Source organism: Crinia signifera, chromosome 3, assembly GCF_055691185.1.
Source record: "Crinia signifera chromosome 3, ASM5569118v1, whole genome shotgun sequence".
NCBI lineage: Eukaryota > Metazoa > Chordata > Amphibia > Anura > Myobatrachidae > Crinia > Crinia signifera.
Window position 1 is genome coordinate 259,560,640 of NC_139219.1, and position 112,779 is coordinate 259,673,418.

Here is a 112,779-nt window from a genome sequence, read left to right on the forward strand (position 1 = left end):
GCGATTCACGGCACACACACACACCTCCCCCGCGATTCTCGGCACCCCACCCCCTGACCCCCCCTCCCGTGATTCACGGCACACCCCCGCGACCCCCCCCTCCCATGATTCGCCGCAACCCCCGCCCCGTAACCCCCCCTCCCGCGATTCACGGCACCCACCCCCGCGACCCCCCCTCCCGCAATTCACGGCACCCCCCCCCGCGATTCGCGGCAGCTCCAGAATTAAATTGCACATGGAAAACACTGACATGGCTATGGTCGACAATGAAAAAGGTTGACGTGTTTTTGAAGGTTTTTTTTTCATTTTTTGAATGTTTTCATATTCATTCTCATGTGTCGACATGGACACCAATGAAGTGCCACACTTATGTCAACATTTACATGTGTTGACCTTTCTGTGTTGATTTTTTCTTGTGGCGATTCGCGTCACACCCCCCCCACCCCCCCCCCCCCCCGCAACCCCCACTCCCGCGATTCACGGTACACACACACCCCCCCCGCGATTCTCGGCACCCCACCCCGTGACCCCCCCTCCCGTGATTCACGGCACACCCCCCGCGACCCCCCTACCATGATTCGCCGTAACCCCCTCCCGCGATTTGCGGCAACCCACCCCGCGACCCCCCTCCCGCGATTCTCTGCAATCCCTCCCCTCCCGCGATTCGCAGCATCCACCCCCCCACAACCCCCCCTCCTGCAATTCGCGGATCCCCCCGCGACCCCCCCTCCTGCAATTCGCGGCACCCTCCGCGACCCCCCCTCCCGCGATTCGCGGACACCTAAGTTGCAATACAGGGCATCTTTCATACAATTCTAACCATATTTCTCATATACAAACGTTCACAAATTAAGGGGGCGCAGCCCCTTACGACGGTGTGAAGAGCGCCCGTAGGGCGCGATGAATCACCTAGTCAGGTATACTCTGCCCTGCCAGAGTGAAATCCCGCCCCCGTACAAGCCTGCGATTTGCTAAGAACGGTTTGCAAAAATTAGCTGGATCGACGACTAGCTGCAAATCCATATGCAAGCAGCTCACCATCTAATGATTTTTCTACTAACTCGGTGGCTGCGATAGAAACAGGCTGTTTGGGGTCGGAGCGGACGTCAGAGGCCCTCCCTGAAAATGCACGGACATACCTGCATTTTCCCCGATACTCTTAGCTGCATGTCAATTAACTTGTGTACAGTCAGCGAAAATGGATGCCTAATTTTTTTCCATAAAGATCCATGCCCTGCGCAGTCAATCGAAAATCGGGCGGCCTGCAAATTCCCTGGTCCGAATAAGGTCCTAAACTGCAGAGTTAACTTGAATGAGAGCATGTAAAATCATTGAGGCACATACATTTCATTCCTCAGCACTTTCCTTGTGAATTCACACATCACATTTTCAAGTAGCGAAATTACTTTGATGCTGTAAATACAATGGGAACGCCTGGTACATACCCAATTGTTTCAATGTATGATAAAGAGTATTTGTTCTTTCTTGGCACTAGCAATATATTTATTATTTATTAAGTGATAACAAATTCCTTAAGTTATGCAACACTTTAGGTAACTATATACAGTGCGGCTCCTCTTAAGTAAAGAGATCAGTAACCATAGCAGCATGCGACTGACTCACAGGGTGATTTAGTAACATTGCTTTTAGGTGCAAACTAGAGCAAAGAAATCTTCTACTAGCTCTAGAGATGAAAGCTAATTGTTGGTTGGTGCAGGTGAGCGTCTTATGTTAGTAAATAAATATATATATATATATATATATATATAGAATCACACTCACCCCATCCACAGCAGCAAACGGAGCAAGATAAATGGATCAGCACTCAGTAATTGGTGAAGAAAGTAAAGCTGTCTGCACTGTTTGTTATAACATGCGTGTAATGTAAATACACTTTACTTTCTTCACCAATTACTGAGTGCTGATCCGTTTATCTTGCTCCGTTTGCTGCTGTGGATGGGGTGAGTGTGATTCTACAGTAACATTTCTGGACCCTGCACCGACTGAGCTCCCTACAAGTGAGTGCCATCTTGCCTTTTTTCATTATATATATATATACATATACAGCAAACACCTCCTCCCAAAGTTGTGATGTTAAGATCTCAATAAATGACTACAATATATAAATAAGAAAATGTAAAAATATGAGTAATGGGGCATACACACATAGAGATGTGTGCTAAGCAATTTTGCTAAGCTATTTAGGGTATGCGATTTCCCTGTGTCCAGATCTCCTATGGGGAGCACATACACATGCAGAGATTTGTGCTAAGTGACTTTGCTAAGCAATGTTGCTTAAGCAAAAAATAGCCGGGTAGTGGTTCAGAATGAGAGATTGCGATCAGTATCTCTCATTCTGTACACACAGAGAGATTTCAGTCACTTGCTAAGCAATTTGACTAGATTTTGACTGCATGCACTGACCATACCTCCCAACATGACCCTCTCCAGGAGGGAAACATTGCTCTCTTTCTGGACTTCCCTCTTAATTTTGAATTGTCATCCCCTGTGTTGAAGCACCTTTCATATCAATTAACCTGTGTGAAACAGGTGATGGCAGTCAAACATTACCAGGGAAGTCCAGGAGCAGAGAATTGTGTCCCTCCTGGAGGGGGTCATGTTGGGAGGTATGACTGACTAATGCTGGCCACACATCAGACCAACTTCTGACCAACTTTTTTAAAACCCTTTAAACTTTCAACCATCCAACTTGACAGTCCAACTAAAACAGTTCCCCACACATCTAACCAACTTTTCTTCCAACCAGTAAACTTTTTTTTTTCAGCCAACTTCTGTCCAACTTCTGATGTCACAGAAGTAGGCAGACATTGTCTGCCTGTTTTGAATTTTTTTTTAAAAACAAATGTCTGTTTATTTCAGTGAAATTAAAAATATGTCAGTCAAGGTTATAAAATGAAGAGTAAAGCATATATATTAAACTAGGTGATTCATCGCGCCCTACGGGCGCTCTTCACACCGTCGTAAGGGGCTGCGCCCCCTTAATTTGTGAACGTTTGTATATGAGAAATATGGTTAGAATTGTATGAAAGATGCCCTGTATTGCAACTTAGGTGTCCGCGAATCGCGGGAGGGGGGGTCGCGGAGGGTGCCGCGAATTGCAGGAGGGGGGGTCGCGGGGGATCCGCGAATTGCAGGAGGGGGGGTTGTGGGGGGTGGATGCTGCGAATCGCGGGAGGGGAGGGATTGCAGAGAATCGCGGGAGGGGGGTCGCGGGGTGGGTTGCCGCAAATCGCGGGAGGGGGTTACGGCGAATCATGGTAGGGGGGGTCGCGGGGGGTGTGCCGTGAATCACGGGAGGGGGGTCACGGGGTGGGGTGCCGAGAATCGCGGGGGGGGTGTGTGTGTACCGTGAATCGCGGGAGTGGGGGTTGCGGGGGGGGGGGGGGGGGGGGGGTGTGACGCGAATTGCCACAAGAAAAAATCAACACAGAAAGGTCAAACACATGTAAATGTTGACATAAGTGTGGCACTTCATTGGTGTCCATGTCGACACATGAGAATGAATATGAAAACATTCAAAAAATGAAAAAAAAACCTTCAAAAACACGTCAACCTTTTTCATTGTCGACCATAGCCATGTCAGTGTTTCCATGTGCAATTTAATTCTGGAGCTGCCGCGAATCGCGTGGGGGTGCCGTGAATGCGGGAGGGGGGGTCGCGGGGGTGGGTGCCGTGAATCGCGGGAGGGGGAGTTACGGGGCGGGGGTTGCGGCGAATCATGGGAGGGGGGGGTCGCGGGGGTGTGCCGTGAATCACGGGAGGGGGGGTCAGGGGGTGGGGTGCCGAGAATCGCGGGGGAGGTGGTGTGTGTGCGTGAATCGCGGGAGTGGGGGGTGTGGGGGGGTGGGGGGGGGGTGTGACGCAAATCGCCACAAGAAAAAATCAACACAGAAAGGTCAACACATGTAAATGTTGACATAAGTGTGGCACTTCATTGGTGTCCATGTCGACACATGAGAATGAATATGAAAATATTCAAAAAATGAAAAAAAAAAACTTAAAAAACTCATGTCAACCTTTTCATTGTCGACCATAGCCATGTCAGTGTTTTCCATGTGCAATTTAATTCTGGAGCTGCCGCGAATCACGGGGGTGCCGCGAATTGCGGGAGGGGGGGGTCGCGGGGTTGGGTGCCGCGAATCGCGGGAGGGCGGGGTTCACAGGGGTTCCGGTGGGGGGTTTGCCGCGAATTGCGGGAGGTGGGGGGTCACGGGGGGTGCCGCGAATCGCGGGGGGGGTTGCGGGGGGGGGGGTGTGACGCGAATCGCCACAAGAAAAAATGGTACATCTTTACTTTCACGGCGCCAGCATGGCGCCGCGCGTACTTCCGGGTTACGCTCGCCACTAACTAAGTAAAATAAACTAAGTTAACGCCATGCCAACATGGATAGTTCATACCTCCACTATCCATGTTGGCATGGAGTTGATTTTAATTAGCGTGGCGAGCATAGCGAGCCACCGAGCCCGCAGCGTGGGCGAGCGAAGCGAGCCCCGAAAGGGACTCTGACGCGCGGCGCCATGCTGCCGCCGTGAAAGTACAGAAGTACCGAAAAAATCAACACAGAAAGGTCAGCACATGTAAATGTTGACATAAGTCTGCCACTTCATTGGTGTCCATGTTGACACATGACAATGAATATGAAAACATTCAAAAAATGAAATAATCTTCAAAAACTCATGTCAACCTTTTTCATTGTCGACCATAGCCGTGCCAGTGTTTTGCATGTGCCATTTAATCCTGGGGCTGCCGCGAATCGCGGGGGGTGCCGCGATTTGCGGGAGGGGGGGTTGCGGGGGGTGGGTGCCGCGAATCGCGGGAGAGCGGGGTTCATGGGGGTTCCGGTGGGGGGTTGCCGCAAATTGCGGGAGGGGGGGGTCGCGGGGGGTGCCGCGAATCGCCGGAGGGGGGGTTGCCGGGGGGTGTGACGCGAATCGCCACAAGAAAAAATCAACACAGAAAGGTCAACACATGTAAATGTTGACATAAGTGTGCCACTTCATTGGTGTCCATGTCGACACATGACAATGAATATGAAAAAATTAAAAAAATTTAAAATAAATCTTAAAAACTCATGTCAACCTTTTCATTGTCGACCATAGCCATGTCAGTGTTTTGCATGTGCCATTTAATCCTGGGGCTGCTGCGAATTGCGGGGGGGGGGGGGTGCCGCGAATCGTGGGAGGGGGGTTGCAGGGGGGGTGCCGCCAATCGTGCAAGGGGGGGTCGCGGGGGGGGTGTTTTTCCGCGAATCGGGGGGGGTGTGTCACAGGGGAGGGTTTGCCGCGATTCGCGGGAGGGGGGGGGTCGCGGGGTGGTGGTTATGCCGCGAATTGCGGCAGGGGTCGTGGGGGGTTCTTTTTTGCAGCGAATCGCGGGAGGGGGGGTTGCGGGGTGTTTTTGCTGCAAATCGCGGTAGGGGGGTCGCGGGGGAGCGGGTGTTTTGACGCAAATCGCGGGAGGGGGGGGCGGCGCGCGGGGGGGAAGGTTTTGGCGCAAATCGCGGGAGGGGGGCGCTCACCTGGTGGCTGTGGAGTAGCAGTGCTGGGCAACATGGGAAGGCAGTGGGTGTCTGGCACTGTCTGTGGGCTCACTGGGCTGGTTCTCTGTCACATACCTCCCAACATGACCCTCTCCAGGAGGGACACAATGCTCTGTTTCTAGACTTCCCCTTAATGTATGATTGTCATCACCTGTTTTAAACAGGTTAATTTCTCAGAAAGGTGTTCAGCACAGATGAAGGCAATCACACATTAAGAGGAAAGTCCAGGAACAGAGCGTTATAGACACAGACACCCACTTTGAGTGACAGATGTAGCCAAATATATAGGAGATGCTGTCCAGCAGGGACACCAACTACACCCAAATACTAGATTCATTTCTCAAAAACGGTACCATTTAGAAAGGGTTACGTACGAATTGGCAACCCCAACTAGCTGGTAGTCATTAGGTCAACACCGTTGGGTCAACATACAGCAAGGTTGACATGGGTCTAGGTCGACATGGGTCTAGGTTGACACATGCGTTAGGTCGACATGGGTTAGGTTGACAGTCACTGTTCTTGAGCAGACATGCAATATTTCATGCCCTACCATCCACTAGGGCAGGCTTTCCCAACCACGGTCCTCAAGACACACCAACAGTGCAGGTTTTAGTGATATCCAGGCTTTAGCACAGATGGTTTAATCAGAATCCCTCAGATACTAATTAAGTCACCTGTGCTGAAGCCTGGATATCTACAAAACCTGCACTGTTGGTGTTCCTTGAGGACCGTGGTTGGGAATGCCAGCACTAGGGCATGGTGGGAGAATAAAATAGTGTACCAAGCATAGCGAGGCACTGTGCCGAAGCATTACGAGTGAATCGGTGCACTTTAAATAGTGTCCATGTCGACATTCGGGTAAAAAAAACAGTAAAAAAAAACCCATGTCTCTTTGTTGGCGCACTAATGAAAGAAAAGTATTAATTAAAATTTACGGTACTTGTTTCCTAGCACGGCGCCCGCGATTTTGATTGTATTGAATAATCGCGTAGATCGCATCACATGCCAACCAAATTGCATGCGACGCGATCGACACGATTTTTACATTGGAAACAATGTAAAATGGTCCCTTAGACCCAATTTTACATTGATTTCAATGTAAAAAAATCCCAAACCCCCCATTTTAATAGCAAACCCCCCTGATGGGTGAAACGGCCCTCCATTGTTAACGCCACCCCACTATTGACGCCAACCCGAAGCATGGCGAGCGGCGGCGGTACGAGTCCTTTAACCTTTTCATACCCCCACTATCCACGTCGGCATGGAGTTGATTTTATAAAGTGTGGCGGAGCCCGAAGCGTGGCGAGCCCCGCGACGGCTTTATAAAATCAACTCCACGCCGACGTGGATAGTGTGGGTATGAAAAGGTCGGAGGACGCGTACCGCCGCCCCTCGCGTGCTCGCTGCGCTCGCCACGCTTCGGGTTGGCGTCAATAGTGGGGTGGCGTTAACAATGGGGGGCCATTAACCATACTTTATAACCATATACGATGAGAAATTGTATTTAACATTATTCTCTATGGGAAAATCGCGTTGATCGCGTCGGTCGCATCGCGGCCCATTATAATGGCCCGCGATGGACGCAATCAAAGCGATTTTCTCTTTCACCGGCAAATACACCGGTGATTGACAGAAAAATCGGGTCCATCGCGTCGATCGCATGCCTTAAGTACCTTAAACTTAAGGCATGCGATCAACCCGACGGGCGCCGTGCTAGGAAACAAGTACCAAATTTACCTTTTATTATTTTCCGATAAAAATATATATTTTCAATAGATATATAACGTGAAATATTTAAACTTCTATTAAAATAAGTATAAAATTATATATATATTAAGCTGTGTATGCCTTTTATGTTTTTTTTTTTTTTTTGTATGATAGTTTGCTTATTTAATACAAGCATCCGCCTCTCTGGAGAAAAGATAACTTGAGTAGGATAAAGAGTTATTATCCAATTCCAAAGTCAATATAAAATTTGTGTAGAATTCAGTAGAGACTCTTTATTTTTCTATACACTATGGCTTGGAATGCTCTTTTCTCTGTCACAATGTTGCAAGTAAACTATTAAAGAAAAAGACAGATTTGTAGCTGCAGGAGATCAAAGGCTCCTTAATAAATTGTATCACTTTATTTGTCACAGTTTAATATGAGCCCTATATTTCTGTTATGGTCTGTAATGGGTTGGAATAGAGCCTAGTAAAGTGACATATTCTACTGTAATTGAAAAATAATAAAAAAAAGTAATTGTGTGCCCCCCCCCCCCCCCCCCCTACACACACACACACACACACACAATCATGACCATCCCCAAGCTCTTTCAGTGGTCCTGGTTCCCAAAATACGGAGGACAAAGTGAGTGGGGGTTCCCCATATTTTAGGGACCAGCACCAGGCTCTTGAGCTGGCCCTGGTTTCCAAATATGGGGGACAAATTGAATAGGGGTCCCCCGTATTTTGGGGACCAGCACCAGGCTCCACTAGCAGGGTGTGTAATGCCATAGCCAGGGACACGCTTGACGGGGTCCCGTGGCCAAAGCATTACCCACCCTAACTAGTCAGCCCAGGCCGGGAGATTTGGGGGAGGTGGGGACCCTCCCAAATAAAGGGGTCCCCCCTCTCCAGGGCACCCCAGCCTGGGCTGAAGCTCGAGGCTATCCCCTGCACCCCTAGGCGGTGGGTGCAGGGTTGATAGCTTGTTTAAACAGGAATATTGTCTTTTACAGTAGGACTATAGGTCCCTGCAAGCCTGCCCCACATGCTGGTACTTGGGAGAACCACAGGTACCAGCATGAGGAGCAATAAAGGCCGCTGGTACCAATAGCCCCCTGTAAAAGAAATATTAAAATACAAACACAGGTTTTTAAATATTTTATTAAACTACATCTAGTCTTCACCCAGCCCCCCCCCCAGCCTTTTAAGCTCTTTTGCAAGGCCACTGGTTCCCAGGACTTCAGCCTCTTCATCTGTGTTCTTCACCTGGGGCAGAGGCCTTTTAAGCTCTTTTGCAAGGCACTGCTTCCCAGGGCTTCTGCCTCTTCATCTGTGTTCTTCACCTGGGGGCTGCCACCTACCAGGGCTTGTTCTTCTGGAGCTCTTCTCTGCTCCTCCTCCGCCGGCGGACTGGCTGCTCCCTGTCTGCAAGCCGTGATTGGTTCACCAAGGTGAGTTTATTGAGGGTAGGTGGGGGTCTGTGTGCTGCTAGTGGGGGAGGGGAGGGGGAGTTTGAGTTCTGCAGGGCGGGGGGGGGGGGTTGGGTGCCACGAGTGGGGGAGGAGGGGGGGTCGGGTGCCGCGAGTGGGGAGGGGGGTCGGGTGCCGCGAGTGGGGAAGGGTGGGTGATTCGGGGGGGGGGAGGGTGCCGCAAGTGGCATAGACATATGTTCCCGGCTTCCAGTATCTTGCTAGGAGATTCTGTTGCAGGGAAGCGGTGAGGTTTATTTCAGCAATAAAGTGCTAGATGTTATTAATTCTATGGTAATGCTGCCCTATTTTATATGCCAAGGTAATTACCCAATAATGTGCTATAATATAAGGACAGGAGTGGATGATTATGGACATGCATTGCAGTATATGTATTTTATAAGCATTTTATACAGAACAGCCATGATTGGTTTTTAATTGCTGTGATTATATACCATATGCAAAATAACACTTTGGGCTGTATATAATTGTATGGGATGAATATATCTCAATGCTGATTTCTGGAGAAGTGCAGATATCTGTGTACTGTATATACTGTAGTCTGCGCCTTCATGTCCCAACACTACTACTACAGCTGCTACAGCAGGAGATCCCCACAGACTCTGGCGCATCTGAAGGTGCAGGGATCTGGTGGTCTCAGCACAGGGAGACCTCTCCAAAACCTGCCGTTTTACCCCAAATATAAATATTTATTTTTCTCCAGCCCCAAGTATTTATCACAGAAGCATCGCATAGCGCAGCCAAAGCGATATCCATTTATTAAAATTATAAGATATTTTTACATGTCATGGTTATAGAACTTTATTTTATTTTTAAGTAAATGCAGTAAAATTCTCATATTATTACACTATGTTTTATATTTTAACAAATAAAATAGAACTGCATAAAAAACAAACATGTGTAGAATTACTGCAATTATTATATTTATACTAGCTGCTGGGGGATGCTGCCGAGGGTATCCCTCTGCTAGTGCAGCATGGGTGCGGTGGCGGCAGGCACTGGAAAGCTGCAGGGGGACGGGGAAGCTGCTGGGGGACTACCACCGCACGGTGGATGCTGCTGAGGATCTCTTCATCTTTGCTAGGGCAGCTTGTGGTGCTATGCGGTGGTCTCATGGACAGGGCTGTAGCAGAGATGGTGCTGGACGGACGGATGGACGGCAGCGCAGGCTCACCCGGACCCGGCTGAAGACTGCAGAGGTAAAGTAGGAGGACACTAGTGGATAGTGTCCACCTACTTATCGGGCAGTTGGAGGACAGTTCCTCCACGCATCAGGGACGATCAGTTGGGAAAATCAAACAGGTTTGATTTTTCCCAGCTAGTTGGAACGACCGTTTTAGGCCGTTTATCAGCGTTTTTGGCCGTGTGGAGCAAACGGCTGATGATAAATGGTTTGCTCCCACACACCAGAAAGATTAGCATTCCAACCAGCCAAAAGTTGGCTGGTTGGAACGATATCTTTCTGATGTGTGGCAGGCATTAGTTAGCAACAGATAATTAATCTCCTCTGGGCATACACATGGAGAGATCTGTGCTTACTTTCTAAGCAATCTAGTCAGATTGCTTAGAAAATAGTACAAATTAGCTCCGTGTGTAGGCCCTTAAGAGTTGTCACTTAATGCAGCTTTCTCAGTTTCAAAATATTCACTTGTACAGTATATATGGAACCATGTACAAACAGAGAAATGACAACACACAATGCAATAATATTATTTATTTACAGTTTCTTATATAGCGCAGCATATTCCGTTGTGCTTTACAATTGGTAACAACAGTGATTAAACAAACTGGGTAGATACAAACCGACTTGGAGGTAGGAGGGCCCTGCTCGCAAGCTTACAATCTATAGGAAAAATAATATAAAAATGAAAAAAATAAAACATTAACTTTTTTTTATAATAATAATAGTAATTATTATTATTATTATTATTACTATTATTATTATTATGAACTTTTATTTATATAAATAAACCATTGCAGTTTACAATTGGCTACTGCTTTAAAAGAAAAAATGCATTAATTAACAGTAATAATAGTGTAGAAATTGATACTGTTATACCACATTTAAACGGGCAAAGACATTTAAAAAAAAAGAGAAATTGTGAACGTTGACTATAAAACCATGTCTCCTTATCTAGTCTGCATATTACAGTCCCCACATCAGTTATCGATATCGGTGTACTTTTGGACAAACCAACTTCATCGGGGCATGTTTCTGATGAGTTGGTATATACAATGACATTTATAATGCCATGGATAGGTCTCTTCTTAAGACAAACTCATTCTCTCAAAACCAGTGTGCACCACAACCACACTTGCGATTGCACTTCTATGGCTACAGTGGCGTAACTATATTGTATGCCCCCCCCCCCCGGCGATATTTTAGCAGCGCCCCCCCGGTGTCCCACGGCCACCAATGTACCCCCCTTCCTTGTGACTTCCGTGCCCCCGTGCCTTACCTCTCCAGGGACCCGCAGAACTTTTCATCTGTGCAGTCCTGGCTCCCCTCCTGGCTTCTGTAATGAAAATTGGACCATCACAAAATGTCTGCCCCCATACAGCATACAGCAGACAGTTTTCAGAGAACATTCTGCTATATGGAGGTGGACATTTTTATGATGGTCTGTCTCCATACCATCAGAACAAGCCAGGAGGGGAGCCGGGACCGCATCGGAGGGGAGCTGGGACAAATAAAATCAAATTAGCGGGTCTGTGGCGGCGTTACAATAGCCCCGCAGCCCCCCGGTGCCCGCAATCACCCAGCGCCTCCCCCGCTACCACGGGGCAGCGGAGCTATTGTTACGCCACTGTATGGCACCGGTTCAAAAAGTAAACAGGAAGGAGATAAGAAACCCTGTCTGCAGCCCAGCCAGCAGAGCCAGCCCTGTCACCTTCCTGTCCTGCCTTGCCTGCTCTTGATAATATATTCATACCATATTTGTGTGTATGCATAAACATATATAAATATATACGGGGACAATGTGGCAGTGTGGACTATTTTTTTCTTGTGGGGCAATGTGGTTTGCCTTTTTCTGGTTGGGGCAATGTCCGTCCGTCCCCCCCCCCCAGTGTGTTTTTTTTTTTTTCTGTTGGGACCAATGGATGTTTTCTGGTAAAACAGTCCCCACGCCCCTTGCAGTGAGGCTATGTTCCCTGTTTGTAATGCCACACCCTCTTTTTCGGGTGTGCTATTACGTTAATATCTTTCCTATGGCATTAAATTGGTTAGGAACAGCTCTGCCAGATAACATGACCACATTGATAACAAAAACAGGTGTTGTGCCCAGCGCTGAATAAGCCCCTTTAATATCTGCAGTGTTTACACACGTTATAAAAGAGGCACTACATTGTATTTCTCTGCTGAACAATATATCATTTCATTATTCAGGAATTTGCTTAGCCTGCAAGCTTAATTGTTTTGTAAAAAAAAACATCTGTCTCAGCTACTCCCTGCAACTCCCATAAGTTTCTGGGTCACTGGTTTATTTTTTTAGAAAGGTCACTGACATCCATACACAAAACACAATTATTCATTATTTTTACAGAAGCAGAACTGTGAAGTGGATCATTGGCGTCACATGTACAATTTTAATGATGCCTGCGCTGTGCTGCTAATAAAATGTCACTATGAGCCACATAAATAAAGGATTCTAATTTGCAATTCTGCACACAAGCGTCTGACTACTGTTTACATCATAATGTCTTGCACATTTCCAGCACACTAATCCTGTAAATCAATATACTGCAAAGCCACAAATAAAATAACAATTTCCAAATATTATATCAAATACATTTTCAAACTTAGATCAAATTGTACAATTTTAATATTATTTGCATCTGCATTGAAAATGGCCAGATTATATTTTCATTTTAATTTAATAGTAACATTCTAACAATTTAGGAATGTTTTTGTGTGGCATAATGCACGCTCCACTGTGAACTATAAGGATAGTACAGGGATTTCATGGCCGTATGGATTCACAAGGTGTCAGGCCACTTACCTCTGCACAGGAAATTATAATCTGAGGTGAGTTCTAATCTCTAATAATTCACTGTAGGGGATATGGTTTTGCTTTTAATGTATAAATTTAAAATTTGAGTTGTACTGTATTTACAGTATATTTACGCATGTATATATATTGTATGGATCTTTGCATGCACCCCCCATATGTAGGTTTGGTTTGATATTGGTCATCATCATTGTTCAGCCTCTCACTTAGCCGCTTGGCAAATTCAAGGCTTACAGCATACCCCTCCATTACTTTCCAATAATTGATCCTGAGACGATGTTTTTATTCCTGAGAAACTGTTTTTAGTATTCAGTAAAGGGATCACAATAATATACGATGACAAATTACTATAGAGGATGCTTGGTTGCATAGGGAGAGGAATCAGTAGCAGAAAGAAAGACGTAATAATGCCACTTTATAGGTCATTGGTACGGCCTCATCTGGAATACTGTGTCCAGTTCTGGAGACCATGGGCGAAATTTAATAGTAGCCGATTTTTAGGCATGTTTTAAAATAGCACAAAATCGCACTTTTTAAAATCGCATTATTGGGCCGATTTTCGCATATTTAATGAGATGCGAATTTGCGGCAAAATAGTGTAATAAAGTGCGATATAGTGCGATTTTTAGTCATGAAAATATGCGATTTTCAGTAATGAAAATCGGCACATTTTCTGAAATGTGTGATTTTGGTGTAAAAAAAAAAAGTGGAAAAAAAAACGGCGTGGGGTCCCCCCTCCTGAGCATAACCTGCCGCGGGCTCAAAGAGCCGGTCCTGGTTTCATAAAATCACAGGAACAAACAAGTTGGGGTTCCCTGAATTTTATCAAACCAGCACCAGGCTCAAGGGCCGATCCTGGTTCCCAAAATACGGGGGACAAAATGAGTAGGGGTCCCCCGTATTTCAAGAACAAGCACCGGGCCCAACCAGCCAGCAGGGCAATGCCACAGCCGGGGGGAGACTTTTTATACAAGTCCCCCCGGCCAAAGCATTGTCCCCCTGACCGGTCAGCATGGGCAGGGGTCCTGGGGAAGTGGGGACCCCCCCAAAGAAGGGATCCCCCCTCCAGAACTTACCTGCCCATGCTGTAGCCCGGGACTGTCCTCGATGCCCTGGGCGGTGGGAATCGAGCTGATTATTGGTGTAAAAGGAAAGAAGTCCCAGCATGCGGGGCAATAAATTAAAGATGTGCAGACTCGGATTCCGGAGATCCGAGCCCCCACGGACGTCATCATTCCGAGCCCGATTCCGAGCAGCACTCGGAGATTCCCGCCTGACTCGGGTCCGTCCGCGTGGTCAGAACGTCATCTCCTGGCGCCGGATTTCGCAAGGCTTTAAAAGCGGCTGCCGCGCCCGCCATCTTCACTCCAGTCACATAGGCCCTTATTCAGATCTGATCGCAGTACAAATTTGTTCTCAATATGGACAAAACCATGTGCACTGCAGGTAGGGCAGATGTAACATGTGCAAAGAGAGTTAGTTTGGGTGGGGTGTGTTGAAACTGAAATCTAAATTGCTGTGTAAAAATAATGCAGCCAGTATTTACCCTGCACAGAAAAAAATACCTCACACAAATTTAACTCTCTCTATACATGTTACATCTGCCCCACCTATACTGCACATGGTTTTGCCCATTTTGAGAACAAATTTGTACTGCGATCAGATTTGAATAAGGCCCATAGTGGGTTGGGAGAGGGTGTGTTGGTGCTGCTGCTGGGGCTTAAACTTGAGCTTGACCTTGAGCGCAATATTTTTGCAATCGCTGGTGTTGTCTCCCAGTGCTGCTGTGTAGTCTAACTGTGTACTTGTAGTACTACTGTCTCCTCTGTGCGGTCTACCTCTGGTGTGCTGTGCTGTAATTAATTATTTTATTCGCTGGGGCTGTCTCCCTCAGTGCTGCTGTGTACTCTGTTCTCCTCTCTGCTTAGAACAGTCTAACTGTGTACCTGTAGTACTACTGTCTCCTCTGTGCTGGGGCCTACATCTGGTGCTGTGCTGTGCCTGTAATATTATATTATATATTAATAATTAATTAATTATATTATATATATAGTCCACTGGTGCTGCCTGCACTGAATCTGCCAGTATTATTTAGTTACTCAGTCCACTGTTGCCACTGGCAGTGCTTCTGCCTACCTAGTGTACCTACCTAGTACATACTAGGCTGCTATATCTAATTTAATTAAAAAATAATACTTGTGCTGTGTGGGACTGTAAAAAATAATTTCATGCTGCTGGTGCACTGACGTGTGCCACTGAGTGCCACTGCCAAGCAGTACCTAATATAAAATTAATTATTATATAAATTCTTCTGGTGCACTGCATAAAGCTACTGGTGGTGTGTAATATAACTACCTTTTGAGGTGACCACTGGCAGTGCTACTGCCTGCCTACCTACCTAGTAGTTTATTTTCTCTACCTACTAGGCTGCTATATTATTAATAATTGAAATATATATAGTCCACTGGTGCTGCCTGCACTGAATACTGTGAATATAGGTTGCCAGTATTATTTACTCAGTCCACTGTTGCCACTGGCAGTGCTACTGCCTAAGTGTACCTACCTAGTAGTACAACTACATACTAGGCTGCTATATCTAATTTAATAAAAAAATAATACTTGTGCTGTGTGGGACTGTAAAAAATAATTACATGCTGCTGATGCACTGACGTGTGCCACTGAGTGTCACTGCCAAGCAGTACCTAATAATAAAATTAATTATTATAAATTCTGCTGGTGCACATACTAGTATTGCTGACGTATCTACCTGTCTTGTGCCTAGTACTGCCGTATTTACCTGTCTGGTGCCTAGTACTGCCGTATTTACCTGTCTGGTGCCTAGTACTGCTGTATCTACCTGTCTGGTCTGGGGCCCACTGCCTAATACTGTCATATCTACTGTCTGGTGCCTAGTGCTGCCGTATCTAGCTGTCTGGTGCCTAGTACTGCCGTATCTACCTGTCTGGTCTGGGGCCCACTGCCTAATACTGCCGTATCTACCTCTGCAGTCAGGGCCGGCGCTACCCACTCAGCAGCTCCTGCAAAGCAGGGAGGCGCCATGCTGAAAAGGCGCTGTCTCCCTCCCTGATCTGCTAAAGCTGCCACAGCCCTCACTGTCACTGCCTCCTGCACGCCGTCCGCAGTGCCTGTCTGAAAGGGGGCGGCAGTATGGAGAGGCTGAGCAGCTCCCTGCACCGCGCACACACTTGTCAGCTGCCCCCTCTTCCTCACGGACACTTGCGCTGACGCATGTAGCACTGTCTGTGAATGCCTGGATGACATGTCATGTCCAGATCCACCCCCTACCCATTGCTCCCTGCGCCTGTCAGCTGTCAATCAAATGACGAACAGGCAGCAGCGCCGCCTCCCCTTCCTTCCCTCTTCTCAGTGTGCTGTGCCAGTGCCACTGCCAGTCTTCAACACTCCGCCCCCTCTATCTCCTCCCCTCTTCTTCCATCTCTCCCCTCCTTTCCCCCTCAGTCACGAGAGGGGTGGCCATACACGCTACTATAGCAGCGTGCAATGCGATGTGCACTCGTGCGGACATCGCACAGTACAAAAAGCATGTGCTGCACATACTTTTTGTACTGCTTTCGGATCGCATCGCACACACACATTGCATGCATGCCGTGCGATGCAATCTAGCCCATAACGTATGCGATTCTTGCAGTGTGTATGGGCACCTTTAGTGCCTGCAACATTTTGCGGACACAGCACTGAGATGGTGTATGCATACATGTACATGCACCCGAGATCCTCCATAGGATCGCATGTTGCATACGCTCCCACAATCGGGCTGCAGCTTGTTGCAATGGCAATGTGAAAGGGTGCAAAATTTATAGTTTGCAGGAGGGCGCCGGACACCCTAGCACCGGCTCTGTCTGCAGTGTCACTCTTACATGAGCCACATGTTTGTGCCGCACACTTGTGTGGCTTAGCATAGTTATCCAGCTACCTCGGTGCAACCTTTTGCCCTAAAAACAATATTGTGAGGTGTTCAGAATAGACTGGAAATGAGTGGAAATGAATGTTATTGCCGTTAATATAGCGTAGGAGCAAAAAAAAAAAAAAAATCAGAACCCAAAACCCAAGAAATCCAAACACAAAACACTTAGGAGGTGTTTTGCCAAAACCCATTAGAACCCAAAACCTCAAGGTAATCAGAACCCAAAACCCGAAAAGTGGCCGGTGCACATCCCTACAATAAAGGGCCCGCTGGGACTAGTAGTGCCCCAGCAGTAGAAATAGTTAAATAAAAACACATACACACTGACAGTAAAACTTTATTACATACGGAGCCCATACATCCATACATACCTATGTTGATAGAAGATCGGTCCCCTTGTCCTGTAGAATCCAAAGTGGGGAACCTGTGAAAGCAAAATATACTCACAACGCTGATCTTCAGGGCTTCTCCGGACCCTCCGCAATGCAGTACGGTGTCTGGGGGCGGGTTTGTTTACATCCGGAGCTCTGCCCCCAGACCGGGACTTCAGGCTTTTCCTGGACCATGATTGGCTGGCGGGGCTAAGTCCCGGGCTGGGGGCGGAGCTCCGGATGTAAACAAACCCACCCCCAGACACCGTACTGCATTGCGGAGGATTCGGAGAAGACCCGAAGATCAGGAGCCATGACTCACTGGGCATATCCAGCTCAGCAACATTGAGAGGTAGGGCCAGATAAACAATGGGGCAGATGGAGCTGAGGCTCCAGGCCGCCACCTTAAAATTGGCCCACCATTATGATAGAATGATGATCACCAGACAGACACCAGCTGCCCACATGATTGGCCATAAAACATAAGTATTAAAATTGCATTCCTACTTTAAACATTTATGCAAATTTTTTACTTTATGTACTGTATACAGTATATATATATATATATAAAAGAGAAGTATAGAGTGCGCTAAATACAGTTCAACAACTTAAAAGAATATATATATTAAAAAAATATACATTTATTTTTAGTCTTCACAAAGACTTCAAATTTAAAAGGTACAGCTGGTCTGTTATTGATACAGATGGTGTTGTAGGCCCAACGCGTTTCGTCAATAAATTGACTTCATCAGGGGCTTAGCGAACAATAAGTCAGCAAGGCGAAAAATCAAAATATGCCACAGCAAAGCTGCTAGTACGTCTGTAGGGTCTAGGACTCAAAAAAGTCGTTCACACAGGTGTGTTTCAGAGGTGTGCCTTAATGGAAAATAGGCATATAGCATCACAAGTATGAGTGTGAATGAAGTAACATAGTGGTCAAAGACCTGCATCAGCTGTTCAATAGTATTGTTCCTAAGGCACTTCAGAACTTTTAGGAGTAAAACCGGAAGTTAACTGCCTGGGATCCAAATCAGAATCTATATATATATATTCCCACAGAATCATGGCACTCACCAAGCAGCAATTAGGGCAATGCTTTTTTTATTCCATAGCCAACAACAGATAAGCCGACGTTTCGGACCTAACAAGGCCCTTAATCATGGCGTCCTGAGTCTCACAAAAGAGCAACTTTGTGAGACTCAGGACGCCATGATTAAGGGCCTTGTTAGGTCCGAAACGTCGGCTTATCTGTTGTTGGCTATGGAATAAAAAAAGCATTGCCCTAATTGCTGCTTGGTGAGTGCCCTGATTCTGTGGGATTTTGAATTTGGACCATAAGCTTTTCTTGTGAGACTGGCGGGAGCACCTCCGGATAAAAGTACACCAAACCGTGAGTGCATTGGAAAAAATACATATATATGTGTGTGTGTGTGTGTGTGTCAGTGATTCAGCTGCACTTCTCACGGCACAAAATACAGGTAAAGTATAATACCAGTGGTGCCTTCCTAGTCGCGGCTTGAACAGTCGTGATTCATAATATTCTGGAAGGTGGCACTCAGCCAGTGAAACACATGCAGACCCAGTATGATGCCAACGTTTCAGTGCTTTTTTTTACTGCATTTTCGTCAGGGTGCTGGTAATCCATGAATTACATCATAACCTCTTTTAACTAAGGATAAAAAAGAAAACCTCATACACCACCATTTATTTCAATAGGACAATATATTTTAAAATGTAGTGTAGCAGATAACAGCTAAACTTGCCTTCTATTATAATGTATGTACAGGTTGAGTATCCTGTATCCAAAATGCTCGGGACCAGGAGAATTTTGGATAACGGATTATTCCGTATTTCGGAATATTTTAATATTTCAATGATGTATTTTGAAGTATCTTGCATTTATGCTGTATAAACACATAATATACACACAAATATATTTTATTACCACATAAAATACACACAAATATATTTTATTTGTTCCAAAAACAAGGTTTCAAAACGTGAAACAAAATGTGTGTACTATCTCAGCACTGAATTTGAATGCCAAGCAATCATTGTCTTGCACATATATAGTGCCAGTTACATATCATGTCCCCAGTGATGCTGTTACATATGTCCCCAGTGAGTTTTTAGCCCAAAAAATTTTTTTTTTTCACTTTCTGGAATGTCCGTATTTCGGAATAATTCGGATAACGGATATTCGGATACGGGATACTCGACCTGTACTGTAGAGAGATGGTTTATAGCACAGTGTCCTACAACAGTGCACCTTTAATAATAGAGTTTTGTAGCTTTAGAACACTATGATCTCCTGATCAGGAACATGTAGTGCTGCATTAAGGATACATTACATTGTTCACATTACACCATAGTACACGTCACCCTTCTACCCTTTTCTGCTAAGAAATGAGTATCAATTTATGTATAAACTGCACTCTTATTTTCTGCACAAAAATACTGTGTTCTGAGCTGGACAGAAAAAACGACAACATTTATAACACATTTACACAAACACAAGAGGAAACATTTTGCTTGGATTTGTTCTGAACTATTATCTTGTAGACCTCTATTCTGTATATTGAAATATTTAAACATTTATAACTGACTGGATACAATTGTGCTTAATGATTTAAATTGTGCTACCAATCAGGATCACAGAAACATGGATGTATCTATAACGGGTTCCGGATATGTGGTAAAGATGGGCCCCTGGGCCACACATCACACATTGCACCATAGAGCAGTGGTTCCCAAACTGTGTGCCTAGGCACCCTGGGGTACCTCGGGACACTTGCAGGGGTGCCTTGGATTGGTGGTCTAGGACAAATTCATAATAGTTATGGGCAAAACCCATGATGGCCGCTAATAATGAAATATGTGGGCAAACAAAAGCAAATCTGGTTCCTCACTACATAATTGATCCTAAGGATGACCTATAAACACAATTTACTTGATTTAATATTTTTTCTAAATCTATTGACAACAAATTTTTGACCTAGGGGTGCCGTGAAAAATATTCAAAAAAGTTTGGGAACCCCTGCCATAGAGGATACTTAACTGTCCATCAGTTCCACATTAATCACCCGAAAAATAGGGATTGGTCCATTTCCCGGGTATCTGTGAATGTGCAGTAGAGCAATCATGAGGAATAAGGACCTGGAACCACGTTCTCAGTAATCTGCAAATGAGTGGAGATGCACAGAGATTGCAAATGGGCCCCTCCTCTCTTAGGGGCCGATTCGGACCTGTTCGTACAGGACCGAATTTGGCCCTGTCTCCGATGGTGGGGGACAATTGCATTCGCATAGGGGTAGCAAGCACCTTTAGTAAAATGTTCATTCGCCGTGGCACTCGCTGCCTGATTGACAGGCAGGGGGCGACACTCAGCTTTTCATGGACATGCCCCCAAAAACGGTTTGCTGACACTGGCCGGGCCCAAGGGAACGCCACATGACGTCAGTGCCCACCCCCAATTAGTGGTACAACATACAGGCAAAAAGTAGCTCCTGGGCTACCTTTCGTCTGCGAACAGAAGAAAAGTCATTCGATGGTGAGCGACCATCGAATCATTTCTCCTCTGTGCGGGCGCATGCAAGTGAATATGTAAGCATACACATCCACTCGCAGAGTAGTGAGGGGGTTTGGATGGCAGGGCGTTGTGCGTTCGATGGGGCGGTGTTAACTTGCTCGCTAAACGGTGTATATACAGTATACACAGCCTAGCGAGAAGGTCTGAATTACCCTCTGCATAGAAAGGGAATGCAACCAGCTGTCTAACCAAATGCTATCAGTTTGTTTCATAGGTGCCGATTTATGTTTTTGCTGGTGGGTGCTCAAGCCAAAAATATAGAGGAGTGGCTTCACAGGGAAGGGGTGTGGCCACAAAATAATACCAATTTATATTATGGAGCACAGTTGTCTCCAATATTCAAATTACGGCAACAGAGTTCCACATACATAAATGCCCCCACAGTGCAGGTACATAAATGCCCCCACAGTGCAGGTACTCCGCGGACAGAATACACTCTTCCCGGCATACTGTTTCCCAGGTGGCGGGTCCGGCAATGTGGTTGCTGCAGCCGCAAATTAGCAAGTTAACATGGCGGTCCAGCAGCAGTACTCAGGCCCGTCACACACTCATAAATTTCCGTGGGTGCTCGGGCCCTTGAGCACCCACAGAATCGGCACCTATGGTTTGTTTGGACAGTTTACTGACTGAAGGTGAAGGATAGCCAGGCCGCATTCATGTCAGTATTCAGCTTCATTGCTTGACAGTTATGATTGGACCCAGGCTAGGAAGTTCCGGGAGGAAGACAAAGGCAATCACTGCACCATGCATATAACATACAGAAATGCAGGAGTCAATTCATTTTAAAGTATTGTATTTTATTTTTTTATTTTATATTAGAACTATTTTCAAATTCTTTTGTATACAATCATTTATTAAGGTTCCTCCCGAGGGATAATTACTTTCCTCTTCCCTAATTTACAGGTTTACGTATTAGGCAGTAACCTTCCCTAATGTTCCTCACAGCATATTCTGGGGTCTGGTATTCCTGATTGTGTAGGAGGCTAGGGGTTGATTATACCTGTATTTCTTATCTTCAACGTTTTGGTGAATGGCACTGTCCAATAGCAAAGGTGAACCATTTTTCCATTACTTTTATTGTGACCTAATTATTCTTTTTTCTTAGTCTTTCCAGACTTGCTGAACGCCATCCCTGCCAGTATACATGTCAGTGTGGTTATATTCACAACGGCGCTGATTGCGTTTGCTTTGGTAGGAACGGGCTTCTTCATGTTCAACGCTTTTGGCAAACCATATGAAGCACTACATGGTCCAGTTGGATTATACCTCTGGTGCTTTGTTTCATGTAAGTAGATACCATCCTCCTTACAATTCAAACATCACAGGGAGCCTGCACAGTATGGCATGATGAGTAACACGGGGAAAGCACTATGCATATGCATATATAAATACAAGGGGAATATATGGACTAAGGTAGCGCTGAGTCTGATGTCAACATATAATATACTGTATTGTCTCATTGGGCCTTATTTTGGTTCATTCTTTCTGACAAAATCCTTCTTAGATGGACAAAACCATTTGCACTGCAGGGGGGGGGCAGATGTAACATGTGCAGAGAGAATTAGATTTGGGTGAGTAATTTTGTTTCTGTGCAGGGAAAATACTGACTGCTTTATTTTTACACTGCAATATAGATCTCACTTTGAAGTAAAACCCCACCCAAATCTAATTCTCTCTGCACATGTTACATCTGCCCCACCTGCAGTGCACATGGTTTTGCCTATCTAAGAAGGATTTTGTCAGAAAGAATGAACCAAAATAAGGCCCATTGTTGTTATTGGATAAAATCATACAAGAGGTATTTTTCAATTCATCCTGCTTATTGTGTTTTATATTAATGAGAGCGTGCGGGAGTGGGGAGAGACAGGAATATATCTCCGCAGACTGCGAGGGTGTTGATCATTAGTTTGATAGTAAATAGTCAATAGGTTGACCACTATTGGTCGAAAGTGAAAAGGTTGACACATAAAAAGGTCAACATGGTTTAGGTCGACAAAAGCAAAAGGTTGACATGAAAATGGACAACACAGAAAAAGATTGACACGACATGGCACCCCCCCCCCCCCCCCCCCGTGACTCGGCGGCCGCATCACCCCCCTCCTGCCCCGGGACTCGGCAGTGGCGGCTCCCCCCGTACTCGGCGGTGGCCGCATTCCCGCCTTCTGACCCCCCCACGGACTCAGCGGAGGCCGCAGCAACCCCCCAGACTCAGTGCATCACCCCCCGACTCGGCAGCCGCTTGAAGCTCCCCCCACACTCGGCGGCAGCCGCTTTACCTCTCCTTGTAATAGATCAAAGTGGAGTAACCAAATACTGGAAATAAAATGTATGATCTGTAGTGACACCTATAGGCAATAAAGTAGACTGTTTTGAAGTAAAATATTTAAGGTGCGTACCCACGGTACGATTTATGTTCCGTAAGATATCATATACAATTCCCCAGAAAAGTCCTGGTGCTTAAAAAGCATAAGATTTGTGCTTAAAATAAGGTACGATGTGCATAAGATATAGCAAACGATCTGACGTCACCATAGGCGTGCGCAGCCCGTTTTATTAGGGGGTGCACCATTGGAGGGGGCGTGTCCATCACTATCTACTGGGCGTGTTCATCATCTCCTATTACTACACATAATGAAACACACTAGACATAATGTCACGCACAATAATGCCCATTACACATGCCACACACCGTAATGCCCATTACACATTATGTTAGGGCTTAAAAAAATATTAGTAAAACAGGGACAATAGAGACTGTGCACGTCGAAGGCGCGCGACAAAAATGAACACATACTTACATGCATATTACACATCACACAGCCATTACATAGTATACCACATTCCATAATGCCCAATACACGTTGTACGTGTAATTCCCATTCCTCACACCATGATGCCCATTACATGTTACGCCTCAGACTGTGATGGCCATTACAGATTATGCCATGGGGGGGGGGATGTGAAATGTTCTTTGCCAGGAGTCACATGCTCCCTGGGAAGGGGGTGGTTAAATGCTCGTTGACAAGGGGAGTTTCATGCTCATTGCTGGGGGTGCGCATTGCACACCAGTGCTCCCGTGAATCTGCACTTCCGGGTAGTGCTGGGCACTCTTCTTATAAGATGCCCACCGGAGCCGCAGCCTCCTTCCCTTTTGAGCCGCTGGCCGGATGCTACATGCCGCACACTGAAGCTACTTTACCTGTCAGCGGCAGGCAGCATATGGTCAGCCGCTCAAAAGGGAAGGAGGCTGTGGCGGGCACGGGACACTTGTACCCCAAGTGCCCAGGGGCAAATGCCCACCCGCACACATAGTATACACACACACACACAAACATACAGAGCCCCCCACACATAGTATACATATGCACTGCCCCCCTTTGCTCACCCACATACACACATACAGATGTAGTATATACATAAAGAGCCCCCCCACACATAGTATACATATATATAGCCCCCCTACAGTATGCACTAATATATATACACACACAGTATACATATACACAGCCCACACATATATACACACATAGTATACATACAGGCACAGCATGCACACACACACACACAATGTCCTGTAGTATACACAGAGCCCCCTCCCACACAGATAGTATACCTATAAACAGCCCCCCTATGCACACATAGTATACTTACAACATGCTGATAAACACACACCTTTATGACATAACATAAAAAAGTAGCCAGCATTATTAAAAACCAATATACCTTCCCCCTCTCCCTCTAAAACAAAGTCATAGCCTCATAACATACACACCCCCCTGTTCCAGCTCACCTGCAGCACATTTCAAACACAAGGAAGTCCTCACTCGGCCAGCACTGTTTAGTAATGCCTGAGAGGAACTGTCTGTGCACTTCAGTTCCCCCTACAGGCAGCCAGGGTCCTCACACGTCTGTCACTGCAGCCGGCTCCCGAAAAAAAAAAAAAAAAAAAAGCTATTCTGTGATGTCGGACCTGGCTGCGATCGTGCGGGGGTGCCTGCCATTAGGAGGTGCCTGTGCACCCCCGGCACCCCCCTTGCGCACGCCTATGGACGTCACAGCTATACTACACTATACTATCTTATGCTTTCTAGACAGAATTGGGTTGCATGTTCACCCGATCAGCTCCCTCCCATACGACCTGCGGGAGCGCGCATCGTACGTCGGATAGTGCATACACACGGTAAGATATAGTGCACTATCTAGCATGCTATTCGAAACTGGCTAGATAGTGTGCTAGATTGTGCACTATATCTTACCGTGGGTACGCAGCTTTAGAGTTAAAATGTCATAAACGTATAACATAATGTTTACCTGTCATATGTTTTCAAACATCTATATTGTAGAAAAAAGTATTTTCCAATATTTGTGTGATACATGGAAAAGACGCCCATATTTTCCCTGTATATAAAAATGTTGTTGCTAACTGAAATTTATGTGCAGAATGTGTACGTGAACATACTTCTGTTGCTGTTTTCAATGACTGCCATTTTCTCTGTTGTAGGTTCCTGTGGCTGTCTTGTACTAATCCTCTTCTCTTCAGAAGTTAAACTGCACAATCTATCTGAGAACATTGCTAACTACAAAGAAGGAGGGTTTCTATTTAAGACGGAGACCGAGCACTTTGAGAAGTCATTCTGGATTGTCCTGGTGTGCACACTAGTACATTTTTCAAATGCGTTTCTTATTCGATTAGCTGGTTTTGATTTTCCTTTCTCAAAATCAAAGGAGTTGGATACAAGTTCTGGAGCAATCGATCTGATGTACTGAGATCAGTACAGTAACATCATGAGCAGTACATGACAGAACACCCTGAGATGTAGATTTACACAGTTTCTAGTACAGGTTTATACACTTGGGGCTCATTGAAGTTTATTTTATATAAGATATGATGCATTTTCACACTTCCCATCTGCAAAAAAGTACTGTATGTATACACTCACGTCAAAGTTGTTGTGTAAGATAATGAAGATGAATATCAGCAATCATCCCTATCCCCATCTGATTGGCAGTTTGCGGATTGACCTTAATAGCCGATGGTACATAATTAATTAGCATTGTGGCTATAGTATGTCAAATAATTAAATCAATTAGTGACTGTCTATTTGCATTACTTCATTGTCATACCTATCGAATGATGCAGGGCAATTCCCATCTTATTTTAATATGGTAAATGGAACTTTATTTTGTATTAAATAGACAATAAGACAGAAGCAGCTAGTTTCTTTTGTTGCCACATGACCCTTTTTGTGCAAAACAGAATGATAATGTATTGAAATATGTTTTTACCATTATTATTAAGGATTACGACATATGCCTAAAGGCCTACATATACTTAGCTGAGGTATCAAATGCAGCCTCCCATGTTATACCTCAGCAACTCCCCGCCAGGGGATATATCGTATGTAGTCATGTTGCATACGATGTATCGGATACGATCCCATTCACTGCCCTGGGATACGATGTATCCTTGGTGCAGCAGTGACAATCTGCAGATCCGATCTGATGCCCAAAGGACTGCACATTGGCTTGGAATCGTAAGTAAATGACATACAATTTGGCACTTTCACACATTTTATCATTGTGGCCATCTTATCGCATGGGCATACTAGGCAGCTGCCCTAGTGCCCCACAATTCTAGGGGCCTTCGAGTAGGGATTTGCTGGTGCCTGTGGAGTTTCTTGTGAGGCTAGTACAGATTGCTGCCTGGCTGCTTTGATTGTGAATTACACAAAATCAGAACTGCTGGGGAACATTCTCTACCGGCCTGCAGCCAAACAGATAAAGGGCAGTATTCAATGCTCTTTATATGAGCTGTGATAGCGAGCAGTGCTGATTGCTCGCCGTGACAGCTCGCGGGTCAGTATTCAACGGACTCAGTATTCAATAGGCACACGCCATTTCCACCTTACTGGGTTTTTACAGCAAGGTGGAAACTGTGCAGCCACCAAAACAGCTCGCTGTTTGGGGAATCCTCGCCGTCCTCTGGCAGCAAGGATTTCCCCGGAATCATTGAATAGGGTGAGCGGCTGGCATGGGGGTTATGGCCCAATGGCTGTAAGCATGCTAACTGCTGGATGGGCAACAGCAGGTGGAGAAGACACCGCAGGAAGTTAGGATATTTTCTAAACTTTAGTAGGGGCCCCAGTGCATTGCTTTGCATGCACTCCATGCCCTCCATGCCGTTAAGATGGTCCTGCCCTGAGCCTGTGTCTCGTGTCTCTGTCAGGCATACATGAACACCTTGCACCCTTGGAGAACTCCTGGGTTTAGTATTACTCTTAGAATTGTTACATAGCAGGATGTAAGCTACTCTACATACCGTAACATACTTTTCCTTGTGTGTGCTTTTCCTTACCTATGCCACAGGGGCATGTTTGTCCAATTATCCTGTTTGCACTTGGGGTATGGGTGGGTTTAACACTAAAACAGGGTTGCCGACTTTAAGATTCTCCTCTCCGGGAGAAGCCGGAGAGGAGGGTTTCAGCAGCCGCTCAGGGGGCGGGGCTTACGAGTGACATCACTAAGCCCCGCCCCATGCTGGTAAAACAGGGAATTCACGGATCTCCATGGAGAGGGTGCGGGGCTAAAATGACGCGATTGTGCCGTTTTAGCTCCGCCCCCTCCTCTTAGACCCGAGGATTATGGCATTTTAATGCCGCGATCCGGGGGACAGCGGGGGTCCCCCCTGAATCTGGGAGGGTTGCCCATCCTTCCGGGGGGCCGGGAGGGGGTCCCGATTTTCGGGAGACTCCCGGAAATTCCGGGAGGGTCGGCAACCCTGCACTAAAAATGTGATTTGGCTGCCATTCCCTTTAAATAATATGACATTCCCTACTTACATGTGGCAGGTGGGGCAGTTGCTACCTCCCTGCCTGAATAGGTGACAGCCGTTAGCCCATGTCCGGCACTCACAATGGATCCGGCATACGCCACTGTGCGATTGCACATGCGCATAGACCTGGCTTTTATGGACTGCACCAAGAAGTCAGATTGGACTGCATGGTAAGGCAGGGAGTAGCTTGAAGCCTGCCCTCTGCTTATCCCAGCCCAGCCTTGCAGTTCCGGAGGGAGGTAACACCACCAAATGGGATTGCCTTGTGTGTCTGTGACTGACAGGTAAGACTTCCAATAGGAAGTCACTACCAGTCACAGTGAAGCCAGTCAGCCCATAGGTAAAAATTTCATGTTTTCCAGGTCACTCAGCAGATGCACAAGTGCACTCATTATTCACTGACACACTTAAAGATCCACAGGTGGAGCCAATTACTTAATTTGGGATTCTGTGTTGAGAGTGGAGACCTGGAAAAAATGAACTGTTGGGGAGTCCTAGAGGACTGAGGTTGAGAACCACTGCTCTAGGGTGCCATGATTTTAAAAAGTTTGGGAACCAGTGGGTTAAAGTACGCAAGCATGCTAAATGCTATGCAACAATGCTTGAGCAATCGGAATGTTCTCCTGAAAAGGGGGTGTGGCCTCAGGAAAAGGGGTATGGCTAAGCAGGGATGACCACGATCATGAGTCATGCCTATTGCGGTCATTACTATGGGGGCATGCCCAGAACTCTGTGAGCCCCTCCCTCTGTTTCCATGAATAGACACTTTGACCATGCATGTACATGTGCAAGCGACTTGTACCGTGGAACACTGCTGCCCTCGGGTGGTAAAGTAGGACAGTCCCAAAAAATTGTAATGTCCCGTGAAAATTGGGACTCTTGGGAGGTATGCAGTCATGCTGAGTGCTGTGGAACATTTGAGAATGGACTCAGCATTGGTAACAAACATTAAGGGTTTTATATACATAGATGGGGGTGCTTTTGAAGATGGGCTGTTGCCCATAGTAACAGATAGATAGAATCTGATTGGTTGTCCATACAAACATCCAATCAGCAATAGAACTCCCATATTAGTAAATTTACCCTGAAGAATCTGACATAGAGATCAGCAACAACCAGACCAAACTCAGACAGAACCACAATAACATGGCAAGACTGACACAACAAACTGCCTCAGTAAGTTAGATAGGTGGTTGCTTTATCTCTCTCCACTTTATCTCTCTCCAAGTTTCGATAAATCTGCTACCAAAAGAAGAGTCACTGGCTGCGCACATATTTGGTCATTATGGAAGCCTCTACACACACTACATGCACAATATCATGTCTGGTAGTGAGAAGCAAAATCTGCAGCGTAAGGGCCCTGTGTTGCGCCTTCTGGAACATCACATGTAATTGAATTTCCCCCATTGACTGCAATTTGCAGCATTGGACAAGCCAATTGAAAGGAAAAGATTTGTTCAGTAAGCATCTCCTGCTTCTAGCTGTTAATAATAATAATACAATACGTTAGCTGGTTTCACCACATTCAGGTTTATCGTCCCAATAAGAATGTGCCAAGCATTTTGATGAAAAACATATTACAAAATTATTAATGATTATTTGTTTTGTAATTATTGGGCTAAATTAAACTAAGAATAAAGTTGATATTCCATCATGTTGTTGTCTGTTTTCTTAACTGCACCATGACATTATTAGTAGAGTAATTATGGAACCTGCTACTAATCTGCATGTCCATTGTGCAGTGTGTACACACAATTGTGTTACTGGGGTACATTTACTTAGATGGGAGTTCTGTAAATAAATAAATAAATAAGAAGTAGATTCTGATTGGTTGACAATAGCAACATCCTATGTGAAATAAAACTTTCATCTTAGTGAATTTCCCCCATGTGTCTTCCTATGTAATGCTTGATGAGGTGCATTTACAAAAACAAAGTAATGCTGCCTCTGACATCACAAATGGGTGGGTGGATTTGCATGTGCCCGACCCACTGCGCTGTCAATCACCGGTGGCTCCTGGCATGGATGTATGGGTGGTCGGTGGATCTCCCGTACACACAGCAAGATATGCCAATTCATCTCTATCTTTAGATATATTTTACACTGCAATATACATCTCACTTTGAAGTGAAACCCCACCCAAATCTAACTCTCTCTGTACAAAATAAGGGCCTCCATGTCGGTTTGTATCTACCCAATTTGTTTAATCACTGTTGTCACAATTGTAAAGTGCAACGGCGTATGCTGCGCTATATAAGAAACTGTAAATAAATAATAAATTACATTTGCCCCACCTGCAGTGCACATGGTTTTGTCAATTTGAGAAGGAATTTGCCTCTGAGAGTGAACCAGAATAAGGCCCTACTGTAAATGTGTGCTGTATTGTGAATGGTGGAAAATTCATCACTGCTATCCACTTGTTATTCAGGAAGACCCCCAGCGGACATGCTGGTTATGTCTATGACTAGTTCAGACTTATTTCTACAGTGCTGCAGCGGTCAGAATGCCACCATTCATTATACAGATGCCAGCATCCTGATTGCAGTGAGAAGACCGGTGACAGAACCTCAAAAAGGATTAAGATGCTGACAGATGGCATCCCAACAGCTGGCACACTGACAGCCAGCATCCCTGTTGGTAAGTATGCAAAGATGGCTAGCATGTGGGCAGGGAAGGGGGTGGATAGGTTTAAGCACTATGGAGGCACTAAGGGTTAGGCTGCAGAGAGGGGAAGGTTAGGGTTAGGAACTTAGAAGGGGGGTTAGGACTAGGTTGTGGGGAGGGAGAGTCAGGGTTAGGCTGCTACAGGGGAGGTCTAGGGTTAGGGGGAGAGAGTTAGGTTCCTAATGGAGCATGTGTCAGGATTCTCTGTGTGGGAATGCTGGGGTTGTCTTTTAAATGTTGGCATCTCTGGAGTTGGGATATCATATGTATCTTGGAGATTTGCATCCAGGCCACTGCCATTTATTCCTCAGTGGGCTCTTTGTGGCCCTTTCCAACATTGGACACGCCCTTCCAATTGTTGACCACAACCACTCAATGACTGGTCACACCCCTTTAATGGACACCTGCCAATGTATTCCCCTGGTGAGCCCTTCATGTTCCGGTCTGACACTGGCTTTGTAATGTTTGAGTGTTTGGAGAGGAGAATACACCACACCAGGCCTGCTTTATGAAGTGGCCAAGTCTTAAGTTGGGAGATATGATGGGTATAAATTAAAAAATAGTCAATGTAGTGAGGCTTGGAGTCAAAATAAGAAAGAAGCAGTGGCGGTTTTTACCTATGGGCTGCAGGGCTGCAGCCCCCCCCCAGGTAAAAGCCTCCACTGTAGTGAAGCCAGATGCAGTAAGTGAGCCTGCACTGGCTTGACTGTGACTAGCAGTGACTTCCTATTGAAAGTCCGACCTGCCAGTCACCCAAGGCAGTCCCATTGGGTTGTGTTCCCTCCCTCCAGGACTGCTTCTTTTGCTTCTATGGGCTGTAGACGAAACAGCCCATAGAACCAGGGGTGTGCACATGCGCAGTACCTAGGTTGGTACTGCACATGCATTGGTCCCGGGGCCTGTTATATGTATTATACACGCATTGGGGACCATGATTTCACTTCTATGGGCTGTTGCCAAAGCAGCCCATACAATCTGGCCGCATGCACAGTACTTGCATCGGTATTGTGCATGCGCCAGGTCCGGCACCTGTCATCGTTGTACGGGCACCAGGAACACTGCGGCAGCAGTGGCGGGTGGTGAGTGGCGGGGGTGGTGGCATCACGGCCAGTGGAAGCCCCCCTACTAAGGTATAAGGTATAAGTAGGGGGTGCCACTGGAAAGAAGGCTTCCCCACAACCTGTTTTTGCACTTTGCATAAGTTTAATATTTGAGGTGTGAAAGTGCTGTAGCCATGCCCGGCAACAGAGGGTGGGCAAAGGGGACACCTGTGCCGGGTCTGAGGTTTAGGGGGGCCCTGAGGGGAAGAGGCACAAAAAATGGGGCCACAGTGACTGATAATGCTTTTAAAGGTTAAGTTACAATCCTGATATCTCCATCGCTGTTGACAACTTGACAATCTACCCTACCCCACAAGCTCGTTGCTTAGGGGTCATCCTCAACTTTGAACTATTCTTTCTGTCTCCAAATCATGTTACATGCATCTAAAAAACATATCCAAAATACGACCGTATCTCACACAAAACACTACTAAATCTCTTGTCCATGTACTCATTATATCCCGCATTGATTATTGCAATATCCTCCTAACTGGTCTTCCCAAGAACAGACTCTCACCACTGCAATCCATTTTAAATGCTGCTGCTAGGCTGATCTTCCTTGCAAGACACTCATCCTCTGCTGATCCGCTCTGCCAGTCCCTCCATTGGTTGCCTCTATCTTACCGTATTCAATATAAAACACTTCTACTCGCATATAAAGCTATTAACCATACTGCGCCAGCATATATCTCTTTACTTATCACAAAATATCTCCCATCTCGACCACTCTACTCTGCACAAGATCTGCGTCTCTCTTCTGCACGGATCACTAGCTCCCATTCACTATTACAGGACTTTCATCGGGCTGCTCCCTTCTGGACTTGGTGGGACTGCTATGCTATTACTGGTGCCTGTCCTTGTGTTTCCCTACTATATCCCCATAGATTGTAAGCTTGCAGCAGGGCCCTCCTACCTCCAAGTCTGTCTGTTGTTACCCAGTTTGTTATATCAAGGTCTACTATTGCAAAGCGCAACGGAATCTGCTGCGCTATATAAGAAACTGTAAATAAATAAATAAATAAATAAAAGGAATCAAAGCTGCCCATAATTTTAGTTAAAAAAGACAGTACAGACTGCACCAAGGACCCCCTCACCCCCAGCACTGGCAAACAGGTAAATTGCACAGTAAACATAACGCCGCCACCCAGGGTCGGATTTGTGCCTAGGCCCGTGAGAGAGAGATAGACTTAGGGCGGGATGTATTAATATACATCGCCGCCCTTCGCCGGCTGTCCGCCGTGATGCCAGCGTATATTTACTAACATGTGCGGCTGGCATCGCGGTGCGGTAACGGAGACCCCCCGCGATACCTGTACTGCCGCCTCCTGATGCCTACATGCCGTGGACAGCTAAGCAGGCTGTCCCCGGCGCCTCCTCCTCCCCCTGCAGCCGGAAGGACGTCCGGCTTCGTTGCTATGGGGAGGAAGGGCTTACCTTCCGGGGTATGTATTAATATACATCGCCGCCCTTCGCCGGCTGTCCGCCGTGATGCCAGCGTATATTTACTAACATGTGCGGCTGGCATCGCGGTGCGGTAACGGAGACCCCCCGCGATACCTGTACTGCCGCCTCCTGATGCCTACATGCCGTGGACAGCTAAGCAGGCTGTCCCCGGCGCCTCCTCCTCCCCCTGCAGCCGGAAGGACGTCCGGCTTCGTTGCTATGGGGAGGAAGGGCTTACCTTCCGGGGTCCAGGAGGACCTGCAAGAAGGTAAGCCCAAGTGAGGGGGAGAGGGGGGTCGGCGAGGCGGCGGGGTTGCGGCGAGGCGGCGGGCGGCGAAAAGAAGCCCATAGGCTTCTATAGGGTATCACCACCTTTGGGTGGCGATACCCTTCCCGGCGAAATCGGTGCGGCCGGGTAATAGTACATAGGAAAATGCGGTAAAACCGGGGTTTTACCGCATTTTCCATTTAGTACATCCCGCCGTTATACCTTAATAATGATTATATTAATTATATTAAAATAGGAGGGGGGGTGGCAACCAAAAATGTTGTGCCTAGGGGCGGCCTGACCTCTAAATTCGCCCCTGCCGCCACCAGCACCATGTACGTAATGTAAAAGGGGCAGGGGGCCTCTCCAGTCCAGTCAGGGGACAGACAGATGGTGGCTGCACAAAACTTCAGGGGTTGACCACACAGTGCAGTGAGCACTCGTAAACAGCAGAGATCCCCACCTGCTGCGTATACCCCTCAAAGCACCAGACTGCAGTCCAGCAGCAGCAGCTGGCCCCTGACTAATCACATCACCTGGCCAACAGCAGCATGAACAGAGGGATGAGTGGACGCAGTCTGGTCTGGCTATAATATCAGCCTGGAACCTGTCGCCGGGCAACTGCTGGGGAGATCGGGAGGGTGAGGCAGAATCCGGGAGCATTGCCAGGAGGGAACCCGATTCTCCCCCACCACACACACACACACACACACACACACACACACACTTTTAAAGCAGAGGGTGGCTAAATATATATTATATATTTGGTACTTGTGTATTATCTGGGCGCCCAATTCTATCATTGCATGCCACTACTTAAGGCATGCGATGCTATGCGATTAAAGACCAGATTTTTAATTGTATAGTCACCCATGGGTGATTTCATACCCCCACTATCCAACTACGCATGGAGTTGATTCTATATAGTGTGGCGAGCGCAGCGAGCCACCGAGTCCGAGGCGTGGCGAGCGCACGCGGATTACTTTACATGTACAGTATTCTGCGTCCGCTCGCGGGGCTCGCTGCGCTCCCCACGCTTCGGGCTCGCCACACTATATAAAATCAACTCCATGCATAGTTGGATAGTGGGGGTATGATATTACCCATGGGTGACTATACAATTAAAAATTGGATCTTTACAATGAAAAATCGCATCGCATGAATTGTATGCCACTATATTGCATACGATGCGATGCAATGCAATGGAAAAATCGGGAGCCCAGATATTACACAAGTACCATATATTTATAATGTATTTTAAAGTGACCCTCTGCTTTAAAAATATCGGTCATGGGTAGTTGAGGGGGGCCCAGAGATATCAGATATCTGATTATCCGGCCAAAATATTTCTGTTACTGGCCCTGGCTGTAGCAGAAATGGCGCTTAGCACAGTGACCTATTTTCATTATTGAACCCCTCTTACAGTTACTGCAGGGTTGCCGACTTTCAGAAAATCCTCTCCGGGAGAAGCCCGGAGAGGAAGCTTTCATTACGATTTTTTTGGGGGCGGGGCTTAACCGTGACGACATTAAGCCCCGCCCCCATTACGGAAATAGTCTAAATAACTAATTTTCATGGAGGGGGCGGGGCTAAAACGTCACGATTGTGCCGTTTTAGCTCCGCCCCCTCCCCTGAGACCCGCGGATTGCGGCATATAAATGCCGCGATCGGGGGGCTCAGTGGGGGTCCCCCTGATTCCGGGAGGGTTGCCCACCCTTCCGGGGGCCGGGAGGAAGGACCTGATTTTCGGGAGACTCCCGCAAATTCCGGGAGGGTCGGCAACCCTGAGTTACTGTGCATTTGACATTCATACATTGGGTGTCACACTGGGCCTAATTCAGAAATGTTAGAAATACTGCAATTTTTGCAAATGGACAAAACCATGCTGCACTGCAGGTGGGGCAGATGTAACAGGTGCAGAGAGAGCTAAACTTGGGGGGAGTTATTTTGTTTCTGTGCAGGGTAAATACTGTCTGCTTTATTCTTACACTGCAATTTAGATTTCAGTTTGAACGCAACCCAACCTAATCTAACTCTCTGTGCACATGTTACATCTGCCCCACCTGCAATGCAGCATGGTTTTATCCATCTGGCTAACAAGTCTGAATTAGGCTCACAGTGCAGGGAATATGAAACCAGTATTACTGTGATTGTATTCTGGCATGCTTTGTGATTTATAGCAACAAACAAAGACAATGTTCCCATAGTGACTGTGGGAGGTCCTTTCCTTGTCACTCCCAAATCTGTCACAACTCAAAAGAACAACCTGAAACAGGCAACTGCTCATTCTAACACAATGCTGAGAATGGACGAACCACAAGGCTAGACCCGGACCCGAACCAATAATGAAACAGAGAGCGTCACGGTCTCAACGCAGCCTGGATATCGTGTGAGTTCTACTGTCCTGTAATTCAATCTCCTGTATTTGTTCGACATACTGTACTGAGAACAATGCAAAGAAATGCATGGTAATATCAATGATTTAAGTCAGTGGTTCCCAAACTTTTTTGCATAACGGCACCCTAGATTATCAGAATATTTGTTGCTGCACCCCTAGGAGCAAAATTTGCTACCGAGAATTTCAGAAAACAATATTACATTAAATAAGTTGTGCTTATATTTCATCCTTAGGTCCAGTTATGTGGTGAGGGACAGGATTCACTTCTGTTTATCGACATGTTTTAAAACTGGAAGCCACAAGCTCTGGTTTTGCAAATTACATTGACCATAAATAATTTTAATCGGTTCTGGACCATCAAACCGAGGCACCCCTGCAAGTACTCCGAGGCACCCCAGGGAGCCTAGGCGCACAGTTTGGGAACCACTGATTTAAGTTAAGGTGCCCATACATGGTACAATTGTTGGGTGCGATCAAATGCCAGCTCCCGCACACATCTCATCGCACAGCTCAAAAAGTTCTGCACATACTTTTTGTACTAGATTGCATCTCATTGCATTGCAAAATGTATGCGATGCGATGTAATCTAGTCCAAATTGCATTCAATAATTGTACTGTGTATGGGCACCTTTGCACAAAAATACATTGTGAATCAATGAACATTCATATACAGTATATATTCACATATATTTTTTGTTTAATGTAGCAGTAATAATAATCATCACCGTCATCAACATTTTTGTTTCCTTACATTAATGCGCTGCTATGTAAAATAAGGAATGCATATTTGTCTCTGCATCATCTGTGATACTACATATCTCAGCATACTCTGCCCTTATTCTGCAATGTACATTATGTGCCAGCTGGAATCTGGGACATCTTGCCACTACTTTTATTTGTACACAATATTGATAGCCCTGGAAATCAGATTTTAATGAACATTAAAAAAAAAAAACAGATTAATTATGATGCTAAGTACAAATTTGTAATACAGGCTGAGTATCCCTTATCCAAAATGCTTGCAATCATTTTCTTGCACGTATTTAGTGTCAGTTACATATCATGTCCCCAGTAGTGACAGGTACAGATGTCCCCGGTAGTGCCAGTTACATATCATGTCCTCAGTAGTGCTAGTTACATATCATGTCCCCAGTAGTGCCAGTTACATATCGTGTCCCCAGTAGTGCCAGTTACATATCATGTCCCCAGTAGTGCCAGTTACATATCATGTCCCCAGTAGTGCCAGTTACATATCATGTCCCCAATAGTGCCAGTTACAGATGTTCTCAGTAGTGCCAGTTACAGATGTCCTCATTAGTGCCAGTTACAGATGTCCCCAGTAGTGCCAGTTACAGATGTCCTCATTAGTGACAGTTACAAATGCCCTCATTAGTGCCAGTTACAGATGTCCTCATTAGTGCCAGTTACAGATGTCCCCAGTAGTGCCAGTTACAGATGTCCTCATTAGTGACAGTTACAAATGCCCTCATTAGTGCCAGTTACAGATGTCCTCATTAGTGACAGTTACAAATGCCCTCATTAGTGCCAGTTACAGATGTCCCCAGTAGTGCCAGTTACAGATGTCCTCATTAGTGACAGTTACAAATGCCCTCATTAGTGCCAGTTACAGATGTCCTCAGTATTGATTTGAGCAAAAAGTACATTCTAGAAACTACAGTATGGTTTTGGAATAATTTGGATAACGGATAATTGCATAAGGGATACTCAACCTGTAATATCTATAAAACAAATGGAGCTCAGTGATTGGAAATAAGGTAATAACAATCCAAAATCAAAAGTTAATTGACATTTATTGTGTTGCTAAAAGAGCTGGGAGCCCGTGTGCAGTCTCCACACATGGTCCCACATGGCACAATATAGGAATTATGACAATAACTATAAAGAACATGCAACAGATAAGAGATATGGACACACAGATGAGAGAAATTAGAGAAGCAAAAAAGGAGATAAAAAGTTTATTTATAATGCTCATATGAGCTTGCAATCTAATGGGGAGGGGTGTGACGGAGATAAAAGTGAATTTCTAGAGAGACTGCGGGGTTAGGGATACTGGGAGTGGATGTATGAGGTGCTGTGGAGAGCCGGCAGGGATCAGAGTACTGGTAAATAATATTGGTGCTAGGTCTGAAGCCAGCCCTGTGGTGTAAGCTGCTTGGGTATTATCATATGACAGATTAGTATTTCAGTTTCCCCAGCTTTAGGTGGATAAAGGTGGGTATGGATCATACCACAGAGGACAGTCAATAAGCCAACACCAAAATATTGATATACATAAGGTCAACATTGTAAAAATGTTGACACAAGCAAAAGTCAATATGAGTTTATCACTTCTTTTGGTGTGAATGTCGGTGTGAACGTCGACACCTGAGCACGTGGACCCCCTATTAGTGAGTGAGGCTCGTACCCTCAAATGGCTCTTTTCACCAACTATGCTTTGAGCCGGGTGCCTTACTCTGCTACTGCTGCGCTTGGCACACTTTACCGTTTCCAATCGGAGTCTGCATGGATGTTAAAGTATTAAAAAAAGTACAAAAGCCATTGTGAAAAACTCAGGTCGACCTTTTCATGTCCACATTTTGCTTGTGTCGACATTTTCTCAATGGTGAATTAGTGCATGTTGACACATCTCAATGTTCACCCTTTGGTCTCGTCCTATTGTCTTTCGAACCTATGATTTGGATTACATATCAGTTCATTCAGATATCGGGTTGGATATATTGTGGTGCGAGTACAGTGGCCGTGCCTGATGTTGGCTAAACTCAGAGGTTTTTAAAAGGGGCAATCATTTACAAGGCAAAACCATGCTTTGTAACTGACTGCCCCTTTAAAAATAAAACCCCTCAAAAGTCCTGCCCACATCCTGCACAACTGCCGAACTCGCACCTCAATACATCTGGCCCATTGTGAGAAATGGATGTGGGTATTCAGTTACTCTTATTTGGGTCATTAAAGCAGTTACAGCTGCACAAGCCTGAGAGAGCCTCTCACAAACTGTTTTTAAACCTTTTTCCTGCATTCAGACTTTTGTCTCTGCGGAAGGATTAATAAATGCCAAGTACGCTATTCTAATCGTGATTACTGAGTCCCATGTTGCTCCCTTTGTTTCAGGAACAAGTCTTTCACTGCGTCCTCCAGAAGCTGAACTGACACAGTTGTCACCATCTGTAAACGTGGGAGTCCAGAATCAAAGGACAGCGGCACCAAGGTGAGTTTTATATAGTTTACTCACTGTGTTATAAGGCAAAGAGTTCCTTATAGGGAAATAATGACAGAGTATTATATAATTAAAAAGGGCTTATGCAGAAATGCACTTCAATCCATATGGAAGATCTTGCCATTTTTGTATTGCTATTTACATAGGTTAAGTTTAAAGAGGGTAAGACAGAGCATGTAGGCATTGGCAGCTTGGGGGAGCCAGCAACAGCGGGATCTGCAGGGAGTGGTGAGAATACCAGGAAGTGTGGCACCCATCATGCTGTAAGGTAGCGTTACAGGGTTGGACTGACCCATAAGGTTACAGAGGAAACCAATGCCTTAGGGCCCACACTCTCCTATAGGCATCAAGTGCACCTGAACCATTGGTATACAGTAGGCAGTTATCATTATGACATCGCAGCACAACCTCATTCATGTTCTACATGATAAACGCACAAGATAATGTCTAGTGATGTGTGATATGTTTATATATCTCCATCAGGGCCGCCGACAGGGGGGGTCTGGGGGTACTTGAGTCCCGGGCCCCGCCGCTCTGAAAGATGGTAGAGCCCGGGCAGCTCTATCCCCAGCAGCACCCCCGCCCATTAACTTTCCTTGTACACCGCCCACCGCCTCACACCCCCTCATTCTCGGGGATGGTCGGTGTGGCTCGGGGGGACTCGGGAGAGTTCAGGCACCCGAGTCCTCCTGAGCCGCCGCGAAACATCCCAGAGCCTGCCGCCTGTCAGTCATCACTGCGGCCGCGAAACATCCCGAGCCTGCCGCCTGTCAGGGGGAAGCGGCAGCAGGGGAGCTCCCGCTTACTAACGCCAGAGCAGAGGTGGGGGGGGGGCGGCGGTGGCGGCTTCCTACTATCTGATGTGGGTATTGCTGGGGCAGGACAAGTAGGTTTGTCCTGCCCCAGCAAAACCCACCACTAAAGGGGTTAAGGTACTAAAGCTTTAATTCATGGGGAAGGGGGGGGGGGGGGTCAGGTGGACTGAAAATCAGTCCCGGGCCCCAATCAATCAAAACCCATTCAATCACTCAAAGACTGCTACTAGGATAGAAAACAAGCAAAAAGCTTGAAATAGTACCAAAAAAAAAAAAAACAAGATAAAAGAATAAAGAATAAAAATAAAATGACTATTTTAGGATGTTTATACTTTGAGCTGAAATTAATAGCAAGGCCACAACTAATTATTTTAGCACCTCTATGGGGTGCAACTAAAAATGAGCGAGGTGCCAGCGTGAACAATTTTGATAAACGTATTATATGTGCATTAGTGATTGCAAATATATAAAACCAACTAGGTGATTCATCGCGCCCTACGGGCGCTCTTCACACCGTCGTAAGGGGCTGCGCCCCCTTAATTTGTGAACATTTGCATGTGAGAAAGATGGTTAGAATTGTATGAAAGATGCCTGTATTGCAACTTGAGTTATGGGTGAAATGTGTTAAATAGAGAGCATATGATGTGGAAGGGGGTGTGTATTGTATTGTTTTGTTTAATTAAAAAGCGGTTACAGAGTAAGATGTACATTTATAGTGTGGATGGTACAGTGACATTTGTGGGTGTGGGGGGGGGGCTGTGTGTGCGTGTTGTTTAGGTGTGTGTGTGCAATAGTATAGTAGGGTGTTTCTGAGTCAGCGTCTCCCCACTGGTGGAGGTCACGACACAGGAAAACAGGAGGCTGGGTAGTGATAGGGGTGTGTGGGCATAAGGGGGACTAAAGAGGAGGGTGGGAGATACTGTGCAGCTTCTGCCAGTGGGTGAGGGGCCAGCGTGGCAGTACAGGAGTACAGGATGGTGGCCCTTAGTCAATGTGAATACCTGCGAGGTGCAGCGAATCCTTTTTAGGATTCGCTGCACATTCGCCACGTTCCGGAGCCACCGACAGGCGAATATGAGCTCCTGCGGCGAATGCCGCAGGGAGCCTGAGGAGGGTGCCAGGCAGAGAGATGGAAGTCTCTCTGCCTGCCCCTGAACGTTTGTGGGGGGCAGGTGGGCTCCCCGGGTGCCAGGCAGCACAGGCTGCCCCCCCGGGGGTGCCAGCAGGGTAGCGTATATTCACTATACCCGATCGTAACATCGGGTGCAGTGAATATATGAATATGTAATGAGCGGCTCGGCTCCGGCACCCCCTGCTGGCTGCTGTGTAAAAAAAAAAAATATATATATTTTTTAAAATTAAATATATATTCATGTGCTTACAGCACATGAATAAAAGTAGCATGCCCCTCCTCAGAATAAAATTCCTGATTTTTAGACACCAAATGTAAAAAACAAAACACTTTATTTTAAAAGTTCACATTCCACTTCTCCATAAAAAGATAGCGATTGCTACTCGGTGAATCATGGCGAAAAAAACCTTCAAATGTATTCGCCATGTGGTCATTGAATAGGGTGATTCACCGTTTTTGTCAAAAATTCGCCAAACAGCACAAATTCGCCATAAAAACATGGCGAATCAGGCTCATTGAATACCGCCCAGTGTCTCCTCCTACTGGGTGGGAGTTCGGGTGCATGAGAGCAGGAGGCTGGGCTATGAGGCATGATAGGGGCATGTGGGCAAAACAGCGTCAGCGACTCCCCAGTGGTGGAAGTTACGGTTCAGGAGAGCAGGAAGCTGGGTAGTGATAGGGGTGTGTGAGTATACGGGGGACTAAAGAGGGGCTTAGGGGTGCTGCCGTGGGTGGATGCCGTGAATTGCGGGAGGGGGCGGGTGTGGGTACCGCGAATTGTGGGAGGGGGGGCGCGGGGGGTTGCAGTGAATCGCGGGAGGGTGGGTCGCGGGGGCGGGGGGTTGCCGCAATGACAGGAGGGGGGGTCAGGGGTGGGGAATCGCGGTAGGGGGGTCGTGGGGGGCACCGTGAACAGCGTGAGGGGGGGCCCGGGGGGTTGGTGCGAATCGTGGGAGGGGGGGGGTCGTGGGGTGCCGCAATCACAGGAGGGGGGGGTGTCACGGGGTGGGGCCGCGAATCGCGGGAGTCACCGGGGGTGCCGCAAATTGTGGGGGGGGGGGGGGTGCTGCAAATCGCGGGAGGGGGGTGCCGCGAATCGCCACAAGAAAAAATCAACACAGAAAGTTCAACACATGTAAATGTTGACATAAGTGTGGCACTTCATCGGTGTCCATGTCGACACATGAGAATGAATATGAAAATGAATGAATATGAAAACATAAAAAAAAATAAAAAAAAAATAAAAAAAATCTTCAAAAACTCATGTCAACCTTTTTCATTGTCGACCATAGCCGTGCCAGTGTTTTGCATGTGCCATTTAATCCTGGGATTACCATCACCTGTGCTTAAACACCTTTCTTATCAATTACCTTGTTTAAAACAGGTGATGACAATCATAAATTAAGATGGAAGTCCACAACCCAGCGTTACAGCTCCAGACACACTTTGAGTGACAGATGTAGCCAAATATATAAGAGATGGTAGGTCCCAGTATATACTGCAAATATAACTTTGGAAATTTATTGCACTAGGTAATTGCAATCTTTCTGGGACCGCTGTTCCCTACTGTATGGAATCCTGTGTTCCTTTGGGTGCAAACAGAAATCTAAGAGAGAAGGAAGAGGGGGCACTTTATAGTGGATAAATTCTTAAAAGTAGCATGTCACCATAATACAGCTGCTTAAAATCAGTACCCAAAATCCCAAGACTGTGGGCTGGGACATGGCTTGCTTTATGTGATTGTCCATCATGGTTCATTACCTCCAGATAATGGCGTGAAAGTGTTTCAGTCACACCCGTTGCCACAAGTTCATAAAGTTAAGCTCCTAGCCATGCAGTCTCCATTAGCAAACATTTGTGATATAAAATGGGAGGTATTGGGATAGGATGTCGCCGTTGCAATAAGATTGGTAGTCAGCTTTTCTGGTCCAACATCACTGCCTGACCTCATAACTGCTCAACAGAAGAAATTGGCATACATTCCTACAGAAATGATTCAAAATCCTTCCAAGAACATTGGAAGCTGTTATACTGTACAGTACATGTAGCTGCGGTAGTAGTGCGGTCAACTCCATATCAAGGTATATGTATTTGAATACAATGTCATTACAGATCCTGTTGGGGTAATGGGGTTAAAACATAAACATATTTAGGTTACAGTAATAACACTTACATGGTTTTAAAGTGCATACTATCCATTTTAATTTGAGGGTAGTCAAATACAATTTTGATGAGAGTTTAGGAATTACATTACAACTGGTTAATATGTAACCACCCGTTTAACAAGGCATCAAAATAATTGAACACCCATGGACATGCCTGGGTTAGTCCTTTGTTATTCCTTTATCAATTAAGTAGGCAAAAGGTCTGGATATGATCCAAGTGTGATATTTGCATTTGAAAACTGTTGCTGTAAACCCACAACATGTGGTCAAAAGGTACTCTCAGGGCCCAATTCAGAGCTGCTTGCTAGGCTGCATATATTTGCTGCCTAGCGAGAAGGTAAACGCCATCCCGCCGAATACATGCCCCCCGCCGAGCGAATCCCTGCGACATGATGCGAGCGGATGTGTACTCTTACACAAAGGCAAAGGGTGCGAGATTGGCCTGAATATGGTGCCGTTGCCTGCATTTAAACTCATGAAAATGGCAACCGAATGGTACCTCGCAACCTTCGGACCTTATAGGATCATATGGCCGCTTTCCGCCGAATTAGGGGTGAGTGCTGAAGTCATGTGATGTCAGCAGCCAGACCTGAGCAGACATGGTCACGCCTGCGTTCACAGGGGTATGCTCTGCGTTTCTATGGCTGCACCCACCATTTTAGTGGGCACGCTCATAAACCGCTGGGCGGTCCCTGCGACCGCCCCCCTGATTGCCCTTCAAATATGGGAACACCACCACCATCGGGAACGGGGCCAAATTTGGACCTGTGCGAACAGGTCTGAATCAGCTCCTCAATGCAAGTGAAGGAAAATATCCTTAGCATGCAAACATTTTAAAACATTTTTTTGAAAAAAAGCCATCAGAGAGATGGCAGGAACCTTATACACTAAGTTGCAAAGTTACCAGTTTGGTACATTCTGAGAACGCACTGGGTAGCTCGGCAACACAAAAAGGCCTGGATGTCCACAGAAGGGATATGGTAATTTGGTCTACAGTATGTTGGTCAACAAGCATTGGGTCGACACCATTAGGTCAACTTGGGGATAGGTCTACATGGTTCTAGGTCGACATGGATCAAGGTCAACATGGGTCAAGGTCGACATGGAAAGAATAATACTGTTGTGCGGTCCAATTATGGGAATACCCGTTGCGTGTTCCATTTGAATAAGCAGGATACTTCTGTGCGGCCCAAATAGAGGAAGTGTGCAGTTTATTATAGCGCACTTACTTAAAATGAATCCTTAGTTCTCCGCACATCTATACTTACTAAAGGGACCCTTGCCAATACTCTGGTTAATAGTGAATTTACTGCTGACATACAAACAGGAAGTAATTAGACCTAATCCGGAAATCACTCACCCAGCAGGGTATAAAGCCAGCTACGGGATGCAGTTGAAATCCCGGCGGTCGGAATCCCGGCGGTCGGAATCCCGGCAGTCAAATACCGCCGCCGAAATCCAGACCACCGAAATCCCGACCGCTGAAATCCCGGCACTTTGTCCCTCTGTGGGTGTCCACGACACCCATAGAGGGAGAATAAATTAGTGTGCCGAGCATAGCGAGGCACCGGGCCCATTGCGTGGGCCACAAGGGAGAGCGATCCACATCCCCCTCTTATCGGGATTTCATCAGGATTCCGACTGCTTGGATTTCAAACCAATCCCCCAGGCTACAGTTACTCTGTAGCCTTGAAAAAGACAGCAGTAGCTGTCAAAACGCATTGGGAACAGAGTGACTCACTCCCATTTTTGCTTGTGAAGTGACCTTGTCCATGTAGGGCCTATAGCAACCAATCAGATTCTACTTCTTATTTATTTAGAACCTTCTAGAGTATAATATCTGATTGGTTGCTATGGGCAACATCCCATCTTCAATAGAATTCCCATCTTAGTAAAGTTGCACCTTAATAATTCTACCATCTCATCAGAATGCCAGCGGCACCAGAACCACTTGGATATGGCATTGGACCCAATGTGCATCTGCCTATGAAAACCGTTCTACTGACATATTGCTACGTTAAAAGAACAGCATAATGTTAAACTTGTGCCAGGGAGACTTTTAAATGGAGCATAGAACATATTTCATCAAGAGTAATAAAACAAACAACATTTACAATGCAGGCAAATAAGGTCAGTCAATGTGCTATGAAATTTGTTTAGGTTTCATATTGCTACATAATAAGATGCTTTCAGAACTTGCTGAATGATGAGAGAAGGCAAAGGGGAATATGAGAAGTCATTAGTGCGCAGACCTTTGTGTATATGTGATTGTGCTCAGCTGGCATTATCACAGCTATGACAGATTTGAATAAAAGAAGAGCTACAGGTATTTATTATAGTAGTGGCAGCCAGGGAGCAGAGCATTACTGATCTCCTTTGTCACTAGTACTGTAGAATAAACAGTTGCTCTAAAGTTCAACACTGATGAGCTAATCCTGCCGGTATGAATTAGTCTCCCTCCCTCCCATTGGCTACCACTGTAAGGGCCGAAACTAGGGTTTCTGGTGCCCGGGGAAAGACATTCATTTATAACCCCCCCCCCCAAAGGAAAATATATATAGATATATATATATATATATATATATATATATATATATATATATATATAGATATATATATCTATATATATATACAAAAATTTCAGAAGCAGGCACACATTTGGCATTTGGTTTATATATATATATACTGTATTTGGAAATGAAATATATATATATATATATATAAATTTATCCCTCAATTGGTCCACTCGCATCAAGATACATATATACTAGAAACCTAGAACCTAAAGACAGGGACAGTGCGTGCTAAAGGCGCGTGCTAAAAATTTAGGGCATTTTTTTTTTTTGGGGGGGGGGGGTGGTGGTGGTCACATAGTAGTATCAATTCACATTATAGCACACACCGTAATGCCCAGTACACATTACAGCACACACTGTTATGCCCAGTACACATTCCAGCACACACCATAATGCCCAGAGCACATTACAACACAAACCATAATGCCCAGTACACATTATAACACACACCCTAATGCCCAGTATATATTATAGCACATAAGTGCTGCTTACCTACATGCTTGATGCCAGGGGTTACATGCTTGATGCCAGGGGTTACATGCTTGATGCCAGGGGTTACATGCTTGATGCCAGGGGTCACAAGCTTGATGCCAGGGGTCACATGCTGGTTGGTGCAGGGGGATCGCCACAAGGGGCGGGGGCATTTTATGGCCGTTGCCGGGGGAAGGGAAGCATTTTGTGCTCGTTGCCCAGGGGTTCTAGAAGCTGGCATGTTGAAACAATGTAAAAAGGTGAAACACTATAGCCTTGCTGCGTGAATCTGCACACACACTCAGCACGATCTCAGCAGCAGCCTGTCACTGTTTCAAAGGCTACAGTCTGCTCAGATAGACGCCCGGGCTCCCCTTCCCCTCTCTATTATGTATTATAATTCCTTTAGGCTTACCCGTACATGCTCAGGATGGCGGCGCTTGCTCCTCAGCCCCCTTCCTCTGGTGCCCTAGGTGTGACATCATTAAGTCACGAGTGCAATGAGGTCCTGCTGTGGGGGCTCCTGGTGTTCGTGCTGCCCATTGCACTGCCAGTTAAACATCCCAGTGGGCAGGCGCTGATATTGTTAAGGTCACTGGGCTAATCTGGGCTGTGCGGTGGGCTGCGGATGACCCGCGGCTCGCCGCTGATGAGGGGGGGAGGTCACAATGCTGGGCTGTGCGGTGGGCTGCGGATGACCCGCGGCTCGCCGCTGATGAGGGGGGAAGGCGGACAGATGACTTGGGGTACGGGCTGTAGTGAAGGAGACACACAGTGACAGTATTGCGCCCCCCCCCTCCAGCGCCCGGTGCGCGTGACCCCCTAGCCCCCCCTAGTTACGGCCCTGCCACTGTCATCAGTTACTCTCCTATTTTCTTACATCTCTCCATGTGGGAGCTATTTTTCCTTTCCGTGTGCAAATTTTGCTGCTGCATTACAGTTGTGCTCATAAGTTAACATACCCTAGCAGAAATTGAGATTTTCTGCCCATTTGTCAGAATGGAGAATATGAAGGATAACTCACAAACTTTTCTTTCACTCATGGTTAGTGGTTGGGTGAAGCCATTTATTGTCAAACAACTGTGTTTACTCTTTTTAAATCATATAGACAACAGAAACTACCCAAATGACCCTGATCAAAAGTTTACATATCCCAGATCTTAATGATATTGAGGTCAGGAGATTGAGTTGGCCACTCCAGAACCTTCAGTTTATTCTGCTGTAGCCAATGACAGGTCGACTTGGCCTTGTGTTTTGGATCATTGTCATGTTGGAAGGTCCAAGTACGTCCCATGCGCAGCTTCAGGGCTGATGAGTGCAAATTATCTCCAGTATTTTCGGATAACATGCTGCATTCATTTTGTCATCTATTTTGACCAAGTTTCCAGTGCCTTTGTAGCTCCCACATCCCCAAAACATCAGCTATCCACCTCCGTGTTTCACAGTAGGAATGGTGTACCTTTCATCATTGGCCTTGTAGACTCTTCTCCAAATATAACGTTTATGGTTGTGGGCAAAAAGGTAAATTTTGGTCTCATCACTCCAAATGGCTTTGTTCCAGAAGTTTTGTTGTGCTGTGCTGTTTGGAGTATTGTAAGCGGGATGCATTGTGGCATTTGCATAGTAATGGCTTTTTCTGGGGACTCGACCATGCAGCCCATTTTTCTTCAAATGCCTCCTGGTTGTGCATCTTGAAACAACCACACCACTTTTTTCAGAGAGTACTGTATTTCAACTGAGTTATTTGTGGTTGTTTCTTTGCATCCTGAACTATTTTCCTGGAAATTATGGCTGAAAACTTTGTTGGTCTACCTGAACGTGTTTTGGTTTCCACAGAATAATTTCCAATTTTTTTAAATTTTTTAATTATCTTCATTGGGTATTTTATAAAAGACATTACACAATACTTATACATAGACAAACATTTTACAGTTACAATACAATACATACATCTAAACATATGCATCTATACAGCTACCCTGGCATGTTTTAGTGACTTTGCTACTTATCAGTTTATCGTTCTGCTGTTATCCACCAGGGCTTCGATTTCTTTTTACTCCTTTGGATTAAGCCGTATATGGGAGAATATCAAGAAGGGGGGAAGGGGTGGATTACCAAGCGTGCTTTAAAAAAGCGAGAAAGAAAACGGAGAAGGGAGGGGAAATGAAAGAAAAAAAAAAAGGAAAAAAAAAAACAGAATAAAAGAAAAAGTGGACGTGGGGTTCTTTTTTTTTTTCATTTTCCACTTTTTAATTAGAGTTTAAACACTGCTGATTGGCATTCTCAATTGCTTGGATATTGTTTTAGATCCCTTTCCTGCGTTATATAGTTCAATTACCTTTTCTTGCAGATCCTTTAACAATCCAGAAAGATGCAAGGGTCTTTCAGGAGACCAGAAACTCACTGAGCTTTTGAACACACACACGGATTACAAGCAAACAGATCACAGATCACAGATGAGGATGGTCACCTTTAGTAGCCATTCAAACCCGTTTGTGACAAGCTGTGTGCATGTTATCAGGCCAAAAATTTTGATCAGGGTCATTTGGGTAGTTTCTGTTGTCATTATGAATTGAAAAGAGAAACACAGTTGTTTGACAATAAATGGCTTCACCCAACCACTAACCATGAGGGAAAGAAAAGTTTGTGAGTTATCATTCATATTCTCTGACAAATGGCCAGAAAATCACAAATTCTGCTAGATTATGTAAAATGAGCACAACTGTACTTTCAGAAGCTGTATTGTGTACTACTGAGAGTTGTTGTGCTTATTACTGTATCTGTGCTCTGTTGTAGTTTCATTAAGTTACTGAAATGTCAAGTTCTGCCTACCCTGTATTGTTGTAATGTGTGCTATATGTACGGCGCTGCGAACCACTTGTGGTACCTTTTAACCCCTTCCCGACATTTGACGTACATTTACGTCATGGCCGGGATGTACTTCCCGACACATGGCATAAATGTACGTCATGACTTTAAACTGTCACTGCGTCTCGAGACGCAGTGACAGAGGGACGATGTCTGCTGTCCCTGACAGCAGACATGTCCCTGCATGCCCAGGGGGGGCTGCGATGCCGCCCCCCCGTTGGCGATCGCTGTGATTGGCTGTTCAGTGTGAACAGCCATTCACAGCGTTTTCCTGTGTTACCAGCGAATCAGACGCTCGGTAACACAGGTGTCAATCACCGCCGGGCGTCAGGGGGCATGAGGGGGTCATCGGTGACGATGACACTTCACCCCACCCTCACCCCACCTGCCCCCAAGGCTGTGATTGGTCCGTGGGACCCACGGACCAATCACAGCCAAGGCGCGACATTTAAACTAACGGTGACTGCGCTGCAGACGCCATTCCGGTCTGGAATAGCGTGCAGAACGGTCACCGTGCCTGTCTGCCGTGATACCGACCTGATCCTTGCCTAATACTTACCTGATCCTTGCAAATACCTTACCTGATCACCTGATCACTGCTTGTAGCGTGCTGGACGCTTCCTGGATCTGACTTCTTGGGACTTCCTGCTGCTGCTGCAGTGTGATAGAGAGATAGAGAGATAGAGAGAGAGATAGAGAGAGATAGAGAGAGATAGAGAGATAGTGACAGAGAGAGCTATATTTTGTGTCTGCTACCCCCCCTTTTTGGGGGTGCAGGGGTTTAAATAACTGTCAGTGCTGCTGCTGCAGTGTCATACAGTGATAGATAGTGATAGATAGTGATAGATAGTGAGAGGTAGAGAGATAGAGAGATTTGTGTCTGCTACCCCCCCTTTTTGGGGGTGCAGGGGTTTAATTTTATATATATAACTGTCAGTGCTGCTGCTGCAGTGTCATAGAGTGATAGATAGTGATAGATAGTGAGAGATAGAGAGATAGAGAGAGATAGTGACAGAGAGTGATAGAGAGTGTATATTTTGTGTCTGCTACCCCCCCTTTTTGGGGGTGCAGTTTTTTTTTATACATATAACTGTCAACTGTCAATAACTGCTGCTGCTGCAGTGTCCTAGAGTGATAGATAGTGAGAGATAGTGAGAGATAGAGAGATAGAGAGAGATAGTGACAGAGAGTGATAGAGAGTGTATATTTTGTGTCTGCTACCCCCCCTTTTGTGCTGATCAGTATAACTGTGCTGATCAGCAACTTTTTGGGGGCGCAGGTTTTTTTTTTTATATATATATACCTGTCAGTTGCTGCCAGTTGCACTGTCAGTTGCACCAAAGGTTGTGCACCTGCTGCCCCTCACTGGTAATCAGTGTCGCATCACTGATCACCTTTTTTGTTTTTGTGTGGTCTTTTTTTAATTTTTTTTTTACACACACTGTGATTTTGTGGGTGTCCTGTGGCCACTGTGCGCTGATCAGTGACGTACATCACTGATCAGCTTTTTCGGCACAGGGTTGATCTATTTTTTTTTTTGATCAAATTCCTGTTGCCTTTGAGCGCTGCTCAGTTTACTGACCAACATCTGTGCTCAATTTTTGGCGCAGGACCTTTTTTTTTTTTTTTTAACCCCTTCAATTTTTTTTTTTTTAACCCCTTCAATTTTTTTTTTTTAACCCCTTCAATTTTTTTTTTTATATTGGGATCAAATTCCTGTATAAAGTATTTTTTTTTTTTTCTGCACTACATACACACTACACACTACATACCCCCCGGGTTGAAATAAAGTTTGTACCCCCCCCTACACTATACACGTGTTGAAACATTTCACTACCAGTAACACAAAAATAAAAATGGCATCCCAAATGTCATCCCAAATGTCATCCCAAATGTCATCCCAGTCATCCAGAAGAATGTATTCAGCGGAGGAGGCATATGCCATGCTTGCCTCTGACTCTGACACAGCCAGTGAGGGAAGCGGGGAATTTGAAGGATTCGTCTTAAGCTCCTCTTCCTCCTCTGGTGATGAGGGACCCCCTCAAAGACGCCCCCGTAGAGCAGCTGAGACCCCCCCCCCCCAATAATTGATCTTGTATGGACCCCACCACCAGACAATTTTGAGCCCCAGGTTCCTGAGTTTTTGGCCATGCCAGGAATCCAATTTGATTCCACAGGTCTCAGAGAAATTGACTTTTTCAAATTATTTTTCTCTGATGATTTTATAAATTTAATGGTGGACCAAACTAATTTATATGCCCAGCAGTTTATTGCTCAAAACCCCACGTCATCATTTGCTAGGTGGACCCCTGTAGATGCAGTAGAGATGATGACGTTTTGGGGTCTGGTGTTTCATATGGGCATAGTAAAAAAGCCAGAAATTAGGCAATATTGGAGTACAGATGTTCTGTACAGCACCCCATTTTACCGTATGGCCATGACCCGGACTCGTTTTGAGACAATTCTTAAATTTATACATTACACCGATAATGCACAGTGCCCACCCAGAGATGATCCCACCTTTGACCGGCTATTCAAAGTCAGGCCGGTCATTGATCATTTCAGTGCCAAATTTGCAGAGATGTACATCCCTGAAAAATTTATTTGCATTGACGAGTCCCTTATACATTTTAAAGGAAGGGTTAAATTCCGCCAGTACCTTCCCAGTAAGAGGGCAAGGTATGGCATAAAAATGTATAAGCTGTGTGAAAGCACCTCAGGGTACACCCACATGTTTAGGGTATATGAAGGAAAGGATTCAAGAATTGAACCGCCAGAATGCCCCCCTCCCTCGTAGGTGTTAGTGGAAAAATTGTCTGGGATTTAGTGCACCCCTTCCTGGATAAAGGTTATCACCTCTATGTGGATAACTTTTACACTAGCATCCCACTGTTTAAGGCCCTTGGTTCAAGAGGTACAGCAGCTTGCGGTACTGTGCGCAAGAACCAAAGAGGCCTCCCAAAAACGCACATTGCCCAAGTAATGAGAAGGGGTGAAAGCAGGGGAATATGCACCGAAAATATGTTGTTGGTCAAATATAAGGACAAGAGGGATGTCCTTATACTGACAACAATTCATGGAGACAGTACCACCTCCATCCCTGTACGAGGTACCAGTACCCACACCTCAAAACCTAATTGTATCCTGGATTACAATAGGTACATGGGCGGAGTGGATCTTTCAGATCAGGTACTGAAGCCGTACAGTGCCCTGCGGAAAACAAAAATCTGGTACAAGAAGGTGGCCGTGTATATCATCCAGATGGCACTGTATAACGCTTACGTGCTATTCCGTTCTACCGGCCAGAGGGGGACATTTATGCACTTTCAAGAGGAAGTCATAAAGGGCCTAATATTTGGGAACCAGCAGGCAGAGGGCCCCAGTACTTCTAGTACTGGCCCCCGTATTGTACCAGGGCAGCATTTTCCTGATGAAATCCCCTCCACTGGAAAAAAGGGCAGGACACAAAAAAGGTGCAAAGTTTGCTATAAAAAGGGAATAAGAAAGCAAACTATTTTCCAGTGTGACACTTGCCCCGACAAACCCGGCCTATGTATAAAGGAGTGTTTTAAAATATACCACACATCTATGGATTATTAAGTTCATAATTTCACCGTGCTTCGGGGGTCTTGCTAATGCCACATAGCACCCACCATTCATTCCACCAGAATCTGAGCCGCAAAATCCAAAAATCACTCCTTCCCTTCTGAGTCCTGCCATGCACCCAACTGATATTTTTTGGTCACATGTGAGGCATTGCCGTACTCGGGAGAAATTGGGGCACAGATTTTGGGGTGCTTTGTCTCCTTCATTCCTTCTGAAAATGAAAAATTTTGAGCCAGAACTGCATTTTTGTGTAAAAAATTTAATTTTTCATTTTCACTGCCCACTTGTATCAAAATTGGTGAAACCCCTGGGGGTTTGAAATGTACACTATACCCCTAGATGAATTCCTTGAGGGGTGTAGTTTGCAAAATGGGGTCACTTGTGGGGGGGTTCCACTGTATTGGTGCTTTGGGGGTCTTGCTAATGCGACATAGCACCCACCATCATTCCACCAGAATTTGTGCTGCAAAATCCAAATATCACTCCTTCCCTTCTGAGTCCTGCCACTTTTTGGTCACACATGAGGCATTGCCGTACTCGGGAGAAATTGGGGCACAGATTTTGGGGTGCTTTGTCTCCTTCATTCCTTGTGAAAATGAAAAATTTTGAGCCAGAACTGCATTTTTGTGTAAAAAAATGTAATTTTTCATTTTCACTGCCCAGTTGTATCAAAATTGGTGAAACCCCTGGGGGTTTGAAATGTACACTATACCCCTAGATGAATTCCCTGAGGGGTGTACTTTGCAAAATGCGGTGACTTGTGGGGGGGTTCCACTGTATTGGTGCTTGGGGGGTCTTGCTAATGCGACATAGCACCCACCAAAATTCCACCAGAATCTGAGCTGCAAAATCCAAAAATCACTCCTTCCCTTCTGAGTCCTGCCATGCACCCAACTGGTATTTTTTGGTCACATGTGAGGCATTGACGTACTCGGGAGAAATTGGGGCACAGATTTTGGGGTGCTTTTTCTCCTTCATTCCTTGTGAAAATGAAAAATTTTGAGCCAGAACTGCATTTTTGTGTAAAAAATTTAATTTTTCATTTTCACTGCCCAGTTGTATCAAAATTGGTGAAACCCCTGGGGGTTTGAAATGTACACTATACCCCTAGATGAATTCCCTGAGGGGTGTAGTTTGCAAAATGGGGTCACTTGTGGGGGGGTTCCTAACTTTTAGCATCTTATGGTGCCTAGAAACCTACATGGTGCCTAAAAAATAATCTCATAAAAAGGAGGCTCCAAAATCAAGTAGGTGCTCCTTCTATTATGAAGCCTGTGGTTTGGTCAACGTGCACACTAGGGCCACATATAGGATATTTATGAAAACAAAATAATTGGGGGAATCAATTTTTAGTCACATTTCTCTAGTAAAATGTACTGTGTTCCTTAGAAAAATGTATTAAAATTGCAAATCTGCAAAAAAAATGAAATTTTGAAATTTCACCTACACTTTGTTTTAATTCCTGTGAAACAACTAAAGGGTTAACAAACTTCCAAAATGCTGTTTTGAATACTGTGAGGGGTGCAGTTTTTGAAATGGTATCATTTATGGGGGTGTCTCACATACAAGTCCCTCAAAGTCACATCAGAACTGAACTGGTCCCTAAAAAAATCAGTGTTTGAAATTTTCTTGAAAATTTTAGAATTTGCTATTCATATTGTAAGCCTCCTAGTGTCCAAAAAAATGAAAAGGAAGTTGAAATAATGATGGAAACATAAAGTAGACATATGGTCTATGTTAGTTATTAACTATTTTGAGTGGTATGATTATTTGTCTCACAAGCAGAAAATTTAACATTTTGCAAATTGCTAAATTTTCCATTTTTTCACGATATTTTGGTATTTTTCACAAAAAAACACAGACTGTATCGACCCAAATTTACCACTAATTTGAAGTACAATGTGTCACGAAAAAACAATCTCAAAATCACTGGGATAAGTAAAAGCAAAAAAAAGTTATCCCCACTTAAGTGAGACATGTCAGATTTGAAAAAAAGGGCTCTGTCAGGAACGCAAAAACTGGCTCTGTCAGGAAGGGGTTAAATTAAATATAATAATAAAAAGCTAGGTAAACTATATCTTCTAAGATAAAAAACAACCCCAAATCAATGCTAAAAATAACTCCACATATTTATTTAACCCTGCAATGCACTAATCAGTTATACAGTACATAACAATTACAAAAATGTAAACAATTAAACATGCACTAATTAACAGGGCCGCTTCTAGACTATTTGGATCCAACTGCGAACAGTGGAAAATGCCCCCCCCCCCCCCCCCCCCCGATACACATGTCAATTGTTTCCGTGAGCATGGTAGTCAATACTTTCTAAATATGGTAAAAAAGTTAAGAGCCTTCACTTGCACTAAGTGCTCCACAATGAGTATGTTAACCACCAAGGCAAAGCCTTTTTCATTAAAAATAAATACACAGTAGATACAAATAAAAAAAATTAGGTCAAGAAGCTTTCGAAGAGCTCTACAAGAAGAAAGAGGACAAGACCCTTTACTTTCACTGAGTGCACAATCATACCCATGTTATTAGGGCACTACAAGAAGAAAAGGTCAAGAGCCAACAAGAAAAAAAAAAGCTTCAGAAATTTCAATAGGTACTGTATGCAAGTCCTCTTATTATGTACCTCACATATAGCTCACCTTTTAAACAATATAAATATAATAATGCTTTCAGGGCAATCCTACTCAAAGGTCATTTCCCCGGACTTCGCCATGGCAAAAGCTTTTACTGCTGTGGTATAATCTATATTTTCTACCATTTCATTCTCAATTGACAAAAAAGCAAATAATGCTAACCTCTCGTCAGATACTGTGGATGATAAATAGCTTCTCTCACCATTAATAACTGTATATGGAATGGTAAACAAGATTTTTAGGGGTTTATTTACTAAGATGGGAGTTCTATTGAAGATGGGATGTTGCTATGGGCAACCAATCAGAATCACAATCACATTCTATCTATTATCTTTTAGAAGGTGCTAAATGAATAAGAAGAATCTGATTGGTTTGCTATGGGCAACATCCCATCATCAACAGAACTCCCATTTCAGTACTTGTTTCCTAGCACGGCGCCCACGATATTCAGTCGTATGTCATCTTATGCATTGTATCGCATCGCATGCCATATACCCGCATGCGATGTGATGCGATTTTTAATTGTATAAGCACCCTAATGGTTGCTTACAATGTTAAATGCACCCCCACGCCGGCGGTACGCGTCCACCGACCTTTTCATACCCACACTATCCACATCGGCGTGGAGTTGATTTTATATAGTGTGGCGAGCCACCGACCCCGAAGCGTGGCGAGTGCAGCGAGCCCCTCGAGGGGACGCGTATTACTTTACATGTATTCCGCGTCCCCTCGTGGGACTCGCTGCGCTCGCCACGCTTCGGGCTCGGTGGCTCGCTGCGCTCGCCACACTATCTAAAATCAACTCCACGCCAACGTGGATGGTGAGGGTATGAAAAGGTCAGAGGATGCGTACCACCGCCCCTCGCGGGCTCGCTGCACTCACCACGCTTCGGGTTGGCGTTGATAGTGGGGGTGCTTTTAAGATTGTAAGCACCCATAATCTTATAGGGGGCCCCATTTAACATTGAAAACACCCATTAGGGTGCTTATACAATTTAAAATCGTATACCATTGTATATGGCATACAATGCGATGGTATACAATTTAAAATTGTATTACATCGGCTGCCATCGCGTAACATCGCATCGCATACCATTGTATGGCTTATGGTATACGATGCGATGGGTGCCGTGCTAGGAAACAAGTACCCCCATTTCTTTGCACAACTGAAAGCCATCAACATCAGCTTCTTGTGCCAATTCCTTATTATCATTCAGGATATGCTCCAAGTCCTTAAGTAGCTCTTCTTTATCAGGTGACATCTTGATGTTGTAGAGAAAGCTCCATGTTTTGTTGTGTTTAGACAGTTGAATAAAATGACTTCCAAGGGAAGTAATCATGCTGTCAGTTAGTGGGTAATACTGTGTGTTGCGCAAAACATTCTTCTTTGAATATGAGAACCACGCTTAGACTCCTCAAGATGAACATTCTTTTCTTTGTTGTCTGCCTTCTGTGCATCTTTTCGCTTGGCTCAATCTCTAATATTGAAGCTATTTCAGTACTTGTGTAATAGCACGGCGCTCGTTACATAGTTAGCGTAGCGGACCTGTCAGAATCAGCGTAGTGTTCACGCGGCCAGCGTAGTTAGTGTAGTCAGTCAGAAGTAGCATAGTGTTCCCGCGGCCAGTGTAGGCAGCATCCCTGTCAGATATGTGTTCCTGAAACACCCCCACTATCCACATCAGCCCGAAGCGTGGCAACGCGTCTCTCTGACCTGTTGATACCCCCACTATCCACGTCGGTGTGGAGTTGATCTTATAAAGTGTGGCGAGTGCAGCGAGCCCCCGAGCCCGAATACATGTAAAGTAATCTGCTGCACTCACCACGCTTTGGGCTCGGTGCGTATGCAGCCACTAAATAGTGAGGCTCGCGGCTAAATAGAGCGGGCTCCCTGCATTAGCTGCGAGTCTCGCTGTTTTGGGGGGAATCCTCACCGTCCTCTGACAGCGAGGATTCCTCGGAACGAATAGGATGAGCAGCCAACACGGGAGTTAAGCAGCGAGGATCGCCTCTTTTCTGTGATCTGCACCGTTTAATCCCTTGCCAGACGTATTAAATACACCCCCCAAGTTGCACAATATATAGAAGTAAGAATAAAACTGGTATTCCAATTGTAATACAAGTTATTTGGCCTCTGATGACAATGCTCAGATGTTTTCTTTCTTGTCCAAGAGAGCCTAATGTATTTCAACTAACAGATACCTGCCTGCTTTCAAGCTTTCAGTTCTGCCGTCCCATCATGTTTCACAGACTTTTCTTATTGACATTTTTTATGTGTTCCATCAGAATGCTCCATCTTTTGTAGATGATGAAAACAAACTAAACCATCTCTGTAGTACTCCAAAGAGATAAATGGATTTTACTTATGATCTTGCGGCATTGCCGACCATCATATTCAAGCTGTGACAACCACATGGGTTAAAAAATGTTCTGCAATATTTTTCAAGAACTCTCTTTTGGACATGTTTCTTTATTCCAATCATGTTGGCTTCATTATCAAACCCCTGGCCACGGAAATTGTCCATAGTGAGACCACATTTTGACATTTCACTGTAAAGAAGTTCAACTAGTCCTTTGCCAAAAGTGTTATTTGCTGGACAATAAGATATAATGTATTCTTCAACAGAGATGTCTTCTCATGCAAAATCAAGAAATCTAGTTCTCTCTGCACAAGTTGCATCTGCCCCCCTGCAGTGCACATGGTTTTGTCCATCTAAGAAGGATTTTGTCAGAAAGAGTGAACTAGAATAAGGCCCTAAAGCTGGCAGTTTAGGTGTTCTACTCCAGGTCATTGAACAGGTTTAGCCGTTTTACAAGTCTTAAGCTGGTGCTTTTGGCCACTACAAAAATCCCTGAATGGCTTAAATTTAGGGATGCTCATCCTTTGGATTGCAATCAATGGTTACCAGCGATAGCAACAGTGCAACCAGTCATCAATGGGAGAATATTATGTAATGGATGTACATCAATGGTTTTGCTTATCGATGGTTATCCATTTTCATTCACTGAGTGGCCTGTGGGCCAATCAGAACCTGAGGTGGGTGGGGCTTATGGGTGTCAGAGGCAGAGCTATGCTCCATGTTCTGCCCTTTGAGGGGAAAAAAATATTCGGCTAAGCTGTGCCATCGATGGAGGGAAACCATTTGGCTCACCCCGATGGCAAAGCAATTCTATTATGAATCATCAATGGACAATGGCCATTCCTAGTTAAATGGCCAATGCATCATCACTCATGCTGTATCTGTAATCTGCCATAGGAGGAAACTCTGTAAGCGTTCAAATTTAAAGTATGGTTACTCCATCTGTTTTGATTCATTCCTCCATGAAGCCAACTGTATAGATGCTGTGACCGTGCGCACATCGTCTGTTGCCTCTGCTCTGCTATGCAAAGCAGTAGCAGGCATCTGCCCCGCCACCACAGGACACTGGGTGGGACACAGGACAGTCCCCAAAAAATAAAAAACAGGACTGTCCAACAAAAATTGGGAGGTATGCTATATGTCTCTCAATGGTTCCTTCTAAGCTTGGTTATTGGCAGTGCCTGATTAACCAATAGGCTGATTAGGCTGCAGCCTAGGGTGCCAGGACTTGGGGGAGGCGCCTTGCAGGAGACAGCTGAGGAATAAAAAAATGTAAAAAAAAGTATTTAATTAAAGATTTGGTGGACAGACAAAAGGTTGACAGGAGCAAAAAGTTGACATGCTAATGATTGACGCATGACACGTAGTGACCCCAAGCATGACGAGTGAAGCGAGGGGCCACATTACTCTAACTGGGGATCCATGTGGACAAATTCTGACAGACACCAAAAACATGAAAAGCTTGTATCAACCTTTTCATGTGTAGACCATTTCCCTGTTGACCATTTGCCTGTCGACCAATAGCGGTCAGCCTATTGACTGTCGACCTAGACACTGTCAACCCCATAATCCAAACCCTTAAAAAAGATGCCAGTACATTGTTGAGATCAATAATCGAATGACTTGAGACCACTAAAGAAAAACAATAGATATTTAAGCCATTAACTTTTTTCTAATAAATAAGTATTATTTTCCAGTGCAAACAATAAATTATGATATCAGATACTGTATGTTCAAGCAATTGATCAAAGGCCTCTGTCAATTTAATTTATATACAGTATATCCAGGTCATAAGTTAGTATTTTGAAATAAAATAAAAGTCATACTTGCAGTATCACTATTATCCAGCGTATGTTGTTGTGGTTGTTTTACCAACAATATATTACGTTGGAGCTGACAGATTAAGAAAAGGAATATTTCATTTCTGTTATGGAACTCTGCCTCTCTCTTTTGTAGCAGTGGAAAGCAGGAACTATAATGAGACATGAAGACATTTATTCTGGTCCTTGAACATTGAACAATTCGCATTCTTAAATTATTCAAGAGCTGGGGAATCAGATATGTAATACCAGACCAAATCCAAACATGTATTTTGTGTTTTTAGAAAAAGGATGATGAACTAAATTTAAACAGCGATCAGAAAGGCAGATAAGTGTGTCCAGCTCTGATAAAACTTTAATCAGAAGGTGATGATGTGGGCTAACATCCGTTTCACAATGGTGACACCTAGTCAGTAGGTTTCCGTCTGGTCTTTGTTGGGGCTGCGGTGTCAATCTTTCATGTCCCTTATAAAAGGAGAACCAAATTCTTATGGGTTTTCGTAATCCGTTTAGCTTGCGATGGATACAAGAACGTTTGGCAGAGAACCCGGCTCTAAACCAATGGAATTAGAGGACATTACAACCCAAATTTCTGAACTTGACAAGTGGAGATCAATATTCAGCTCCAAGGGGTAAGACTGTCCTTCTTCATAACAAGATATTACTTATTTTACTAAATGTTTTAGTATTACAATGCTCTGCTGTGTGCACTTCCAGAGAAAGACAAAGTCATATGTCAGAGCATCTAACAGTTATTCTTATTGTTTGCAGGTTGGAAATCAGCAAACCAATCATTCAGGTAATCTCTGCAAGTTACCTTACTTTGATGATTCACATAGTTGCAAAAACAATAAACTTTTTGTAAAGTTGGTACTCAATATACAGTGGGGAGAATTTACTAACATGGGAGTTCCATTTCACATGGGCTGTTGCTATGGGCAACCAATCAGATACTATCTATTATCTTCTAGATGGTACTAAATAAATAAGTCGATTCTGATTGATGATTCATAGCAACATCCTATGTGAAATAGAACTCTCGTCTTAGTAAATTTCCCCCCAGTATGCGAAGGGAATGTATCACCAGTAAAACAGCACTAAAGAACATAAGATACTGTATGTGTTAAATATAATCTCCAGCAATCACTGTTCACTGGTTACAATAAACTGTAAGCGTGTCTATGGAATGCTGAGCAATGTGAAAATAATATGCTTTTCATTTGGTTATGTATCCTGAGACATCTGCCAAATATTTTACACCAACTGTTATATATATTGTATGAATTAATAGGTTATGCATAGCTGTACCAGTGTAGGCAGAAGTTTACAGAATTACAAGTTACAGATAATGGAAATTTGCAAAATAAACAGTGAATTGGTGGAGCAGTAAATAGCCAGGGGCATATGAAGAGAGGAGGGAGCCCGTGTGCAAGCTCTGATTGGGCCACCTCCTCTTGGGCAGTGCAAGAGTCTCTGGCATTGTGCAGGTCCAGGAACATGGCACCAGTGCCACCAGGGCCAGTGCAAGGCACCTCAGCACCCCAGCCTCTCCACGTGGGTGGGGCTTTGGGGTTGATGCGGCCACCAATGTCCTGCCGCGGTGAGGGGGGGGGGGGGGGCTTGCGAGCTTCTTCTTGTTAGCTGTGGCCGGTCAGATGCTAAACACAATGGTAGAAATTTACTAACCTGAATATGCCTGAAATAGTCGTATTCATAGGCAGTCGTATGCAAATACAACTGCCTACACAAATCTTCGGCATTTACTATGCCGAAGTACGTGAATTTGTATTTGCATTCATGGCACATTTGAATCGTATTTATGAATACGAATGTATACGCCATAGACAGAATATGAGTAGGAATCACCATTCATTCGAATGGTGATTCCAAATTTAATAAGCGGCCATATGTAAAATACGGCTGCTAATTAGTGGGATACGGCTGCTACTTGCCAGTAAAATATGCCTGGAAAATACACCTAATTTTCCAGCCATATTTGTCAGAGGCCTGCACGGATCGGTCAGATCCATGCAGGCTTCAGTGTAAAAAAAAAGTGAAAAATAAATAAATTATTTTAAAAAATGGCATGAGATCCCCCCCCCAAGGCCATAACCAGCTCCAGGCTCAAAGAGCCGGTCCTGGTTTAAAAAAATCAGGGAACAAAAGATGTAGGGGTCCCCTGGCTCCCCAAATAGGGGTAAAAAATGACTAGGGGTCCCCCATATTTCGAGTAACAATTCCAGGCCCAACCAGCTAGTATGGTAATGCCACAGTCAATGGGAGACTTTTTATACAATTCCCCCCGGACATAGCATTCACCGGGGCAGCAGAGAACTTTATTACTGACACTCTAGTCTCACAGAAGGGAATCCACACTGAGAGATTGTCTCGTCCAGTGTTCATCATGCAGTGGATGGAAGTTGTATCCGTGGAGGGCTTATTACCCATCACACTGTAGAAATTAAGATGGGGGTGGGAGCGCTCCTCTAAGAAAAAAATTCTTTCCTTGTGATTCCAAAAGCCACTCAATGGTTAATTATTGGTTTGCCATTGCTCCAGCAACACAATCCAAGTAGCAATTGGCAAGCTATGGAAATTCTCAGTTGGGGTAAATCCTGCCATCATACATGTTTACCCATTATTAAACCCTTATGTAGTGTGACCTCAGATGGTGTTCCTGTAGCTTATCAAGACTTTCAAGATAGGGTTAAAGCTTCTACCGTATTTACGAAACTGGACCTGTTGGGGGCTTATAAACTAATCAGAGATGGAGATGAATGGAAAACCGCATTCAATGCCAAGGATGGGCATTATAAATATCTCGTAATGCCCTTCGGGCTATGTAATGCCCCAGTGGTTTTTCAAGAATTTGTGAATGAGATTTTCAGAGATTTATTGTATAAATGCCTGGTGGTTTATTTGGATGACATCCTTATCTTTTCCAAGTCTTTAGAAATCCATCACCAGCAAGTCTGTGGAGTTTTGAGTCGTCTAGGAAAGAACAAACTCTTTTGCAAGCTGGACAAGTGCACATTCGAGACTCCAACTATTCCATTCTTGGGTTATATCATTTCCGGGCATCAACTCCAAATGGATCCTGCTAAAGTCAATGCCATACAAGACTGGGCTCTTCCTACCACTCTTAAAGGAATACAAAATTTTCTAGGGTTCACTAATTTCTACAGGAAGTTTATCAAAGATTATTCGACTATCATTGCTCCTATCACCAAGTTAACCAGAAAAGGCACAAATCCTTCGCCCTGGTCATCTGAGGCATTAAAAGCCTTCTCTTTTCTCAAATAAGCATTTACATCTGCTCCTACAGTATTCTTCATCAACCAGATCTCAGCCACCCTTTCCAGGTCGAAGTCGATGCTTCTGTCATTGGGGTGGGAGCAATACTGTCCCAAAATTTTGAGGATAACAAGATTCATCCATGTGCCTATTTCACCAGAAGATTTTCAACTGCAGAGTTCAATTACCCCATTGAAGAGAAGGAGCTATTAGCCATAAAACTGGCTTTCTCAGAGTGGCGTTATCTTTTAGAGGGTGCTCAACATCCTATTTCCGTGATCACTGATCATAAGAATCTGTTATATCTGCAAACTACAAGCTGTCTCAATCCAAGACAGACCAGGTGGGCGCTATTTTTTCCAGATTTTCTATCAAGATCTCCTATTGACCTGGGGCTCTCAACCATAGAGCGGATGCTCTCTCAGGTTCCTGGCAAATTGATGATTCCACTGAGCCATCCAGGGAACAATTCATACTGAACCCCGCAAATTTTGCTGCAACCCAAGTGACTTTGTCTCTGGCTGGGAAAACTTTTGTAGCTCCCAAATTTCGGGAAAAACTCCTGTCTTGGGCACGCTCTTCTGCGTTTATGGGCCATGCAGGTGTCCAGAAAACTTTTGAGTTCATTCAGAGATCTTATTGTGGCCTCAGCTTAGGAATGATGTATCTTAATTTGTGGCAGAATTTTGCAGGAAAGCCACTCAGTGCATACACACTGAGCGGCTTTCCCCCTGCCCGGCGCCGATGGAGGGGGGGATGGCGTTGCATAGCAGAGTGCTATGCAAAGCCATCCTTAAAGCCGCTCATCTGCTGGTATAACCAGCAGATGAACGGCTTTCCCGGCGATATTGCAGCAGCGCTCACCGCCGGGCCATACACACTGGGCGGCTCTGAGCTGAAACCTGCAGTTTTGAGCGACTTTCAGCTCAAAGTCGTCCAGTGTGTATGGGCCTTTAGAAATTTTCCTTAGAATATTTATGTCTTCTCAGGATGATTGGATCAATATCTTCCATTTGCCGAGTTCGCCCATAATAATCTTTTTCATTCTTCCACCAGTATGACTCCATTCTTTATTAATTATGGTTTTCATCCACGTGTACCAGCCTTTCACTCTCTTCCAGTGCAGGAGGTCCCAGCCACAGAGTCAGCTCTTTGACAGTTTTCAAAAATTTGGAAGCAAACTCGTGAAGCCTTAATGAAAACCTCAGGAAAGTATAAAATGGCTTCTGACCGAAGGAGGAGGGCAGTTTCAACACTTAAAGTAGGAGATCATGTCTGGGTGTCTACACAAAATCATAGGTTCAAGATTTTTTACAAAGAAGTTTGCGCCCATGGGGCCATATCCCATTGAGAGAGTGTTGAATCCAGTACCTTATAAAGTAAAATTACCTCCACATATAGGCATTCCTAATGCCTTTCATATTTCTTTATTGAAGTCTTTGGTGTTGAACGATTTTCAGTCTGTGTCTAAGTCTCCAAGGATTCTGGTCTCACAAGATGAAGAATTTGAGATTTTTAAGATCATAGATTCTCGCAGACGTTCCAATCATCTTCAGCATTTGGTTGACTGGAAAAACTATGATCCTGAGGAGAAGTCTTGGGTACTTTCAGAGGATGTGCATGCTCCCAGACTGGTGTGTATGTTCCATGCTAAGAATCCTACCAAGCCTAGAGGGTATTCTGAGCCCACCCTAAGAAGGGGGGGTACTGTCAGTGCGCAGAGGCTTACCGCAGGTTGGGGTCGCGCTGTCTGTTCTGTGGGACACGTGGTGAGGTCCGGACACCGGGGAGCAGGAGTACACAGGAGGCAGGATCTGGGAAGCATGAATCAGCAATGGAGGCCACTATTGTAGCACATGCTGTGGAAGGGCAGACCAGCTGCGTGTCTGTGGCTGTGAGAGGAGGTGTGCCTTGTTCTCTGCAGTGTCTCCATGTTGAAGACCAAGGTTTCTCCAATCCCCTCGCCAAGGGCTTCTCCAGCCAATCCGGTGTGTCTTACCCTGATAAAAGGGATCTGGCCCATGTCTCCCTGCCAGTGCTTCAGTCTACCTCCTGGAGAGTGGTTCTGTGGCTTGTGCTCCACAGTTGTTCCTGTCCAACCTGCTGTTGCTCCTGTCTGGTGTTCCTGAAAGGTAACCAGTGCCACAGTGATCCACCAGTGTGCTGCAGGGGACCCACCTCTCTCCTGCTGGGATAGCTTCTCTGTGCTCCACAGTTGCCTCCAAGTTCTTCCCAGCTATTCACAGTCATCTCCAAGTGTTATCAGTTATCCAGTCATCTCAAAGTGCTTCACAGTTATCCACAGTTGTCTCCAAGTGTTCACAGTTATCCACAGCCGTCTCCAAGTGTTCACAATTATCCACAGCCGTCTCCAAGTGTTGACAGTTATCCACAGTCATCTAAAAGGGTTCACAGTTATCCACAGTCGTCTTCAAGTGTTCACAGTCATCCACAGTCATCTCAAAGGGTTCACAGATATCCACAGTTGTCTCCAAGTCTTCACAGTTGTTCACAGTCATCTCCAAGTATTTCCCAGTTGTTTAAAGTCATCTCCAAGTATTTCCAAGTTGTTCACAGTTGTTTCCAAGTCTTCATAGTTGTTCACAGTCGTCTCCAAGTATATCCAAGTTGTTCACAGTCATCTCCAAGTACTTCAAAGTTGTTCACAGTCGTCTCCAAGTACTTCAAAGTTTTTAACAGTCGTCTCCAAGTTTCTACAGTTGTTTCACAGTTGTTACAATCATCTACAACCTCTTTACAGTGGTCTCCAAACTCCTTCAGTCATCTCCAAGTCTTGACAGTTATCTCCAAGGTCTTCACAATCATCTACAACTTCTTTACAGTAGTCTCCAAATCCTCTTAGTCATCTACAACCTCTTTACAGTGTTATCCAAGTTCTATGCAACAGTCCATCTATTGATATACGAACTGCTACTGTTATTACTGTTGCCTGATTCATTACATTGCCAGTATCTGTTGCTTGTTTTCATTACAGTTTATTCATTAACTGTACTGCAATACCTTATTATTATTAAACCTTCTAAACCTTACTCAACTTCTCCATTTATCCTGTATTTCAGTACATGCGAAAGCACTACATCCGTCCACCAAGCTTCCGCCATCCAATTCCCATCTCCTCTAAGGTTACTCCCCATTTGCCAGTCCCTACAAATCCCCAGAGTGTGACACATTGCGACATAACATGAACTAGGGCATTACTATGGTCCATAAAATAAACTAGGACACTTTTTACAATTTCTGTGGAGAGGTGTCTCTCTAGAAGCATTAGGAGAGGGACCCTTTCAAAATGTTACTATGGGGCCCACAAAATTCTGACTATGCTCATTACTAGGGACTTTATTAAGTATGGAGAAAACCTATATCTGGCAAAAAATATATATATTTTTTCCATCTAATTTAGGGCTTTTCATCGGTTCACACCTTATTGCAACTGAAAGTACATTGTGAGTGTGTGAAATGGCTAGCTGGGACATGGATGCACACATACAGTACTGTATTCTATTAATGGCCTGGTGAATACATACACTAACTCTAACTGCTCTGGGCCAGTGGGCCTTATTCTAGTTCACTCTTTCTGACAAAATCCTTCTTAGATGGACAAAACCATGTGCACTGCAGGTGGGGCAGATGTTACTTGTGCAGAGAGAATTAGATTTGGGTGGGGTTTTACTTCAAATTGAGATCTATATAGCAGTGTAAAAATAAAGCAGCCAGTATTTACCCTGCACAGAAACAAAATACCTCACCCAAATCTAATTTTCTCTGCACATTTTACACCTGCCCCTCTGCAGTGCACATGGTTTTGTCCATCTAAGAAGGATTTTGTCAGAAAGAGTGAACTAGAATAAGGCCCAGTATCACTGATGCAACTGATTATTGATCAAATGTCTCAGTAAGATTGTACAGTAAATCTTTGTGTTATGAGTTTTCCTAGTGCTGCAATAAGTGGTGATAGAAACCATACTTATCGCCATATGTTAGTAAACAGATATAAGGGTCCTGATGTTCAAATTATTTTAAATACTGTAAAATATCTTAAGGTATCCCGGAGTTCTATAGACTATAGTTTGTATGTATAAAAATGTTTATCAGGACTAATTAAATAGCCCCCGGTGAGCCTATTACTTGTGACCAGTGATCTCGTGTAATAGGATCCCGCCAAATGTATTTGTGAAGATAGAACATCAGTACTTAAAGGTTTCAAACCAACTTCACTGGTTAAAATGTTCTTTTTTCTAAAGTTGATACAAGACATCTAAGTTCCCAACATCCCAAACCAGCTGCTGTTTTTTCTCCCTTTGGTAGGGCTAGAGTTCTGAATAGCTGTCTCAGGTACAGAACTGTCCCGGCTGTGCTAGTGGCAGTGACATAGCTTATCTGTTAAACAAGGGTGATCATGTCTTGTTATCAGGTAACTGAGAAGAGTAGGTAAGGCAGTATCCAGACAGACACAGGTAGAGAGGCCGCATCGTTCCTATCAGACATCTGAAGTGCCTTCAGCTCTGACTTCTTTTGTTACATTGTTATTATGAATGATTGTGCATCCGTGCTTCCAAATGGAGATACCGCAAAATTAAGTTACATTGATTTACTACAGGAGGACATCAGGAAGAGACCAATAGTAAGTACAGTAGCAGCCATTGCTGTAAGTTGTATACAGTGTTACACAGGTGTTTCCGGTATGTAAAGAAATGCAGTGAATGAGTAGTAGATGCAGGAATAGCTGCACATACAGTATGCATTATGTTCAATGCTGTAGTACTTTCTTTCATGCTACTGTTTGTAGATGGAATAGTTTAATACTGTGAAGCTACAGTATATAGTAATGAGAAATAAAAAATGCTATCATTATACTGTATATAGAGCATTATGATGAGTAAGTTGTAAGATGGAAATAGAATTCATACCATGTTTTATTGGGACTTTAATATGCCATTATTAGGGTTCTAGAGGTGTGTGTGTACATTGCTTTCCGAGAGCTAATATACCATATAAATGTGTATTGTTCTGTGGGTGAGTACTTTCTATAGGAGAACTGTACTTGCAAAAGTGTGTATATCTGCATTGTGGGGAAAAGTTATGTATTGTAATGCTTTACTATTATTATTCACCTGTGGTTTGGGTGTATATAATGTGTATGTTTTATTATATCAGTGTGTGACTTCAGATTATGACTTCAGTGCATCTATAAATGATAGTGACACTGGGGATTATTCTGATTTACTCCTTCTGGCAAATTCCTTCTCAAATGGACAAAACCATGTGAACTGCAGGTGGGGCAGATGTAACTTGTGCAGAGAGTTAAATTTGGGTGGGGTTTTTACTTCAAAGTGAGATCTATATTGCAGTGTAAAAATAAAGCAGCCAGTATTTACCCTGCACAGAATCAAAATAACTCACCCAAATCTAATTATCTCTGCACAAGTTACATCTGCCCTACCTGCAGTGCACATGCGTTTGTCCATTTAAGAAGGAATTTGCCACAAGGAGTGAACCAGAATAACCCTCACTCTTGCCTCGCATAATTCTGTGCCAACCCCGGGCACCAAATAAAAAAAAAAAAAACATGTTTGCAATGACATAGATTACTTGCCACCCATTTTAATAGTCATTAGCTTACACCTGCAGAGTCTAATATAGCACTCACTAACTGGGCAATGTTGTTTAAGCCGACCCAGGATACCCATAAAACAGATGACGAGAGTGAAGATAGAGCAGAGACATCCAGCACCAAGAAGCACAGAATTTCTCCAGGCAGCTTGTTTTATTCTATCCCGAGAGAGCTGATCATAACATCAGACCACGGCGGCCAGCCTATCTCAATAGAAATGGCAACGGTAAGTAGAGCTTATCAATAGACCAGCAGCTGAAACCCAACCCACAGCCAACAAAGGGCCCAGGGAACCCTAGCTGCTGTGCAGAACGTTACTGATTGCCAGGGCGCCTGTAAGATCTTCCACAGAGGGAAGAGAAATAGTTATTTATTGATGATGCAAAGTATAAAGAACATTCATTCTTATTCTTATGCAGTTTAGATACCAAAATAAATGTCACACAAAAATGTTTCTGGTCTGTTACACTTTGGGCATTATTCTAGTTCACTCTTTCTGACAAAATCCTTCTTAGATGGACAAAACCATGTGCACTGCAGGGGGGCAGATGTAAAATGTGCAGAGAGAATTAGATTTGGGTGAGTTATTTTGTTTCTGTGCAGGGTAAATACTGGCTGCTTTATTTTTACACTGCAATATAGATCTCACTTTGTAGTAAAACCCCACCCAAATCTAATTCTCTTTGCACAAGTAGCATCTACCCCACCTGCAGTGCACATGGTTTTGTCCATCTAAGAAGGATTTTGACAGAAAGAGTGTACTAGAATAAGGCCCTTTGTATCTGGAATAGACTTATCCATTCAAACCTTATTGCAATGAAGATTTTTCTGTACATTTTCACAGGCCTAGATTCAACAAGCCACCTATAATAATAAGTGATTATCAATTATCACAGAAACTGAACTGTGGAGCCTAGTTTCTTTATGGTGTTGCTTTACAATCAGTGCTCACACTCTAGTAAGAGGTAGATCTCCAGTCTACAAGAGAAGTCACACACACGTGCAGGCTTATATTTTATAAGTAGTCCAAGAGACTGGTCTGGTCTCCTAGGTAATTGGTTTTCTGATTACAAGACTACTGTTACTGCAAGTTTAATGAGAGTAATGGATATGCTCTCTCTTGCTTTTTCAGCTTTTTGACACAACCAGTAGCCATTGGCTTTAAGCTGTGGATTGTTATTCTGGGGCTGTGGGTGGTTATACAAAGCTATGGTGTATGTTTTCATTTTCTTTCTAGTTAAGAAACGTAACACCGTGCACACTTTGCACATCCAGGTGCAGCAATTGCAGGGTTTTATAGAAAAACCTTACAAAGACTTTTTGAAACATACTTGACTTAATGAGGAAGAACAAAAGACGAGGCTTACTAACACTGCATGAAATATAACCCATGTAACACATGTAATCCTCTGCAGAAGTGCTTACTATGGGTGTGGGCTTGTATAGGTGGATACTAAGTTTAGCTAATTGAAATGCCAGAAGTGTAACCTTATACATGCAAGAAATACAGGAGTACAGGATTTAACGGCCTACAGGAAGAAATAAGTATGTAAATATAATTTTGTAAATATGTATATATATATATATATATATATATATATACATATATATATATATATATATATATATATATATATATATATATATAGTGTTACCCCTGGCACATGTGCCTGGTGCTGCTGTTAAGGGACTCATTTGTGGTCTTAAACCATTTTATAGCCAAATCTGTGAGTACCTCTTATTTCAGAGATACATTCTGCAATCCCTCCAAGGTACATGAGGGAGATATTGGGGAATATCCTGCACATATTAATGATAAATAAGCCACTGAATGTATATATTCAGGCAAATAAGGATTTATAATTCCTTTGAATTGCGGTAATAAAGAATTTTAATTGTCTAATTATCAGGGGCGGGTGGTGTGGAATGGCGTTCCAACAGGGGGATCCCAACGGTTAGTATCCCAATGTTGGAATCCCAATTGATGGTGCTCACCACGCTGCATTCGCCACAGGTTCTATTTTCCCTCTATGGGGGTCGTGGATCCAGGCCCTAAACACCTGCCACACTCTCACTCAGCTGAGTCAAAACAATATAGAAATCTAGCCAACCTCATAAATGTCTCACATGTCCCATCACCCTCCAAGTCACTAAAATGTGCCTTACTAAATGCACGCTCTGTTTGCAACAAATTACCATCAGTCCACAACCTCTTCATCTCTGTCAACGTCATCTGCTGGCTATTACAGAGACTTGGGTCACACAATCCAACACGACCTCCCCTACAAGCTCTGTCACATAGTGGTTTCTACTTCACTCACACCTCCAGGCCTGGTAACAGTAAAGGAGGGGGGTGTTTGAATATTACTGTCCCAATTGTGCACATTTACAGTCCTACCACTGGTTCCATCACTTACATTCACATCATTTGAAGTTCACTCTATCTGAGTTTTCATCCCTTTCTTTATGCGTGTTACAGCTAACTATCGCCCAACTGGCCTTCCCAAACAACCTTTCCTGGAAGATTTCTCTGCCTGGCTCCCACACTTCTTATCTTTTGACATCTCCACAATCATCATGGGTGATTTCAATATGGCTCTTGACAGACAACTTTCTCCTCATGCCTCTAAACTCCTCTCTCTAAACACCTCTCTTGGCTTTACCCAATGGTCTGACTCATCTACTACCAAGGAGGGCCGCTGCCTTGATCTTGTATTCACCAGGCTATGCTCTGGTCTGAATTCGCTAACACTCCATTCCCTCTCTCTGATCACAACCTTACCACCTTCTCGACTTCCTTTATTTCTCCAAACTTTATAAAACCGAAATCATGCAAGCTTCCTCTAACCCTGAGACAGCTGTAACCCACCTGAATCAGACTCTACTAACTGCCCTTGATGAAGCTGCTCCAGCTACTCCTCACAATCCATTTAGGATTAGATGCCAACCATGGTACTCTAAATTAACAAGACACCTGCAAAAACTCCTGCAAGACACCTGCAAAAATCACGTAGAACGTCAGTGGCATAAATCTCAAAATTCAGGTGACTTTGTCACATTTAAGACTACCTACCACTCCTATCGTAATGCTCTGGACACTGCTAAACAAACATATTTTCAATCTCTCGACTCTTCTAATGCCACCAACCCCAAGCAACTTTTTAATACATTTAAATCACTTCTTTACCCTCCCTTGCCATCCCCACCAGCTACTATCAGTGCACAAGAACTTGTTTCCTTTTTCAAGGACAAGATTGATCAAATCCAAGATGAAATGGCATGCTCTTCCTCAGCCAGTGACTTGCTCACTTCCTTTGAGCCTATTGGCATTTTCTCCTCATTTGACCCCACAAGTGAAGATTAAGTATCAACACTCTTCTCATCCTCCAACTCCACTACCTCTCCTCAATCCTAAATCCTTACAATTTAAGTAAAATCTGTAACATCTCTCTCTACTGGTATATTTCCTTCTCTGTTCAAGGATGCACTTATTACTCACATTCTGAAAAAAACACTGTTTTGATCCAAACTGTCTCTCTAACTACCATCCTATCTAACAGCTCCCATGCCTCTCCAAGCTACTTGAGAGACTTGCCTACACTCACCTCACACACTTTCTTAATGCATACAACTTATTGGACCCACTTCAGGCAGGCTTCCACTCTCAACACTCCACAGAGACAGAACTAACTAAAGTAGTCAATGATCTGGCCACTGCTTAATCTAAAGGCTATTTCTCACATCTTATTCTTCTAGATCTCTCTGCTGCCTTTCACATTGTTGATCACCTTTTTCTCATACAAACACTACATTCACTATGTCTTCATAATACAGCCTTTTCTTGGTTCTCATCCTACCTATCTAATCGCTTTTTCAGTATTCGCTTCTCTGATTCTAACTCCTCTTCACTACCTCTGCAAGTTGGAGTACCACAAGGCTCAGTCTTGGGTCCTCTGCTTTTCTTAATTTGTACCTCTCTCCTAGCAAACTAATCAACTCTTTCGGTTTTCAGTATCATCTGTACGCTGATGATATTCAAATTTACCTATCCCCTGAATTGTCACCATCAGTATTGCTCCGTGTCTCTGAATCCCTTTCTACCATTTCATCTTGGATGTAATCTTGACACCTCAAACTCAACATTTCCAAAACAAAATTAATTATATTCCCACCAGGCAAGAGTAGATATCTCTACTCTTGGAACACAACAATCAATTCTACTCTTCAAGCTCTCTGTGTAGGCATCATCCTTGACTCTGAACTATCCTTTATACCTCACAATCAATCTATCTCTAAATCATGTTACATGCATCTAAAAAACATATCCAAAATGTGTCCGTATCTTGAACAAGACACTGCAGAAACTGTAATCCCTGCACTCATTATCTCACACATTGATAATTGCAATAGCCTCTTTACCAGTCTTCCTAAGAAAAGACTCTCACCACTGCAATCCATTTTGAATGCAGCTGCAAGACTGATCTTCCTAGCTAGACGTTCAGCGTCTGCTGATCCGCTCATTCAGTCCCTCCATTGTTTGCTGGTATTTTACCATATTCAATATAATGCTGCTTTCCCACTGCCTACCCGAGTAAAGACCCGTTTTTTTTAAACGTGTCTTTACCCGGGTAATAGCCACAAAGACCCTTTCCCACTGCAGCTTTTAAACGTTAAAATAACGTTTAAAAGCAGTTTTTGTCCCATTCACACTTACCCGTGTAAACCACAAAGCAACACGTTTAAACTCTCTAGTAAACCTTGCCTGTCATTAAAAACATCACATGCACCAATCATGTTCTTAACCTTTATTATTATTTCTAAATACCGTTTAAAACCCTTTCCCATTGCCAAAAAAACGTCTCTTACACGGTAAAAACACTGCTTTTTACCCAGTTAACAAATACCGGTATTTGTTACCCGTGTAAAGCAACCTGGAGCTTTCCCACTGCAGCTCTAGCCGTTTAAAAAGGCAAAAAAAACGGCATTTTACCGTGTAAAGCCTGCAGTGGGAAAGGGGCATTAAATACACATTCAAGGCCATTAACCTGACTACACCAACATATATCTCTATACGTCTCTCATCCACACTCATTACTAGATCCCATTCACATTTGCAGGACTTTCTTCGGGCAGCACCCACCCTATGGAATGTCCTTTTACGCTACTATAGCCTCCATACTTTCAAGCGTTCCCTGAAAACTTGTCTCTTCAGGCAAGCTTATCATATTCCAAAACCCCCACATAACCTCCCGTAGCAGTCATATCTAGTTGCATCCCCTCAGGACTGTCTTGCAATCTGGTGGGACTGCCATGTTATGTATCTCTCCTATTAGATTGTAAGCTTGCAAGCAGGGCCCTCCTATGTTGGTTCTTTACTACCTAGTTTGCTTTATCACTGTTTCTTATTGTACCGCTCAACTGAATATGCTGCGCTATATAAGAAAATGTAAATAAATAAATAAATAAATAAAATGTATGTTGCACTTGGGATCTGCTTTCTATAGCTCCACCACTGTTCTCCCACCTTCCCTTACTTGCATTACATGAGAGGGGTGGGTATGTAAATGATGTTACCCCTAGTGACTGCTTCCCTTGGTGCCTACTTGGCATTGTAAATACAGCAAATGTTTATGATTAAAAATTAATATTGTAAATGTAATAGGATTCACATTTTGGACTAAATATTTTTTTATAGGACATAAGAAAACTTCTGTTTGGAAATGCATTTCAGACATTCAACTATGAATGGAAAAAATCCTTTTTCAAGTTCAGAGATGCCTTTTCAGACATGGCTTATGCATTGGAAGCAGAAAAGGTAATTCAACTATAGTGGCATCATCAAATAACATAGGACTATTGTATATCAACAGATCCACTACATACACACAGACAATAAGATGGTAGACTTATACAGTCTAGCCTCAGCTCCTCCTCTGCACCTTTGTGCTGTGTTTCATCATTGCCCATAATGTCACACTTGTGCTGCCTGAGCACGACACCATAAAGCAGACAAGCAGGAGCTCAGCTTCGGGAAAGTGGCTCAGACTCACGTGCAAGGCTTAGGGTAAGGCTACTCGGAATCCTAGGAAAAACCTCAACTTGCTGCTCCTGCTTCCAGGTAATGATTGGAGGACTGGGGGCCCCCACTGGGCCTCTCAAGCAGACCTGGGCCTGGGTAATTAGTACACCCCTGAAATGACTGTGTCACTTAAAATAATAATAATAATAATTGTATTTATATAGCACTCTTTCTCCAATAGGACTCAAGGCGCTTAACAGATAGAATGAATGTAATAAAGTACAGAAACAATGAAGTACAGAAAAGCTTTTCATAAACAATACTTAAGGGACTGAAGGAAACGCTTAAGTAAATAGGAAAGTCTTGAGTCTCTTTTTGAAGCATTCTAGAGTGGGGGTCTCTCAAACTGTGCAGGGAAGTGAGTTCCATAAAGTTGGAGCTGAATAGCTAAAAGCTCGACCCCCAGATGAATTACGGGAGATCCTAGTTACTGCTAAAAGTCCTTCATCTACTGATCGCAGTAATCGGGTGGGACAGTATGGAATCAGAAGCTGCTTCAGGTACCTTGGGCCTTGGTCATGTAGGACTTTGAAACTCAGTAGAGTGATCTTGAAAATGATTTGCCATTTTATTGGCAGCCAGTGAAGGGAGTAGAGAATGAGAGTAATGTGGCTAGAACGGGTCTGGTAAGTTAACAGCCTGGCAGCTGTATTTTGTACCAGCTGTAATCGGTGCAGTTCTTTTGCTGGGAGACCAAGGTAGAGGGCATTGCATTAATCCAAACGAGATGATACAGACTCTTGGCAGATCTTCAGATGGGATTAAGTGTTTGATTCTGGCTATGTTCCTCAGACGAAAAAATGAGGATTTGATTATGGCTGATATCTGATGTTTAAGTGTCAATCCACCATCTAGTACCACGCCAAGATACCGCACTTGATCAGAGTTTTGTAATTCTGTACCTCCAAGTGTCAGTCCAGTTGGGTGGCTATGCTGCAGTCTTGTCCTTTGATGTTGAGGTCCAATCATAAGGACCTCTGTTTTATCAGGATTCAGTCTCAGCCAACTGGCAGTCATCCATTCCTGCAGCTCAGCTAGACAGCCATTTAGGGTTGTTATTGGGTTTTCAGTGCCTGGAGCAAAGGACGAGTACAGCTGTGTGTCATCTGCATAGCAGTGGTAGACAAGGCCATGGCGCCTAATTATTTCACCCAGTGGCAGCATGTACACTGCAAAAAGCATGGGGGATAATATAGAACCTTGTGGGACACCGCATGGCAATGGCACGGATGAAGATGAGTATACTCCAGATGACACTCTCTGTGACCTGCCAGCGAGAAATGATTTGAACCAGCTTAGTAATGTGCCATCCAGTCCACAGAAATTTTTCAGGCTCTCAATCAGAAGCCCATGGTCCACAGTATCAAATGCTGCAGAGAGATCCAGAATGATTAAGATTGAACAGTCCCCTCTGTCTCTTGCCATCAGAAGATTGTTTAGCACATATACCAGGGCTGTTTCAGTGCTATGTCTTCTCCTGAATCCTGATTGGAATGGATCATGCATATCATGAGATATCAGGGGGGTTTCCTATTGATTTGCAACCACCTTTTTCAATTACTTTTTCTAAAAAAGGAAGGTTTGATACCGGTCTGTAGTTGGTCATGCAGTCTAGATCTAAATTAGGTTTTTTTAAGAAGAGGTCTAATAATTGCTTCCTTTAGATGTTGAGGAAAAATGACTGTCTGCAAAGAGCACTGAACAATTTTTGCAAAGACAGGGCCAATTCTATCCATGCACCCTATTAGGAGCTTGGTTGGGACAGGCTCCAGATCACAGGTAATGGTATGCAAAATCTGGACAATTTCAGCAATGTCCTTTACATCCATTGGGTCAAAGCTGGTCCATGAGGATAGGTGGCTTACATTGTCAGTCTTGATAGTTTGGCACTCATCTGACGGAACTGTGGAGATTCCAGCCCTGATGGCGGATATTTTATCTGCAAATAATTTTGCAAACTCATTACATCTTGCCTGGGAGAGTGTTTCATCAGGCTGCAGGCATGCTGGCTTGCAAAACATTTCCACTGTGCGGAAAAGTTGAGCCTCCAGTCTTCCTCCATTGTCTGTCTTTTAATTCTGCACCCCCTTTTCTTGAGATCATTAAGACTGCTGTCAAACCAGGGAGCTTGACGATGTGGTTTGAGACGTTGTACACGCGCTGTGGCTATAATATAAATTGCAGTCGTTATATCCCTATTATACAGATAGGGCAGGCCTTATGCTTGCTGGCGAATCGCCAGCAGCATGCTGCTGGCGATCCGCCAGCAACACGGCGCGCCATCTGACTGAGACGCGCGTGCGTCCCCCACGCACGTGCGTCTCAGTATCCGGGCGGCCGGCGGGCGAGGCGGACGCAATACTGTCCGCCTCCCGCTCGAGGGGGGCTGGGGGGACCCGAGGAGGCTGTGGGGGGGTGCGGGCGCCCGGTGTGGGCACCGGGCGACCGTCGGAAGGGGACGGCAGCACCGTCGGAAGGGGACGCGCGCGCACCTCGTGCGCGCGCGTCCCCTTCCGACACACAGATGGCGCGGGAGCAGGGAATGGCGAATGGCGTCGCCATCGCCATCCCCTGCAAAGATGAGCCCGGCCCCATCTGTAGTTATGAAATAGGGAACAAGAATCTTCACAAGCTCCCAGTATTGCAGAGAGATCCAGATTTGCTGCAAGAGCCTGTGGAGTCATACCCCTTCTTGGACGATACCTGGTCAGCTCCATTGGCAAAGATCTATTTTGAGGGGTTGAAATTGAGAACCAGAGGGAGTGGTGGTCTGACCATGTGACTGGGTTTATTTTTAGGTCAGTGACTTGTAATCCAATCTGAAAGACAAGATCTAGCGTGTGACCACTTTTATGTGTGGCAGAAGGAATGATTTGTGTGAAGCCCATGCCATTCATTGTGCACAGAAGGTCTTGGCCAAGATGTGAGAGCTCGTCATCAACCCATGCATTGACATCCCAGAGGGTGAGCCATCTTTGGTGCTCCAGAACTAGACCAGCAACAGTGTCTGCAAGTTCTTGTAGAAATAACTTTCCATCTCCAGGGGGCGATAAATGAGGAGTACTCTGAAACCTAATCCTGTTGAACTCCGGGCAGCAATGCACTCAAATGAGCAAGTGCTTTCCATAGGGTGGACCCTAAGTTTGAGTGATTTTTTGAAGCAGATAGCCACCCTGCCTCCCCTGCGTTCCAGTCTTGGGTTGTGTAGTACAGAAAAGTTTTTTGGGGCTGCAGCTTCCAAGATAGGTGCTGCATTTTCGTCTAGCCAAGTCTCTGCAATACAGGCTAGATCTGAAGCTTCAATAAGGTCAGCAATTGTAGCAGTCTTGTTTCTTATAGATCTGGCATTACAAAGGACAAACCGGTTTGAGCATACCAGAGGGCCTGCAGTTTTCTTTATGTTAAGCGCTGGGGCTCTGGGTATAGGAGTCGCAAAGCGAGGATGGACATTTCTGTCTTTTCCATGTACAGAGCCGTCTGTTGGGTACCACTTCTATTTGTTTTCTCGGTACTTATGAGTTATCCGGGCGTCCGATTTGTAAATCGGGTCGGATCGGGACATCGCATCGCATGCGACCATCGGATGCGATGCGATGCGATGCGATGCGATGACCCGATTTTTCCATAGGAATCAATGTTAAAATGGACTGAGTCCATTTTAACATGGAATTCAATGGGAAAATCGGGTCCTTTTCATACCCCTACTATCCAAGTGGGCATGGAGTTGGATATAAACCTGTGGCGAGCGTAGCGAGCCACCGAGCCCGAAGCGTGGCGAGCGTAGCGAGCCCCGCGAGGGGACACGGAATACCGTCCCCTCGCGGGGCTCGCTTCGCTCGCCACGCTTCGGGCTCGGTGGCTCGCTACGCTCGCCACAGATTTATATCCAACTCCATGCCCACTTGGCTAGTAGGGGTATGAAAAGGACCCCTTTTTCCCATTGAATTCCATGTTAAAATGGACTCAGTCCATTTTAACATTGATTCCTATGGAAAAATCGGGTCATCGCATCCGATGGTCGGATGCGATGCGATGCGATGCGATATCGCATCGCATCGCATCTGATTGTATGCCTTAACTTAAGGCATACAATCAAAAAATCGGGAGCCCGGATAACTCACAAGTACCGTTTTCTCTTTAGAACTGGGAGTGCGCAGGTGAGCAAGGGACCTCGGTAGTTACAGGGAGAAAAATGTTTCCGGCCTGCTCGCTTCCCACGACTACGTCTGTTTTCTTTCTTTTTTAAATGCCAAGGTCTTGAAGAAAAGAAGACTGTGCTGGTGTAATAGGAACTGCAGCACATTGAGGGCGGAGTGAAATAATGAAGCTGGAGGTATACTTATACATTGGTTCATCAATGATGGGGTTACTATAAGTATGGAATGCATTTGATAATGAAAGATGGAGAAAAAGCAGTTATGGTGTTTTTCCAAATAAGTTTGAGATCCAGAGATTATTATGGGTTCTTGAACAAAACCTAAATTGTCTCAGTCATTGCTATAACCTATAGCTTTTCTTTTTAATCCCATCGATATATGAAACTTTTATTTTCTGCTGCTGAATTAGTCAGTTTTTGCAGGACAAAGCAGGCTTGTGAAAAGGTGTTACAGTCCAATTTCTAATTGTGTAGGTGTGAAAATCTCAGTGAAAGGCCTTTGATGTAGGCTCCTTGGCCTGGTAGAGATCCTGCATGGGGGATGGTTGGGGCCCTGCTATTTGAAATGAACAGTGATCCTTAAGCAATTCAGAAACTGAGCTTATTAATGCAAAAAATTATGGAGTTATTTGTTGCTCAAAGCATAGAGTTGAATGAAGTCTAAGGAAGATCCTGGATGGGGCTAAAGATAAATTGTAGTCCACAGTACCTTGTTTGGGGTATCCAATGCAGAGTACAGGAGATGCCAAACTGAAGTAGTTCTCAGTGGAGAGATGCAGAGGTTTCAATTCAGTGTGTATCTCAGCATAGGAATGCAATCTGTTGATTTTGATGAGATGTCCACGGAGAATAGCATAAGTTGGAGGTAAGTCCTTGGATATTTACGATGATTCAGAAGTCGGTTATGTTGAATTTAAGCTGTTTTAAGCAGATGTTCAGTAGCATGCAAAAGGTGAGGCAGCCATTTTGGGCACCAGACCAGAGAAAAATATGACCTTAGCCTTCAGATATGTGGCCAGCGCAGCCATGCACAGGTGATATATACTATTGATATTAATCATACAGTAAGTTCCTAAGTAATGCTGGTTGGTTTAGGTCCATACATGAAGCAATAATGAGTCCATTCATCAGCCAACATGGTATCCAGAATTATATTTATTTTAGGTAGATGATGGTAATGTTCATATCTGTCATCAGTTTGGCCTTATCCAGTGCAGTTCTCTATTAAAGACCTCCTAAGGCAGACATGCTTCTTTTCCCTTTCCCTTTGTTCCTTCCCACTAATAGAAGTGTCAGATCATGGTTTGTGAAGCTCCAGGAAATGGGCATACAGACATTGTATACTCAGCAGATCATTTTGGTGGGTGGAATGCTAGTTGAGTACAGACCACCAACAGTTGTACTTTCACAGACCACTGATTATAGTGCATGGGATGGGCTGTCATTAAAATAATGCTGTGATTCTGGCTGCTGGTGCCAGAAGGTGAATAGTGGAAAGATATAGGAGCTGACCATTTAGGATCTGTTGCTGTAGTCACAGGTGTCATTTTATGCTAATGCTAGTATCAGCCCTTTCCCTTGTGTAAAAGTGTGCATCTGATTGTACAAGGACTGAGACGCACTTTGAGCATCTGTAGACACTATAATACTGCTTGGTGCGTCTCTAGATCGCACCATATATTGCACAAGCAAAACAAGAATCTGCCCTATGGAAGATGCCGATTTTCCATCTAAATATGGCCTTCATTATGAGCGATTTGGTAGCAATTGACCAATGTTTTTGGGAAAGCGATTGTGCCATTGCTGCAGTGCATGCATGTCTCATGATGGTGCTGCAGCTCCGGTTGCAGTGTCTATTAGCCGCAGACTGATTGACAAGCTGCAGGTGTTTTGTGATGGCGACAGGAAGAATTCCAGAAAATGGAGGCATGTTGGCCCCAGTTATTGGGTGCACCAAAGCCAGTGGCTGCATCTTTGGATGCAGGTTTACTTTCCCAGAAGCAGCTTTGTAGGACATCTGGTGTATCCTTAAGGGTTACTGAGAGGTGTGAGGCTGTGAACAATGGTGGCCATGGTGATCCAATGCCACATATTCATACACAGCCAGTGGATTAGCGAAGCCAGCAGCGGACATCTTGTGGCATTTGCATATAGCCGCTGTATACATAGATGCAGCGGTGACATTTACGCTCACCTCTGAATCAGGCCCAGTTTAGCACTACTCTTATAACATGCCCATAAGAAAGACAACTTACATGCCTGTGAAGAGCCCAGGATTACACAGCACAATCCTAGTACTGTACATTCTGATACTGTGCATCTCTGTACCCAGTATATGTGTCATCTCTATGATATTGACTTTCCTTATAGGGTGGAGCAAGATCCATTCAGCTGGTGGTGCAGGCACACATTATTAAGTACCTGCTGTTTCTGAAGAATAATTGTGGTCTCGGCTCTTTAAGCAGGTAAGAGAATAATGCAGGTGGGAATGGGGTGCAGCATAGGGAAGATACTTATAAATGGAATCAGTGTGTTTGGGTTCTAAATTGTAAATCACAAGCTACAGAGAATGGGATTATTCGAATCCACATGCAACGATGGCTGCTGCCCGCACCGCCACCGACCGGGTTGCCCACATGGCCGCGAATGGATGTTTTGGCTTAACATCCATTCGCAGCCTATGGGGCGACTCCCACATCATTTGATGGTCGCCGACCATCAAATGATGTTGTAGGTGCACGCAAAACTAAGACACTCTGAGGTTTCCTTTTTTTGCATGTGTTCTCGAAGGAGAACATGGCGGGCAGCTGACATCCGGTGATGTCAGCTGCCCTCCCCTGGCACCCATGTCACTGGGTCATTTCCATGGGAACACCCAGCATTCTCATGGGAACACCCATGAAACACTGGGCATTCCCATGGGGCGTGACTTCCCGCCCCCTCCCCATGCCCCTGCCTGCAGTGGTGGGTGAGTACACCCAACAAACACTCTGTTCGCCATGAGCACATGCACCCGGCGCATGCACATGTGAAAAACAGAAACATCAGTCCTCCATGCGTGCGCGGGGAGGACCAGGCCAATCAGAATAAGGTCCAATGGCTGAAGAACAGAAATATTTTTGATTATTTTATAAAACAGGGAAAAAAAGTAATTTTCACTCTGCAATGAAAAACAAATTTATGATAGATGTTGTGGGTATTTCTTTATTAAAATGGAATTTATTTAAAATAATAAAAAGCAGTGCAAAGAAATAATATTTTACAACATTCATTCTTACTGAGCATCACATTTCTTTTATTGCTTTTTTGTTTATTGGGTTTAACCCTGTACATAGTAACACACGTAATACAGTCAATTTAAATATACCAGTAAATGCAGTACAAAAACACACATGCAGCACATTACAAACATAGAAATATTTTTGTTTGAGTACTTAAAATCTAGAATCAAAATATTGAGACATAACACCTCGGCATGACAAATAAGGAGTGATTACATTATATCAGATCATACTGTATATATCAGATTATATCAAATATATATATTTGGGGGGGGGGGGGGGGTGTCATGTTTTTTTCTTGTCTGGTTGTTAGATGGTTTGATACCTGGAATGGCATAAACTTAATAGATAATGGGTTGGGGAAAGCATCTTATCCTCAGCAAGAATGAAGTGGTTTAGATTACTGTAATTATAAAAATACAATACAATCTATGAAGGCAATAATGCAATTCCTGAGCAGAAAATTAGCATAGCAATAATGCAAATGAAGCATACAGTACAGTATAGTATAGTATATAGCATTAAACAATGGCATTTATTTACAGCTTTCATTGGAAGAATCAACAAAAGCATTGGTGACAATAATAGGCCCTTATTCAGATCTAATCGCAGTACAAATTTGTTCTATAAATGGGCAAAACCATGTGCACTGCAGGTGGGGCAGATGTAACATGTATAGAGAGAGTTAGATTTGGGTGAGTTATTTTGTTTGTGTGCAGGGTAAATACTGGCTGAATTATTTTTATACTGCAATATAGATTTCAGTTTCAACACACCTCGCCCAAATCTAACTCTCTCTGCCCATGTTACATCTGCCCCACCTGCAGTGCACATGGTTTTGCCCATTTTGAGAACAAATTTGTACTGCGATCAGATCTGAATAAGGGCCATAGACTCAACAATTTGGTCAAATCAACAGTGAATATTAGACTGAGGATGATGAACATGTTATCATATATATTATCATATAGAGACCATAAAAGAGACTTATACTAAGTTACTTTATAATGAGAGTACTGGCAAAATATGTATTTCACTTAAAGAGACAACAATAATAGTAATCAACAGTAAGAAGATACTGATAAGGTTAGCAGACCCAACACCAGTAATGAGACAACAATGTGAAGATGAGAAAGGGAAGGAAGAGTAGTCATGCCAACGTTAGTTGAAGGACAGTCCACTAGATCAGGTGGTACACTGTACTTCTGGCCCCTTGCATGCACAGTGCAGTATGTTGTAGGGTACTCATAGTTGCTGTGATGACTGACCAGTTCCTGGTAAAAGAAAAAAGAAAAAAAAAACCAGTAAATATTTTCTACGTTTCTGGGAGAAATCTACCTTTAATTCGAGTGCTTGCATGTCCTTAAATATTTTCTTTTAGTTTAGTAGAATTAAGCCAAAAACAACAAGAAAGAGCCCTAGCAGCATCTCTTGTCGATATTCTATGGACAGCTGGAGAAATGAAGAGAGCCACTATTTGTCTCATCACCAGTGAGTCCTATTTCACAGAGAGCCCTGACTACAAAACTGATAATTTTACAGAAAAGGTATGTGTGTATATATAACTATTCCCAAAGAGACATTCTCAAATTCTCCAGTGCTGCATAGTGCATGACAAATAAACAGTTCGGTACTTGTTTCCTAGCACGGCGCCCATCTCGTTGATTGTATGCCTTAAGTTTAAGGTACTTAAGGCATACAATCAATGCAATGGACCCGATTTTCTGTCAATCACCAGCTGATTTGCCGGTGAAAGAGAAAATCGAGTTGATCGCGATGCGACCAACGCGATCAACGCGATTTTCCCATTGGGAACAATGTTAAATTATTTTTAAATTGAAAATCGGGTTGATCGCGTTGGTCGCAGGCCATTATAATGGCCCGCGATGCGATCAACCCGATTTTACATAGGTGACAATGTGAAATGGGCCAATATGGCCCATTTCACATTGAATATGGTTAAAAAGTATGTTTAATCCCCCCCATTGTTAACGCCACCCCACTATTGACACCAACCCGAAGCGTGGCGAGCGCAGCGAGCCCGCGAGGGGCGTCGGAACGCGTCCTCCGACCTTTTCATACCCCTACTATCCACGTTGGCGTCGAGTTGATTTCATAAAGTGTGGCGAGCGCAGCGAGCCACGGAGCCCGAAGCGTGGCGAGCGCAGTGAGCCCCGCGAGGGGACGCGTATACCTGTGAAGTTATGCTCGTCCACTCACGGGGCTCGGTGCGCTCGCCACACTTCGGGCTCGGTGGCTCGCTGCGCTCACCACACTTTATAAAATCAACTCCACGCCGACGTGGATAGTAGGGGTATGAAAAGATGGGGTATGAAAAGAGGACGCGTACCACCGCCCCTCGCGGGCTCGCTGCACTTGCCACGCTACGGGTTGGCGTCAATAGTGGGGTGGCGTTAACAATGGGGGGGGGGGCATTTCAAACATGAGGGGGGGTTTGGTATTAAAATGGGGGGTTTTGGGCCTTTTTACATTGAAATCAATGTAAAATCGGGTCTCAGGGACCATTTTACATTGATTCCAATGTAAAAATCGGGTCGATCACGTCGATCGCATTGCGATTTTTCCGACCCGATGGATACAATTAAAATCGGTGGCGCCGTGCTAGGAAACAAGTACCAACAGTTCTAACATTTTTAGGGGCTGTTGAAACTGGAGTGCTGCGCTAATAATTATTATTAATAAGCAGAATTACCACTGGCAGAAAAACACTGTAACAATCCAATATATTAAAAGATACTGTTTGGTACTTGTTTCCTAGCAGGGTGCCCAGATTTTTTACGTACGCAAACGTAGTGAAATCGCATCTCATCGCATCGCATGGTACGTTTTTACCATGTGATGTGTGCGATGCGATGCGATATTTGATTGTACAAACACCCATGCCATGAGATGTGATGAGTGCTTACAATAAGATGTGATGGGTGCTTACAATGAGATGTGATGCTATGTGATGTGATGTGTGCATAGTATGTGATGTGATGGGTGCTTACAATTGCAAGCACTTGCACCTACGCCATTGTTTAGCGTCAATACCATTATCCACACCACCCCTAAGCGTAGCGAGCGGCGGAGGAATGCATCCTCCGACCATTTCATACCCCCACTATCCACGTCGGTGTGGAGCTGATTTTACATAGTGGGCGAGCCCGAAGCGTGGCGAGCGCAGCGAGCGCAGCGAGCTCTGCAAGCAGATGCGGATACAAGTAAAGTTATCCGTGTCCCATCGCAGGGCTCGCTGTGCTCGCCACACTATCTAAAATCAACTCCACACCGACGTGGATAGTGGGGGTATGAAAAGGTCAGAGGAGGCGTTCCGCTGCCGCTCACCACGCTTCGGGGTGGCGTGGATACTGGGGTTGACGCTAAACAATGGCGTAGGTGCAGGTGCTTACAATTGTACATCACATAGCATCACATCTCATTGTAAGCACCCATCACATCTCATTGTAAGCACTCATCACATCTCATGGCTTGTACAATCAAATATTGCATCGCATCTGGTGCCATGTGATCCTATGCAATATTTCATTGTATAAGCACTCCTGTGCAGTTAACATGGACATCGCATCTCAACGCATCGCACACATCGCACAGCACTATAGATGGTACGCAATGCAATGTGATTTTCCTACGCAGAATAGCACACTAAGCTATTTGCTTAGTGGGCGTCCTGCTAGGAAACAAGTACCTATTGTTTTATTATTTGGTAAAAATATTGAACCAATTATCTGCTTGATTACCAAAAACATATAAAAACACAATCTTTGTTATTTGGAGGTGGATCAAAAGAATTAATAACCTAGAAAAAATTGGTGTAACTTAAAAATAAATCAATAAGAGTCTATGCATCGAAAAAATGGGTACTTATGTAGTATCTGGGTTGCCGATTTTCTGATTGTATGATTTACCTTAAGGCATACAATCAGATGCGATTCAACGCGATTTTCGGCAAAATCGCATCGAATCGCATCCGATATGCATAGGATTCAATGTTAACAAGGTCCTGTTCATTTCCCCACTATCCAAGTGGGTATGGAGTTGGATATAAACCTGTGGCGACCTTTCACACTGCAGCGCTAAACATTTTAAAAGGCAAAAAAAAGTCAATATACTGTTTAAGAGCTGCAGTGTGAAAGGGGTATGAGAATTTATACAATTTGTCAATAAATCTTAGTTGATCTCAATGTTTTTCTCCTCAATAATCAATAAAGAGCTTGATACACAAAAACAATTAAAAATGAAAAAAAAAAGAATATAAAAATAAATAAAAGTAAACAAGAATAAAACAAAACACGTAGGGGGAAATTTACTAAGAATATGAATTCGATTTTTCGAGTGCATGCGCTTTTTCGACTTCATACGGCTGTTTTAGCCATATGCAAATTCGTATTCTGGAGGGGAATTTACAAAGCAGTCAAAAAATAGAAAAATACATAAATAAAAAACACGGCGTCTGGTCCCCCACATGGCCGTAACCAGCACCAGGCTGAAAGAGCCGAGGCTGGTTTTAAAAAATCTGAAAATCCAGGTCCGGGGCTGGTTCCCAAAATACGGGGGACAAAATGACTAGGGGTCCCCCGTATTTTAAGAACCAGCCCTAGGCCCAACCAACCAGCAGGGTAATGCCACAGCCAGGCGGAGACTTTTTATACAAGCCCCCCCGGCCAAAGCATTCATCCCTCTGACTGGTCAGCCTGGCCAGGGGTCCTGGGGGAGTGGGGACACCTCCAATGAAGGAAAATGCCTTGTTTGCCTATGCCCAGGGCCAGCTCTGGGAGAAGGGTGGGGACAATCTGCATGAAATAAAAATCGCTAGATGGTTTTTTAGGTCGACACATATTAGGTCGACATGTATTGGGTTGACCACAGAAGGTTGACATGGCTTAGGTCGACACACGAAAAAGGTCAACACAAGCATTCAGTCAACAATGGCTATGTCGACAGTCAAAAGGTTGACATGAGTTTATTACGGGGTTTTTGTCCCAAATGTCCACATTCACCGTCAAAGTGTACTACATCCCTTGCTTCAGGCACTATTCTAGTCTCCATACAAATATATACAATATATATATATATTTTTTTTTTTCCCTTGCTCTACCTCATAGGGATTGACTACCCCTATACCCTAGCAGCTGCTTTTGAGGACCAACACATATCACAGACGCCTTTATCTTTTTCTCTAACAGATTGAGATTTCTTTTTCTACTATTCTATTCTCCCTTCACGCCCTAGTGGATGGCAGGCACAAAATACCACCTGCCGGCACGTCGGCTCCAAAAAATTTGAAAAACTCATGTCAGCCTTTTGACTGTCGACGTAGCCATTGTTGACCTTATGTTTAAGTCAGTCTTCGAACCCTGTTGACCTTGGCTATATTAACCTATTTCATGTGTCGACCTAAGTTATATTCATAATTAAATAGAGCAGAACATTCCTTCACCGTGTTATTTTAAAAACGTTGTGTGTTATTTTATCAACAATTTGTTTCAATCGATAGCTCCAGTTGTTTGAATTTGTGGATAAAGAAAACCTGGAAAAATTCCTTTGTGCCCACATACACTGTGTAAGTCTTCATGAGCTATACAAATGCCCCATTTTTTATGTTATTTTAATACCTAGAACTGTTATGATTACTCTTTGTCATGTGTTATTCTATGATACTTCTATAGTTGTATGCATTGGGTTTTCTCCACTTCTAGTCAAAGTTATAGGTTTCCTATACACAGGGCCGCCACTAGAAATGCTGGGGCCCGGGACTGACCTACAGTCCGGGCCCCCAGCGGCACAGCGCCATGCCTCCGAACACACCCCCCGGGCACGCCCGCCTCCCGCCCACCCCTGCCTACCAGCACCCCGCCTGCCACTGCCAGCACCCTGCCTGCCAGCACCGTGCCTCCCCCTACCTTGTCCCCATTACTTATCATAATTTCACAGCCGCGTCCTCCAGCTCCTTCAGTCTCCACAGTCCGAGCGCACACTGCACAGTGCAGCCTGCAGAGCGCCGAGCCCCTCTGTGTCCTAGGCTCTGTGCTCTGCAGGCTGCACTGTGTATTGTGCGTGCCTGACCGCCGGGTGAGGGACGCTGGGTGCAGGTGCGTGGGGGGGAGGTAGGGCTGGCTTACAGGTGAGGAACGCTGGGTGTGGGGGTACGGGTACTGTGGGCAGCTGCCCGGACCACTTCAGAGGCCGGGGCCTGGGACAGCTGTACCCAGGGCACCCCCCTGTCGGCGGCCCTGCCTATACATTTTATTTAAAAAATTATAATAAAAGTTGAGAACACAATTTATTACTGTCTAGTTCATGGCCCATCAAAACTTCGTAACAGCAATGTCAGAGCCAGAACGTATGCGCGGCCGCACGGTGCAACACTTCAATTGCTCCATCTGGTGCCCACTAATGGCCGCAGGCTTGCAAACACTTGCATTACACCATAGAGTTTAGAAGCAGCATTAGCCTTTTAGTCTATAGGTTGAGTGTAGGCAGAGTTACAATATATATTTAAATATTTAGAGAGGCTCTAACCATGAGCAGACTGTGTTTGGTAATTTCATCTACAGCCACATCTACTAAAAGGTGCCTATCACTGAGCATATAGCTGTGCTGTCTTCCATAGTCAAACATTAGCACTAGAATGGGTCATACCGAAGAGATGTGAAACTTTTAATGTGGCACTATCATATGATGGCAACTCTGATACAAGGCAGGGAGAGTGACAGCAAATTGATCACATTGAAAAATAGGGATTTAGAGAGAGATGAGGTTAGTATTCCAGCAGATCGGATGCTGGCAGTCAGAATACCGACACCAGCATCCAAACTAGCGGCCAGGTGCCAGAATCCGGACATCACTGAGCCCCAACTCCAAGCATACGGATTATAAATATGCAGGTGGGTAACTGTTAGGGCGGGGAGAGGAGAAGGTTAGGTTTAGCCAATAGGGGGGACTTAAGGATAGGGCACTGGGTGGGAGGGTTAGGTTTTGGCAATGCGGTACAAGGGTTAGGCCAGTGGTTCCCAAACTTTTTCGAATCACGGCACCCCGGAGCATCAGAATTTTTTTCATGGCACCCCTAGGCTAAAACTTTCTCATTGAGGAACTCAGAAACAAATATTAAGTTAAATAAATTGTGTTTATATCTCATCCTTAGGATCAGTTATGTGGTATTGGACAAAATTGACTTCTGTTTGTCCATGATTTGACTATTATATTGGACATAGATAACTTGAATTGGTCCTGGACCTCCAACCCAGGGCACCCCTGCAAGTCCCCCAAGGCACCCCAGGGTGCCACGGCACACAGTTTGGGAACCACTGGGTTAGGCATTAGCTGGGAGGGACAGAAGAAAATGAAGGGGGATGGGGCACCATGATAGGGGAAGGAAGTTAGTTAGCTGTGGCAGGTATAAGCAGTGTGTGCTCCCCTAGTACAAAAGACCCCTTTATTAATATGATCTCCCTTTAGCAATAAATAAACCCCCACCTCCTCAAAAAGAACATCATCTCCCACTAGCACAGAATAGTTCCTCCTGCTAGATCATAATATTCCCTTAGCATAGAATAGTTCCCTCCCCCTCAGGACATATCATCGACATCTCCCTAGTATAGAATGCACCCTTCCCAAACAGTTACTGTAGATAGATCATCTCTCCTGTAAAAAAAAATAACCATGCAGTGCTAAAGGTCCCCATACACGCTGCAATAGCAGCGTGCAATGCAAGCAATGCATTATCGGGTGGATTGCATGGTAACGCATGCGTTTTGCATGCAATTTGCGTGCAATGCAATCCGTGGGCAGTACAAAAAGTATGTGCAGCACATTTTTTGTACTGTGCGATGCGATGCCTGCACGCTGCTATCACAGCATGTATGGGGACCTTAACCCAAATACCCCCTCACCCACCAACACACAGCAGAACACTTTTTTAAAACACTTACAGACTGGCTGCATTGGATGCCGATGACAGTGCAATACTGCGGCACTACAGCAGCACTACAGCGGCACTACTAGCTTTCATCCAAGACAGCGTGACCGGGTGATGCGAAAGGGGGCAGGGATGCAGGTGACAGGCACATGCACTCAAATTAGCAGACCGGGGAACTTCACATGGCAGGTGGGGAACCTCCAGCCTTGATCTATGTTGCATGGCATGGCATGTAGCCGCCAGTTAGTCCCAGTACCACTGCTCCTCGCTGTCAGGCTGAGCCGGCTGATCAGAGCATGTCCTGGGGTACCCGGCTTTTTTTTAAACTTCCATATGAAAGTGGCGGTATGGTATAACGTCCCATACCGCGGCCTCACCTGCACTTTCCCTGAAGGCTGGGATGAATGATTGATGGCTGCTTTCTTCCTGTTCCTCTGGCGGGTACATTCCTCCTGCTCATCGCGCGGCAGCTGCTTTCCTGCTTCTATCCTGCAGCTCGGTAGCGCACTCCAGTGGCTGGCACCCTAGGCAAATGCCTGAAGCTGCCTAGTGATGGCGCCGGCCCTGCACATGAGCAGGCTGATGTGGCATCACGGGAAGTGACTGATGAGGAGGCTGAGGCACTGAGTGGATCCCAGTCCTTCGTGCACCACAATGTGGAGGAGCCTCAAGGACCCAGCAAACAAACATAAAGGCACAGGATACAGACTGACAGCTCTGTCCTGCCTCAAGGGAAAATCATGCTACCCGGTGGTGCAGGCTCTTAATGTCTAGTAAAGTTTTTAAGGCTCAAGTTTTTATTTTGGTGCTGAAACTGATACTTCAATTTTAAGTAATGTAGTATGAGATTAAGCACCAAAATAAAAACTTGTTATTACTTACATTACAGATATTTGATTTTGTGGACCTCAATCAAAATAATTAGAAATATGCAGACTCCATTAAAATGTAGTTGCCTACCCCTGGCCAATAGAAGCAGTGGTTCCTGGCAAAAATCCTGGAGCAGCGGTGCCACCTAGAGGCAGCACTGATTACGGAGTTGATGTTATATATACTTTGTAATGCCTTCTAATTATACCATTTGCCTGTCTTTCCTAGTTCATAGACGAGGGGAGTCATGGCGTGATACTATTTCTGTACAGTTTGCTCTTCTCCAGAACAATTGTAAGGTGAGACTTTCATGTAGAAATTTGTCACTGATTATACAGATCATATTTATTTCTTAAAAACGTGACGGTGACCTAGAGTATCGCTCTGTAGGCTCAATTATGAGGTGGTGAACAGGGATGCGCTACTCTCTGTCAAAATAATTTAAGATTAGCAGCCACCAGCTCGGGTTTTGGCAATAACATTTACTAAAAACAAAATATTTCTGACAGGTACACCAACCTGTGGCTTCCCTGCAAGCCCACTACAGTATCCATTTTAGGAACCACTGGCTCAACTGCATAATTTTCATAATAGATATGTTGAGCATTGTACATTATAGTCAGTGCAGGGTCTTCTTTATTTATAATCCAATATGGTATTATTGATGTGTGTCAGTTTCTCATTTACCATTATCCATTTATTTTGTTCATTAACCTCACTGATGTCTATGATGGACAACTTTCACTTTGTTGTGATTATCTACTAAGATGATTAATGACAATAAGATCTAGTCAGAGGTATTATTTTGAGTTTTTGTTATTGTCAACCAGTTGGATTGTAGGCACGTATACAAGTAGTGAGTCTGTATTATCTGGTGTTGTATTGAAATCATTCTCTTTATCTAGGATTCGGCAAGACTTGGACTGTACAACATCTCAACTCTTGCATTTTTGTCTGGGGACTTACGCAGTCAGACAGGTAATTATGGGAAAAGGCGCACAGCTTTTCCACATTTTGTTTTGCTTAGAGATGAGCAGAAAGAGTGGCAATAGGAAAACATGATCTGTATAGGCATCAGAAATAAATCTAGGTACACACTTGCCAATTGCTTTCCCTGAAACAGGTTGATTTTTTCTGTCAGTGGAAGGTGCTGAGAGCTGCACTGCAGTAGGTGTAAAAAAAAATAATCAGATTTTCTGCCACACGTTGCTGAATTTGCATATGTCCACCTATAAGGAGGATGGGGAAATCAGGATAAATCATAGGAAATATGGGCAGATTATCAACAATGCATACACAATGGCCCTTATTCTGGTTGACTTGCTCGGGCGTGAATTCACACCCTTGCAAGTCATCCAGAACCCGTCCTGTGAATGGTGGTACTCCCCCACCCCTTTGCACGCCGGGTTCGTTCGCACGGCATGCAAATGGATGTTTTTACATAAACATCCATTCGGATGCCAGTGGGAACCTCCCCCATCTTTCAATGGTCACCAACCATCAAATGATGTTGAAGGCGCACGCACATGTAAGGGTGGTCCAGACCACTCGTACACATGCGTGTAGAAATCCGGGGAATTGGGCGGGCAGCTGACATCTGGTTATGTCAGCTGTCCGTCCCCCGCACATGCGTCACGAATGCATTAGCATGTGTATGCCCAGCATTTTCATGGGAACGTACATGAAACGCTGGGCATTCACATATGCCTGGCACCCCACGCCCCTCTCCACCCCCCGCTCAAAAGGCAGGGAGCGTGCACTCGGTGAACAGATTTTGCACCGAGTACACACGCTCCTAGTGTATGCACATGTGCAGAAATGCTGCTGCACATACGCAATACATCGGTCCCGGTGTGAATTCACGGCCAGCCAAATCAACCAGAATAAGGGCCAATATCAGGACCCTTTGGTAAATGTTTTCTGAGAAGGCTGATCGACTGAATAATTAAAGGCTAGTGTTTCTGGCTTTCAAAAGTTTTTAATCAATGTTTGTCCAAAACGCTCATGCCTACAATGAAAAAAGGCTGAGCCGGTAATTATTGATAAATCAGAACACTATTTGTATAGTATGTACTTCGCTTAAGAATGACAAAATTGTGTATTTTACACCAATCAAATACTTGATTGAGGTCACGTATTCCTTAAAATGCAAATGAGGTTCATTTATCATTACAAAAGTCAGTGCTATATTTTTATGTCAGTAAAAGTGTCTCTAGGAATTTTTAATTGCCAGTTAATTAACTGCTTTATTAACAGGCAGTGATTAACCTGATGCTGACTGGTAGAGCAAGTCCACAAGTATTTAACGGCGACCAATTTGTGGAGGAGCAGAAATCCGAGCAGAAGCATCACGGAGTACTGGTGCGCAGTGATGTGGGCTACTTACATTGGAGCAGGGAGGAAATGGAACAAGACAAACTTCCCCAGGTGCGTGACAAAGTCTGTGAGAGTCTACTAGTTTTTCTTTTCCTAATTCTTATTGAAAATAAATATACAAATAAAAATGGTCCCACTGTTTTGTCATGTCTCTAGCATTTCCCTTGTGTGTGTGCGCTTGCCAAAATCTAGCACCAATGCAGTATAGATGAAACAAAAGGACAGGGTGCAGTTCAGCAATAAGCTAAAATGGAAACAGGAATGAATATCTCACAGTGCAAGAAAGTCCAGGAATGCACATGCTGGAATAACATGGTATACAAGGATAGGCAGTACTGCAGCAGTACTGCCTCTCTCCCCAGCTCAGCTCAGCAGTGAGCAGCAGGTGCTGGGCAGGGGAGAGAGGCCGATGCAGCAGCAGTTACTTTGCTCTCTCTCTCTCTATCTCTCTCCTTGCCCAGCTCCCTGCAATGAAGAAGGGAGAGAGTGGACCCCGAACCCCTTCATCAGACCCCGGCCAGGGTAAAAAGTAGTTGCTCCCCCCCTCTCTGTGCCACGGTATAAGGGGTCTAATTCAGACCTTATCACAGAACAAATTTGTTCTCCAAATAAGTAAGTTATTATGTTTCTGTGCAGGGTAAATACTGGCTATTTTTACACTTCAATTTAGATTTCAGTTTGAACACACCCCATACAAATTAACTCTCTCAGCACTTGTTACATTTGGATCACCCATACACACAGAACATTGTACGATATATCTTTGCACAGACGCAAGATCTGTGTCTCTGTTCTTTATGGATCACTAGCTCCCATTCACTATTACATGACTTTCATCGGGCTGCTCCCACCCTATGGAATGCCCTCCCACGCACAATAAGACTCTCCACTAGCCTCCAAACTTTCAAGCGTTCCCTGAAAACTCACCTCTTCAGGCAAGCCTATCAGATTTAAGTACCACATGCATAACCCTATGAGGCACTTGTGTATTATATAGCTTCCCTTCTGGACCTGCAGCTTGGTGGGACTGCTATGCTATTACTGGTGCTTGTCATTGAATTTCCCTCCTATATCCCTATAGATTGTAAGCTTGCAGCAGGGCCCTCTTACCTCCAAGTCTGTCTGTTGTTACCCAGTTTGTTTTATTACTGTTTAGGATTGTAAAGCACAACGGAATCTGCTGCGCTATATAAGAAACTGTAAATAAATAAATAATATAATGACATACTGTATCAGTATCTATTTCTTCTGTCTGCAGATGGGGAGCATGCTAAAAACACCAACGTTTCCTATCTGGCTGTGCTATATTAATGGTACCTACAGTGTGATTTTTGGTACAAACACATCTCTCTTATGTGATTGGAAAATGGAGCATATATTTGATCTTTATTTCTACAGTGGGCAGTTTACTCAAAGCAAAACAGTGCATCTGACAATTGGTAGGTATTGATCATGTAGTCACACCTTGCTAGTATCATTTCATATTTATTGCAAAATGATCAATTTTAAGAATTCTAAAATAAATTAGTGCAATTATTTGAATTCGATTTTTATCATTAGCTTTTCCTGAATAAGTGCAGAGACCATCATTTCCTTTCAGTCATGCCCCTCACAATTAAAGGTCAATAAAAAATTGTACACAGTGGGCCTCATCCAGTGGTACCAGAAAATCACTCATGCAGGTTTGACAACCTGAAAAAACTGTTGTGCTGAGAAGGATGGGCAACTACGGAAGAGCAGACAGATCTCCTGTATTCCACCTGCATCCTAGTGAAGTGAACAGGAGCAGAGAATCCCTGGAAAGGGTGGCACCACAAGGATCCACAAATCGCAGACCCATAAGTCGCTGCATATAGTCAAACTGGGGGCGGGGCATGATTATATCAGAGCCCGGAACCTCCCTCTGAAGTTCCCAGTGGTGTCTCCTCTCCAGGCCTCTTCCAGAGAAGAGCAAAGAAAGGGCAGTTATGCTTTAAATGAGTGGGACACTATGGGTGAGATTTAATAGGATGAGAGATTCAGAAAGTGAGAGATTTGGGAAGAATTCTCCAGTTTTTTTAAAGTAGCAATCATTTACACTGCAAAACCAGTTTGATGTTGCAGTATAAATGATTGCCGCTTTAAAAAAAACTAGAGCTTTCTTCCCAAATCTCTCACTTTCTGAATCTCTCATACTATTAAATCTCACCCTATGTTCCTTCATCTGTATTTGTGATTATTTTGTTAGCTACACTTACAGTATCATGCAGTAAATGTCAAATGAAAATTCAGACAGAGCCAAGGTATGGTACTTCCACACAGTGTGGCCTCCCCCATCACCCCCCAGACTGTGAACAGGTGAAGGGAACAGCCAGGTACATGGGTGCCTCTTAAGACATGCTGTCAATTGCCTCTCTAGGCTGCAGGGTGCTGTTCCAGGTACCACACATGCTGAGAAATGGAGACACTGGAGAAGCAATGGTGCCACCTCCTTGTGAAACATTGTAAGACCAGTGGTGTAACTACTGTAAGGCAGCCCCAGCAGCCGCTTGGGGGTGCAAGCAGCAGCAGGGTCTGTGTAGGTGCCGGCACTCGCTGGACGCACTGACTGAGCACTGGACATGAGTCAGCCGCAGCGCGGGTGGGGCCATGGCAGAGATAACAAATTCCCCCAATGATTCAATTGACTGTACACAGAGCCGGCTATTGGCTACTGTGTACAGGATGGGCAGGCAGATGGGCATGCTAGGGTGGCCTGGGATGCGTCGGAGCCAAGGGAAGCAGCAGTATATGCTGGTCTCTGTTATGCGTGTGACGTCATCACATCACACGCTGGGGAAACATGCTGGAGAGGAACCTGGAGGGGTGGGGGGGCACACACTTTTTGGCGGGGGGGGGGGGCAAAATTTATATATACCCCACTGTGTAAGACATCCCTTTGGTTTGTGTTATCAAACAAATAAATGTGTTTATGTATTATATTAAGCCTTGAAGAGAGATATATCGCAGATAAAGTACCAACCAATCAGTTCCTAATTGTAATATTTCAAATACAGGGCGGGATGCAATAGGGAGTGAAAATCAGAAAGTGAGAGATTTTTGGGCGTTTCCACATTCACCAACAATTGTGCATTATGAAAATAGTTTTATCTATAATTAATCAATTGGTGTTTTATGTTTCAGATACTCACTCCCATCACTGGGAAGGACACTACAGGATAGATGAGGGGGATCGCGAAAAGAGATTTCCCTCACTAGAGATGACTATCAGAACTAAATGGGAAGGAGCAGCGATTAACTGGAATGGGACTGTACCTTTTTTTTAAAGATAACGTGGATTTCAAAAGAACCAAAATATAGCACTTATTCACTGATATACTTAACACTATTGGGCTGCGGATTTATTTTTTATTGGTATTTGTAACCTTATTTTAAAATATCCTAGCTGTCTGCTAGTGATAAAGCAGGGTTTAGGCATACTTGCATAACATCCCAGATGCTGCAGGAGACTCAAGTTTTTTTGGGGGAAGTCCCCATAGTCCCAGAAGGGTAGGTGACCTACAGTACATCCCACCCATTTCCTAGTGACGCAGACAGGCTGATGATAAAATCAATACAATTGTGATGGCTAAAATAAGAATTGCTTTGTTTAGCCCAGCCCCTGACCAGAAGACCTGGGTTTTGCAAGCATTTCCACATCTCAAAGGGCGGGGCCTAATGACATCACCCTGCTGCCCTGCCCACCAAACTAGCCTGATGCATCCCCTTCCAGGCTTCTCATAGCGAGGAAACAAAGAAAGTAGTCAAGTATGGGTTCCGGCCACAAGGAAAAAACAATGTAGAACAATGAGCTTGACTCTGTTTCACATGCAACGCTGCAAATTTACACTCGCCATGTTCTCCGCATGGCTGGGAATGGAAGTGGGTGCAGGGACCAAATCATTCGATGGTTGCTGACCATCGAATGATTTGGAGCATACACGCAAAACTAAGGCTCTCCAAGGTGCCTTAGTTTTTGCCTGTATGGGAACAGGATGGGCAGCTAACATCTGATTATGTCAAGTGCCCGCCCCTGGGCGTTCCCATGGGCGCGTCCACCCGCCACCGAACCATGCCCTCTACCCGCACTGGTAGGCGCCAGTGGGAAGGCGAACTTGCAGTTCGCTGTGCCCATTCGCACCGGGCGTCTGCACATGAAAATAAATGCACATGCGCAGATGCCAAACGTCGCTTTCTGTGTTAATGTGTGAGGGATTGATGCGATTAGAATCAGGCCCAATGTGTACACCGGTTCCAAAATGCAGGCCTATGATGCTGACTTATTGCCTGGGTAAACAATGCTTCGGTGTATACCCAGCTTGAGGTGAGTTGCACTTTGTGTATTGGCACAACAGTAAGGGAGGCATGGGGAGAGGATCTAGAGGGGGAAGGCAGTGATGTCACAATAGCTCCGCAGCCCCCATGGTCGCGGGGAGGCGCTGTGTAAGTTCGGGCGCCGAGTGGCTGCGTGGCTATTGTAATGCTCCCCCCCATCCCCCGCAGCTTTACCTGTATTCGCTGTGGTGGTACAGGCTCCCCTCCTGGCTTCATTCTGATGATATGGACTGGAGATGGACCATCATAAAATGTCCACCCCCATATAGCAGACAGTTCTCTGAAACTGTCTGCTGTATGGGGGCAGACATTTTGTGATGGTCCGTTCTTCATAGTATAAGAATGAAGCCAGGAGCATACACGCAAAACTAGGGACCACCGCAGCGGCGAATACAGGTAAATCTGCGGGAGATGGGGGGGGGGTTCATGGGCGGCCAAGGGGGGCATGGGCGGCCAGGTGGGGTGGGGGGAGGCTGCTTTACTATCGTGGGGGGGGGGGGGCGCTCAAATTATAGTTACACGACTGGGGGAAGGGATTGATGGACAGGAGCAGACACATCAGTGTGCCGGACCCCAAGATTTATTTTGCTGACCTCGGCAGGGAGACTTGTAAAAGTCACCAGGGGAAGAGATGCAGATATAAAAAAGATTGGAAGTTCTCACAAATTCTGTTTAAATCTAATTCTGGATCAGGCCGTATTTCATGTATGTTTTTAAATTAAATATAGCATCTACTTTTACTCCTTATACATACCTGCCAACATTGGAGGAGACTGGGGCGGGACAGGATGCGCTGCGAATTTTGAGGGCCTTTCTAAATGGGGCGTGTTCTATCCTCGCGGCGCTGCTGCGAGGCCAACCAACACCCCCCCCCCCCGTTTTTCGCCGCTGTGGGGGCATGCCCAGCAGCTCTGTATTATTCACGGATTATAGGGGCTGACTCCCAACTGACCCCCCCGCCGCAGGACACTGCCGGCCGCGGGAGGGAAGCGGGAATGTCCCAAAATACTGTGGCCCTTATTCAGATCGGCACGGTACGGCCCGCGTGCGGCCGTACCGCCGATGTTTGTGGTCTGCACATGCGCAGAGGTCATTCTGCGCATGTGCAGCCCCCTTCGCCGCAGACGGATTTCGTCCGCCGCAAAGGGGGCGTATAGGGGCGTGAGGGGCTTCAGCCCCTCATTTCCCTATGTGTACGCCCCGCGTTTCATGGGCGTTCCCATGAAAACGCGGGGCGTATGCATGGTAATGAGGGCATGACGCCCTCATTACCATGACATGGGGGCGGAAAGCTGACGTCGCCGGATGTCAGCTTTCAGCCCCCTTACAAGCTCCCACACGGACGATTGTCCGTGTGGTCTGAGCTTGCGGGAGCTGCCGCGGCGTGCGGGCCTGCCTTCGATGGTCGTCGACCATCGAAGGCAGGGGGCAGCTCCCACCATGGTGGAGGCGTAGCCTCCACCATTTTTGTGCGGATCGCCAGCCGTCCGTGTACGGACGGCCGTGGCGATCCGTCCGGTGGGCGGCCCTTGGTTTGTGCGGTCGGAGCCCCGTGTGCGGCTCTGACCGCACCAACCAGAATAAGGGCCTGTGACGTTCCCGCGATAAGTGGGACAGTTGGGAGGTATGCTTATATTCTTAATAGCTTTGTGGAGAATGATAATGTAATAGTTAAACGTGTAGAGGAATCTACTTAATAATACTCATGTACAGACTCATTAGCTCCTTAATCTTGCACTGCTTGCAATAGATGGCCATAATCCCTGCATATACCATATGGTTCTTATTATTTCCTCTTTTATTCTGGAAGATATTTAACATCAGATTATGTGTACATACTGTAGGTTTTTGTATAAACATAAGCAAGAAACCACTTAATAAATGTATCCCATTATTTTTGCAATCTTCTTTTGTATTTGAGAAAACCAACATATACAGAAAAAAATACTTTATTTTACTTTAATCACAGCTTTTTTTCATAGGATTAATTTCTTTATACGGTACATTGGCCCTTATTCAGATCTGATTGCAGTACAATTTGATTGTTCTCAAAATGGCCAAACCATGTGCACTGCAGGTGGGGCAGATGTAACAGAGAGATTATAGAGAGTTATGTAGGGTACACACCAGGACGACCCGCTCACGATGCACATCGTGAGCGGGTCGTCAGTGTCTCGTCCGACTCGCTCACGGTGACGCGGGGGGGCACGGCCCGCTCACGATGTGCACCGTGAGCGGGTCCGATCCAATGGCGACCCGCACCCGGCTGTATGGTCGCCATTGAGATCCTACCTGCAGCAGGTAGGATCTCAATAACGACCGACCGACCCGCGGGACCGCGCATTGGATCGGTATCGGTCCACACCAGGACAGAAAAGGGCCCAATCAGCACACAATCTACATCCAATTGGTCGGAATTGGATCTAGATTGAGGGGATCGGGCCCTAGTCGTCCTGGTGTGTACCCAGCATTAGATTTGTGTGAGTTATTTTGTTGCTGTGCAGGGTAAATACTGGCTGCATTATTTTTACACTGCAATTTAAATTTCAGTTTCAACACACCCCACCCAAATGTAACTCTCTCTGCAAATGTTACATCTGCCCCACCTGCAGTGCACATGGTTTTGCCCATTTTGAGAACAAATTTATACTGCGATCAGATCTGAATAAGGGCCATTATTTAGTGGCCTTTCAACACTTTTTTATGTTTTTATCAACAACAGAAGGCCCAGGGTGGGGGCATATTAACAGAGGAGGATGCCTGTTTGCAGCCTTCTTCATCCTAGACCCCTTCTTTCTACCCAGCAGCGCAGTAAAGACTGAGCATTAGGCACAGGCTATATTGCTCCCATACAGTACTTTAGGGAAAGAGCGCAATGGGCATTTTTTCAGATATTTCCTGAAAAAATGGGTGCTGTCATTGGGTTAGCAGAAGAGACAATGTGGCCGATTCAGAGCTGTTCAGTCGGGTTTAAATTTGTCCCATTCCCCAATATTCAAGGTCTGCGCATCTGTGAATATGTGCATACGCAAACCCTCGGAGCGGCTTTGGTGAGTTTCATGTTTGCCGAGGAGGAGGGGGGGGGGGGGTGGCAGCAGCGCAACGGCCAGCATTTTATGGGTCTCCCCATAAAAACGCTGGGCGTTCCCCTGCACACACAGGCTTGGGACGGGCAGCTGTCACATGACGTTAGCACCCGCCCCCTATTCGGCGATCTGCGGCCAGAATAAAAGTCCATTTAGTCTGACTTTTATTATCGAAGGGGAAAAATGTTCCATGGTGTGTCCATCGAATGATTTCTCTCCCGTTTGGCCACATGTGAAGGGATGTGCTAGGGAACACATCCCCTCACATGTTAGAGAGGGGATTTGCGCAACATTGGGGGTGGGTGTTCGGCTGGGCGCCGTTTTCCTGTTCACTGGACTGTGAACATATGCAGCTGAGCAAACAGGTCTGAATCAGGCCCAATATTTATATTTATAATGCAGAGTTATTAGGGGGGGGGGGGGGTAATAGCAGGGATGTTACAGCCAGAACACAGAGGGTTAGCTGAGGGTACACTTACATGTACCAACAGTTCTCCCAGAGGAGGCGGCCATGACAGCGCAGTCCAGTTCCTAGATTGGCCGCTAGACCTTATAGCATTCCCCTCAATTTAGCAATGTCTCTTACACTCACTATATAGAGATCTCACTTGTAGATGGCGCAAATAGAGCAATGAGTTCTTGGAGTGGAGATTCTTTATCCGGAGGGAGTTCTTGAGCCCAAAGAGATGCAGCTGGTTAGTCAATGCAAGAACTTGGGGTCCTGTGGTCTGATTTGGCACAATTCTTGGTCAAATGGTAATAGAGTATCCGCACACCAAGGAGAGGCTGGTAGGTTAGCACACTTGCGTTTCACCAGTTAAACTGTCTTTCACCTTTGAAAAAGCCAGTTTAACTGGTGAAACGCCTCAGAGTGCGCGGTTACTCTATTACCAATGGACCTTATTGCTCTATTTGAGCCAACTACAAGTGAGATCTACACATAGTGAGTGTAAAGGGGTGTACACACGGAGCAAATTTGTGCTATTTAGTCAGATTGCTTAGAAAGGAAGCACAGATCTCTCCGTGTGTATGCTTTGAGAGATTAAATATCTCTTGCTAACTAAGTCAGTGCATGCAGTCAAAATCTAGTCAGATTGCTTAGCAAAATTGCTTAGCAAAGATCTCTACGTGTGTATGCCCCTTTAGAGACATTGCTAAATGCTATAAGGTCTAGCGGTCAATCTACGAATGGGACTGCACCACATTATTATTTACCAATGTGAGAGACTGCTCTAATCACCACGCCAAAAATTCATGGTTATAACAAAAAAATATTATTATTGTTTTTTTTTATTCTATTCTTTATTAATGTTTTAATAAATATTATTGGTTTAAATCAACCATCCCATGGTATTTTAATTTGATCTTCCCTCAAAAGAAGCGCTGTGTTTTCTTGTATTTCTGTTTATAGCTACTATTAGTGAGAGTGACTCCCCCACCTCTCACAGCAGCCGGAATATCACCCATTCCAGCGCTTGTACCCCCTTAGGGGTAATTTGCACATATAATTAAAACATACATTATATTATTACTATCATATATTTTTTTGGTACTTGTTTCCTAGAACAGCGCCCACGATGTTAATCTTAGGCATCGCAAGGAAAACTCATTTAAAAGCCAGGATGAAAGAAAAATAAATCAGACACAAGTTCAAAGGAACGGCAGTGTGAGGCCTTCATTATCTATGAATGAAGGTCACCTTCTTCTGCCATCAGGCCCCCAGTAAATCTGCCGCAGTGAAAAGCTTCGGTTTGAATGGGGTGACGGAGCACTGAAAGACTTCATATAGAGCACAAGTGCCAAAAGCATATATTTTATTATATAACGTACACACAGACCTATTTTTAAAACACACCAACACATTTATATTCTATATGACATATACACATATTTATATATGTATAAATAAATATATATTTTATTATTATTACATTTTTTGGGGAGAAAGCATTTTGCAATATTACAAATAATGTTTAATTTAGTGTGCTTTAGGAATGTTTATTACATGGTTTGACAACTGTAAGGCCATTAATTTATGCTGCTTTCACACTGCAAAACCTGCTTAGACCAGGTATTTAAAACGTTTTTTAAAACGGGTCAGAGCAAGTTTAACCCCTTTCACATTGCATGTAAATACCTGGTCTAAAGCAGGTATGCGGTGTGAAAGCAGCGTTGGGGAGTGACCTCTTGGAGGTATAGAGGGGATCAGGCACCAGAGCCTGCACCTAGACTGCCAGCAGGAGCTCCCGCACTGCAGGCAGGGAGGAGAGCTGCAGGACGCTGGAAGGGTAAGGGGTCTGACAGTGAGCAGTAGCTGATCTGCTATGAGCCAGCGCAGTGCATATTTAATGAGCTGGTGGCCGGTCAAAGTTTGCATCTGGTATGGCACGCCCAAACGCGTTTCATTGATGACTTTGTCAGTGGGACAGGCCAGTGACAAAGTCATCGACGAAACTCGTTTGTGAGGAGATACTGGCTGTGGATGCGGTAATTTATAAAACCACGTGGTATTTTAGCCCACGCTGCTGAAAAGCCTTTTTTAATAAAAGCAATACTTGTAATATGAAGCGCTTCCTTCCATCTTCTTTCCCAGATTTGTTTTAATCCCATTGGGATACCGGGAGTCCCCCTACAAAAAAGGTTGGAAAGGTGCGGTCTTGGAGAAAGTTAAAACAAGATCTGGTGCCTACAACCTTTGGACTGTGTTGAAATATACACTGAGGACTGAAACCAAAAGCTATAGCAGGTTTCCTAATGTGAGGTGATAAGCTAGTGCACCTCTAATCCTTATGGTTGAGATAGATAGATAGAGCCATCCTTATCTACATCTTTCATAGGATTGAGTGAGCCAGAGCTGTTTGGCTTAATCCTATCCTAATCCCCTACTGTATTGTTCTATGTATTGTATTGCGGCTCAGAACAATAGGCCATGGTGAGCCATGGCTCACCATGGCTATCCAGAGAAGGCTAGTTGAAGAATGCACACATTTATACTTACTTTTGAAGCAGAACAGCCAGAATAGGGATGGCCATCAACCATCAATGACTAATAATCATCATCGACGGTTTATGACAAGTGTTGAATACTTTTGGCATCGATGGAGGAGAACTTGATGGTTTCCATCCATCACTGATGCACAAGCAATGAATATTTTTCAAACGTATTGTCACATCCACCATGGCGTTTACCCAAAACACCTGTGCTGTACTCAGCCCTAGGCTCTTTAGCTGCACTTATAGAACCATGGCGCTCACCTCTGCTTGTGTCCCTGGCTCCGGTGGGGTACATGTGGCCGCATTGTCATCGCGTGGTGACACTGGTGCTATGTGCTCCGCTTCTATGCAGGGTATGAGTGGCGTGCTGCCATGTGTGTTTGTGCCTGGTTTGCTCTCTGGCTGAATGCCGGCGTTGCGCAGCTGCGTACATCCAGGCCGGCTGAAATCTGTCACCCTCACTGGCGGGCGCCATCTTGTTGGTTACCTCAGCCTCTCCTGTGCGGCTCTGCCTCAACTGTCAGATTGCCTGACCAATCACCGCACAGTCCACCTGTAAAGTACTGACTGACCAGGCTAGTCTGGCAGTCAGTACAATGATGTCGATCCCTCAGCATCATTGCTCCAGCCTGGCTCTGTAGCTATCCGCTACAATCCTGAGGGTCTTACCTAAAGATTCCCTGCTGGTCGTCTACTGCTCCAAGTACCAAGGACTCGCTATCGCCAAAGAGGATCCAGCAAGGTTAGCCCTCCCAAGGGGTCTCACCTTGCCTTAATTCCAGACAGTTACTTCCACGGTCACCTCTGTCTGCAGCCATGACCATACTCAGCAAGGACAAGTCTTCTTCATTTATTTCTTTATCCATTTACCTTCAATCTTCATTCGTTCATCCAATCCTCAATCCAATCATCCATCCAATCATCCAATCCTCAATCCAATCATCCAATCCTCCATCCAGTCATCCAATTCTCAATTCAATCATCCAATCCTCCATCCAATTCTCAATCCAATCATCCAATTCTCAATTCAATCATCCAACCCTCCATCCAATCATCCAATTCTCAATCCAATCATCCAATCCTCAAACCAATCATCCAATCATCAATCCAATCATCTAATTCTCAATCCAATTATCCAATCTTCAATACAATCATCCAATCTTCAATACAATCATCCAATCTTCAAACAATCCTTCATTCTTCAAATCTGATTATTTATTGTTCCTACAACTCTTCAAACAATATTGCAATATTCTTTCAAGACCAAACATCATCATCTTCTGCAATAATATATTGGACTATTGACTTTATATTTGCATATCTGCCATATATATTTTATGCCATCAGTATCATTGTCTTGCAATACCTTTATTAAATCAATTTCATTTTATATTACTTGTTTCACTCCATTCTGTCGTGGATGTAACCCCCATACGTTAAAGCACCCAGCCTACATTACTCTGCAGCTGGTGCTTCTAAAAGCGTGACACGTATTTTACAAAATGCTGGGACATTGAGCTTTGCTCTGCCCCCTGACTGCTGTAAGACCCTGCTCCAGGGATCTCATTGGCTCATAGCCCACTGCAATGTAAAGAAGGGGTGACCATTGATGGGTGAAACTATAGATGGTTCCAATACAGATGGTTTCACAGCATTTAATTCTGGTTAACTGGGGGAGATTGCATTTTTTTAAACGTATGAACAACGCACCTAACGTGCACTAGGGGGCTGTCCCCTACAATCTCCCCCAGTATGGCTGGGGCAATGTATTAACAGCCGCCTAGGCGTTAAATCGCCCCGGCCGCTTCGCCAGCTCAGGGCTATCGTTGTCCCCGCAGTGGCTCCAGGCTGCGCTGGAGATCTCACGGTAATAGCGAGATCCCGCTCATGCCCATTACAGCCGGCCGGGGGGGGAAAGTGCGATCAAGCAGGCGCAGAGCATAACAGCTCTCCTTATTGGTGCTGGGGGGGGGGGGGGTTAGTACATTCGGCCGCTATTTGTGCTTGCTTCTCCACGTTATGCAGGAGAAGCGGGACCCGTTATTTTAAAAATGTTATCATTGATGGCTTACCAACCGATGGCCATCTCTAAGCCAGACGTGTTGCTGATTGGGGATGGACTGGACACTTTGCATCGTAAGGTCATAAAAATTCTGCAATTATTTTATAATAGTTCATATTTGTTCTGCGCCCTCACCCATATCTACAAATATTACAATGGAAGAATGATAGATCCATTGAGTGCAAAAGTCTTGCGCTTCCAGAAGCCGGTGCAGCCTTACTATAAAGGGAAAGGACCACATATTTAAGGAAGGAAGGAGGCCTCACAGTGGGATATGTTTTATACCCTGGCAGTCAAAATACCAATGCCAGCATCCCGACTAGCCACCAGATGACCAGCACTGGAATTCCCACATAGATAGAGATGCTGGAATCCTGACTGCCAGCATCCCAATCAGCAGATATGCAGAATGGGGGGGGATTAGGGTAGGTTGCGAGGGGGAGGATAACCTGCTTAAATTTACACACAATATTGATTTACATACTATGGATTTCATAAATGTGACTCTATTTAAAGACAGTAATAGTCTAGGATCTACCATGTTCAGAAAAAGTTCTAACCCAAACACCCGCAAACAAGAAAGTCTACCTTCGTGGATGAACACCACTATGGAACAGGTTTAAATACAGGCTGAAGATATGAAGACATGTTTTCTCAATAGAAAGTACACACCTATAACCATCAGTCACTGTACTAAGAAAGATTACACATGATGGTACTTGTGTACTAGCACGGCGCCCACGATATTTGGTCGCACGACATATAATCGCATCGCATCGCATGCCATACACCCGATGCATTGCGATGCGATCTGATTTAAAATTGTAAAAGCCCCCTATACGATGTTTAATTGTATAAGCACCCTAATGGGGGCTTACAATGTAAAATGCACCTCCACGCCACCCCCACTATGAACGTGAACCCGAAGCGTGGCGATCTGCGGCGGTACGCGTCCTACGACCTTTTCATTCCCCCACTATCCACGTCGGCGGGGAGTTGATTTTCTATAGTTTTATATAGCCCGAAGCGTGGCGAGCGCAGTGAGCCCCGCGAGGGGACGCGTATTACTTTACATGTATTCCGCTCGCCACGCTTCGGGTTTGGTGGCTCGCTGCGCTCGCCACACTATATAAAATTAACTCCACGCCGATGTGGATAGTGGGGGTATGAAAAGGTCGTAGGACGGGTACCGCCGCCCCTTGCGGGCTCGCTGCGCTCGCCACGCTTCGGTTTCACGTTCATAGTGGGGGTGGCGTGGGGGTGCATTTAACATTTTAAGCCCCCATTGTATACCATACAATTCGATGGTATACAATTTAAAATTGTATAACATCTGCTGCCATCGCATCGCATACCATCGCATGCCTTATGGTCTGAGATGCGATGGGCGCCGTGCTAGTACACAAGTACCCACATGATTCCTGGCTTTACCAAATATGGATGTGAAGAAGAAAAACTTGGATCATTTGGTACATGTTAGTACATATGGGACCTTATTCTGATTGGTAAAGCCAGGAAACGTAGCCTTGTGAGTCCACCAAAGGCCACCCCCCTCGCATTCTTCAATCCCCTGCACGGCTGCAAAGGGATGATTTGCATAATCATCTCCTTGCAGCCGGGGAGGAATTATTTGATGGTCGTGACCATTGAATGATTTCTGCAGCGCTCGCAGATCAGGGACACCTCTATGGTGTCTCTGATCTGCGAGCACCCTGTGGGGAAGCAGGCGACAGCTGACATCTGCTGACATCAGCTGCCCGCCCCCTGCACCCGCATCACTGGGCGATTACCATGTAAACACCCAGTGTTTTCATGGGAATGCCACAAATTGAAATAGGGATGACTCAAAAACAGGCCCTATATTATTTTCATTTCACTGGACAATTGACCTGCACCTGAACAGAATATCCTTCCACATTCTGCCATGTGCAGTAGGGATGTCCAATGGTGTGGCGGCTATCGATAGTGGTGGGGCAAGCGGCCTTACATGGCAGAATACTATGCAAAGGATAGCCATCAATCGTTTCACCCATAGATGGACATTCCCTTATTTATTTTTTTTACTGGCCTGTGGGCCAATCAGAACATAGAGGTAGGGCTTCACAGGAGTAAGGGGCAGAGCTATGATCCATGTCCCTACACCATCAATGTAGGAAGTATTCTACGTCATCCATAAACCAACGATCGATCAATGGACTTCCCTACTGTGCAGTAAAACATGCAGGCACCTTATAAATATTAATAATAACAACAATAATAATAATATAATTAATAATAATAATACAGAGGTTCTCAAACTCCTCACAAAATTAAAAGTGATTAGTAATTAGTTCCACCGTGGCTCTTGTAGATGTGAAAACAAGAAAAAAAAAGGAGAAAAGAATTTCTGCATGGGGCACTCAGGATCAATTATTATCTAGACTTAGCAAAATATTAAAACAATGTGAATTAATATACAATAAAGTAAAATTATAAAAAATATCCGCTGTATGTATTCTTTAATCTAGTGTTCTCATGTACCACCTATACAGGTAGAGAATATAGGGTATATATTAATCTCTTCCTAGTGAACTTATTTTTTTTTTTACCCATACATTCCAGGGGTCTTAATATCACTCTAATACCCCTTTTCCACTAACAAGCCGGGATGCACGTGGGATTTTGTACACGGTGCAAAGCAAGGTCCAACCCAGCTTGTAAACCTTTTTCCACTTGCGTCCCCCACCCAGCATAATGCTGGATGGATGACATCACCGGAGGCGGGTCCTGAACCGGCGCTGGGAGGAGAGCATCTTCCAGCACCTGCTAATGCATCGCAGTGAACAAGACGGTTACCCGTTTACACTGCCCCTGCACCTGGGAGCTTTTTACCACTAGCAAAAAATCTGGGTCGATGCATGTTGAAAAGGGGTATTTTAGTGACTTCAACTCTGTCTCACTGATCTGAGACTGTTACTAAATATTTGGACAGTTGTATTGTAACAGATGTTGCTATTTAGGGGGACATTTACCAAAATGGATTCGTAGAAAAAAGGTGTATTCGTAGGGAGAAATACACCTTTTTTGTACGAATTTGTATTTTCGGGATTTACAATCCCAAAAATACAACAATTCGTATTCCTAAAGATGGAACATTCGTATTTGTATTTACAAATACGAATGTCTACACCATCGATAGAATACGACAGAAATCACCATTCAAAAGAATGGTGGTTCCTGATGTACTAAGCAGCCGTACTGATAATACGGCTGCTAAGTGGTGTAAAACACCAACGCAAATTCGACAGGAAAATACACCTTGCTTTCCCTGTCGTATTTGCTTTAAGCCTGCACGGATCAGTCAGATCCGTGCAGGCTTTAGTGTAAAAAAATATAAAAAAAAATAAATATAAAAAAAAAAACGGCGTGGGGTCCCCCCCACAGCTGTAACCAGCACCAGGCTGAAGGAGCCAGGGCCGGTAATTAAAAATCAGGGAACCTGACAAATAGGGGTTCCCCGATTTTTAACAACCAGCCCCAGGCTCCAGGTCCGGGGCTGGTTCCCAAAATACGGGGGGACAAAATGACTAGGGGTCCCCCGTATTTCAAGAACCAGCCCCAGGCACAACCAGCCAGCAGGGTAATGCCACAGCCGGTGGGAGACTTTTTATACAAGTCCCCCCAGCCAAAGCATTAACCCTACCGACCAGTCAGCCTGGCCAGGGGCCCTGGGGGAGTGGGGACCCCCCCAATAAAGGGGTCCCCCCCCTCCAGGACTTACCTGACCAGGCTGAAGCCTGGTGCTGTCCTCGATGCCCCTGGGCGGTGGGCATCGAGCTGATAGTGGTGTAAAAAAAAGATTAAACTATTGTCTAATACTGGGGCACTATGAGTCCCAGCAAGCCTCCCCCGCAAGCTGGGACTTGGAGAACCACAAGTCCCAGCCTGCGGGGCATTAAAGGGCCCGCTGGGTCTTGTAGTGCCACAGTATTAAAAATAGTACAATAAAACACACTGACACATACTTAAAATAAAACTTTAATACATACAAAGCCCACACATACTAATACTTACCTATCTTCTTTCCGTAGGTAGCCCTGGTCCTGTGTCATCTTCTGGTCCTGTGTCGGCGGTCTTCTGGATCCATGTCGACGTCCTTCTTCAAGTCGACGTCGCTGTCGGCGATGGCGTCCGGATCCGACGAAATCCATGGAGGAAGCTGTGGAAGGAAACCATACTCACCTGTCCCGGGGCGACGTAGTCCAGGTAAGGGTCTTGGCAAAAAAACAAACCGACACGCGAAACCAGCCGGACAGTAGGAGCCGCACGGTGTTTGTGTACATCGTGCGGCTCCGCCTCCCGAATGCCGCTATTGGCCGTCTTGAAGAAGGACGTCGACATGGATCCAGAAGAACGCCGACACAGGACCAGAAGACGACACAGGACCAGGGCTACCTACGGAAAGAAGATAGGTAAGTATTAGTATGTGTGGGCTTTGTATGTATTAAAGTTTTATTTTAAGTATGTGTCAGTGTGTTTTATTGTACTATTTTTAATACTGTGGCACTACAAGACCCAGCGGGCCCTTTAATGCCCCGCAGGCTAGGACTTGTGGTTCTCCAAGTCCCAGCTTGCGGGGGAGGCTTGCTGGGACTCATAGTGCCCCAGTATTAGACAATAGTTTAATCTTTTTTTTACACCACTATCAGCTCGATGCCCACCGCCCAGGGGCATCGAGGACAGCACCAGGTTTCAGCCTGGTCAGGTAAGTCCTGGAGGGGGGGGAACCCTTTATTGGGGGGGTCCCCACTCCCCCAGGGCCCCTGGCCAGGCTGACTGGTCGGTAGGGTTAATGCTTTGGCCGGGGGGACTTGTATAAAAAGTCTCCCCCCGGCTGTGGCATTACCCTGCTGGCTGGTTGTGCCTGGGGCTGGTTCTTGAAATACGGGGGACCCCTAGTCATTTTGTCCCCCGTATTTTAGGAACCAGCCCCGGACCTGGAGCCTGGGGCTGGTTGTTAAAAATCGGGGAACCCCTATTTGTCGGGTTCCCTGATTTTTAATTACCGGCCCCGGCTCCTTCAGCCTGGTGCTGGTTATAGCTGTGGGGGGGACCCCACGCCGTTTTTTTATTTATTTATTTAATTTTTCTATTTTTTTACACACTGCAGCCTGCACGGATCTGACTGATCCGTGCAGACTGCCAGAAACATTCGTATTAGCGGTCGTATATATGTGCCGCTAATACGAATGGTTACACCATCGGAGGGTTACAAAGCAGTCGTATCTGACTGCTTTATAATTTCCCCTCCGGAACACGACTTTGCAACAGTCGTATGCAGCCGTTGGGGAAATACCAATACGAAAAACTAGGTTTTTCATATTGGCAAATTTCCCCCTAAATATCAGCTACTTTGTAACAATTGCTACTAGGTTGTCATATAAAACTGATTTACAAACTCATATTATTCTCAATATGGGCATATGATAATACCTATGGTGCATTATGGTTAATTAGAAAACCATCCACTATGATATACAGCAGGGGTGAAGAACCCCAGGCCCGCGGGCCGTATGCGGCCCACGTAGCCGGTCTCAGTGGCCTGCCTACAGGGGAATTCTCATAAGAGGTCGGTAGGTCTCGCGAGATTCCTCTTCAACAACAGCAGCTGGAGACTGTCGGTCCTATTTAGCGACAGCCACCGGAGCGTGCAGCGTACAGCTGCAGCAGGACAATTTGTGAGAGAAATTTTTACATATGGCCCCATACAAACGGCCCTTGGCACAAAAAAGGTTCCCCACCCCTGATATACAGTATGTAGCATAAATGTTATAGACATAAATGTATTAGTCACTGATATTATTATTTAAAGCCAGGGCTGGTGTAAGGCTTCTCAGCACCCTAGGCAAAACTTCAGCATACAACCCCCCATACTGCCACCAATACCCATTTACCAACCCCTTAAGGCAGGCATGTCCGAACTGTGGCCATCAAGCTGTTCTGAAACTACACATCCCAACATGTCTTGCCATAGTTTTAGCATTCCCGAATATCAAAACTCTGGCAAGGTGAGATGGGAGTTGTAGTTTCACAACAGCTGGTGGGCCATAGTTTGGACATGCCTGACTTAAGGCATACTTGCCTAATATTCTGGAATGGCAGGGAGGCTACCAAAAATCAAGTGGTCCTCAAGAAGGTGGACAAGTCTCCTGCTTTCCCTTGAGGCCTCCCTATGCAAGGAGGAGGGGGCAGGGAAGAGGTAGGGAAGTATGTCTCAAGAGAAGGTATGGAGGTGAGGTCTTAGAAGTTCCACAGCAGCCATCTGCATTAAGTACAACAAGGATCCTCATAGACATACTTGATTTTTTGATAGGCAGACTTGGTGCCGCTCCCCCAGATCCCAGCACCCTAGGCAGCTGCCTAATGGTAGAGCGGCCCTGTTTAAACCATAAATATAAGTAGCAATTTATGGGTATTCAAATGATCTTCGCCCTTAGGTTATACAAATAGATACCGTGTGTCAATTGCCCTTATTCAGATCTGATCGCAGTACAAATTTGTTCTCAAAATGAGCAAAACCATGTGCACTGCAGGTGGGGCAGATGTAACATGTGCAGAGAGAGTTAGATTTGTGTGGGGTGTGTTGAAACTGAAATCTAAATTGCAGTGTAAAAATAATGCAGTCAGTATTTTCCTTGCACAGAAAAAAAATAACTCCCCCAAATCTAACTCTCTCTGCACGTTACATCTGCCCCACCTGTAGTCAGTGGCGTAACTAGAGAGGGTGCAGAGGATGCAATTGCTATGGGGCCCGGGGGCTTGGGGGGCCCCAGCAGGCATTCCCCTGCACCCTTTTAATTTTGTCAGTGGTTTTTATTTAATGACCTGCGGGCAGTGGCTAAGCCATCCCGTCCCCTTCAGCGGCGGTAGCAGCAGCCAGCCTGCAGAGGAGACCTGGCTCAGCATCCAGGACACCCGGCGCCAGCGGTGCGCTGCCTTGAAGCAGGACGCCTGAGTCTGACGCTGCATGAGAAGACCCGGTGCGGCGTCCAGGAGAGGACAACCGGCGGTGCGCTGCCTTGAAGCAGGACGCCTGAGTCTGACGCTGCATGAGGAGACCCGGTGCGGCATCCAGGAGAGGACACCCGGCGGTGCGCAGCCTTGAAGCAGGACGCCTGAGTCTGACTCTGCATGAGGAGACCCGGTGCAGCGTCCAGGAGAGGACACCCGGCGGTGCACTGCCTTGAAACAGGTGCGCAGAGGAATGGAAGCAGGAGGCCCAGCAAGGAAGTGGGAGCAGGAGGCCCGGGGCTGACTTCGGTGGCAAGTGATACACATCAATGCGGTACGCAGTGCCGCTTGAACTTGGGGGGAAATTACACACATACAAAACCCCTCTTCCTTCAACTACTCTCATTCACTCACTCTCCTCTTTTCCCCTCAGCCCCACCTCTTTTACTCTATCCCTCTAGCTCCCCCTCCCCCCTCTTATTTACCTTTGATTTTCGTTTGCCGGGTTTCTTTTTAAATAGTGCTGCAGTGCACGTGCAGAGGATATGTCCCCTTTAGTGGTGGTGGGAGCAGGAGCCCCGATGCAA

At 44.9% G+C, this 112,779-nt stretch overlaps 2 protein-coding genes across 5 annotated transcripts in view; both read left to right on the top strand.

Annotated features, from left to right (window-relative positions):
- The window catches only part of CLRN1 (clarin 1), a 72,412-nt gene extending 43,207 nt beyond the window's left edge, over positions 1–29,205 (top strand). For all 4 annotated transcript variants that reach the window (XM_083177952.1, XM_083177951.1, XM_083177953.1 and 1 more), the window contains exons 3-4: positions 21,782–21,961; positions 25,178–29,205. In XM_083177952.1, the coding sequence (XP_083034078.1) occupies positions 21,782–21,961; positions 25,178–25,443 (446 nt within the window). In that variant the 3' untranslated portion in view covers positions 25,444–29,205. The remainder of the gene's footprint in view (positions 1–21,781; positions 21,962–25,177) is intronic.
- A 6,049-nt stretch (positions 29,206–35,254) lies between these two features.
- On the top strand, positions 35,255–97,217 carry MINDY4B (MINDY family member 4B). Its single transcript, XM_083174761.1, has 14 exons — positions 35,255–35,372; positions 38,511–38,607; positions 59,591–59,709; positions 59,849–59,876; positions 68,062–68,229; positions 73,699–73,818; positions 80,609–80,703; positions 82,901–83,066; positions 87,038–87,103; positions 90,560–90,630; positions 91,237–91,309; positions 92,588–92,758; positions 93,966–94,146; positions 95,870–97,217. The coding sequence occupies exons 3-14, from the start codon at positions 59,597–59,599 to the stop codon at positions 96,010–96,012; spliced, it is 1,395 nt and encodes a 464-aa protein (XP_083030887.1). The 5' UTR covers positions 35,255–35,372; positions 38,511–38,607; positions 59,591–59,596; the 3' UTR covers positions 96,013–97,217.
- The last annotated feature ends 15,562 nt before the right edge of the window (positions 97,218–112,779 follow it).

Excerpts from the sequence above, each read along its gene's own strand:
- MINDY4B (XM_083174761.1), top strand. The coding sequence starts at position 59,597 with ATGGATACAAGAACGTTTGGCAGAGAACCCGGCTCTAAACCAATGGAA. Across the intron at positions 59,877-68,061 it reads TCAGCAAACCAATCATTCAG|CCGACCCAGGATACCCATAA; the intron begins GTAATCTCTGCA and ends ATGTTGTTTAAG. Across the intron at positions 90,631-91,236 it reads TTCTCCAGAACAATTGTAAG|GATTCGGCAAGACTTGGACT; the intron begins GTGAGACTTTCA and ends CTCTTTATCTAG.